The sequence below is a fragment of the Lonchura striata genome, chromosome 23 (assembly GCF_046129695.1).
Source record: "Lonchura striata isolate bLonStr1 chromosome 23, bLonStr1.mat, whole genome shotgun sequence".
Classification (NCBI taxonomy): domain Eukaryota; kingdom Metazoa; phylum Chordata; class Aves; order Passeriformes; family Estrildidae; genus Lonchura; species Lonchura striata.
Genome location: NC_134625.1, coordinates 8,869,642 through 8,989,613, shown reverse-complemented (window position 1 = coordinate 8,989,613; position 119,972 = coordinate 8,869,642). Strand labels below are relative to the sequence as shown.

Here is a 119,972-nt window from a genome sequence, read left to right as displayed (position 1 = left end):
AGTTATAATTGGAGAAGCTCACACGGAGCTATAAAGCATCAGTTAATATGCTGGAACTATCTAGTTAAATGCCAATTATAAAACCCCATAAGCTCCTCAACTCAAATATATTAATAACATAATTAAACATTTATTGCTTATGCAAATTAAAAGTTCAGTTAATCGGACGTCAACCAAACCCCAGGAAGTGACCATTTATGTAACTAATTTCTATTTAATTACGATTCCTCCCCTTGCAAAGCCCCCCCATGCCATTATTGCTGGGCAGTGTTTACTCCAATTTGGCATTCCCACCCCATTCCCATTCCATTCATAGCCCCAGGCAGCTGCAGCATTCAGAGCACAGCTGGCAGCAGCTGGGCTGGGCACACTGGGGGAATTATGGAGCATTTCGGGGTGGGGGCAGCGCCCTGGGTGGACAGATCTGGGTGCCAGCAGAAAGCCACTGTGCGTTGTTCTGGTGGCAGGGTCACTGCAAGGACTGGGAGCTGCAGCAGAGGCTGGAAATGAAGATTTATTCCTCGGGGAATGGAGGGATTTCCCCTGGTGAGCAGAGCCAGAGGGATGGACTCCCTCCTTCCCTCCTTCCCTCCCTCCACGGGCAATCAGTGGAACCTGACAGGTGTGAAGTTGGGAAGTTGGCAAATTTCTTTCCCAAACCGTGAGGAAAGCAGGCTGGCAGGAGTTTGGGGGGTTCAGGGAGATGAGGGAGAGAGGGAAACATTCCCACACCCTCCCTCCCTGCACCTCAGGGCATCCCAGGAATGCACCTGGGACTCGGGGGTGAGGCTGGAAAAGGGCTTGAAAACCAAGAAAATCAGAAGCCCCCTCCTCTCACAGCTCCCTTTGATCCCTCAGGATTGGATCCCTAATCACCTCCTGGGGTTTAGCCAGTGCTGAGCTCCCCAGCAAACCACAGCACCGAGGCACTAAAAGACCATTTACTGTTCACATTCAACCCTTTTTCCTCCCCAAATCCTCACCCATTCAGACAAAACCCCCTGCCTGCTTCCTGCCAGGACCTGGGTTTGGTCCAGGGGTTGTGAAATCTGTGGAGGAGGGAGCATCCCTTGCTCACCTGGAGCCTGGCTTAGCCAGATGAGGCCACGTTCAGCTCAGGTGAAGGGAGCAGCTCGGCTGGCAGGTGTCCATAAATCACTGCCTTTCAATCATTCAGCCCCTGGAGGGTGACACAACGTTTTTACCCTACATTTCAGGTGAAAATATCAGCCTGGCTCTCTGATTTCTGCTCGCTAGGAAGTGAAATTCCAGCAGTGCATCACGCATCCATTTTTTATTCTTTTTTTTTTTTTTCTCTTTTTACAGGCTGAGCCTTGTTCTGCAAATGCTCTCTAAATCCAGGCTGCATCTCAACACGTCTGGGAAGGCTGTGAAATGCCTTGTTTGGCAGGAGGAGGAGAGAACCAGCCCTCCTTGCCTTCTGCCAGGCACCACCGAGGGCATCTGAGGCTCAACAGCACTTCTGGTGTCACAGGTCCCTCAGCTGGAATCCATTTGCATAAAGCAATTTCCTCCAACAAATATGTTCATACAAATCAAACTGGAGATTGCAAATAATTTGAAAGTGGAAAAAAAAAAACAAACAACAAACCCAAAAAAACAAAAAAAAACCAAACGCAACCTTAATCAAACATATTTGTTGCTACAAGTAATTCAGGCTGCACCGTGAGTTTCTCTTGGTTCCATTTATCCAGCAGTAGCTGGAGGAGATTTAATGGGCTCTGTGTAACCTTGAGTGCTCTGAGCTGAGCTGAGCATGGATTGCCTCTCACCTCACAAGGAATTTGGGATTGAAGGTCACTCGTTTCAGCGACCTGACCCGTTTCCAGTGCCCCTGACTGGTTTGACATCTCCCAGTCCCTGCCTTCTCCTCTGCCTGCTGGAGCCCTTTGCCTCCTGCACTTCCAGCTCTGATTCTGTGCATCCCTGGGAGATCCCCCAGGTTTTGGGTGTTGTGCAGGGTGTTCATCCTAGGTGCTGTCCCAGGGATATGGGGCAGGTTCCCCGGAAATTCCCTGATTACCCTGAGCTGTGTCTCACCACAAATCCTACTCCAACCCCTTTATTTGGGCACAAATAAACCCCCGTGGTAGCCAGGAATGGTGAGGGGATGCACAGGATGGGGTCATGGTTTGATACAGGCACAATGCCAGTGCCCCCATGAAAATGCAATTTCTTAATTGAATGCTGTGAAATGCGATTGAGAGCAGGTATTTTAAAATAGTTTCAGTTCCAGTGTTTCTACTCTTTAACTTACTTTAATCAAGGTACAAGCCTTCCCTCCCCCACCCAGCCACAACCAAGCAGAAAAAAAGCTATACTATGCATGAACTAAAACCAAAAAAAAGCAAATTCTCCTAAAAATTCTACTTTTAACCCCTCTACAGTCTCAAAAACATATCTACCTTTAATTAGTTAATATTTAAATTAACCTCTTCCTTCTAAAAAAAATTCTTTTTCCATATCAAACCACAACAGATGGGAACCTGGCTCTGCACCTCCACCAGGGACGTTCCATCCCCAAATTCCGCGTGCACCTCCCAGTGCAGGGTGGTGAATCCCACCACGCTCAGAGCCACAAATCTCCTCCTGCCTCAGCCTGTGCTGCTCCCGGGGGTCCTGCAGCCCCTTTTTGGGGCCAGCAGGGCTCTCCTGCAGGGCTGTGCCTTGGAGAAGGGATCCAAGCCACTTTATGTTTTATACCATGGGCTGCAGGCACTGCTGGCATTCCCACCCCCAGCGTGTTTCTGCTTGGTTCCAAAGAAACCCAATCCTTGGGGGCACTGCATGGGGGGCTGCTCCTGCTGCTCCAGCCCTCTGCAACCCGAGCTGCTGAGGAGAGGCCCCAGGCCCTGGGGTTTATCCATCATCGCTGAACTCTTGAGGTCAGCATTTCCCAGGGGCTCATCCCAGCCAGGACAGCCCCTCCTGTCCTTCTTCCCGTCTCAGCCCCAGCTCTGCAGGGCTCCTTTTGTTCCCCTCCATCCCCAGAGGTGCCTGAGGCAGCTGCTGGGAGCTGTGGTCACTCCTGGAGGAAAGCTGCACCTCCAGCAGGTGCCGTGGCTAACGGGGCAAGATGAGAGGGGAAACGTGGGGAGAGCAGACACAGCCCTGAGAGTGGCCACAGGTCCCCTTGAAGCCTGGTTTTTCCTCCTCTTCCACAAGGAAAGCATTCCCAGGGCTCTCTAATCCCTCCCAAAGCAGGAGGACAGATCCTGTGAGCAGTGCAGGAGTTTGGAGGATTCCCTGTTGGAATCTGAGCTATTGATGATTCTGAGATTGTAGAAAATCTCTGTCTGTCAGCCCCCTGCCAAAGCAGAAGCCATAATTGGTCTGTGCTGGTTTCCAGGTTGTTTATTCTGTTTATCTCTCACATGTTCTGCTGCCCTGCCCAGCTCTGTCCTGCAGGGCAGCGTGTGGGGCTCTGCCCTCAGTGGGATGTGACAAACATTCAATACCAGAAACTCCCTGGGCTGCATTTACAAGAACGTGCCAATATCTGTCACCTACGTTGGACAGTGTGTCCCCAGCCTGAACCAACAGAAAAATGCCAACACCACAGTGAGACATGGAGGGCATGAAGAAGGAGAAAAAGGACAAGGCACACCCAATTTCCTCCAGCTTGTCCCCTTTGGACCCCTCATCTAGAATCCTAAAATTTTACTTTTGCACATGTGCCACACTTAATTATTACTGATATCAAACACTCAGAGCTGGTAATCGATCCTGTAAGATTGGAAACTCTTTTCCATGGCCAGAGATCACAGCCAGTGTCTCTGGGGGCTCTGTCCAGGGGGTTCCTGACCCCTGCCAGGGTCCCAGGGCAGCCAGAGGAAAGCTCTGGATTCCCACAGTTCTCCTGCCAGGCTGCACCCAGGGCACCAGCGTGGTGCCAGCCTCCTGCTGCCCTGGCACAAGCCCCAAACCTCTCCTTCCCAGCCTCATCCTGAGCATCACCCTCTCCCTCCAGCTCCAATCCGAGTTGGGGTCAGCATCCCTCTCCCCCTGCTGAGCTCTGGGGTCTGGCTCAGATTGAGCAGCCACGTGCTGAGGCTGGGTGCAAAAACCCCTTCCCAGGGAGTATCCCACTTTCCCAGAGAATGGCAGAGCAAGGACAGCAGAAATGTTTCCTCTGATCCTTGCCTGCCCTGTCTGTCCTTCCCTGGCCAAAGCCTGGCCTCGGTCTCTGGGAACCAGGCTTCCTTTGCAGCCTCCTTCCACACCAAGTGTCCTTCCCAAGGGCAGTGACATGGGGATACTGATGCCTCAGGTTTAGATTTTCTATTTTTCAGGATCTGAGCTGCTTCAGTGTGTGGGTCTGGGCTTCACATGAGGGGATGCTGAGCTCTGTGCACAGAGCAGGGACACAAAACAATTCCTGCTCCAGCTGGGCACCAAGGACAAATGATCCAAACCTCAGCCCAGGAGCACAAACACCGTGGGCTGGAGAGAGAAAAACCAGCAGGATGGGACTGATGGGCTGAAGCTGGAATGGGACAATGAACTCCAAGGTGCCAATGGAGCAGAACTGATCCCAGGGAGAGCCCCGGGAGCGCTCGTGCATTTTGGGACCATTTTGGGACCACTTTGGTTCGTTTTGTGGCCATTTGGGTTCATCTTGGGTTCATTTTGGGACCATTTTGGTTCATCCTGGATTCATTTTGGGACCATTTGGGTTCATCTTGGGTTCGTGTCCATTTGGATTCATCTTGGGTGCAGCCCTGGCTGGGCTCTGGTTCTGCCCAAGGTGCATCCATGGAGGAGATCCTTTGAATAAATCCCCACTTTATTCTTTATCTCCATCTAGTCTTCATTCCAGGTCAGCCTTCAGAAGACATCAGTGTGCCCTGAGCTCACCCTGAGCTCACCCTGAGCTCACCCTGAGCTCACCCTGAGCCTGCAGAGGGTTTTGAAGCCCCATTGCCACGGCAGGCACGTGTGGCACTATAAAACATCCTCCGGTGTCCCTGCATCCTGGCCCTGCCACCAGCTAATTCCACATTTCTAGGGAAATATTGACATTTTTCCAATAGCCTGTCCCATCTGCTGAGCCAGCAGCGAGAACTTCCTCAGCCACACACACTTGTCCTGACTTTTCACAGATTTTCCGATGGATTTTTCTGCCCTGTGTTTTTCCAGCCAGTTTATTTTTAAGCTCAGGTTAACTTTGGGCCTCAGCCAAGGAATTTCACTGTTTACAGCAACAAAGGGAAGCTCTCCCAGCCTCCTTCAGCCTGTGCTGGATCTGCTGTCCAGGAATTCCACACAAAACCACCATGCCGGGGGCAAACCCACTCATTCCCAGTCACCTCCAGCCCATTCCTGGAGATCTCTCAACCTTCAGCCTTCAGCTGCAAGCAAGTCCCCTTCCAAAATACAAACACAAATAATTGGAATTTCCAACAAACACTGCATATCCTGGGAGATTTCCAACCCAGCCCATTGGAAAAAGGTTCCCCTCACAGCAGTCACTGAGTGCACGGCGACGCAGCCACGGATGCCCCAAAAAAGAGAAGAAGGTATCTTTCTTTTAAAATTCTTTATTTATAAAAAAGTACATATTTTTTTTTTCCACAGCTCAGCCACTATTGGTTTTTTATACAAGTAAAAGGAAGGGTGATGCAACACCCCGCCCACACAAATTATAACCATGAAAATTTCCCCCCCCCCAACCCAGGACTCAAAATGAACAAATCACAAAGGATGGAAAACAAAACAAAACAAAAACCAAAAAATAAGAACCCAAAAAATAATAATTAAAAAAAAAAAACCACAGAAAAAAAAACAAAAATCATAAAGGTCCATTACATAATTATTATTATTTTTAGTTTTTATTTTTTACAAAAGCACTTACAACACAGATTACAAAATAAAAAAGAAAATAAAAAAGAAATCAAAGCAAAAAAAAACCCAATATAAAGTGGGGTTGGGGTTGTTTGTTTGTCTGTCTGCAGTTTTAATTCCACAATGACCATTACAGCCAGAGGACGAAGAAAAAGAGAGATAAAATCCCTGGAGCTGAGGAATCATGTTTAAAAAAAAATGAGAAAGGCCAAAGAAAAGGAAATCCAGATCCTCAGTGAGAGTCCCTCCACCAAGAGCAGAGGATCTGACTCCGTGTGCTCCTTACCCCAGACCCATTTGGGGTCTCCCTGACCATTTTGGGGTCTCCATGTCCAATTTGGGGTTTTTCCCTGACCCTTTTGGGGTCCCCCTATCTCATTTGGGTTTTTTCCTTGACCATTTGGGGTCTCCCTGACCCTTTTGGAGTCTCCCTGTCCCTTTTGGGGTCCCCCTATCCCATTTGGGGTTTTTCCCTGACCCTTTTGAGGTCTCCCTATCTCATTTGTGGTCTCTCTGTCCCTTTTGGAGTCTCCCTGTCCCATTTGGGTTTTTTCCCTGACCCTTTTGAGGTCTCCCTATCTCATTTGTGGTCTCCCTGTCCCTTTTGGGGTGTCCAAATCCCAGCCCACCCTTGAGGCTTGGCTTTCCTCCCCGTGCTGAGAGGCTGAGCCCCCCCTGCTCCCCCCCAGCTCTGCCCCTGCTCCCCACTGCGGGTGAGTTTGGGGGTGATGGGAAGGACCCAAAAACCTTCCCAGCCTCCCTGTGCCAAGGGATTCCCTGCTCATGCCAGGGGGAAATTCCAAGTGGAAGTGGATTTCCTTGGGGTGCAGGGTGCCTCTTCTTCAGCAAAGAACAGGCAGCAGCCACACCATGCTGGCAGTGTCCAAAAAAGAGACCCCAAAATTTCAGTGATACGACAGCAGAGCTTGAGGGGAAACTGAAAATTGGAATTTAACAACCTGGGGTCCCCCCATTTCCACACGGGGAAGCTCAGAGCCTGCAGGGATGACACAGCTGACCCCCACAAGGACAATGGGGTTTTCCCCTCCATCTGATCTGCTCCCCAAACCCCAAAATCTCTCTCTGTGTGTGTGTGTGTGTGTGTGCTCGTGCAGGGCAAAGAGCCCAGCAGAGCAGCAGCCCCCGCTCCAATCACACTCCCTTCTCTAATTGCCTCGAGATCAACCTTTGGAGTCTCTCTCTCCCTAACCCGCCGTGATTTTTGCTCAATTGTTGTGTTTCTTTTTGACTCAACATCAGGAAAATGGCTCCCTTTGTCCCTCATGTCTTTGCAATTTGGTGCAACCATCTCAGTTTGTTGATTTATTTCATAAAGGAAATCTTCGGGTTGATTTTTTAATTTTCTTTCTTTTTTTTTTTTTCGCCTTGCTTGAATGAAAATGATTTAACAGGGGGGGAAAAAAACCAACAAACCTGGTAATTAAATAAGGGAAAATAACACCACTAGGGTGAATTGCAATGAATAATCCTAGAGAAAAGTCCCAGCAGGGAAACAGCTGGGGTGTCTCTGTACATAAAGCACAGGCTCGTTGTGGGCTGTGAGACAGATCTGTTTGCTTGTACGGCTCCCTGAATTCACACCGGGAAGGAAATGGGGGATTGGCCCAAATTCACCTGAATTTTGGGTCACTGACCCTTCTCTCACTGCCTGCTCAGCGTCCCCACCCACCCTGAGGTACCACAGGCTTTGTCATCCAGGATGACGCAGGAAAAAGGGAAAAGCAGCGGGATGATGTGTCTGCCCCTGCCAGGGATCCATCCAGGATGAGGTTTGGAAAAGGGAAAAGCAGAGGGATGATGTGTCTGCATGGAAAAAGGAAAAGCAGCGGGATGATGTGTCTGCTCCTGCCAGGGATCCATCCAGGATGAGGTTTGGAAAAGGGAAAAGCAGAGGGATGATGTGTCTGCATGGAAAAGGGAAAAGCAGCGGGATGATGTGTCTGCATGGAAAAGGGAAAAGCAGCGGGATGATGTGTCTGCCCCTGCCAGGGATCCATCCAGGAGGAAGCAAGGAAAAGGGAAAAGCAGCGGGATGATGTCTCTGCCCCTCTCAGGGGATGTGTCCTCCTGGCCAGGGGAGTGATGAGTCTCTGACACCAGCAGGTTCCCCAGGCACAAACCCAACCCAGGCACAGCCAGGGGGGGCACACCAGTTGGGCACTGGTGAGAACTGGGACATTTCCTGCAGAGCAGCAGCTCCCTAGCACCGGGCTGCAGAGCAGGAGGTTCATGGACAGCTTCCCTCTCCCAGCTGGGAGCTCCCACTCACTCTCTGCCAGGTCCCACAGGGGCATTTCCACCTCCTGAGCACCTCTGATGCAAGGGGGGTGGGAGAAGAAGGGGATTTTTCACTTGAGGGTCCCAGAGAGGCGGCCCAGCTCATGTGTGGCACCCCAGCCTGGCAGAATCTGCCCTCTGAGGGAAATCAGGGCACAAAGGGATGGGTGACACCATCACCAGAGCAAAAACTGGCCCTGCTGCTGAGCCCTGCACAGTCCCAGCTCATTCCCTCCCTGCTGGAGCCCCCAGGAGCAGGATGAACGTGGTTCTTCACTTTGGCCTCTCTCCTGAGCTCATCCCTGCACTCAGGTGGGAACAGGGATCGCTTCCTGCTTGGTGATGCTGGAAAAACTCATCTAAATAAATCCCTTCAAGGGCCCCCTCAGAGCAGTTTAACCCAGAGAAGGCAGTGATGCTATTACTGGACCAAAACAGCTCTCAGATGAAGCATCAATCTGATTTTCTTCCCCCACACTTCTTTTTTTCTTCCACCTTGCTATGGATTAATGGCTAATCGCTCGGCTAATTACCACCCCAAGAGTCTCTTGGCCATCTAGCTGACCTTGCAAGGGACAGCAAGAAGCAAATGACAGCACAGAGGTGGCATTTCTCCATGGCTGTGGCGAAAATTGCACCAGGGGAGCAATGCTGAGGAGCTCAAGGATGAGAGAAATGCAGCACAGAGCCTTGAACTCGCAGGGTGCCTCGCTGCTGGGCCAGGCAACGCTGGCTAAGGATCTTCCACTCCAGGTTCTGGATGAAAAATGATGATTTGACCCCTTTTCTGAACCACTCTGAGCAGGTAAGTGGCTGAGCTAAGCCCTAAATTTTGGCTGGTGCAAAAAGGGCAGGAAAAAGTGCTGCAGCAGGGGGGGAATTGTGTGCAGGCTCTAGCTTGGAAATTCCACATTGCTCCACTCTCTCATTTCATTTCCCTGGGTGCCACTGGGTTTTTGAGGCCTCACTCAGTGGACAGTGTGTGAATGGGCAATAAATAAACCAAGGAGGCTACAGCTCCAAAAATGACCCCCTCAAAGGCAAGCTGACAACTCCCAAAGCAATTTCCTAGGGTTCCTTTGGTCATCCCTGAACTTGGGAGCAGCCTTGGAGCCCTGACCTCTCCCAGGCCCTTCAGCCCCACTTTGCACTTTTGTTCTTTAGGACACAGAGCTGTGGGGTCAGTGTGGTGGGAACTGGCCAGACCCAAGCAGTGGCCTCAACGTGCAGAATCACTGCTGGACCCTGCAGGGTTGATAAAAGATTGTTTTCTTCCACAGCCACCCCCTGACAGGGAGATCTGCAGGGCAGGGTCTGTGCCACTGCTCTCTCTCAGTGCCCGCTGATGCCTGCCCAGGGCTTGGTGCTGGAGGCACTGTCACCATCCTGCTCCGAGCCCGGCTCCGGGGCTCAGATCTGCAGGATTATTCACTCCAGAGATGGACTTTGCTGGGAATTCTCCCTGCACCACACACTGAGCCAGATTACAGGCTCTCCCTCTGGGGGAATCAAAGCCCTGCGTGTGCTGCTCTCGCGAGGCACTGGAGGGAAGTCATTCCCACCCCTAATCATCACTAATCAGAGAATTGGAGAGCTGCTAAGAGGTTTTATTTCCTTTATTGGGGGCTTTCCTGCTAGCAGGGTGCTCCTGGTGGCAGTGGAGGGCTCAGGCTGAGGGATCCCCAGGGAATCTCTGCCTGCCCTGGCTCTGAGAGGACACAGAGCTGCCTGTGTGCTTCCTGTGCCATGCCAGGAGCCAGGAAGCCCGAGGGGCTGGCAGGAACAGCAGAGACATTACAGGCCAACAATTGGATTTGCCCGTTTTCCTACCCCACTAATGCAATCACAGCACACGGGGATGGCTGGGGCTGTGCCCTGCACCGAGCAGCCCGTGGCAAAGGAAAGCTTTGGAGCTGCCTGGATCAGAGATCTGCCCTTGACTCATCTGTGTGGCTCTGCCTCTCCAGCCTCCTCCCTTTTTGCAGCAGGATAACCGCTGTGGAACAAAACCCAGCGGGTAAGGCAGGAGGAGAATTAGTCCTGCTATTTTTAGATGTGCATGATAATACAGCTCAGAAAACTGGGGATTTCTTTTCAAACAAAAGATTTATTTATACATCAAATTAAAAAAAAAAAAAATTAATATAACCCACAAGAAGAAAAATAAGCCCCAACCCAGTGAATCTAATTTGGAGATGGTCGGTGTGAGACAGAGGGCCCTGAAGTCTGGAATCCCATTTATTCACAGAGCAGAGATAGCAGCAATCCAAACCTCCCCAGCACAACGCCGTGGCTCAAGGCAAGGAGGGAAAGATCAATACCCCAGGCTCAATCCCTCCTACCCTGTCTGCCAAGCCTGTGCTCAGGAGAGGGATGTGATATTGGAAAAGTGGCAATCAATGCCACCTACGTGGTGCAGCCACGGGCTGGGGTTGTTGCTAGGAGAGAGAGAGAGAGAGAGAAAGAGAGAGAAGCACCCCCGTGCTCTGACCAAAATAAAAAATAAAGTGTAAACACATGACGATTAAGTCTTAGTGGTATAATAAAATAAAACTCAGGGGCTGGTCCTGCCCTGCCTGGGTGTGCAGGGCAGAGCTGAAGGCAGTGGATGTGTGGAAGCAAAGTGTCCTCAGTTGGTCCCTTCCCCAGTGGATGTGCCCCAGTGAACTGCTCTGTGGCTGGTACCAGCGACAACAACAGCGACAAGAACAAAAGGAGCCAGCCTTTCTCTGAGCCATCACGGGGGGAAAAGTGTCAGCAATAAATACTCCTTTTCTTTCATTTAAAAGAACACTCAAACAAAGACAGAAAAATGGAAAGCCAGGAGATAATAAATTGTAGGAGGAAAATGGCAGTTTTGTTTCCCTGCTCTGCTATCGGCCCCTGCACCTGGGGTTTGGTCCAGGGCTTCTTTCCTCCCTCTTTTCTCCTCATTTTCCTTTTATTGAGTCATTAAAAACTGCATGTGGTTCTCTCCAGGTGTGCAGCAGGCAATGGGAATGTCACCCAGACCCCATTGATAAAAAAAAAAAAAAGTAATTAGGGGGAAAAAAACCCCAAAAATCCATTCACCTGAAAATGGCACCTATGTTTCCATTGCCATAAAACTCTCCTGGCCTCTGTCCTACGGACAGCCCACCTGCCCCCCCTCCCAAGGTTAAAAAACAAACAAAGAAGACAACATACAAACAAATTTCCAGTGTTTCAGGGGGGTGGGAGTGGGAGGAGGAAGGCTCGGGGAGGGAAGGGCACTCTGAGACATGAAGACACAAACAGAGTGTAATATACAGGCTGGGCAACAGTCGTTAAAGCAAAGAGTAACACCTAAGCCACCGACCAATACAAACACCACAGAAGGGGACGAAAGTCGTCGAAGAGAGGGAAATTAAAAAGCCAAACCAAAACCGAGAGAGAAAATAATTACCCGACCTCCCGCCCTCCCGCACGAGCCCCACCCCCTCCCCTCCCCAAAAAATGATCCGTAAGCAAAGCCGCCCTCCCTCCCCGCTTTGCTGGCCCCCAGCATCCAAAAAGTCTGTGCGGGGCCGGGGCGTGCGTGGGTGTGCTCGGAGGGATGCAGGGGAGGGAGGGCATCGCTCGTGAGCGCGGTTGTGAGCGTGTGTGAGTGCGAGTGTGAGTGTGAGTGTAGCAGGGGGGGCGTGGAGCTACACGTACCACTCCTTTTTGGAAATAAAAGACCCGTCGTTCTGCGACACCATGTTGTCGGCCAGGTCGAGCTGCTCGGGGTCGTACTGGAAGCCGAGTGTCCTCTCGTCATAAGGTGCGGGGCAGGCCTCGCCCTCGTCGACGGTGAAGTAAGGCCTCTTGGCATCCTCCTCGTAGGCTTTGGGGCCGCCCAGCTTGCGCTCGCCTCCTGCATCCTCATCCTCGTCCTCGTAGGTGCTGCCGCCCAAGGGGCCCGGCTTCTTCTCGTCGTCCGAGTCGTCGGGGTACTGCAGGTTCTGGGCCATGGGGGGGTGGTGCTGTGGGATGCCAGCCTTGCTGTAGCCGTTGCCGTACACGTGCTTCTTTGTGCTGTAGTCACCCTTGAAGGTGTGACGCCGGCGCCGGAGTACCACAAAGAGCACCACGGCCACCAGCAGGACCAGCGAGACGCCTCCCACTATGCCCCCAATCACCGGTGTGGGGATGTTCGGCTGCACCATGGATTTGTGATCATCGATTGGAGACGGGGTGTAGGGAAATTCTGGGTAGGAAAAGACAGATGGAAGGGGGAACAGTGTCAAACCATGCGGAAACGCGCCCTCCCTCCGTGCTCTCATTGCCAGTTTGGGGCGGGGGGTGAGGGGGTGGGAAGATGAGGGTAAGGAACAGGGAAGGGAAAAACTGGGGAAAGGGGAAGAGGAGCGTCCTCACAGGGGTCAGCTCTGCCTCAGCCAGGGGAAGGTGCCGTGCCAAGCTGGCCAAGCCTCATGCAGGAGCCCAGCAGGCTGGAAGCAGTGGTTTGCCCTCCCCAGCCCTCCTGGTGTCTCCAGGCGCGCTCCGATCCCACCAGCCCCAGGTCTTGAGTCCGGACGCGCTCCGTTGGACCGGGTGACAGAATTCCAGCTCCAGTGTCCCTCAGAGTGCTCCTGACAGGGAGCGAGACCCCAGGCCCCACCCAAGGGTGGGCACCGAGTGGCTCAGAGGTGCCAGGCTGGACCCACCAGCTCTGCATCCCTCCCCTCACATCCCAGTTGGGTCAGAAGGCAGCAGCACCTTGTGATCCCCCACCCACAGGTGCCCTGAGGCTGCACAGAGCTGCTCAGAGCCCTGCTGGCTCCTGACCCCTCGTGCTGACCCTGCAGCATGAGGACACAGCCCTCCCACTGCTTCTTCCCCTTCCCTGGCCAGCACAGTGCCACTCCTCCTGCTAATCTTGCTCCTACAGCTACCCTGACCTATTTAAAAAGAAGAATAAATAACTCAAAAAGAGGCAGAGGAAAGAGATGAGAAAGCAGCTCTCTTCTCTTTCATGCAGTTCAACACCTACACTTTGGCACAGATAAAGTTTGAGCCAGGACTTCAATCAGCCTTGCTGGGCACAGGTACAGCCCCTGGCCGAGCTCGGAGCCTGTTGAACACCCGTGTGCAGCAGGCATTAAACACCACGTGCTTGTCTCAGCCCTTCACCTGCCTCCCAATTCAGGCAGCAGGTGCCCTGTTAATGCCCTGTGGCAGCCTGGCTCTCACACGAGACTTTTCCCAGTGCTCTCCCCACCCCTAATCCCCTCTGCCCACCCTGGAGCCTCCTGGCCTTCGCTTCTTCCCCCAGCAGCCAGGGAGAGGTGCAGACCCAGCAGCAAACTCTGAGCACAGCCAGGCTGGGGTGATGGGCAAAGAGGGGCTCCGAGGCAGCAGATTCCAGAGGGATGAGAGGCAGTGACTGCTGCCTACCCCCCTCCATGGCCCTGCTGGCACAGCTCAGCCCAGCCACTGCGGGCCAGGGGACAAAAGAGTGAAGGCACAGCAACAGCTGCAGGTTTTGGACAAGGGCACTGAATTCGAGCAATTGCTGGCCTGAGACATAAATGTTTTAGTTTTTTTTTTTTTTTTTTTTTTTTGTGCCTGGGAGATGATTAATTCCTGCCTTTCCTGCAACATCAACCCGACAACAGCGTCTTGGTTTCTGCAGTGCTGACTTGCCTGGAGCAGAGCCTCCTGAGGCTGAACCCACACAGAGAGCAGCCCACTGGGCAGAGTGGGCTGGGGGACAGATGGAGGGGCCCTGCTGCAGCCAGAATCAGGAGCAAGATGCTGTGCAGGCAGGAGCCAGCATTTTTTTCCCAGAGACTGCCTTAGAGAAGCAGCAAGGGCATGGTTTGCAGCACGGGGAGCGGGGCTGGGCTGTGGAAAGCCAAAGCCACATGTTGCATCAACAGAAGGCCTGTCCCAGCCAGCTGGTGAATGCAGAACCTCTCTGCAGGGACACCAGGGACAGTCACGTCCATCCCCTCGTGGTCCTGCCTGCTGAGGGCTCAGCTTCAGCCACACAACATCCACACTGGTCCCTCTGCCCCTGCCCAAGCCACCTCCCCTGCTGTGGCAGGCACATTCTTCTCTCTCTCAGGACTTTTTCATAGAGGAAGCACAGAGAAAAGAAAAATAAAATTTCTTATTTCTGCTCCTTGTTTTTCCCAAGTGGAATGTGTGTGGAGAATTGTTTACCTGGGGTGAGTGCTTGGTTGGATTCTGGTGAGGATTGTTTGAGCCTGGTGGCCAATCCAACCCACCTGGGGCTGGACTCTCAGAGAGGGGCACGAGTTGGGAATGAGTTGGATATGGGAATTAGAAAAAGTAGGTTTGTAGTTTTAGTATCTCCTTTAAATAGTTTATTAATGTATTATAGTATAGTTATAATAAATCATTCAGCCTTCTGGAGTCAGACATCAGCATTTCTTCCCACCAGCTTCACCTGCACTTACCACACCTGGGGCTGCTCCTCGCTGTCCCAGCCCCTGTGGTGCCCAACTCCCAAATCTGTGCACAAAGCTGGGGAGACCTGGAGGCTGAGTGGGAACAGGGGAAGCCCAGCATGTCCCCAGGGCTCAACCTTTCATTTTGCCACAGCTCTGAAGCCTCCTCACCCTGCAGCAAGGGTGACTCTGTGCGTGGCCCCAGAGTCCCCAAAGGCACCCTGAAAAGCCCCAGCCGTGGTGTGCAGATCCCCCAAAGCACCCTGACCCCTCTGCCCCACAGCCCGGGAGAGGGGAAGGCTGTGCCTCGTTTCTAAAGGAGCTTGGCCCACTTTCCTGTTAAAAGCCTCATTAACAGTCCAGGTTGGATGCGTGGAAAGACAAGGCGGGATGTTTTCCTACCTTTCTCATGAGATATTTATTTTTTCCCTGCCCTTTGTGCTGCCCACCCCCGATGTAGCACTCGCCACCCCCGTGCCACCCCCGTGGCACTGCCAGCGCCGCGGACACGAGCAGGGACACATCCATCCCTCCATCCCTCCATCCTTCCCTCCATCCCTGGTGGATTTCACACCTCCCCTCATCCCATCCCCACCCTCCGTTCCCATGCCAGAGAAAACAAACCCAGACTGTGGGAAGGGAGAAGAAAGAAGGAAGGCAGGGGGAAGATCACTTGCCAGCAGCCCCAAATTGCCCACAGAGCTTCCTCCCTCCTCATCCTCCCTCCAGCACCGGGGGGCTCTGGGGGTTCGGGGGTGACCCTGGGGTGGGTCAGTGTCTGGGGAGGAGGGGGTCTGGACACTCCAGAGCCAGCAGTGCCACTGGATGGGGGCACAGACCGGTGCTGGCTCCGGAGCAGGGTGGGCACTGGCTCCGGAGCAGGGTGGGCGCTGCCTCTGGAGCAGGGTGGGCGCTGGCTCCGGAGCAGGGTGGGCACTGCCTCTGGAGCAGGGTGAGCACTGCCTCTGGAGCAGGGTGGGAACTGGCTCTAGAGCAGGGTGGGCATTGCCTCTGGAGCAGGGTAGGCACTGGCTCCAGAGCAGGGTGGGCACTGCCTCTGGAGCAGGGTGGGTGCTGCCTCTGGAGCAGGGTGGGAACTGGCTCTAGAGCAGGGTGGGCATTGCCTCTGGAGCAGGGTAGGCACTGGCTCCAGAGCAGGGTGGGCACTGCCTCTGGAGCAGGGTGGGTGCTGCCTCTGGAGCAGGGTGGGTGCTGCCTCTGGAGCAGGGTGAGCACTGCCTCTGGAGCAGGGTGGGAACTGGCTCTAGAGCAGGGTGGGCACTGCCTCTGGAGCAGGGTGGGCACTGCCTCTGGAGCAGGGTGGGCGCTGCCTCTGGAGCAGGGTGGGTGCTGCCTCTGGAGCAGGGTGGGTGCTGCCTCCGGAGCAGGGTGGGCACTGCCTCTGGAGCAGGGTGGGAACTGGCTCTAGAGCAGGGTGGGCACTGCCTCTGGAGCAGGGTGGGCGCTGCCTCTAGAGCAGGGTGGGCACTGGATCCGGAGCAGGGTGAGCACTGCCTCCGGAGCAGGGTGGGTGCTGCCTCCGGAGCAGGGTGGGCGCTGCCTCTGGAGCAGGGTGGGAACTGGCTCTAGAGCAGGGTGGGTGCTGCCTCTGGAGCAGGGTGGGTGCTGCCTCCGGAGCAGGGTGGGCGCTGCCTCTGGAGCAGGGTGGGCACTGCCTCTGGAGCAGGGTGGGTGCTGCCTCTGGAGCAGGGTGGGCGCTGCCTCTGGAGCAGGGTGGGCACTGCCTCTGGAGCAGGGTGGGCGCTGGCTCTGGAGCAGGGTGGGTGCTGCCTCTGGAGCAGGGTGGGCACTGCCTCTGGAGCAGGGTGGGCGCTGCCTCTGGAGCAGGGTGGGCGCTGCCATTCCCGGGAAGGAAGGAAGGGCTGTGCCCTGTCACAGGGTGCCTCGGCACTGGCAGGTGGCGAGCGGGGACCAGCGTGTCACCTGTCCCCACATCCAGCTCCATTAATCCCACAGATTGGGATCCACCCCTCTGCCCACCCCGTTCCAAGCAGAACAGCACCAAGGGGAGAGGGGGAAGTGTGGGAAAAGGATCCCCTTTTTTTGTGTCCAAGCCGGGGGGGAGGGCGTGAAATTTCTGGAAACCGGTGCGATGCCTGAGCGTGCTCGGGGGCCCCACGTGAAAAATCCATTAGGAAGAGTCTGGAGAGAATTAAAGCCCCTGTGAAAAGCAGCCTGGAGAAACAGGAGACAGCGGAGCCGAGGGAGGGGGAACAAGCCAGGCTTTAATGCCAGCATGAAAAGCCTCCCCCCGCCTGCCATCCCCCAGCCCTTATAAAAAGAGGGAGTGCTGTATGAATAGGAATTAAAGCAGCAACACGATCTGCCCGTGCCCGGCTCTGCCAGCTGTTGCATTCAGCCCAGCTTCCTGTCCCTGTGCCAGCAGCCAGACCTCTGGGACAGCAGCTGGGAGAGGGACAGGAGGTCACCCCGGGCTCAGCCTGGCACCTGGCCCAGCCCACAGGTTCCCTTTGATCCCTCTGCAAGGCTCCAGGCATCTCCTGCCCACTTCCTGCAGCACAGCGAGGCCACAAACTTCCCCCAGCCTTCCCCAGCACAAGAATGGCTCCAAAAGTCCAGGCTTTAAAGAATCCCATCTTTCTCTTAATGGCAGTTTTTCAATAAAAATGAGGCGTATGCAAATCTTCCCACCTGTCCGTCAATCCTTTATCTGCTGCTTTTTTGAACCTGCTGGCCAATTTTAGTGCTATGTGACAGAATGAGCTGAAATTATCCCTCCCAGCAAGCTCCTGGAGACGGCTGGAGTGGGATCCTCGGTAGAGGTGGGAGCCAAACCTCATTAGACATCAGAGAACCCAGAGGGACAGGAGGCAGCTCCCAGGAGCAGGAAGGGCCCAGATCAGAAAAAAGGTATTTTTAGACACCTGGTAATTCTTCTGTGATATGCAGATCCACTGGAAATCAGCTTTCAAAAGCTCTTCTGCACATCTGCTGGGATATTTTAAAAGACTGCTTCCTGTGGACATGTTTTTCCTTTAAGTCCCATTACCATCCTTTTCTCCTCAATCCTAAGGACAAGGGAAAAGCCAGCCCAAACTCTCCCTGTAGCCACGGGCACTGAAGAAAATGTCAAACTCCATGAGGAATTAGCTGTTGGCCATGTGTCAGCCCGAGCTCTTCCAGAGGAAGACTCTGGATTTCCTTCTAGCTTGGAAAACCAAACATCCACACAACGTGAACGGCGCTCCACAGAGGAACAGGAACCTGAATTCCAACGTCTTCACGGGCCTTCCCAGTTCCCAGATGGCCTCAGCAAACACAGAAATGACCCCGTAGGGTTCGTTTAGGAGCCAGATTGCTGATGGCAAACGTTCCCTGCCGGAACAGCCCACGCCAAATTATCCCAGGACTTTGCTCGTGTGTTAAGTCATGTGCACGAGGGAAGATAAGGAGAAACAAAGCTGCAATGTGAGAAGCCCAGAGCACTGCTGACCTTCTCCCTCCCCTCTGCGCCTCTGCATGTCCCTCTGCAGCTTTCCAAGCTTTCCTCTCCCTCCCAGGGGTTCCTGCAGGGCGGGTGGGGATGGAAAAACCACTGGCAACTAATCCAGCAGTTCAGCAGCTGCCGCTGGCGTGTCAGAGTGTGACGGCTTTCGGGCCAGATGCCAAACGTGTCTCAGGCTTTAATCTCTCTCTCAGGTCACCTATCCCCTGTCCATCAAGCCCTGCTGCCTGGCACAGATGCCACCAGACAGGATGCACAGCCACTCTGGAAGATTAGCATCAGCCAGACCCTCCCTCGGGGCTCGCTCCTCTTTAGCCCCCCCGGCCCTACATCCTCCCACCTCAATCTGCCTGCCTTTGGAAACACCTGCTGCAGGAATTGGCATTTAGGGTTTCTCAGAAAGGGCTGCGTGGCTCCAGCGAGCCCCACGGGCTGTTTGCAGCGACCTTGCTGGGACGAGAGTGCTGCTGGTGTGTAAATAACTCCCTGCTGGAAGCCAAGCGAGCAGGGGGGGTCAGCAACCCCTGCCAGCTTTTCCTCCCCCCCTGCCTGTAGCACATCCAAGGCCAGGGCTGCAAAGCTGCTGGCACAGGCTCTCCCTGCTCCCCCAGCTCTCTGAGTCTCCTTCAAAGGTCCATTTGCCCTTTTTTTTTCCCTTTCTCCTTGTGCTTCCTCTGGCTGGAGCCAGTGCACAAGGGGGTGAGTGTCTCCTGCACAGGGCCAGGGTGTGTCCATGCTCTGCTGCACCCAGAGGAGCCCATGTTCATGAATCCATGGATATTCCCACTTGTAAATGCTTTATTCGTGTCCTGTGCAGCAGGGCATCCCTGTGCATGCAGGTTTGGGAAAATCATCTCCATGGGCAGGACAAAAATGGGATCATTCACAGGTGTGAATGTCCAATGGGATCACACAGGTGTGCAAGTCCATGGGCAGGACAAAAATGGGATCAAAGGTGTGTAAGTCCATGGGCAGAATAAAAATGGGATCACAGAGGTGTGTAAGTCCATGGGCAGGATAAAAATGGGATCACAGAGGTGTGTAAGTCCATGGGCAGGACAAAAATGGGATCAAAGGTGTGTAAGTCCATGGGTAGGACAAAAATGGGATCAAAGGTGTGTAAATCCAATGGGCAGGATAAAAATGGGATCACACAGGTGTGTAAATCCATGGGTAGGACAAAAACGGGATCACAGAGGTGTGTAAGTCCATTGGAGTCAACACATGTGAATGTCCATGGGCAGGATAAAATGGTATTACACACATGAATATCCATGGCCAGAACACAAATGGGATTCCACAGGTGTGAATATCCTTGGCCAGAACACAAATGGGATCCCACAGGTGTGAATACCCATGTGCACAACCACCACACATGTGCAGTCCACAAGCACAGCCTTTTATTCTGTCACCCACTGCCTGTAATCAATAGTTACATGTCACACTACATGGCTTGCCTGCGACTGACAAAGGTCCTGCAAGGCAGGAGAAGCTATTAGGGGAACAGATTGCTGGAATAAAATATTAAATTTCCACTTATCAATCTCTTTAATGCGCCATAACTCTCATAGAAGCATTCAGCCTTCTCCCTCTGAACAAATTGCCCTCCCCATCAGGGGGCTGAACCAGCCCTGCACTTTTCTTCTCTGGGGCCTGGAGGGAAGATTTTGGGCAGCAAAAAGGGGGAGAACAGGGAGACAGAAAGGGGAAAAGCTGCTGCAGGGTTTTCTCTGCATCAGTCTTCTGTGTTTTTTTTGTTTTTTTTTTCTCCCAAGGCTGGCTGCTCACTAGATTGAACTCCATTTATTGCATGCAGCTCTTGAAAGAGGTTTCGTGGTCCACTGACAATCCCTAAATTGCCTGCAAGACCCAAACAAATGTACCTGTAATAGCTGAGCGAGGAGGGCTGAGCCCTCCCCAGCACCGACCTAATCGCTCCTCAGGGAGAGCTGGATAAACATATTCAGATCCCATGAATTATTAAAGGATTTTTTTTTTCTTTTTTAATGTGGCGTAGGCCTGGCCTGTGTGGTTGGCTGTTAATCCCTCCTCGCAGGGCAGCTGAGGGTGTGCCCTTCATTCCCTCTCCTTTAACCTCAACCCCACAGCCAGGACCTTTGGGAACCAGCTGAGATTCCACCAACACAACCCCAAAAATCCTGCCAGCCCTGTGCTGATGGAGCCTGAAAAAGCACCAGGAAAAGAGACAATTCCAAATCCCAGAGGGAGAACCCACAGCCCATCACTCTGGAGGAGCCTGTGCAGCTGAGCTGGTGCTGCAGCCACCTTCAGTACCACTGAGGTGCTGAGACACATCAAAAATGGGCAGAAAATGTGAAGAGAGGGCAGTGCCTGGTGTCCTGACACCCCAAATGATGTGGGGTGGCTGGGCAGGCAGAAGGACAGCAAAAAATGGACACAGAGGCTATGGAGGAATGGGAAGTGAGAGCCTGTTGCTCTCAAAGTCTTCTCCAGTCCTGCTTCACCTCCTTCTCTGTGTCTGAGGGCTGAGCTTGGAGGTTTTTGAGCTTGGAGGTTTTTGGGATGGATTTCTGCTGCCAAAGGGAGTCACAGCTTGTACCAGGCGCTGCCCCAGGAACCCTGAGGTGACAGCTCCCCTGGAATGGCCAGCAGCTGATTTTGGCCATGACCTTGCCCTGGTTTTGGGTGGTTGGGCAGGGCTGGGCACAAAGGGCTTTGTTTTTTCCCTGGCAAAAGAAACAGCCCCCAGAGAAGTGCTGTACCAGGAGCAACACAGCAGGCAGGGATCCAGGCCAGGAGGTGTGAATGAAAGGCCTGCTACAGGGATAAGGATCATAAATAAATAGCGGGTAATTAGCATCTAATTAGCACATCCCATCCATTGACCTCCAAGCACTTGGAGGAAGCACAAGAGGAAGATTAGCCTGGTTTGTCCACCTGACAGAGAGGGGAGCCGAGGTGCCAAACACGGAGTTATTGCTAATTTTGGCTGCCCCAGGCTGGGCTCTGTGCTTGCTCAGCATTTACCACCAGAGAAAGCTGGTGGAGGGGGCTGGAGTTCCATCACCCTCAGGTCAGACAATTCCCAGGGGTGGCAGGAGAGGCTCTGACTGCCTTGGGCTGGACACAGGGAGAGGTAACAGCCCCAGGAGCCTGCTCTGGGTTCAGAGGCACCCCAGTGCACCTCATTCACCCCACTGCCCATCCTTTGCAGCCCACAGCTCGCTGCACTGTGGCTGTGCTCCACCTCACTGCTCCAAGAGGCACTTCCAGCCCTCCTGAGACCCACCAGTCACTGCCTGATAACCTAAATCACTCCTTTTACCCCAAAGGAATGGGATAAATGTCCCTTTTCTGCTCTCAAAGCACCCACAGCCACTTTTCCCCCTTGGTGATGTCTCACAACGTCATTCTGACTTTCAGGAATCAGGTTATTGCCATATGTTATTTCTTCCCGTGGAGCTATTTCTTGACATGACTTTCTCTCCCTGACACTACCTAAGCTTGCCCACATGTCTTTCCCTCCCTCCGTGGCCACCCTGCTTTGCAGGCCGTCAGATTCCTTCTGTCTCCTGTGGCATCACAGCCTCACTTCCCACTGCCTGCATCCTGGGATGGAGTTCCTCCCTGGAGCCCAGACAAAGCTCCTCCAGCACTCACAGGAATCGTGGCAGGCAGGTGAGAGAGTTCACAGAGCACTGCAAGGAGCTCAAGAGAGGAATCAGGAGAATTGCCCAACACCAGAAACACCAAGCGCCATCCTGAACAAGTGATTCATCCATCTCCTGCCTTCCTGGCAGTGCACATCCTCATCCTGCCCCTTGCTCTGATCAATATCGTGACGTGTCTCTGCTGTTCACATGTACCACAGTCTCTGAATCCAAAGCAGAGAGGCTGGGCGGGACAGGTTGAATTGGTGCAAGAACGAAAAACACCGCGAGAGGAAAGGAGGAACCAAAAATCCAAAGCAAACCAGTGCAACACCGGTACAAAGCCAAGAACTCCACCGGCCCGTTTGCCTCGGGACATCCCCACACTGAAAGGAGACACCGGTGGCCGAGGAGATGCCAACTCCTCGCAGCTTGGTGTCCCTCCCCACCTTGTTTCCCATGTCCTACCTGTGACATTGACCTCCACCAAGCCCGAGCGGGTCCCGATGGCGTTGGTGGCCTCGCAGACGTAGGTGCCAGCCACGCTGTAGGACACGGGCCCTTTGAAGTAGATGGTGTTGTTCTGGATTTCCACGCTCCCTGGCAGGGTCCCGTTGGGCCTGGGGGGGACAGAGACCATGGTTGAGCCCACAGGTGGCACCCAGAGGTGACACCAACCTTCTGGGTCTGTGCTTGCCCTTGGGCAGGCGTGGAAGCTGGAGGTGCTGCTGGAAAATCCCCATTCAGGTAGGCAGGAAAGGGACACAACCTGACCCTGTTTTAGCTGAATTTCCTGCCCATTTAACTCTCCTGATCATCCAGTGTTAGTTTAAACTCAAACTCAAGGGCAGCAGTGTTGATTTACAGCCTTGCTCATGTCAGAACAGTCAGGTAAGTGTGAAACTGCAATAATGCAAAACTAAACCCGGAGATACAGAAAATAAATTTACAAAGGCAGATGAAAAAAATTATTTTAAAAGCCCCTGTGTGTTAGGAAAAGACACACATGGCCTGGTTATTCTTAATTACTGAAGCAAAGTAAAGTAATTACTCCTCTTAGGCAATTAAAAATTACTCAAGTAATTCCTTCCCCTCCTCCCAACCCAAATGTGCACATATTGTCAGCAATTTATAAGAAACAAAAGGGAATAACGGGGCTATAATTAGGACTGTGAAAAAGTGCCTAAATGCATGTATTTTGCATGTCTACGTATACACATATGTACAGAAAACAGATTTTCCAGCTGCATCAAGCCAACCATCCCCAAGCTGATGGAAAAACACCTTAACCATGGTCCTGTAGAGCCCTGAACCTACAAAAACAAGAGCCCAGCTCATGAGGGTGGTGTGGGATGCTCCAGGAGGCTGCTGCCTCCTCTGACAGCTCCCCTGACTGCTGCTCATCACCATCCAAGCACTGCTGGGTTTTACATGCCAGGCACTGAAATAGCCTCAAGGGGCATCTCTCCTGCCTCGGGTGCATTTTTGCCTCCGAGGCTTTCCTGAGAATGTTGTGAGGAACCCAGAGAGCCTGGCAGAACCAACAGATGGAGAGAGCTGGGGATGGAGAAGTAGGGAAAAAAAGGCAGGAAAAACAATCCTTTTCAGACTTTCACTTTGAACAGTTTGATCTGGGAAGTGGAATGAGAGAGAATGTGCTCCTTGCAAAGCCATGTTGAGAGCCTCCCTCCTGATGACAAATGCCAGCTGAAAAGAAGAAAGGATCCATTTGATCTTCCCCTTTTAAAGCTACATGAGTGCTTACAGAGAAGAAAGAGCAGCAGAGAGAACCACATCAGGTTGTGTCAATTCCCACCTGACTGCCCAGACACCCCTCACTCACTTTTCAAGTCCCTTTAGTGTGTTCAGCCAAAAGCTGGGCACCTGAGGACAAGGAATTGTTGCTGTTTAATGCCAGTCACGTGAAGAGCTGATTCCAGGGGAAGGTTGTTCACACACAGCCCAATTTTGTGTTATTTGTGCCCTTTCAAAGCAGGGAAATCCAGGGTTCTTCCCCAGCTCTGCTGCCGAGGCACTTCGTGGTGCTGGGCACGTGGATCACCATGTCACATCTCAGCTGCCTCACGTCACCAGGGCAGAATATCATCTCAGTGAGGTGAGAAGGGGAAGTTTTCCCTGGATTTTGAGGCTGCACTGGGCTGGCAGCCACCTCCACCACAGGCACAGGCTGTCACCTTGGGGTGACACTGCTGACACTAATGGGACTGGGCCCTAAGTGACCAGAGGGTGAGCGAGGTGTCTGCAGGGACTCCTTGTCCCTGCTGGGAGGTGACATTTGCTGCTGGCAGCAGGGCTCTGGGGACACTTACAGCTTCCACTCGTAGGTGTGAGCTGGGGGGTTGGCATCAGATTTGCAGATCAGCTTCACATCCTTGCGGTTCAGGAACCAGTTGCCATCAAAGCCCTCGATGGTGACTTCTGGCTCGTCTGCAGGGGTGGGGAAAGGGAGGAGAGCAGAAGGGGAAAAGGAGAGAGGAGAGGGTTGTGGGAAAGGAAAGGGGAGGAAATGAGATGGGAAGAGATGAGGGGCATGGGTGGGAAAAGGAGAGAGATTAAAAGGAGAGGAAAGGATTGTGGAAAATGGAATAGGAAGAGATGAGGGGGCAGGAGTGGGAGAGGGAGGGAGATTGCGAGGAGGGAAAGGTGATGGGACAAGGAATGTGGGAAAGGAAAGGGGAGAAAATGAAATAGGAAGAGATGAGGAGGCAGGAGTGGAGAACGGGAGAGAACACGAGGAGGGAAAGATGATGGGACAAAGAATGTGAGTGAGTGCAAAAGAGAGAGAAGGGGAGCAGAGAGGACACGACAGAGGCAGAGAAAGAAGAAAAACAGAAACCCCACAATTATTCCAAGGGATCCTTTCAGTTTTCACCCTCAGAACCAAGACCACGAGCCCTCCACCAGCCCAGCCCTGAGCAGGGAGCGTGCCCAGGCCCCTTACACTGCACGTTGAGGGTGATGCTGTCGGTGAACCTCTCCAGCTGGTAGTTGACCACGCACACGAGCTGCTGGCGGTGCGCCTCGCGGCTCGGCACCAGCCGGTACCGGCTGATCACCGTGACGGTGCCGTTGCTGTTCCGGATCTCCTGGAACTCCGCTTCCCCCTTCAGCTTCGTGTCCCAGCTGACGGTGCTCGGGGGTTTCCCGTTGGAGGAGGTGCAGGTGGCTACCAAGATCTTTTCTGTCCTGCCAGACTTGGCAATTAGTGGCCTCTTGGTGCCCTCCATCCAGTTCCTGGGCTTGGCTGCAGGGGAGTGCAGAAAGGAGGAGGAGAAGGAAAAGGTGCAAAGGGATGGTTAGAAAGGCAATGCTACTCTGTTTGCTACACCCCAAGAGCCATCTAACACCACCAAGGCTGGCTGTGCAAATTGCCAGCAATAATTCCCATGTAATAATTGCTTTATGGCAGTGCCTATGTACCTTGCACCATCTACCTGCATCATTTATGGGGAAACAATGGTGGAGGTACCATAAATGTGGAATAAATAACAAATAAATAAATAAATAAATAAAGTCCTTTCCTCCCAGAGGTTTTCATCCCTGTGCTAGAAAGGAACTGAAATTGGAGAGAAAACTACTCATGTAGACCTTGGGTGGGGTCTGTTCACTCACAGCCCTGAGGGACAAGCTCTGCTTGAGTTTAGGATCAATCTGTTGTTTGACAACCCCAGCTCATTAAAATCACCACTCCCACAGGGACTTGGTCACTGTTACTGCACCTACATTACAGAATCACAGAATAATGAGGTTGGAAGAGACCTCTAAGATCATCAAGTCCAACCTATGCTCTAACACCACAACTTAGACTATAGCACCGAGTGCCAAATCCAGTCTTTTTTTAAACATAAAAAAAAAAATAAAATTAGGAGTGTAGGTGGAGGGCAAAGGGGAGCTGAGGCCTGGAAGGAAGAAGTGTGACAGCTCAGCTGCCTCAGAACCACCTGCTTTGTGCTCCCTGCTCTTCACCTCTTCCCAGCCAACTTAAAAATCCATCCCCAGGTACAATTTACACCCCCATGTTTGCCCTGAGCTCCCAGGGTGAGAACCTCAGGTTCCTCCAGCTCTGTTGGACTGGAGTTCACCCTGCAGCTCCTGCCCAGAGCCTTACCCAGCACGGTGAGGTTCAGCTGCCCTTCCCGGTTGCCGGTTGGGAAAGTGGCAAACTCACAGATGTAAACCCCCTCATCCTCCAGCTCCAGCCGGGACAGCTGGATGGTGCCATCCTTGAAGGAAGGGTTGCGGAAGGTCACCCGCTCCTTGTAGGGGGACAGGATGGACACGCCCATGGCGGGGTTGTAGATGGCCACATTCTGCTTGGTGCCGTTGGTGACCTTCTGCCACGTCACCTGGGTGATCTTCACGCTGGGCAGCGGGTTGGTGAAGCTGCAGTGCAGCACCACGTCCGTGCCGATGAACCCCGAGACGGAGTCATTGACCAGGACAGCCTGAGCGTGCAGCCCTGCAAGGGAACGGCAACACGTGAGCGTCGGGCGCTTCCCAGAAGCAGTGTGGTTACTGGGCATCAGGCTCAGGAACCCCTCTGTTCATTCCACTTGTTTCACAGAACTCACAGAATCACCAGGCTGGAAGAGACCTTCAGGATCATTGAGTCCAACCCAGCCCCAGCACCTCAACTCAACCCTGGCACCCAGTGCCACATCCAGGCTTTGTTAAACATACCCAGGGATGGTGACTCCACCACGTCCCTGAGCAGCCATTCCAGAACTTTATCACCCTTTCTGTGATAAACTTATTCCTGATATCCAACCTAAATTTCCCTTGGTGCAGCTCAAGGCTGTGTGCTCTGGTTCTGTCAGTTCCTGGAGAAAGAGCCCAACCCCACCTGAGCACAGCCACCTTTCAGGAGCTGTAGAGAGTGACAAGGTCACCCCTGAGTCTCCTTTTCTCCAGACTGAGCGCTCCCAGTTCCCTCAGTTGTTCCTCACAGGGTTTGTGTTTCTTACTGACATGGCTGATACAAGAGCAATTTGTAGCTACAGGCACCTCCTGCATCCACCTGCAGCTTCATTCTTGGTCATAAACATCTTCCTCCCACTGTGACCAGCCCAGGGCTCATCATCATCATCAGCCAAAGGCACAAGGCTGGATCAATAACACCTTCCTTCCACTATGACCAGCCTAGCCCAGGGCTCACCATCATCATCATCACCCAAAGGCACAAGGCTGGATCAATAACACCTTCCTCCCACTGTGACCAGCCCAGCCCAGGGCTCATCATCATCATCATCACCCAAAGGCACAAGGCTGGATCAATAACACCTTCCTCCCACTGTGACCAGCCCAGCCCAGGGCTCATCATCATCATCATCACCCAAAGGCACAAGGCTGGATCAATAACACCTTCCTCCCACTGTGACCAGCCCAGCCCAGGGCTCATCATCATCATCATCACCCAAAGGCACAAGGCTGGATCAATAACACCTTCCTCCCTTTTGTCTTCAGCTCGGGGTGACACTGAATCAGTTGTGGTAAATATGCAGGGCATGTGTGTCTGCAGGCATGTGAAAGCCCTGATGTTTATCAGCTCAGCACAGCCCAACATATGCTAACACACACTCAGACATCCATTTAATCCCATTGGAGCTGCAGCAGTAATTAAAGGAGCTGCAAAGACTCAGCCCTCATTTCAGGGCAGCAATAATTCCCATACAAGAATGGCTTTAAGGCACTGCCTCTACACCTTGCATGATCTCCCTGTATCATCCAGGTCATTTTTGTGCCCTTTTAACCCCAGAAGTGGCTGAATTTAGGAACCTTCCACCTTGATTCTGTGGAAGGTGCTCATGAAAAGTGGGAGCTGCAGTCCATGGTGACTCTTCTGTCTCAGTCCATTCCTCCCCTGACAGATGGAGAAAAGTATCTCCCACCAGACTGACCCTGGAATTCATCTTTGCTGCCACTGTGTCTTTTCCTAATCTGTGTGTTTAGAGATAATGCTCTGGTAATTATACAGGCAGTATTTGTATGATAAATACAACAGAGAGGCAAGGTGGGAAGAACGAGAAAAGCGGGTTTTGCTCCCAGCTTCTGGGAGAATCTGCAATTGGATGGATTCTGGGAGCTGGGGAGGAAAGGAAAGAAAGGGATAATAAAAAAAAGAAAGATAGAAAACTCTTTCATGTTCTGCACAGAGAGTGAGGAACATGAAAGAGTAATAGAACAGAGAGAGGGGCTGGGGAAAGAAAAATGCAGAGCAAGAGAAAACAAGACAGCACCTCCTAACAGAAATGTCACCCTACTCTGTTCTTCCAGGGATGAATGGCTCCCTGTCCAAGGGTAAAATAAACTCCTCAGTGTTGGTCCCCGTGGCAGATGTGCCCTGGGACTTCTCCAAGAGTCTCCTTCCCGCAGTTTCTCACACACACACACACACACACACACACACACACACACACACACACACACGAGTGCAGGCAGACAAAACTCTTCTCCACCCACCCACACTCCACGTTGCCCCCTCACTCCCTACCTGCTGTTCCCAGCCTTATCCTCATCCCCACATCTCATCCACGCCTCTTCTCTCTCCCTTCTCCTTCCTGTGACCCTGAGGACAAGCCCCAACAGCCCAGCCTGGCCACCAGACGCCACCAGCTGACCACAGCCATCAGCAGTTCCGACCGAAACTCGGCCTCCAGAGCTTTGTGTGGGCTTGCCCCTTGCTCCCCGAGCCAAGCCCCACACCCCAGCACTGCAGCTTGGTGCTCAGGAATGTTTTCCAGAGCTTCTTGCAGCCACAGCAAAGTGCTGGTGCCCTCAAGTGCCTGCACGCACGAAGCCACCGAGTCCTCTGGGGCTGGCAGGGTGCACCCTTCCCCTCCCAGCACAGCCAGGACCATTTCCCCCACAGTTTTCCCTGCACAAAGCAGAGGGTTGGGATGTCCCCACCCTGAGAAAGTCACATCTGGAGCACGTTTCCCCTCTGGAGAAGGATGTCCCAGCAGCAGAACGCAGTGCAGGACTTTTCTGCCACCAGTGCCCACAACATCCTCCCTGATGAAACGAGGGCACAGGCTGGGTTTAGGTGAGGCCGAGCTGGGATCTGAGGGAAGAACGGGTGGACAGGGGAGGGGGAGATGTCTCCAGCACGCATATGCTGCTCCTTCCACCCCGTAGGTGAGCGAGCCTCTCGCAGCGTTGCCCACGCCCGCCGAGGTGAGGAGCAGCTTTGCCAAGCAGTCTGGCTCGGAAGGCTCCAGAGCCTCCCAGAGCGTGTGGGAGCTTGCTGGGGAGCACTTCAATCACGTAGCCAGGGCCTGGGAGCAGCCCAGCCCGGGCGGGTGTGCTCAGCACTCCCTCAGCTCCCAGGGAGCGCGGAGTCATCAGCGCTTCTTCCACTGAGAGCTGGTGCCCACAGCGGGGCCCGCCTGGGGCTGGGGTGCTGGCACAGCTGGCTCTGCTCCCCACGAGAGCTGGCTCTGCTCCCCACGAGCTCCCTGACCCCCCACGGGCCCTCTGAACCGGCATTTCCACGCCCCAACAAAGCGGTCCCGGGAAGTCGCGGCTCCTCGCGGCGCCCGCGAGCAGCAGAGGAACCAACCTGCAGGCAGGGGAGGGTGGAAGGCCACCAGCTTCTCCTCAGAGTCACCCTGCAGGGCTGGCAGTCCCCGGTGGCATGAGCCACCAGTGATGGGCAACCAGGATGTGCCTCTGGAATGAAGATAAAGTCAACCGGGCTGCAGCCATTCCAGCAGGGAATGTGATGGATAGCACAGGGGAGGTCAGTCCAGTCCCTCGCTCCATCCATCATCACCGTGCCCTTCCTTTGCGTTGTGATTTCCCTGCAAATTAATGAACTGACCCTTTTACAAGTCAAGTTATTTATCTTGACCTTGAGCAGCAGCAACAATTCCCAGTTCTACCCTCCCCCTGCCATGCATCAAAACAGGCTGGGCTTGGACATAAACTGGAGAAAAAGTGGATTTTGGAGATGATAAACTTGATCCTGAACCTACAGGATTCCTGCAGAACTCGCCTGTGTCCAGGTGTGAAGAGCCAGACTTTTGGCCAGGGAAAAAGCTGGTGCCAGTTGAGTGAGGACAGCTTGCCAAGAGCCAAATGCTGCCAAAGCTGGGATTCAGGCCCTTACACGCAGCAGCCCTGACAAAAACACATTCCAAACTTTCTCGAGGCTCCAGGGGAAAAGGGAAAACAAAAAAATAACACCCGGCAGAAGAAAAAACAAACAAAAAAACACCCTGAAAAACCCCAAACACAGCACGGAAATCGTGTTTCCTTTCCAGGCGACTGAACAACTCTTTTGCAAGACAGGAAAAACTCTCTCTGTTCCAGTCATCCAAGCCTTAAATCAGGAAAACAACGCACCCATTCTGCTCCAGGAGCACCCACAGCTCAATGCAGCGATGAGGAAGGGGGACAGATGGAGGAAAGGAGTTTGGGAAGTTGCTGGATCTGCTTCCCACCCTAAATCAGAAGCCAGAGGGCAAACCTGGCTGCTGCCATGCTCTGGAGAGCGCTTGTTTGCAAGGTGACTGAGCTGGGCTGGCGGGCCTTCCCTCGCCCCGTTACACACTCAATAATTCATCAGGGCAAATGCATAGATAATTGATAGCAATGAGCACGCACGGCCGGCAGAGGAGGAGAAAATAAAATCACTAATCAGCCTCTGGAGAGCTTTGAACATATTCAGCTGGATGTGTGTGTGTGAAGTGCTGAGATTGGCCACGTTTCTCCTTTGCTGAACGATCCGTGTGGTTGGAAGGGCAGGCAGGAAGCTTGGGATGAATCCTGCCATTTTCACACCCCAGATCTCCCAGTGCCCACCAATCCATGCTGACACCTCCCAGGGGCAGCCAGCAAGGATTAGCTGGATAGGTTGCAGCTTGCCCACTTGCATTTTATTCATTTGTTTTGTGGTGTTATTTTTTGTCACGGACCAGAAAGGGCCCAGCCGTGTGCCAAAGACATGTTGGTGCCAAGACCTCATTAGTGCAGACCTCGGAGATCCTACTCCTCCACCTTGGCCTCTGAAGTGGTTTGTGTTGATGCCTTTCCCCACGATCCCAACCCCAGATATTCACCAAGGCCTCGGGGGCACCGTGCACGGCTCGGGGTGCCCTGAGGCACACGGGCTGGGAAGGAAGGTCTGCACTCCCTGGGTGTGGGACACAGCAGAAGTGGCAGGTGGTGGCTCCTGGAGCTGGAAACCCTTTCTCCTAAAAGCCCAGGAGGTGCTGTTCCAGCGAGGCTCCCACACTTGCAGATCAGGTTCTTGCTCCCCCGTACAGAAAGCTCTGGAAATGATCTCCAGGCTCTGGGTGAGCTCTGTCACAACCTCACTCAATGCTTCTTTGTTAAGAGCCATGTGAACCCCACTCTGCTTTGCACAACCTTGCCTCTGCTGAGCCTCTCACCAATTTCTCTCCCTCCTGTTCCCTGATACTCATCTCCCCCCAGGGGCACTGAAACAGCCCTTGGCAGAGTGGGATGAGCCACCCTTTGGTGTGGCAATATCATGACTGATGAAGATGTCACAGGCATCGCTCCTGATTCTTAGTCACAGCAGCTGGGACCTTACAGAAGGACAAATCAATGCATCTCACTTCAACCTGCCCAAAAGTCCCACAGAAGCAGCTGATTTTGGGCAGTGATGTCCCACCCGTGGTCCTGTATCTCTCACAGACACCGCAAATTTTCCATGAAGGAAAAGTGGGATGGAACAGGAGCCCAAAATTTTCCTCTCAGTGGTGCTGGTGTTTCTGAACTCATCTTTCCAAAGGAAAACAAGGTGTGAAACGCAACTCTGGTGGGGCAGAGCCTCCAGAACAGCCCAGGTGTGTCAGGCAGGGTGGGAAACATGAGAAAGAAGATCCTAAATCCCAGCAGGGGAATTTCAGGTGACAAGAAGCAAAGGTGTGAGGTGGCGCTTGGCCAAGAGGTTGGGGTTAGTACCTCTGCTCCTGCCAGGGAGGCTTTGCATTGATTGCCAGGCATTTAAATCAGGATTCTGCTGCTCTTCCAAGAGCACAGAGCCTGTCTCACCCTGCTGGGAGCCTGTTGCAATGAAGGAGTGGGCTCCAGTGAGTCAGTGGGCTCGAGTGCGTCACCCCAGGCCCTTCCTGTGGCAGCAGACCTTCACTGGAGGTCTCTCTGTCATCCACTGATTCACTCCTGCAGAGCCTGAGCACCACGGGGGTTGTAAAACTTGAGTTTTACACAAGGGGAGGGGGGAGCCTCAGAAGGAAGATGAGAGAGATGTGGCAAGATTATAGCTCCAGGTGACATGGCTGCACATGAAAGGCCTGAGATAACACTGGGATGGGGTGGGGGCACCCCAAGAGAGAAACTGCACGCCCAGACATCCCTGCCCCCTTCCCAGTGGGAGCTGGGAGAGATTTATGGGAGCTGTCGGGAAATGGGAGCGTTGTACAATGGCCCGCCTGGCCCTCAGCCACATAAATCCCTCTCAAACAAGAAAGGACTGGGCTGGGCTTTGGCTTGCAAATGGGAAACACGGGGTCCTCTCCTCGAGGTCACTGGTTCAGACCCAGATCCAGCCCATGGTGGCAGAGCAGAGATGATTTTATCCTAGGAGCAGTCAATGGCTTGTATCGAGCGAGGTCTCCATCACTGGCTGCCTTTGGGATAAAGCCTTCTCCTGCCTATGCAGGATTTCCAATCTGGATAAATGGAGCACAAAGCAGCCTCAGGAGCCCCCTGGAATGAAAGCTCTTCCCCAAAGGGCCTCATCCATCGATGCTCCACTTATTCCCTGTTACACTTTGGGAAATCTGGTCACTGAGCACTGCTGGGATTCACACAGAGGCCCCAAACAAGAGCAACACCAAGCGTGTCCCAGTGCTCCTCGTTGAAAGAGATGAAAGAAAAGCAGAGGCCAGGTCGGGATGGGCCAAGATTGAAGAGACAGGGATGACCCCCAGACCAGACCATGAGTTTTTCAACTCTGCATACATCCCCAGCTGCATCCAGCCTGGAAAAGGGCTGGAAAGCAGGGCAGTGGGATGGGAACAGCAGCCTGCTTCTGCTCCCAGCTCTCCCTGCCGTTCCTTCCCTGGCTTTCTCACAGCTGCTTTGCTTCACCCCCCAAGTCACGGGGAGGGGAACATGCCCCATGGCAAAAGCAGGGAGGCTGGCAGAGCAGAAAGAGCTGACACAGCACTGGGAAAGGCCTTCCTGCAATAAAGCTCCCAAAGCCCATGCTCAGCAACAAAGCACAAAGGCTCCGTCCCCGCCGGCCCGCCCCAGCGCGCTGGGCTGATCCAGCATCCCGCTGCCAGCTCCCACACACCTGGGCACACACAGCTGCCCTCTGCCCCAGCCTGGCCTGCCCAGCGTGGGCACTTGGCTCATTTCCCCTCTCCTTTTGGGCTGGATGTGACTCCAGCTCCTTCCTCAGCTCTTTTCCTGCTGCGTGCTTCTCCCACCCGTCCAGGTAGCCCCAGGGAGGAGCTGGGCTGTGCTACAGCACTTAGGGGAATTTGATGATAAATGTCCCTCAGGAGTGCTGAGTGACACCAGGGCTGAGTGCCTCAGTGCCCAAAGGTGTCACTTCAAACACAAACTTCAACACTTCTGGGAGCCTCTCTTGGGATGTTTCACTTTTATCCTGAGCAGGAAGTTTGGGATCCCCACAGCTCTGGCAGGCCTCGATCCCCATGGCAGGCTGGAATCACACATTTGCCCTAAAACTGTTCCCCAATCCTGATTCACGAGGACCAAAAAGCAATCAGCTCCCCATGCAGCTTGGTTTCACAACTCCAATCTCCTTTCTCCTGCAATTTCCACGTCACATCTCCTTCCCTCCCCACTGCCTGTCTCCAGGGTTGCCCCTCCAGCCGGTCAATGCTTGTGCCTTTGATTTGTCCTCCTTCCACTGCAGCCTTAAACATCTTCCCACCCCTCCTGCGTCTCCACCACCACACCCCAGCCCACCCGCTCGCCTCTGCTCATCCACAGCCACTATTCCAGCACTGGATATGTCCAGGATGACATGCTGCACTAGGAAAAGCAGGCAGCTGGCCAGGCAAAGACAAAGAACCAAAAATCCAAGACTGTCCTCTGTGGAACCGTCTCGCTGCCTGCCAGCAAGGAAAAAAAAACAAGGTCTTTTTGCTTACCAATTCTAACCTGTAAGCAAAAGAAAGAGGACCACAAGCAGAGCCGATGCTTATTTGGTGGTTGGGTGGGGAAGAAAAGCTGGAAAATCAAGTGTGGAGGAAGGGAATGAAGCTGGAGCTTTGAGAAGAGGGAAGCTAATTAAGCTGAGACTGTCCTGAGACCTTATCTTGATGGGCTGAGTCCCCAAATGCACACCAGTGTTTGCTCTGCTCTGCCTCCTTCTTGGACTTCCTCTTGCCTTGGATGTCGTTCAAGGAGTTCTGGTCCAGTGCTAAATCTCCTCGCTCTTAGAGCTCTCCAGGTGCTAAGGAGGAGAGATTTAATGAGGAGCTGTGAAGAGGGGATGAAGATAGCAACCCATGGAGAGCCTCATTTCCGAAAGGAGGGGAACTCGAGACTGGAGAGATTCAATAAAAACAAAAATAAACTTGGATGGCACAGAAAAATGAGAGAACATCAGCTCCTTCCTTCCCTCGCTGCTCTGTGGGGAAATGGGGGAGCTCTCAGGGCTGGAGCAGGGAATGACTCACTCGCCTCCACAATGGGAACGGGACAAAGCCGAAACTCTGCTGACTCAGGCGCCACTTCAGCGCCAGGGTTAATAACTGGCAGCCTCCTCTGGCTGGCCCCACCAGCCAATTCCCTCTGTCCCCACTCAAACCAAGCCTCTTTCATCAGGATAGATGCCCGGGCACAGGAAATTATCAAAGATCCAAACGCTGGTCTTGTGTCCAAAACGTGGTGAGAAATGCGTCCCTGCCAAACCCCGCTGGTGCTGGCCAGCCCTGTAATTTTCATGGGGAAGATCAAAACTCTGACTTCCCTATAGCTGAAATGTATGTTTAACAGTCACAACTTTCTGCCTGTGGTTTTGCTTTCCTCCCATTATCTCTCAGGATATAACATATTGCTGATATCTCACTATCTCCCGAAGTTAAAAAGAAATGTTTCCTCCTCTCGCAAGCAGGAATGCTACGCTCCGTTCTTCTGCAATTTGTTTCGAAAGACAGAAACAAGCAAGTTTTTTTTGTAACCAGGAGAATGTGATATATGTTCTGGTGGCTGACAAGTAGGGGAAAGCTTTGCAAACAAGACAAATGCAAACATGGCACCAACAGATGCAATGGACAGACACCCTTCGCTGGCTCCCCGCCTGTGATTTCTTTTTTAATGTGTTTTTATCTTGCCCTAGAGATATCTCTGCAAGGAAGTGGGAAAGGCTTAGACCTCCCAGCTTTCTGTGGGTTGTTTAAAGATTCCTGCCCATGAACAGCAGCCCAGAAAGAACAGTGAGCACAAATAACCCCAAATTCAGTGCTCTGCTTGATGTCCAGCCTGCTGCTGCTCAGCTTTCTTATCACCAAGCCCCTGTGTAAGGAATTTCTACAAATTTCACTTCTTCCCGGGTTTATGATCTGCACAGAGCAGAGGCAGGCACAGCTCCAGCCCTACCTGGGCCCCATCTGCAGGAATCGCTCTGCATATTTATGGGAAAACCTTTGCATCTTCAAAAGGCTTTTCAAACAGCAACTAATTAATCCTCCAACACCCTGAGAGGCAGGAAAGCCTTATTACCCCTGCTTGCAGGGGTGGGGAAATCAGAGGTGCTGAATGACAAAGAGATGTGCCCAAGGCCACCCAGGCAAGCAGCAGCAATCTCACCCGGTTAGAGGTGGGGATGTGCAGAGGACGGTGGCAATTCTCCCCTGAGGAAGCAGGGATGGAGGATTTGTGGGGAGGCCCCACAGCCCCAACCACCCTTCATGCAAATGGCCAAGTCACCCTCATTTCCATGGCTGAGGAAACCCAGGGAGATGAAGTAGAAAATCCATTTAATAGGCAGAGTGTGGAAACCTAAACATTGCCCAGTCAGGAGCTCCACTAAAGGTTCCCAAAATGTGGCTCACGATTTTACCAACCATGAGCAAACTGCTTGCAACCAAATCTCTGAGATTTTGTGCTAAGGACATGCCAGAAATTAGGAGCAAACTGCTTGCAACCAAATCTCTGAGATTTTGTGCTAAGGACATGCCAGAAATTAGGAGCAAACTGCTGGCAACCAAATCTCTGAGATTTTGTGCTAAGGACATGCCAGAAATTAGGAGAGACTTTGAAGCTGGGGGTGAGTGTGCCATTCACCCTCTGAGCAAAGCCAGCCCCACATTTCTGAAATATCCAACATGCTGAAAAGGAGTGGGGTTAGATTAGATTTTAGGAAGAAATTCTCCACTGTGAGAGACTGGCACAGGTTTTCTAGAGAAGCTGTGGCTGCTCCATCCCTGGAAATGTCCAGGGCTGGGTTGGATGGAGCTCTGAACAACCTGGGGTAGTGAGAAGTGTCCCTGCCCATGGCAGGGGTGAAATGGGATGAACTTTGAGGCCCTTTTAACCCAAACCATTCTGTGACCCCGTGCTGGGTGGAGATGCAGCTCTGCCATCCTTTGAGGTCCCAGCCTCCATCCAGGAATGATTGCTGGGCTTAGAGGGGCCTGCAAGAGCCAGGGCTGTGAACAAGTGACAAGACCACCCATTAAAGGCAGGCTGAGCAGGGGGAGCGGGGAGGAAAGCAGGGAGGGAGGGTCAGAGCCCAGCAGGGAGACCTCCCACCACGGGTCAAGCTCCCTGCCCCATCCTCTGGGGCGCCTGGGCTTTGCTTTCCCGGGATATCAACACAGGTACAGCCCCTCTTCCCTGCCCAGAAAGGTCAGGGCTGTCAGCAAGGGCTCAGAGAGACCAGAGCAGAGGGTGAGGCAGGAGGAGCAGGGAATTCTGCAGAAAAAAAAAGATTATTTGTCCTGCAGAGAGGGTTCACAAACTACCATTTCCCTCTGGACACCTCTCAGTGGGAGCATTACTCCTCCTGCTGAGGTAACTGGGGACTTAGACTCAAAAGTTGTATCTCCTCAGTGATTATAAATGCAAAGAGGGACACAGGTGAACTTCCAGGAAGAGAAATTCAAAATTTCCCCATGCCTGATTATCCCATTCTCCAACAAGGTGGCTTTGTGCTTCCAGGTAGCCCCAGGGAGGAGCTGGGCTGTGCTACAGCACTTAGGGGAATTTGATGATAAATGTCCCTCAGGAGTGCTGAGTGACACCAGGGCTGAGTCCCTCAGTGCCCAAAGGTGTCACTTCAAACACAACCTTCAACACTTCTGGGAGCCTCTCTCAGGATGTTTCACTTTTATTCTAAGCAGGAAGGTTGGGATCCCCACAGCTCTGGCAGGCCTCAATCCCCGTGGCAGGCTGGAATCACACAATTGCCCTAAAACTGTTCCCAAATCCTGATTCCTGAGAGACAAGGCAGGACCAAAAGCAATCAGCTCCCCATGGAAATCCATGCAGGATGAGCAAGCCAAGAACCAACACCCCATTGCCAGCCTCGTGCTGGAGAAACCAGGCCTGGATTCTCAGGGTTAAACAGCTCAGCTGGCCTTAATTGACAGATTTTATTGACTTCCATGGTGATTTCACTGACTTTTCTTCAAATACATCAGCACCAGGCTCCCTGTTTCCTTCTCAGGGAGCAACAAGCCACGTGCAGAAGGATGTGGATGCCAGATGGATTTTCCTGTGCCACTGGGGAGAGCTCCAGGGAATCATCCTGCTCTTCCAAAGACCAGGAGGTCAACTGCTCTCAGGGGACTCCTGTGTGTTTTGTCTCAGCTCAAACTGGAGGCTGCCACAAAAATGGAAAGCATGCTATGAAAAAAATAACCAGAGCTGGTGGAAAATTTTCCAGCACAGCATATTTTTCTGATGGAAAGTGTCACTTAGTCCAAGCCAAAACCATCTAGTGGAACATGCTGATTTTGGCAAAATTCTATTTAAAAAAAAAAAAAAAAGCCCTTTTGATAAGTTTGAAATGGTTTTCCCTTTTGGACTCTGATTTCTTTGAAATGGCATGATGGTAAAACAATAGCCAGGAGTGCAGCCAGGATGGGACGCTTCGGTTACCATGCAATGGGGGCATTTTAGATGAAGCCAGGCAGAAGTTCTCTTTTGAAATTTCCTTTCTGTGGAAATTTTCAAATGGCAGCCACAAAGCAGAAGGAGAGCTCCCTCTGAAACGCCCAAAATCCCCACTCTGCCAGCCCATGCTGTGTTAGTCATGCTGACCTTTCCAGCAGCTCTCACCCCCAAACACAAATCACCTCCCTGTGCTCTCCACAGCCCCCTCCAGGCTCTGCTCCAGCTGGATCCATCCTCTCCTGGGTCTCACCCCACCCTGTCCCTGGGGCAGGAGTTTTCTGGGGGTTTGGGCCAGCCCTGCAAGCAGTGTGGGACCCCCAGCCCTGCTGCAGCCCCTCTCCCCCTGCATTCCCTGTCTGCTCCTCCCTCCTGCCAGCCGGATTTGCTCCCACCCTGCACCTGCCTGCTGTGCCCACCTCCTCCTCCTCCGTCTGCTGCTTGTGCCTTTCCACTCTCTCACAGTGAAACGCAAACTTTAAGGGATTTAGAGATTTTAGAGGAGATTTAAGTTAGAAATAAGCCTTACTAGAGTTAATTAAAATAATAATAATAAATGAGTAGGCCCTGATGAAGTTAGGAGTTAGTAGTTAACTAATAATTGATTGCTTGTCAGTACAATGTTGAGTTAGCTGGGTTTATAATGAAGAATACACAAACTGACAAAGAGCTTTTAGGAACATCAGACAATTGTGGCCTCCTCTGCTCTGAAACCAACTGAAGACAAGGAATGGGAGTTCTACCAAGAGTTCATTTGTCATATTGGCATTGAAAAGGTGGAAAGGTCAGAAGGAGGAAGACTTCATTGACTTCCTCATTTTGGGACCCCTCCCCATGGAAGGGACACCGAGCCATTCCAAGGAACAAACCACGAATGCTGAATGGCTTTTGAAATGAGGAATGGGATGTACCAAAATGATGAATATGTATTTGTATTTTAAATATTCAATACTTGTATGGATAAAAGGGCTCTGTAATCACCTGGAAGCTGCAGTGTGGATTTGGGAGCGATCCCACACACAATAAACACACACTTTCTAACTTTAAACTGTTGGAGAGTTTCTGTCCGTCACAGCTGGATATTGGTACTAGATCAATATCCAGATTTTTTTAATAAATCAGCAGCTCCAGGGGAGGCTGCTTGAGAGAACTCCTGTTCCTTTCAGATTTGGGGGCAAAAAAGAGGAAGACAGAGAGAGAACACCAGCCAGGCTATTACATTTTTCAGCAGACATGACCACGTGGACACAGTTCCTCCAGAACATTGTGCATATTTTAAGACAAACTTTACCCCAGAAATGTCAGCCAGCTCTCCTGGTGGGAGGAAGAATGAAAGAATGAAAGGGTCCTCCAGGTTTCCAGCAGAACTTTTATCATGGAAAAAGATGGAAACCCCTGAGCACCTTCCCCAGCACAGCATTCTGCTGCCTCCCCCAAGGGCTGGAGCGAGGATGGGTGCTCCAAAATACCACATTTCCCACAGGAGCAGCTCTGTCCTCCATCAGGGGAGTGCCCAGGGTGGGGGAAATGGCTCTGGAGAGAAAAGAGTGGAGGCAGAAACAGGGAGGCCTGGAGGGGAGATGGGCTGGGCTTGGGATGTGGACTGTCCATCCCTGGAAATATCCAGTGTGAGGTTGGATGGGACTTAGGGCAAGCTGTCCCTGCTGGTGGCAGGGTGTGGAATTAAATGGGTTTTTAAGGTCCTTTCCAACCCAAAGCATGCTGTGACTCCATTCCTTGACCTCCCATGCCAGGACCATCACCCAGGCGAGGAGGAACCATGCAGAAAGAATCCCTGGGAGACAAGAACTCCTCCACAGAGGATGGAACCAGCCTGGCTGTGGCTCCAGCACCTCGGGACGTGGCAGCTGAGCTGGGGTTCTCCCAGGCTGCAGTGTCACTTGTTTGTCACCCCTGCTGGAGCTAAGAGCTGCTCAGAACCACCTTTACTTGTTGCTTAGGGACCAGAGTGGCAGAGAGAACACAGCTGGATGCTTGGCTACCTAAAGAGATGGATGGGAGGATATAAATAGCTAATGGCAAGAGGAAAGAGGACAAAAAGTCCCATTTCCAATTTGGTAAAAAACTGACCAGAATAGTAGTGGAGGAAGACTTCCAGAAATAAGCATGTGGGTATTAAATGAGTGGAAAATGAATTAAAAGAGAAGACAGGGGAGAGAGACTAAAAGGAGATTCTGAATCTGTTTGAACAGTAATGGTCCCATCTTGGAAAGAGTTTTTGTCACCTGGGTGGCACAAGCTGTTACTGGAGGTACTTCAGAGTGACAAGAGACAGTGGAGAAGGAAGATAAGTGTGTAGATAAATGTCATTAACCCCTGTTAGTGCAGGGCTTAGAGAGTTCAGAAGCTCAATCTGCAGTGAAGGGAGGTCTCAGAAATTGTCTGGCTTGTCTGTAAAAACTCTGAGAGGAGGCAGCTGAATAAACCAAAAGTTTCTTCCAGGCTTGGGAGCCTCCTGTTTGTGATGCTGTCACATCACCAGGGCTGTGACAGCCACAGGGATCTCAGCAGATCAGGAAGGGGGAGAGGAGATCAGCCCCAGTGCGCCAAGGTGTGTTCTGCCCCTGAGGTCATCCTGTGCCCTGACCCACAGGGATGGAGCAAACACAGCACAGAGGATGAGGAGGATGTGTCCCAAAGGGAAAGGGAGAGCCTTCCCTGAGGGGAGGGACACACCTTCCTCGGAGAGATGCCATCAGAGAGAAACAACAGCCCTGAAAAGGAAAATAACCCTCAGAGAGAAACAACAGCCCTGAAAAGGAAAATAACCCTCAGCTCTTCTCAGGGCCAGCTGAGGGAGCCCAGTGAGATCCCCACGGCTGCTCCCAGCCCTGTGGGTGACCCAGCCTCAGCAAACACCCAGACAAGGACTGGGACATTGCTGTGGGTATCCCCAAGCAAGAACTCAGACAGGGAATCAGAATCACAGAATAATGAGGTTGGAAGAGCCTCTAAGATCATCAAGTCCAACCTATGCCCTAACACCTCAACTAGACTACAGCACCAAGTGCCAAGTCCAGTCTTTTTTTAAACATATCCAGAGATGGTGATTCCACCACCTCCCTGGGAAGACAATTCCAGTATTTTATTATTTTTTTCAGTGAAAAATTTTTTCCTAATATCCAACCTATACCTTCCCTGACATAGCTGAGGCTGTGTCCTCCTGTTCTGTCAGTGCTGCCCAGTGGGAGAGACCGACCCCACCTGTCTGAACCTCCCTTCAGGAGCTGTGGAGAGCAAGGAGGGCACCTCTGAGCCTCCTCTTCTCCAGGCTGAACAACCCCAACTCCCTTAAATGTTCCTTGTAGGGTTTGTGTTCCAAGCCCCTCTCCAGCCTTGTTGCCTCCTCTGGATGCACTCAAGCATCTCAATGTCCAACACAAAGGCTGAGAGGAAGAGGAAGTTTACAGCTGTCCTCAGAAAAGTCAGCGTGGCCTTTCCTCCTGGAGCTTCCACATCCCCTGGGAAAGCACAACAACTCATCTGCAAGTCTGCACAGAGCCCTGTGGGAGCTGCAACCTCGGGCCTGACAACCCAGTGGCAAAGTGTGAATCCAAAGTAATTGCACTGTTTGCTCTGGGAATACTCCAGGCACACTTGGCATCACTCAGAATTCTCTCCTTGTAGGATCTACAAACCCTCTCTTTCTGCACATGCCTAGGATTTTCTCTTCTCCCTTCTTTCTTTCCATTGCAGTGATTTTAGAAAAAATGATTTAGAAAAAGGATTTTTCTGCCTTCACTCTCTGCCTGTGCAATGAAATGGTTTTAGCCTTGCAGAGAGGGGGCTCTCTGGAGCAGACACGGAGGGCAGGGTCCCTTGGGCATAGAGACAAAGCAGGCAGCAGCTGGGGCTGCAGGGTTAAGCCATTTTAATTACCTGCAAGCAGAGCACCAGCCAAGGGATGGCCAATGTGCAAAGCAAGGCTGCTGGGATGTCTCACCAAGCTCCTGCTGATCCTCTGTTAGATTTAACTCTTGGCTGAGAGCTTCCCTATGGTTTTATGGCAGTGGGGATGACTCCCCTGCACCCCAGTTTGGGCTGGGGCGCTGCCTGTGACCCCAGAGCTGTGCAACTGCAAACCTCCCACCCCGGTGCCACCACTGCCGAGCCCAAGGAGCTTCAGCAGCCTTTGAAACTTTTTTTCCCATTCCAAAGAGGCAGATCCTTCATCTCTACCTTCCCCCATCCCACCAAGCCCTCCCCAGCTCCCAGCAGCTCCCGTGGTCCCCTCACATCCCTTCATCTTCCTCGGCTGCCCACAGCAAAGCCAGGGGAAGGAAGATGGTGTTTGGGTGTGTGTCTGTGTGGGGAAGGGAGGGCACAGATCTTTCCCAGGGGGCTCAGATGGGAGCCAGGGCTCAGCAGCTCTCTCCCCACGCAGGGACAGCCATGTGGAGCACCCTGGCTTTGTGTGAAAGCATCTGAGGCTATGGCAGGGCTCCTTCCCAGCAGGAACGTGGCAAACTGTGCTGTCCAAACCTCCTGCATGTGCCTAACTCCCCTGTGCCTCCTTCCCCAGCACTCCACAGGGCAGCTCAAGCTGGGAATGCTGTCCCCTCCCAGCTGGCAGTGGCTCTGCTGCACAGACCTTCTTTGGCTTCCCTGCCTCCATCCCTTCTCCCCCACACCTGCAGGACCCACAGCTGGGTCCCATGGGACTCAGAGTCCCCATTCCTTCCATTTCCCTTGCCCTGGTGCATGGGAAACCACACCCTGACCTCTTCCAGCTCCGACTTGCTTGCCCCAAATTGGGCCGGTTTTGGGCAGGATGTGCCTGGACCTGCCACCTCCTCCCCAAGCCTTTGAAGGCAGCCACGTAGGCAGCTGCACCCCGCAGACTTTGGGGTGGAAAAGCCACAAATCCCTGAGTCACCTGGCTCCAGCCTGTGAAGCTTCCTGTTCCCTCTCTCGGTGGGACAGACGGGCCAGGACAACAGGACTCCCTTCCAAAAACTCCTGGGAAGGCAGGCTGCTGCGCCAGGCTTGGGAGCAGGATTTTGGACCTCACAGTGGGAGAAGGGGACACCTTTGTGCAGGATTTTGGGCTCAGGATGGGAGAAGGGAAGGACTTTGTGCAGGATTTTGGGCTCAGGATTGGAGAATGGGACACCTTTGTGCAAGATTTTGGTCTCGGGATGGGAGAATGGGGCAACTTTGTGCAGGATTTTGAGTTCAGGATGTGAGAAGGGGACACCCTTGTGCAGGATTTTGGGCTCAATATGGGAGAAGGGGACAAGGGACAGGGATTCCTGGTGCCACAGCAGATAAGCAGAGCAGATATCTCCCTGCAGGGTGAACCCCACGTTCTGTTGGCTGTTCTTCAGCCTCAGCAAAGGAACCTGCCTGCCTGGGGGATTCTTTGTGCTCAGCACTGACCCGTTTCCCCTTTCCAGAGAGCCCCTCTCCCCTCAAACCCATTTCCATCCCATTCCCCCGCTCTCCACGGAGGGCTGAGGCTGAGCTGGGTGTGGGAAGGAGCCACCTGGCAGGCAGGGCACAGAGCAGGGTGTGAGCTCAGGGAACATTTCAGGGGAGAGGAAACACGTGCTGTATTCCAAGTACACAGGGCTCAGAACAAAACCCTCCTGGATTTCCGCAGCCCCAGCTCCGAATCCCCCACCAAGGCCATTTCCTCAGCCAATGCAGACCTGACATAAACAATCCCACAGGATCAGCACATGGACACCAACATAAACAATCCCATAGGATCACCACATGGATACCCAGCCTGCCCCCACTGCTGCCTCGCCTCCCCCTCAGCCCAGCTGAGGCCAGCAAGACACAATGTGTAATTAGGTTAATGAGCTAAGCACAGATTTTAATTGGGATTCCCCAATTTGCTGGTCTATCTCCTCCTTTTGTTTTACTGCTGGTGCAGGTTCCTAAAAGCTGCCCTTGCTAAAGGCCCTGATATTAGAAAGGTCTTACGGATCTTTAATTGTATTTAATCATGGAGGTAATTAATGATCCTTGAGCAAAATGGAGATTGCATCTAGAGTAGTTCCAGTCTTGCCCTTTAGCATCTGTTGTGTCTGGGCACAGGAATTCTGCAGGCAGGCAGGAGAGGGGCTCACATAGAGCCAGACAAAAGGATGGAAGAGAGAGGAGAGAGGTGGGGAGAGAAGGGATTGGGGGAAAAAAAGCACATTTGAAATGGAGAAGGAGCTGAGTAGAAGAGAGGGAAGCAGGGAAAGGGAAACAATGCCATTCCTGCTCCTCACAGACAGCAGCCATCCAATTCCAGAGCCTGGATGTTGGCCCAGGGGGGATGGCTGCTTGTTCCGTGTCCCCACACTGGGCAGCCTTGGCTCAGACAACACCCACGAGACAGCCACCCACTCCTGCTGCTCCCCTCCTCCGTTCCCTGCTCCCCTCTGGCACCGTTTCACACCCTTTTTTTCTCAGGGAGACGTTCCCAAAGTTCAAAACCTTGAGCTGGAACAGCGGCGAGGGGGAGTGATGGGCAGCAGGTCCCAGCACGTCCCCTCTCTCCCAGGCCACAAACCCTGCACCTCCCATCCCTGCTCCCAACCCCTCCGCTTCTCCCAGAGCACAAACAAAGCCTGTCCAACCAGAAACGGGGCTGCCTGCTCCAACCTGCCCCAGAAAGGCAGATTTAGTGAGAAATGTCACAGGCAAAGCAGCAGCGGGGATGCAGAACCCCTGGGATGTAGCAGAGCTGTCCTGAGCACAGGGATGTGCGAGCAGCGAGCTGGAGGGGCTGTGCTGGCTTGTTGAGGAATGTCCCCTGGCTCCCAGCCCCGGGGACAAGGGACAGTTCAGCCCAGGGAATGCTCTGCTGTCCCCTCCTCCAGCTCCAGCCAGGCTGAGGGCAGGAGACTTGCACAAATTGCACAAGATGCAGCGCAGCCTGGTAGTGGGGTGAGATATTTGGGGCTGCACGAGTGCTCCCCAAAGGAAAAATCCAGCTGCCACAGCAGATCCCCCTTCTCACTGCCATTGTGGAGGGCTCTGTGCTGGAGTGAAAGGCCCTGGAATGAGCCTGCTTTTATTCTGTCGCTGTAAATGAGCCCCAGATAAGCTCTGTGAGTTGGGGCTTGCACAGAGGAGCTGCTGGGCTGGGCTGGCATTTCCCAAAAAGTGCCCAAAAACTGAGCTTGGGGCAGCCTGCACTCAGGGCTAAGGGCTGGGGGCAGAGCTCCCCTCCAGATACTGAAAGCCCAGTTCTTCCTGCAAACCTGGGGCTCTGTTGCCATGGGAAAGGCACTGCACAGAGCCAGTCCTGACTGGGAATCTGCCCCTTCCCACTCTGGAACAAGCTGCCTTCCCAGGCAGGTTTCAGCTTGCTCGGGCCGTCAGCTTGGCGGATCTCATTTCTGGTGTTTTCTTCTCCTTTATTGCCTCCTGATCTGCCCCAGGGCTTGAGAGAGGGCTGCCTCCTCCTTCAGAGCATTAGCAACCTTGCCAGTTTTCCCCACTTGGAATATTTCATGCACAGGCCTTTCTTTCTCCCACGCTCCCTCCCCATCCACCTTCTCCATCCCACGTCCAGCTGTGGCTCCTGTGGAGCCTCCAGGAGCTGGCACGGTGCAGGTGTTGCCCCTCTTTCGTGGGCATCACTCCTCTGTGGGCATCCAGGGCTTCCCTCTGGCTGCCCTGGGACCCTGGCAGGGGTCAGGAACCCCCTGGACAGAGCCCCCAGAGACACTGGCTGTGATCTCTGCCCGTGGAAAAGAGTTTTCAATCTTACAGGATGAATTACCAGCTCTGAGTGTTTGATATCAGTAATAATTAAGTGTGGCACGGGTGCAAAAGTAAATTTTCGGATTCTAGATGAGGGGTCCAAAGGGGACAAGCTGGAGGAAATTGGGTGTGCCTTGTCCTTTTTCTCCTTCTTCATGCCCTCCATGTCTCACTGTGGTGTTGGCATTTTTCTGTTGGTTCAGGCTGGGGACACACTGTCCAACGTAGGTGACAGATATTGGCACGTTCTTGTAAATGCAGCCCAGGGAGTTTCTGGTATTGAATGTTTGTCACATCCCACTGAGGGCAGAGCCCCACACGCTGCCCTGCAGGACAGAGCTGGGCAGGGCAGCAGAACATGTGAGAGATAAACAGAATAAACAACCTGGAAACCAGCACAGACCAATTCTGGCTTCTGCTTTGGCAGGGGGCTGACAGACAGAGACTTTCTACAATCTCAGAATCATCAATAGCTCAGATTCTGACACCCCTCCAGGCACAGCACAACGGGAAATATGGGAACACGAGATGGGAGACACTGGGAGGGGCAGAGCAGGGAGTGACACCAAAAACGGGGGGCACGGAGCGAGCCAGCACAGGGGGGACAGGAGAGGAGGAAGTCACAGACCTGTCCACAGGGATGGGCCTTGAAAAGAGGCACTGCAGTGGGGAAAAAAGGGAAAAAGTGCTGGGAGATTGGGAAATCCTGGCTACAGATGCTGGGAAGAGAAGAAGCTGGAGATGCTGGAATTGGAAATGCAGGAACTTTGAAATGGGAAATTCTCAGAACTTCGGGCCTGCAAGCCAAAGCTTAGAATTAAACACAAGATTTGATCTGACATCTTGGAAAAGGCATCCAAACTGAGGTGATACCTTTGGTCCTGCTCCCACAAAACCCTCACAGGATCCAGCCTCCCTGCCAAGGCTGATCTCCACAGCCCCTGGTGCTGGGAATGGCTGAGCTGATCGAGCCTCTCCTCCCTCCCAGCACACCCGATCAGGCCCCTGATTGTGTCATTTATTGCCCCATAAACAAAGCAGCCAAAGGAGAAACCCAGCCCAGAAATGAGAGCCCTTCCTGGAGGCACAGCTGGGCCAGGCAGCAGGAGCAGAGCAGGGCTGAGGCTCCCTGGCCTGGCCTTGCTTGGGCTGGAGGCACAGCAGCATCTGGCAAATCCCCCTGCTGGGTCCATCCTGCCCCACAGCACCCTCAGAAAAGCAGCTGGAGGAGAACATGGCCAACCCTCGAGGGCAGGAGCTGATCCTGGCTTGCCTCAGCAGGGAGGAGCTGCCCCTTCCAGGCACATTCCCTGCTGTCCCTTCTCCCAAGAGCTTTCCCCGGCAGGTCTGAGCTCCCAACCCAAAATCTGCAGCAGTGGGGCTCAGATCCTGCTGCCTGCCCACAGGGGTTGTGTTTTACCCCATCAGGAGAGGCTCCAACAGTCACACCCTCCTGTGGGGATGCAGGACTCGGCCGTGCATCCCTCCCAGCTCTGATATTCTGTGAGCCCAGCACTGCTGAGCAGCCTGGCTTGGGGAGCAGCCCCAGCTGGGGTCCCACGGAGCCACTGCACCCCTGCTCCTGTTAATGTGTCATGTAACACAAGTGTGGGCAGGATCCTGCAGTCCTGAGAGGTGCCAAAACATCGCTGCTGATTCCCCTGGCTCCAGCTCCTGGCATTATCAATTAAAAAGCCATTTGTCCTCAGTGTGTGCACGGAAAAGCTCTCGGCTCATTTTATTCTTCACCACCCTCAGTGGAGGAAGGCCTGGGACTCCATTTAAAATCTATTTGAGCAGTGGTCCTGAGGTTTCTCAGTGACTTGGCGAGGTTTCATAGGCTGTGTGTTCTGTCCCTGTGTCCCTCTGTCCCACTGTCCCTCTGTCCCACTGTCACCAGGCCATCGTGGCCTGCACTGGAGCAGATCCTGGGCAATTCCAGCATCCCCAGAGCTGGAGCACCCCGAGGAGCAGGGCAGCAGCAGGGGCTGGGCCCCTCCTCGATAACCTCAGCCCAGCTCAGTGCACCAGAGCCCCTCCAGCTGTTTTGGGGAGCTCCCCCTCAGCCAGGGCTGCCCAGGTGGGGCTGGAGCTGTCCCTGGAGCTGCTCGGGGCTGATTTCCCTCTCTGTGCGTGCCAAGGGCTGTGCGTCAGCCCTGCCCTGCCAGGAGGAAGGGGAAGAGGGATTGTGGCAGGCTCAGAGATGGCACACAGGCACCTGACTCACACTTCCCATGCGTTTTCCCTCGCTCCCAGCCTCCACAGCACCTCTGGCTCTGCCTTTCTGGCACCCCTGCACACAACAGCAGCGCTCTGCCCTGCCAGGAGGAGCAGCCTGACGAATTCCCAGCAGGGAAATTCGGCGCACAGGGAGCCAGGGCTGTGGGAAGGGGAGGGCAGGGGGGCTCACTTGGCCCTGTCCCACTGCAGAAACACTTCCCTGTCACCCCTGCAGAGCTCGAGAGCTCTGCACTGGACAAACATGAAGGCATCCAGCAAGTGGGAGCACCACTACAGGAGTTTTTAGCCACAAAGCAGCAAAAAGGATCACTGTCCTTGCTTGGTGCTGCCAGATGAGGAAGGATAAGGCCAAAGCATGCACAGAGATTGTCTGAAAACTCCTCTTGGTCCAGTGCCTTTTTTCACAGAGGTGGAAAAAGAGCAAAGGATGCTGAGGGAGGCAGAGAAGTCACTGGCTGAATGCACAGCCTGTGAAACCTCGCCAAGTCACTGAGGAACCTCGGGACCACTGCTCAAATAGATTTTAAATGGAGTCCCAGGCCTTCCTCCACTGAGGGTGGTGAAGAATAAAATGAGCTGAGAGCTTTTCCGTGCACACACTGAGGACAAATGGCTTTTTAATTGATAATGCCAGGAGCTGGAGCCAGGGGAATCAGCAGCGATGTTTTGGCACCTCTCAGGACTGCAGGATCCTGCCCACACTTGTGTTACATGACACATTAACAGGAGCAGGGGTGCAAGAAGAGTGCAAGGACTCAGAGCAGCTCAAAGAACTCTGCCAGAATTCATCTCTCAGAGTGCACCTGTGGAGAGCAGCTCCTGCAGTGCAGCTCCCGTGGCTGGGATTGTCCCCTGCCACACCACAGTGTCCCAGGGCACAGGGATTACTGCAGTGAGCACTGAGATGATGCTTCAGCTTCAGCTTCACCCTGCCCTGTCTCATCCCCAGCTCTGGGAGGATGCCCTTGTGCCTGCCCTTGTGCCCTGTGTCCACCCTGGCTGTGTGTTCTGCTCTCCATTCCCCTCAGGAAGCTCTTCCCAGCCTTGCTGTCACATTGACGTGGCCCCTGGGACCGTGTGGGAGCCTGGGCAAGGAGATGAATCTTGGAGAGGCAGTAATTACTTCTGCCAGGTTAATAAATTAATAAATCTCCCATTTATTCTCCAGATTTAATTTCCAATCCTGGCATTTTCTCTTCCTGCCATGCAAACACACCACGGAAAAAATATGGGAAGGCACAAGAGAAGCAGGAAAGGGAGAAGGAGGCTCCAAGAAAGGGCCACCTTCCCCACTGTGAAGCTGTTAGGAATCTCCAAGCCACTGAAAGGGCTCCTAAAGTTGCAGAAAGGTGAGAGGAGGAGGAGAAACCCTGCCTGCACAACGAGCAGCCCCCCTTGATGGAAAAACCCAGCTCACCATGCAGACACGTTCATCTTGGCTCTCTGTCTGCACAAAGTCAGCGAGGAGAAATTCGTAATTCAGGCACTCTGCACAAGACATCTACCTTGGGCTGGATAAATCTGGAAGTGGCTATTTTTTCCCTTGGACACCAGGGAGTCTGGATGATTTGCTCCATTTTTTTTCCTTTTTGTTTCAAAGCAGGGTCTTGCAGGGAACTCAGTGAAATGGAGCCTTTCTCACTGACCTGGACACGAGGGATGAGATCTGCTCATCCAGAGACTTCCCCAATCACTGCTAAAATCTCTTGTGGAGGAGACCTCAGCCTCTGCTGTCTCAAGGAGCTGCTGAGCTGGAGAAGCCATCTCAGGAGAGCCTTTTCTCTTCAGAAATGACTTCTGAAGTGCTGCTCTCCTCAGTGGGGCTCACCCGGGACAGCCACAAGGGGAACCTCAGCTGAGCCTGTCTCCTCCTCCTTGGCACCACTGCTTCTTGCCCAAATTCCTGAGCAGAACTTATCTTTGCAAATCCCCCCTCTGAGAACAGCGGCACCGGCTCGCGGGTCAGATTTCAGACTCATCACTTAAAGATGATGCCCAGTTTTGAGCCAGCCTTGGTAAAATGATGCTCGGTGCCACCCCTGCTGCCCTCCTGGCCCAGCCTGAGGCACAGGCAGTGCAAACCCAGCTGGGTTTCTTGCAGGGGAGGAGGAGGCACTGCAAGGACCTGCCCCCGTTTCCCAGCTCAGCAGAGCTCAAGTGGAGCATCCATGTAGAAATAATAGGAAGGGGAGGAAAATTAGGATCCTACTGTGGGCCATCAGGTCTTTTCCCTTCCTTTCCCACTCATCCATCCCTGGATGACCCTGGATTCCCTGCCTTTGCTGGCAATTTCTTGCTGGCGAGCACACGGGCAGGAGGATGAGAGGCTTGGTGCCAAAAAAAAAAAAAAAATAAATAGGTGGTCAGAGCAGGAATAGGAGCAGGGACATTAGAGAAGCCAACAGAATCAGCCTCTCCTGAGCATCCCAGACAGCAGCACGCTCACCTGTGCAGGGGCAGGGCTAAACCACCGCTTTTCCTTGTTATTTTGAGGCGGCAGGAAGCAAATCCCCCAAGGATCGCAGCAACCCTTGGCCACAGAAGGTGAACAAAAACAGAAAGAAAATGCAGAACAAAAGGCAGCAGCGGCTCCCTGCCCCCTCCCTGCAGATGTCCGCTGCCTAATCCGGCGGCCAGGCAGCAGTGCCACCCCGGGGGACAGCGCTGTCCCCTCCCGGTGCCCTGCACACAGGGGGCTCATCGCCGCTCCCCCGGAGCAGGAACAAAGCGGGGCCGGGAATTCAGCGCAGCCCAGCGGCATTTCCATGCTAATGAGCGCTCCCCGCTCCATCCCGCCGCCCGTGGCAAATCGGAGCGAAAATCCAGGCTGGAGAGGATGCAACTTTTATGTCCGATGAGCGTCGCTGGGCTCCGGCACCAATCCTCTCCCTCGGTTTATTTTTAATTGACTCCTACTAAGCCGGAGTGCGTTTTCATGCGTTCCAAATGGAGCAGCTGTTGAAACTAAAAATCAGCAGCAGAAAGTGCGGACGTTTCTATTTTGCCGTGCTCACTCCTCGGCGCTCCATTTCCAAACCTCAGCAGCCTGCCCAGAACAAAGGATGCCTTGGTGCAGAGCATTAACCCCATCCTGAAACCTCCGAGTCCCCATCCTCGCAGCGCTCACATTCCACTCCGAAAGCCTCACATTCCATCCCGAAACCTCTGCATTCTCACCTCCCCGTGTCCCCATCCTGCCCTCCCGACATCCTCATCCTGTAGCCCTTGGTACCCGCATCCTGCACTTCTCACATCCCCAAACTGCAAGCCCTGCATCCCAATCCTGCATCCCCAACCTCCCCATCCTGCATTCCTCATGTGCCCATCCTGTACCACTCACATCCCCACCCTACACTCTCTTATACCCCCATCCTGCAGCCCTAACACCCCATCCTGCATCTCTCAAATCCCCATTTTGGAAAATCTGTATCCCCATCTTGCATTCCTCACATCCCCATCCTTCATTCCTCAAATCCTCATCCTGCACCCCTCAAATCCTCATCCTTCATTCCTCACATCCCCATCCTTCATTCCTCAAATCCTCATCCTGCACCCCTCAAATCCTCATCCTTCATTCCTCACATCCCCATCCTTCTTTCCTCAAATCCTCATCCTGCACCCCTCACATCCTCATCCTTCATTCCTCACATCCTCATCCTGCACCCCTCACATCCTCATCCTGCACCACTCACATCCCCATCCTGCATTCCTCACATCCTCATCCCGCACCCCTCAAATCCTCATCCTGCACCCCTCAAATCCCCACCCTTCAACCCCTGCACCCCCATCTCGCCTCCCTTCCATCCTCATCCTTCAAAATCTGCATCCCCAACCTGGATCCTTCACATCTGCATCCTGCAGTGCCAGGTCTCTGGATTATTCTCCCTCCCTGGATCCTGCCCCGGGTGTCACCAGCACGGTGACAATGTGCAGTGCAAGGGGAGCCTGGAAAAACTCTGTCCCCCATGCAGGGAAAGCTTCAATCAGCGGGGTCAGAGCAGTTATCCTGTGCACAACTGGCCAGCACACAAACCCCAGCACCTCAGAAAAGCCCTGCAAGGCTCTGGCCCCTGGAGTGGCCAGCTGGGCGCCAGGAGCTCATCCCAAGGCTGGGATTTAGCAGGCAGGATGTTGGGATCAGGCACCAGAGCTGACGGGCTCACAAATAAGCTGTGCCCTCCTCCACGAGGCAAACACCAGCTGGCCAAGTCGTGGCCATCCCACTGCTCAGTCCCAAGGGATAATAATCCACAGAGCTGGCACCACAGAATCCACTGCAGAGCCCTGGGGATTGCCAAATCCCTGCACCAAGCCAGAGCCAGCGTGGAAATGCTGCAAAAGGGAGCAGGGACAGGATCCCTCAAGCAGGGCTTGAGCTGTGGGGTCTGGCTGGCTCTGAGGATACCCAGAATTCACTCTCTGCAAAGAGGGGACAGCCACTTCCTAGGGGTGTTCTTGCAGGTAGCCAGGCTGTGGGAATCCAGGGCTTCCCTCTGGCTGCCCTGGCAGGGGTCAGAACCCCCCTGGACAGAGCCCCCAGAGACACTGGCTGTGATCTCTGGCCATGGAAAAGAGTTTCCAATCTTACAGGATGAATTACAAGCTCTGAGTGTTTGATATAAGTAATAATTAAGTGTGGCATGGGTGCAAAAGTAAATTTTAGGATTCTAGATGAGGGGTCCAAAGGGGACAAGCTGGAGGAAATTGGGTGTGCCTTGTCCTTTTTCTCCTTCTTCATGCCCTCCATGTCTCACTGTGGTGTTGGCATTTTTCTGTTGGTTCAGGCTGGGGACACACTGTCCAACGTAGGTGACAGATATTGGCACGTTCTTGTAAATGCAGCCCAGGGAGTTTCTGGTATTTAATGTTTGTCACATCCCACTGAGGGCAGAGCCCCACACGCTGCCCTGCAGGACAGAGCTGGGCAGGGCAGCAGAACATGTGAGAGATAAACAGAATAAACAACCTGGAAACCAGCACAGACCAATTCTGGCTTCTGCTTTGGCAGGGGGCTGACAGACAGAGACTTTCTACAATCTTGGAATCATCAATACCTCAGATTCTGACACCTGGCCATGGAGTCCAGCTGCTGGAAAGGTTTCTGTACACAACAGAAGTTGCTAAAGGGGGAATAAAAACTCAACCTCCTTCCCTCAGTAGTTTACAACAGGGTTTCTACAGGAGCAGTTGTTCAGGGCCTGGATCCCCAATCCCAACAAAGCCAGCGGGAAGCTGGATCCTGGTGTAGGAAGGACATCTTCTCTCCTTGTCTTCCTTGGAGAGCGGAATCCAAGCCCCAAGAAGGAGCAGGAGGAGGGGGTAGATCCAGGTAACACTTTGCTGGCACATGTCAGCAGGGCTGCCTCTGTAAATAACATTTCACACCAGGGGCATGCTGAGTGCCAGTCAGTTCAGGTTATTTGGCTCCTATTAGGTTTGCCGGGAGCTGAGGTGTTCAGAAAATCTGTCACTGACCAGTGTTCTCCAGTCTTAAAATAATTGATTAATTAAAAGCTGACCCTGAGCATTTTTTTTTGAAGGTCTGTCCCTAGCTCTAAACCCCGAAAAAGCCATTTTTATCTTTTGCCAACGAAACAAATCCAGCTTCAGACCTCTGATTAAATATTAACAACTTAGCACAGACCACAAGCAAGCTCCACAGCTATTTATTGCTCCAAAGGCAGCTGCAGCAAGAAACACAGAACAAAACAAACAAAAACCAGCCAGGAACGAGCCGTGTCATCCACATCAACAAGTTCCCCTTGTGTGCTTGAGTCAGCTCAGAGCCAGGGGGCATTTCAAGCACGTTTCACTGGGCTCAGAGCTTGGGGACCTGGTGCTGCTGGAGCTCCCCCAGCTCCCCTTTCTGGAGTGCTCCTCACTTTGGATCTCACTGCGAAACCCCTATGATGCCTGAAGAGCTGGGTGAGGGTGAACTGGTGACTGCCTGGATTTATCAGCCTTTCATCCCCATTTCCAAGCCCAGTTTGGGGCTGGCAGAGGCCTGGCAGTGACATTTAGGGACAGAGATGAGATGGGGGCGTGCAGGAGGCACTGAGCCCTCCAGGGTCAGTGTTTGTCCCTGTGAAGTCACAGCCAGGGCCAGGTGTGGGACACTGTGGGAATCCAGGGCTTCCCTCTGGCTGCCCTGGCAGGGGTCAGGAACCCCCTGGACAGAGCCCCCACAGACACTGGCTGTGATCTCTGGCCATGGAAAAGAGTTTTCAATCGTACAGGATCAATTACCAGCTCTGAGTGTTTGATATAAGTATAATTAAGTGTGGCACAGGTGCAAAAGTAAAATTTTAGGGTTCTAGATGAGGGGTCCAAAGGGGACAAGCTGGAGGAAATTGGGTGTGCCTTGTCCTTTTTCTCCTCCTTCATGCCCTCCATGTCTCACTGTGGTGTTGGCATTTTTCTGTTGGTTCAGGCTGGGGACACACTGTCCAACGTAGGTGACAGATATTGGCACGTTCTTGTAAATGCAGCCCAGGGAGTTTCTGGTATTGAATGTTTGTCACATCCCACTGAGGGCAGAGCCCCACACGCTGCCCTGCAGGACAGAGCTGGGCAGGGCAGCAGAACATGTGAGAGATAAACAGAATAAACAACCTGGAAACCGGCACAGACCAATTATGGCTTCTGCTTTGGCAGGGGGCTGACAGACAGAGACTTTCTACAATCTCAGAATCATCAATAGCTCAGATTCCGACAGGACACCACTGGAACCAAAGTCAAAACCCCCTTTGTACCCCCCACACATCCACCAAGGCTTTTCCCCAGTGTCGCTCCATCCCCTGGAGCCACAGCACAAGAAAGTTCCTTCCCCTCTGCACTCCTGCTCATTCCTGGAGATCACAAAGCAGCCGTGCCTGTGTTTGGGCGCTGAGCCAGCCTGGGATCCCCCTCCCCACCTGATTTCCCAGGCACAGGCTCAGGTTTCTGAGGCTCAGGATCAAATAACCCATCACTCAGGGCAAGATATTATCCCCTATTACCAATTCCACGCAAACAGCTCTGCTCTTCCCAGGATTAAAAGCCAATTTAAGAGCCTTGCTTTTCAAGGGGAGAGGAAGATGAGAGGAGGGGTTTTTGTTGGTGTCTGGCTGGTAGGAAATATCCCCCATAAGGGCTATCGATGAGTTCTTTTCAGATCACATTGATTTTGCTCAGAACCATTTGGGACTCGTGTCTCCAGAGGAAAAAGAGAAACACAAAGAGGACAACAACAAAATCCCCACAAGCCATGTCCTAAAAAGGAAAAAGAAAGAACTTTTATTTGCAGGAGGATCAATGGTGTTTGCTGAAGTCAGCAATTGGTGTTTTGGGTTTCAAAGCTTTCTCAGGGCGAGGGAGCCTTACTCTCAAGGTGAAGAGCAAGCTCATAAATCTGGGAGAAGCTTCAAGCCCAGAATCTGCTGATTCCCCACTGCAGGGAGGGCAGAGCCAACAGGAAAAGGGCATTTGCTCTGCAAACAGGGAGCAGGATGAGCGCTTGTAAATCGCTGCTCACAAGGGGACAGGTGACATTCAGCCCTGCTGCACTCAGATCTGGGATAAAGGGGAGCACAAAGGTGACTTTAAGCCAGCTCTGCACTCAGCAGGGCCGTGTGAGCACCTGCTTCCTCATCCCAGCTCCCAGCACAAGCCTCAGGTCTGATGCTGGGAAAACAAAGTCTTCAGCTCCTGACCCTGGCCCCAAAGCCTAAAATCATGAAAGGGGTTGGAAGAGAACTTAAAGATCAGCTTCCCACTCCCCTGCCATGGACAGGGACATTTTCCAGGTTGCTCCAAGCCCTATCCAAGCTGAAATGCCTCCCATTGCCTCCTGCCCTGGGAGCAGACATGTCCAAGGACGTGTCCAGGGCAGGGGAAAAGCCAGAGAGGGGCAAATCTGCAGCTGGGACTGCAGCCAGCCCAGCCAGACTCCACCACAAAATGCACAGGGAGAACTCACCCCATCGATCCCCCTTCCCCGGGCTGAGGAGGAACAAACAACAAACCTCGTCATCAAACCCCCAGCCTGCCTCTGCAGCAAGTGTCCTCCCCAAAAGGAGCCCTGGGTTTAGGATCACAGGATCCTTAGGGTTGGAAAAGCCCTTCAAGACCATCGAGGGCAATCTTTGCCCAAACTCCCCCAGCACTAAACCACCGAGCTTCCCCCAGGCTGCTCCTGCTGCCCCCCAGCCCCAGTGCCTCCAGTTTGGAGCCAGCTCTGGTGCTGGGGCTGTGTGTTTGGCACTCCCACCCGCCTCAGCAGGCAGGTAGGTGACCCCTCAAGGTCCCCTGCAAGCCTGAATCATCTTCTGTTCCCATCAGGATGCTAAACTAGCACAAAAACATGTCTGTCTTTCTGTCAATCTGTCACTTCACGTTCGCTTCACTTTCGTCTGTCAAACGTTAGCCCAGATCTCACTGTCAACAAGCAGATATTTATTTGTTGTTTCCTCTTTTGTTTGCTTTTCTTTCCAGGCCATTTCCACTTGAGATACACCCAGGCAGGCAGAGCCATACGCACACAAATAGCAGGGCACCATTTTCACTCCATTCCAGGCTTTTTTTACTGGAAAGACTGGGAGTAACTCGCTCTGACAAATGACTTTTTGCATTAAAACCGAGCTGCCAGGCTCCTCCTGGCCACACGCCTGGGCAAGGTGAGGGGATCTGGGCTGGGCAGAGATGATCTTGAAGGTCCTTCCAACCCAAACCAGTCTGGGATTCCATGGGAATGGCTCCAGGGCCCATCTGTCAGAGCATCCTCACTGCTTGTGGCTGTGCCAGCGGGGCAGGAGAGCTCCCAGACCTCACCTGGAGAGGTCCAGACCTCACCTGCACATCCCCAGACCTCGCCTGGAGAGATCCAGACCTCACCTGGAGAGATCCAGACCTCACCTGCACAGTCCCAACTCACACCTGGAGAGATCCAGACCTCACCTGGAGAGATCCAGACCTCACCTGCACATCCCCAGACCTCGCCTGGAGAGATCCAGACCTCACCTGCACAGTCCCAACTCACACCTGGAGAGATCCAGACCTCACCTGTACAGTTCTAACCCTCACCTGTACATCCCCAACCCTCACCTGGAGAGATCCAGACCTCACCAGGAGAGATCCAGACCTCACCTGCACATCCCCTACCCTCACCTGGGGACAGCACAGCCCTAATGGAGGGTCACAGGGAGGAGCCAGAAGGGTCCCCTCCCTCTCCCCTTCATTTCCGCCCAGGATCCATAAAAATAAGGAATATTTTTCCTGCCTGGATTCCTTTTCCCGGCCCATCTGAAGCCACCCCGTCGCCATGGCAACGGGCCGAAGGAACAGATGGGCCTGGCAGGCAAATCCCCCTTCCAGGAGAACGCTCAGGCCCACAGGGGACAGGGAGCTCAGCACCCCTGGCAGCCCTGGCCAGACCTTGGTGGCACCTCGGGGTGGCTTTGCTGGACTGAGGGACAGGGATTCTCCCCTCCCAAGGGGCCTGAAGCATCTGAGATCCACCTGGCTGTGGGAAAATCCACATTTTCTCAGACATCTGGAGCATCTGCCTGGCCTCCTCCAGCAAGCCTCGCCCCTAAACCAGGGATGGGCACAGGGGACAGAGTTCCTGTCCCTGAGGGAGCGGGCACAGGGCTCAGCTGGCCCAGCCTCTCCCAGATGGATTCATCCGACCAGACCTGGGTGGGTGAAGATAAAACTCAGCCACTAATCTCCCTGTGGATTAACCATCCACCTGGGGCCGTGGTGTGGGGCTTTGGAGCAGGCAAACAACAGCTGAGCCCTCCTGGAGACCCCAGAGCTCCTCTGGAATATCTGGGAGGAGCAGCCAGGCCTGTCCTGGGCACCCAGAGAGAAGAGGATGTTCTTCCATCTCATCTTCCACCTCATCTTTCACCTCATCCCTCACCTCATCCCCCACCTCATCCTCAATCTCATCCCCCACCTCATCTTTCACCTCATCCCCCACCTCATCCTTCACCTCCTCTTTCCTCACCCTGCTTGCAGAGCTGCAAACCTGATTCATCTTGTTGTGCTCAGCCCCAGAACTTTCTTTTTTTTGGGGGGGGCAAACAGCAAGTGTGAAGCTACACTTCTCAAAGCCTCCAAGCTGTCTGGGCCTGCACAGGTGAAGGACTCTGTGTGGGGAAACACGGGCTGAAGGCATCCAGAAACTGCTGCAAGAAAAGGAAAAATAAAAAAGAAATGGCTGTTCTTTAGGAGCTTTAGCACAGGCTGCTCAAGCCTGTTTTCTCCTGAAAAACCCAAAGCAACACTCGCTCTGGAGCCACTTTTGGAGCTGTTACCACCATCATCCCAACCTCTCTCTGGAGGCAGTTTTGGAGCTGTTGCCACCATGATCCCAACCTCAATTTGGAGCCACTTTTGGAGCTGTTATCACCATCCCAACCTTGCTGTGGAGCCAGTTTTGGAGCTGTTACCACAATCATCCCAACCTTGATTTAGAGCCAATTTTGGAGCAGTTACCACTATCATCCCAACCTTGATTTAGAGTCACTTTTGGAGCTGCTACCATCACCATCCCAACCTCAATCTGGAGCCACTTTTGGAGCTGTTATCACCATCATCCCAACCTTGCTGTGGAGCCAGTTTTGGATCTATTACCACCATCATCCCAACCTCAATCTGGAGCCAGTTTTGGAGCAGTTACCACTATCATCCCAACCTTGATTTAGAGCAAATTTTGGAGCAGTTACCACCACCATCCCAACCTCTCTCTTCAGCCACTTTTGGAACTGTTACCACCATCATCCCAACCTCTCTCTGGAGCCAGTTTTGGAGCTGTTATCACCATCATCCCAACCTTACTGTGCATCCAGTTTTGGAGCTGTTACCACAATCATCTCAACCTTGATTTAGAGCCAATTTTGGAGCAGTTACTACCATCATCCCAACCTTGATTTAGAGTCACTTTTGGAGCTGCTAACATCGCCATCCCAACTTCAATCTGGAGTCACTTTTGGAGCTGTTACCACCACCACCATCCCAAGCTCTCTCTGGAGCCACTTTTGGAGCAGTTACCACCATCCCAACCTCCCTGGCTGACACAAACCCCTGTGGGTGGTGGGGGAGCTCGGCAGGAATCCATCCCCATTCCACAGGGTCACACATGGGCTTTCCTTGCCCATGGAGCCCTGGCAGACTCTGGGGTTGGGAAGCAGCGTTCCTGAGGGTCCAGAGGGGCTGAGGAGGGGCAGCAGGGTGGGAGAGGATGGCGCTGGGAGGCTGAACCCCTCCAGCCTTCCCTTCCCTGCCGGGCTGCTCCCTCCCCGCGGCCCTGGCACGCTCCCAGGGGTGCTGGGTGCTGGCCTGGGGGCCCAGCCCGGCCCAACCGGCTCCAGCCCACACCCGTGGGAAGCTCAGGAGCCCGTCCTGCCTCTCAGGCGTGGCCCTTGGCCCGCGGGCTCCCGCTCGGCTGCCAGCCTGGGAAAGGAGAGAGGGAAGGGCAGCAAAGCCTCCCGGGGTGCGTGGCAGCACCAGCGCCCCTTTTTGGGGCTTCTTCTCCTTCCCAAGGGGGTTCCCTGATATTTATTTTTCTGCGGGTGCCTGGAACGCTTGCAAAGTTCTGATAATCCCTCATGTCCTTTATGGCTTTATCCAAATTTCAGTGTAATTTGTGTGTCCAAAGCTGCAGTATCAGGGGAAGACCCTCCTCTTAAATCCATGCAGAAATTTGTTGGCTTCCTGGTACCATCAGCCTCTGTTACTGCTCCTTGTCTCTGCACAGCCCAGCCTGCCCCACGAGCCCACCTCTTCCCTTCCCTCTGCTCCCTTTCCCGGATCAAAGCTCCCCTCCCTGTATTGCAAACATTATTCAGCCCTGAGATAAGAAGCTCTCCAGCAGCACTTTATTAATCCCACAGGAGGCAGAAAGAAGCAGAGTGAAAGGGTTTAGCGTGGCCAGGACAGACTAATGTTCCACAAAACACCTTTGCAGAAGAGAGCCACGTCTTTTTCCCAGAAAGTCTCCTGGGAAGCTTGGGTAATAATTAACAATTATCGAACTTTAAACCCTCCATCCCTCTGTGTGTCCTGACCAGGGTTTTGTAATAACTCCCCCAGTCTGGAACACTCCCAGCCCGGGGTGCTGGGGTGCACTGGGGCTGCAGGGTGAGGAGGAGGAGGATGCAGACAGACTCCGTGGGCAGGCAGGAGGCAGCTGCTGACTCTGCTGCTTCCCTGCTTCTCCAGCGAGCTTGGAAGTGAACCTCCCTTCCTTCCTCCAGCGAATCCTGCAGCTCCTTTGGCCACAGAATGAAGTGGCTCTTTGTGGCTCTTCCCAGGGAAGTTTCTCCCAGCCTTGGAATGCCAAAGACTCTTGCATATGGCTGAAATCATCATCACCCAGGAGAGAGACTGAGAGCTTTTCTAGCACAGAGACACTTGTTTAAACCCATCTGCTGTCTGAGGCAGCCACACTCGGTGCCATGTGAGGCTCACACTGGGTGGCTCAGCGGGTTTGGGTTCCATCCCTACCTGGGGGAAGGACCGCGGAGTTTTGGAAGCGCTTTTTTATTCAGCAAAGGGTGTTTCTGTTGTCTGCAGCCTGCCACGGGGCAACTCAAGTGCCAGGAATCCTGCTCACAGCCCTGTGGGGAGCTTCTGGGAAAAGCAAAACTGGCTGCAGGTGCCTGGAGACTCCCACTGCTGTGTGGAGTCATGGTAGGACTCCACGAATGTCACCCTCTGCCATGGCAGGACACCATGAGTGTCACCTTCTGCCACGGCAGGACACCACGAATGTCACCCTCTGCCATGGCAGGACACCATGAGTGTCATTTACTGCCATGGTAGGACACCACGAATGTCACCCTCTGCCATGGCAGGACACCACGACTGTCACCTTCTGCCATGGTAGGACACCACGAATGTCACCCTCTGCCATGGCAGGACACCATGACTGTCACCTTCTGCCATGGCAGGACACCATGAGTGTCACCTTCTGCCACGGCAGGACACCACGAATGTCACCCTCTGCCATGGCAGGACACCATGAGTGTCATTTACTGCCATGGCAGGACACCACGAATGTCACCCTCTGCCATGGCAGGACACCACGACTGTCACCTCCTGCCAGTGCAGGACACCATAAGTGTCACCTCCTGCCATGGGAGGACACTTTCCTGCCTCAGCACCCACGGCAGACCCAAGGACAGGGCAGGATGTGAACACCTGGCAGTCACTCCCGGTGCACTGCCCAGCAAGCAGCCAGGCTGTGGGTGGGAAGGAGCAGGGAATTGCTGAGATGTCCAGCCCACACCTCTCAGCCTCCTGCACCCCTCTCCTGGAAACCAGAGATGACCCGAACACAAAACCAGCAGAGCAAGAAATCCAGAGAGCTTTGGATTCAAACAGGCAGGGGAGCCAGCGGGCCACGTCCACCCAATTCCATGATGTCAGCCCCACATCCCACGCCCAGAGCAGCCAGAAACGGAGCCCAGTGTTTGCACTGACAGAATATTTGTACATGGATCCATGCAAAAGCATTTCCTGCCTTCCAAACTCCCTGGGCGAGGAGCCGCCTGCTTCTGGCTGCTGTGAAAAAATGACCAAATAAAGGGGAGTCACCTTTCCCTGTGCTCTGCAAATGTCTCCTGCCTGGATCGGGGGGATCAGGTGTGCAAGGCACCCTGCAGACACGGAGCAGTGTGAGCAGAGCACAGAGGGACAGCTCCCAGCAGCTGCTGACAGGGAAAGGCACACAGAGGTGAAGTGAGCCGGCCAAGGATATTCCAGGGAGCTCGTGGCAAAGCCAGGAAACGCTGCCAGCCCTTCTGAGCTCAGCCTGCCTTTGCCATCACCTCCAGGCCATTCTTTCCCTGTGAGTAAAAGCTGATTCACGCCTGGTAGGAGTCGGTGTGAGGCAGCAGATATTCCCTTTTCCAGCGAGGTACCGTAAGGTACTCCACGGGCACGGCAGCATTTGAAATGTCAAGAATACAAAAGAATGTATGTACTTAAGGAGAGTGATTTGAGCCTTTTATTTCCAAAGTGAGTTCAGAGGCAGTGAAAGGTCTCAGATCAATACCTGCAAAACTGCAAATTGGAGTCCTCCCCTTTGGCACACAGAGGGCACAGCCGAGACAGCATCTGCACAAGCAGCCTGCCCACAGCCCTGCCAGCCTGCCTCAGCTCTGACCTTCAGGAATTCCTTCAAGTGGGAGAGGGAGCCCCCCATTCCCTGGCAGCCCAGGGCTTTTGTGCCCCGGGCGCTGATTTATTTCACTTGGGTACATTCTGTCCAGGGAAGGACCAGAGTCTTGCTGAACTCACTCCACGTGCACACCGAGGAGAAGCCTGCTTCATCCTGCAGGTACAGACAAACCCCAAGGGGGGTTTGCAGCACAGATTTTGAGGTAAATCCAGAAGAGAGCTGAAGTACCAGGCTGGCTGTGGCATTTTGGAGGGTGAAATGCAGTCACCTGCTCAAGTGCCCCATTACAAACAGGCTTTTCTTCCCTTCCCTGCCCCATGGTTGTCCCTGTGCTCAGCCCCAGGGACCCCTGGAATGGTTTTCCCATCCAAAACTGGGATCAATACAGCTGCCAGGCTCTGTCCATGCCACCCCTGCTAATTGGAATTACAACAGGCAGGCTGCAGCTTTCACTCCATCTCTCTGTCTCTTGTCATAATGTAATCAAAATCTCTCTCTCTCTTTATCACCCAGCGTGACAGGAGCAGAGGCAGCCACGAGACTACAGATTCCTTCAGATCTCACTGGGGCTGGGAAAAGAGCCCCTCACTGCCAAAACTCCAGCTTTTGGACGAGCAGGATAATGGCCTGATCCCCCCAAGGGAGGAAGGATGGGGATGAGGGCAGGGGGTGCAGCCCCAGGTTGGTTGTGGAGGTGGCAGAGCCCATGGAGGAGCCTCCCTCCTCTTCCTCGCTGCCTCCTGCCATCCCAGGCTCCTGCACAGGTTCCCAGTGTTTGCCAGAGCCAGAAGTGGGCAGGGATCAGTGGATAAGGCATGAGGCAGGCTGGCAGGGGCACAGGGCACTAGGCAGGACTTAGAGCTGAAGCTCTGTGCTCACCCAGCAGCTCTGTGATCACCCAGGGGCTCTGTGATCACCCAGGGGCTCTGTGCTCACCCAGGGGCTCTGTGCACATCTTGCTCCCCCCAGCTCTGAGGGCTTGGCCAATTTACAGCCCCGGGGTGATCCATCCTGAGCACATGGTGCAGCATCCCTGATTTGTGGGCCATTATCAAAGAGCAGTAATGCAGGGCTGAATTACCCAGAGGAGGGAGGGATCAGCGGCCTGGACGCAGTCAGCTCCCCTGAGAGTGGCCATAAACAAAACTTAAATAATTAGAGTGCTCGGGTGGAGATGCAGCCTCTAAGTATTCTTAGCTTTGTGCAAATATAGGAAATAAATTCTTGGAAGGTGCCAGGCTGGATGGGGCAGAGGGAGGCTCATTTTCCAGATCACTTGAGAGCAGCCGTTATAAATCTCAGTGAAAGATGCACCTCCCCAGGCTGGTGATATTTTTAAACTCCAAGAGAGACAGAGGATTGGGGGGGGGAGAGAAAAAACACATTTTAGTATTTACACCACAGGCGAAATGGGTATTTAAAAATCAGGGTACATTTTCCAAAGTCTGTTCCTGCCACGCCAACAAATAAAGAATTTTCTTTCTATAGTGTGCTAGCTGGCAATATTAGCCCCAGAGAATTCACTGCTACCACCATCATTCTGTTGTGAGCTGAGAAATCAAAATCCCAGAAGGACTGGGGGAGTCAGGGGATAAAGGTTCTTTCACTGGCAAATTGCTACTCCAGCTCCAAAGTGAATCAGCAGCAAATGCAAATCCTTGCAACCCTGAGGGGTGACTCCTGCCCTGTCCCTCCTGCTTGGTGGCTGGGATGATGTCCAGGGGAGTGTCCCAGCCCTGGTGAGACCCCTGAGCTCTGGAGCTGGGGATCCATGGATCAACAGGGGCAGCATCAGGATCGCCAGGGCAGTTTTCCTCCCTGACCCTTCGTCGTGCTTAGTGCTGGAGTGGGCACACGTGAGCTGGGTTTTGGGTGGGCATCCAGGGAATCCTGTCAAGAGTAACTGATCACAGGTTGAATGAGGCTGCAGGTGAGAGGATGTGAGAGTTTCCAGCCTGGCTCTCCTGGAGAACCCCAGATAAGAGCTGCCATGGCATTGCCTTTCCCTGCAACCACTGCAGCCTTCCTTTCCCTCAGTCCTGCTCCTCATTCCCTCCTCGGGCACAGAGAACATCCCCCCTTTTACCAGCTCTGCTCAAGCCTTTCTCCCTCCCCAGGACTGCTCCCATCCTCCAAAATGATCCCATCAGCTCCCATCAAAGGGATACACCAGCACACCCATCAGGCATCCCAGCATCCAGCAAATCCCCAGAGAAGCCTCCTGGAAAGATCAGAGCACTGCAATCACTCCCTGGGAGAGGAGATCCCCACAAGGCCTCCCCCACTTCCCCTGGCTTCTCACTGAATCTCAGCTCGAGGTAAATTTGGCAAAGCTCAGCCCCATCCCTGGGAAAAGTCTGCATAAAAGTCACACACAGAGAGCTCCTGGCCTCTCAGACAGCACCCAGGTTTTGGGGGGCTGAACTGGAGTAAAGAGATCCACGCCTGCCCTTTCCCCTCGGCACCTTGCACACGAAAATAAAGTCACCATTCCCAAGTAAAATACCCAGCACTCCACCGAGCCCAGCAGAGCCAAGAGGGGTCCTGTATCCAATGGAAACTGGCAGCTGATGTGAGTTACAGCATGGCAGGGATGCTGCTACGCAGCACATCCCTGATCCTCAGCATCCAGAAACGGGCACAGCCCCGGCTCTGCCCCGTGACAGAGATGTCCCTTCCTCCAGCACGGCCCCCAGACACTCTGCTGGTGCAGCTGAGCAGGGAAAGGCCCAGAGAGGCCCAGGAATGAGCAGCTTGTGCAGTGCTGCACCACCAAATCTGCTGCTGTTCCAGCCCTTACAACAACACTGCCTTGGCTAAGTGAGGAGACAGGCAAGAAAAAGGAAATACAACCCCTCCAGAACGGAGATTTTCTTCTTGTGTGTTCCTAAACTGATCTGGATCATCCATCCTTTACATTTCCTCTAGTTTTGGCACTCCCACATTAGGAAGGCCATCAGCACTGGTGGGAACAAGACTCTGGGCTTGCCTCCAAGGGGTCTCTGCTGATTGTGTAGCCCAAGAAAAGTCAGGGTAAAGCCCCTTGGATGCCTCTTCCTAAGAAAAATGTAGCCAGAGCTTGGTGCAGGTAATTCTCCAGTGCAAAGTGTCCTCCTGGCTGCAGGCTTTGGAGGGTTATTTCTAGGAGAGGTTTCAAGGCAAGGGGAACCTCCACCAGGGCCGTGGGTTTGGGTGAGGGCTGAGTTATGACTCCACAGGACTGATAACTCGGAGCTGCTCACTCAGAACTGATAACTGGCACCAGGCTCACGCTGGGCTGCTCAAGGGCAGGGCAGGGCTCATCCCTCCCTTGCTGCTCCCTCCTGCCCTAAGTGCCACAGCAAAACCACCCCGTGCCAAGCTGCTGTGCACAGAAACCAGGGGCAGAGAGTGACAGAAACTCTGAGCTCTCTCCTCCCCTGCTTCTCCTATTAAACTCTCCCCTGGGTCTGTGACTTCTGCCCATCAGGGATCATTCGTAACCCTTGGCTCTGCCAGGGCACTCAGCACAAGAACCTCTAATTACAGCCCTCTGCTCTTGAGTCACACCAGCCTCTGGTACCCATCAGCATCAGACCCTGAGCCCACAGCCAGAACTCTGCCCCCAAACTGTGCCCTTGGGCTGGGAAAATGCTCAGTGGAAAGCTGCTCCAGCAGCATTTCCCTTGGTCTGGAGGGTGTCCTGCCAGGGAATAAGAAATGAAATTCCCCTTGGTCCAGAGTGTTACCTGCCAGGGAATAATAAATGAAATTCCCCTTGGTCCAGAGGGTGGTGTCCTGCCAGGGAATAAGAAATGCAACCTGGTTTTGCCACATGCGAGAACTTCAGAGCAGACAGCAGACACTGTTAGGACAATTCTTAGGTGAAATCCCTGCACCCACATGGCACACAGCAGCCTCACTGCCTGGAGCCACACACGGAGCACAAGGATGTTTCTGCTCTCAGGTGGCCACACAGCACTCCAGCCCAGCCCCTGGTCCCTCACAGACAGCCCTCCGTGCTGGAATGGCTCTGGGAAGGCTGGAAAGGCTCCCAGGAGCCTCTGCCACTCCTGGCCGTGCCTCCTGATGCCCCTCTGAGGGAGGGATGGATCTTCCACAAGAGAAGCAAACCAGCCTGAAAACCAGCCTGATTGCAGGTGGGGAGAGAACTGCAGGGAAGAGAGGTGGAGGCTGAGTCCTCTTGCCTGAGCAGGCTTGGGAGAGCCTGCTGTCTGTCAGCCAGGTGGTCCATCTGGTGCCTGCCTCTGCTCCCAGGCAGGGATGTGATTTGCAGGTCCTGGACCACATCTGGAGCATCCCTGCATGGTTGGGAGCAGATGGAAGCACTTTTGCTGTTTCCTGCAGCTAGAAAGGCAAATAGGCTGGGATGGAGGACAGCAAAGCCCTTCACTGTGCTTTAATTCCCAGGGAGGAGGATCACACTGATCCTGGGCTCTTCTCCCTGCACACCTGGAGGCTGAAGTGCTGTCCACCAGTCCCCAGCTGGTCTGGCTGGGGGCCAGGGAGGGCAGCAGAGCGAGGCAGAGAGAGGAGACTTGGGTGGACAGTGCTGAGAAACGCTCCCATCTTGCATCACACCCAGAATTGTCAAGGCAGGATTATAAACCTCCTGCAGGGACTGCTTTGTGGTGGGGGAATGGAGAAGAGATGGTTCATCAGGTTGGGGCAGTTCCTCCCACCCATCCCCAGCACCCCACAGAGCTGCTGACATGGCAGGAGACCTCTGGCCAGCCCTGTGTGCCTCCCTGAGCTGGGGACAGCGAGGGACAGGAGCTGTCCCCCCTTCCCACGGCCAGGAGCTGCTCTTGGGGTGCCCTGGGTGCTGCCAGGCTGTGGGAAGGGCTGCAGTCAGTGCCCAGACGGGGCAAACACTCGGTGGGCAGCAGGAGTTGGGCTCCACACATTGCCCCAAGGAGGCTGGGACACAGCACAGGGCACAAAAAGTGACACATGCTGCAAAGAACAGCAGATTTCACTTCCCATTTCTCCCTGTGACACAGAAGGGACATTAAACCCAGCGAGGAGACAACGGGGAAATTCTCTCTCTCCCACTTCAGCTTTTGAGCAATTTTCTTCTGCTTCACAGCCCAGGGGTTCCCCTTGAAAACCCCGGGTGTGTGCTGGGATGTGCCAAAATCCAGCCTGGACCAATCCTGCCCTGGGAGAAGCCAGGCAAAGCGTGCATCTGGGAGAAATGTCCAGCGTCATGAGACCTCTGATTGCTCAGTTACACAAACCTTCACCTGAAACGCCGCTGTGGGTTCAGGGCTGGGAGATCTCCGTAATTAACACAAAGAGGTGTCTCCAATGCAAATTGGGTCCCTGCTCCAGTGGCTGGCGGCACCAGCTCACCCTTCAGCAGAGCTGCCCTGATTTAATCTGACGTTATTTGAAAGAGCAGCATCTCCGGGGGGCTGGAGACTGGAGTACCTTTCTTTGTCCCTCCCTCATTTGTTTCTGCTTTTTTGCGCTGATAAGCCTGTGAAAGGGACTGAGCAAGAGCCACCAGCACCTCGGGCAAGGATGTTGCAAGATTCAAACCCTTTCTGGGCAGCCCCGAGGACTGTGGCCATCCTCCTGAGCACTGGCCAGCTCACCCCTGCCGCTCTCACACAGAGCCCAGCTCCAGCTCTTCCCAAAATTGTTGGCTTGGAGCAAACCAGCCTGGTGGAAAGTGTCCCTGCCCAACGCAGGGGATTGGAGGGAGATGAACTTTAAGGTGCCTTTCAATCCAAATCATTGTGGATTCTGTGATTTTTCCTGCAGTGCTTGCCCCATCCCTGTCTGCTGGCAGTGCTGTGTAGCTCCCTGGGGCGCTGGAGGTGGGAAGAGGCCACTTGCTGCTGTCCCCCCAGGCTGTCCCCAGCCTGAGTGGCACTAGCAGAGGGCACGAGGTGCCAGTGGCAGCCAGGCCTGGGAAGCAGGTCATGGACAACCGGCTCTTCTGGTTCCTTCCATGATTCAGCCGAGGTGTGAGCCCTGCTCAAAGGAGCCTGTGGTGCCTCCCTTTGAGCTTGGCTTTTGTGGCTGCTCCAGCTGCGGGGGTGATGCCAGGAGAGATGTGCCAGGCTCTGCCAGCACCTCCTCGGCCACCAGCTCACCCCAAGCACTGGATGTGGTGCTGGAGGTGCCCCTGGAGTCTCCCTGCGGATGCAGCTCCTGCCTGATGGCTGCTGCTGGTTCAGGGAGTGAACAGCATCTCTGCCATGGGGCAGGCACCCCCTGCTCGTGGGCTGAGCTGCCTCTGCCCCAGCCTGGCGCCTCGCCCACACTGACACACGCAGCAGCTCCTCCGTTCACGCCGGGCTAAAACCCGACCGGTCGGTTTAAGTGAGGTTTAAAGAGAGAAAAATCAGTCAAAGACACGCTTTTGCTTCCTGAAATAGCCTGATGCTGCTGTTTGTGAGTTTTGGGAGGAGGCAGGTGGCGGGGGAAGCAAAAAATAACAAGCAAGAACTCAAGCCAAAGGCTGAAGGAGACTCTGGCAACTATTTTTTCTGCATTTTGGAAGCGACTTTGGGATATTAAAGCAGCTCTAGAAAGTACAAGATGGAGCAGATCCTGCAGTGACACGCTTTGGCTCTTCCCAGCGCTCCACAGCGCTGTTGCACCTCCCCAAAATGAACCCTCCCTCCAGCTGCAGCCAAGTTTGACCTCAGCCCTGCAGGTCAGCACGGCTCACTCAATGCTCCTTTCAAGCGCCGTGATGGGAAAAGCCCGTGTCAAAGCAGCCCCAGCCACCTCTGCTGCTCTCCCCTGTGGAGCATCTCAAAGCACTTTGCCAAGTGTTCCCAGGCCCCTCCGGGAGATCAGGGGGTAGCCCAGCAATAGCAGAGAGGAATTTGTCTGCAGCACAGGCCCAGATGTGCAGGGGCAGGACCGGCACAGATGATGCCTCTGCTCTGTGTGGCTGCATCTCAAGCTGCAGGAGCTCCACGGTGGGGATAAACAGATTGTTAAGGCTTGCGAAGCATAAATTTAACTGCAAATGTTCATAACCTCTGCAGATCAGCTGCCTGGGATATCTCCTCCCCTTTCCCCACGGCTTTCTGCAACTCCTGTTGATATCAATATTTGAATAGAGCGTGAGTTGATACCTGGTTCCAAATGGATGGGCATGGAAGGCTGCAGGAGCCACGAATTGAATCCGTTCTGGACGATTGAACTGCTCGCATTAAAGATAATTTGTAAAGCAGATTTTTATACGAGACTCCTTACAGCTTTTACAGGAGCGGAACTTTTATTCCCTTATCAGAGCAAAGAAAAAAAGCTAACATCTTCTGAAGGGGGAGGTGGGTGGGAACAGAATGAAATGGCATTGATCAGCTGGACATGAAAGGTTTCCCAGGGAGCAGGCACTGCTCTGATTCTTCTCAACTGTTGGGTATGAAACCACATTTTCCAACAAGTCCACAGCTTGTAGTAGAGGATCATGAGTTTCCTCTCGTTGTTAAGCAAGCTGGTCTGTATTCAAAGCTTCAATACAGCTTTATATATGTTTATATATATGATTTTGGCACAATGCATGGTGAACTCGAGGAACTACGTGCCTCAGGAATGCATCCAGACTTGGGGTCTGGTAAAGACTCTGCTCTGTGCAGCGCTGTGCTGGTCCTTCCCTGCAGCTCTGGGTCCATCCACAGCACCCAAACGAACGATAGAAACGGATGAATGAATATTTAATATCCAGGATCAGACACTCCTGCAGCTGTGGTGCACCCACCACTAAACTGGTCGGGCCGAGAGTCTCGCCCACGCAGGCTGCAGGGCAGCGGTGCTCAGGGCCAGGGTTTGGGGAGGATTTTCCTCCTGGAACACTGCGGAGCTGGCTGTACCCCGGCCTTGGCAAGGCACCACGAGATGCACCACTGGCTCATCCTGGCAGAGCTGCCAGCGGGACAGTGCAAGACAAACTGCCACGCTACTGCAGTGGCAGGAGACGAGCCCGCCTGACTGCTGGCAGCACAGCCCCGAGAACGGCCAAAAAGAGGAGAAATGCAGGGGAAAAAGTCTCTCTTGGCAGGACAAGGTGAGATGCCAGGCTGTGTCAGGGTCACTGCGTGTCTCCTTGGTGAAAGCAGTTCCCAGGGGAGCACAAAGTCCTTGTGGTTTAGACAGCACAGTCCCCACAGCCTTGCTGCCCCTGCAGTGCCCCTGCCCGGGCTGTGGGGAGGGGTTCCTCCTGGCTGGGAGGATGAGGAGGGAAGGCTGGGTGAAGAACGGCATGGAAAGTTCTGAGACTCCTTGTGAAGAGCCGGAGCTCAGCCAGGCACCTGCCTGCAAGCACAGAGGAGTGCAGAGAGCCCGAGGCTGTCCCTTCCTCACCTATTTTTGCAATGCACAGCAGATCCCTTTGTCCTGGGAATAGCGAGGTGCACCCAGCCCTGCTTTCTCATCGCCCTGTTAACCTCTTCCCTCTCACAGCCTCCCTGGTTTCTGGATCACCACCTCCTCCCATTCCATCTCCGTCCTCATCCATTTCACCCAGCCCATCCAGTCGCTGTGATCTGTTGATCTCCCGTGCCCTGGTGTTATCACATCCCCGTTTTTTGCCGGGACCGGGCAACTCTGGGCCCTGGCATTTGCTCTGGTGGCCCAGACCTCGCTCGCTGCGGCCACATGGCAGCGTCCCAGCCCAGCCAGCCTCCTGGGACGCTGCCCCAGCGCCAATATCGGAGGAGAGGACGCAATTCCACCCTGCCTTCCCCGCCACTTCTCTCCAGCTGCAATCCCAGCGCTGCTGCAGGCACAGGCTGGATCCGCTGCCGTGCCCGCTGCCAGCGCTCCAGCCCCAGCCACCAGCAGCCGAGCCCCAAAAAGGCAAAACACCGGCTCTGTTTGCATCTCTCAGCTCATTCACAAGCTGTAAACGCAGACTGCCGATCCCCTTTCCATGGCTCCGACTCCCGGAAAGCCCTCCAGGATGGCATTAACCCGTTCTGCACTGGAGCAGAATAAATGAATCCCCGCAGGGCACTCGCCAAAGTGGGTCACTCGCCCGCTTCCCAGCGCTGTGCTGAGCCCGGGGCAAGTCCTAGCCCAGGGAAGGGACACACGGACTGCTCTGCCACCGCCCGGGTGGCTCCAGCCAGCTCGGGAGCAGTCGAACGCGCATCTTTGCCCATCTCCTCCGTTCCAGAGATGGATCAGAACCCAAGCGATGGATCGGAACCAAAGTGATGAACGAGATGCCATCAGGCAGCCAAGCTCAAAGGCAGCGAAAGGAAGCGCTGGAAGCTGGGAGCGGTCCAGCCCCTCCGCAAAAGAGCCCGTGGGAAGTGCGTGCGGAGGGGAGCGAGGATTTTGGGGATGCTGGAGAGCCGAAACCCTCCATCCCTCCTCCCGAAACATCTGCGCTCCGTGCCCAGCCTCGTGGCTGCCTTTCCGGGGAAGCCTGGCTGCTGCGCCTCGCTAGACGCTGCTCGATCCAAAAAGCAAACAAACGGCCTCGGCTCGCAGGGCTCCGGAGCCCGCTGCCCGCAGCTGCTTCCAAAACAAACGAGCGTGTTGTTCCGAGCCGAGCCGGCGCTGAAACCGGCCCCGGCTCTCTCCCAGCCTCGCACAGATGCTCCCACACCTGCTCCAGACCCGGGCGCGCACCCCAAAACGCCGATCCCACCCTTCCCCGCCGCTCCGCAGCGCTCCCCGCACCCCCTTTCCCCCGCGGGCACCCCGCAAAGCCCCGCCGGGGCTGCCGCCAGCCCCGCAGCGCCCCGGCGGAGCCCAGCGCCCTCCGGGGACCGGCTCACCTGGTAGGAGCGCGGCTGCCAGGATGCAAACTCCGATAGTCCACCACGATGCACGGCAACTTGTCTGCAGCCGTGAAGCCATGAGAGTTCCTTAAGAGCGATGGGCAGGGGTCGGTCTGGCAGCGCCGCGGGGCCCCCCCCACCCTCCCAGCCCCCGGTGATGCTCAAGTCTGCTTGAAAAAAATATATATTCAAAAAAAATAAAAATAAAAATAAGATCGTGGCTGGGTGAGGACAAAGAGGCGGCGGGAGGGCGGGAGGGCTCCGGGGGGAGCTCCGCACATCCGCGGGGCCCCTCTGGGCGGGCGCGGGGCGCTCCGGCCGCGGGGCAGCGCGGGCGCTTCCTTCCGCAGAGCCCGGGCGAGTGACGAGGGAAAGGAGGGGTGGAAAAATGCGATTTAAAAAAAAAAAAAAAAAAAAAAAAAAAAGAGAGTGTTTAAAAAAAAAAAAAATAAATCACCCAAAAGAAACCCCAGACAAAAAAGAACGAGGGGAGGCAAAACAAATAAAGAGCAGCGAGGCAGAGCCCTCCGCGGGCTGCGGCCGTGCCGTGGCTCCGGCGGCGGGGCTCGGCAGCCCCCGCCCGCTGCCCGCCCTGCGCTGGGGCCCCGGCGGCGCTCAGGCGGTGCCGGTGCGGGGCCGGGCGCGGCGCTCCATGGCCGGGCGGGGGGCGCGGGGCCGGCCGCGGGGCGGGGGTGCCCGGGTGCGGTGCCCGGGTGCGGTGCCCGGTGCGGGGCTCGGCGGCCGCGCTCGCACTCACGCACACACTGGCGGGCGGGGCCTGCCCCGTGATGTCAGCGCTCGGCGGAGGGAGGGAGCAGCGTTAACCCTTCGCCCGGCGGCTCCCGGGGATGCGCGGCGAGGGCGGGACAGGTGGCCGGGCTCGCCGCCCGCCCCTCCGGATGTTGGCAGCTGGCGGCAGCTGGGCTTTGTTCCGCCGTGGCCGGCCGCGCCGCGCAGCCCGGGGCGCCTCGCCGTGGCTTGGCGGAGGTGCTCCTGCCTCGCCGCACGGCGCTCGTGGACTTGAGGCTGTCCCCGAATTCCCTTCGGACGCCGGAGCGCCCGGGCCGCGGTTCTGGCAGTGCCCGACACCCACCTCCCGGGCCGAGCGCATTTTTCACCCTGCACGATGCGAGGGAAATACGTGGAGGCTAAGCCGGCAATCCGAAACGCTTGGGATGCGGATACCACCGGGTTTTCCTGGGGGCTGCTGAAAGAAGGAGCTCGTTGTGGCCACCCTCTGCGCGCTGAGGGGATGCAGAACTGGCACAGGAGCTGATGCGCGGGAGGAGGGGGCAGCGGTTTCGCCGAGCTTTGTAGCAGCCTTTATTATGTGGACACAGACGCAGCCTTTGTGGATCTCTCGCTAAGGAGGTGTTTAGCCTGCTAATGCCGGCTCCTGAGCTGCCCCGGCCTCTGCGAGGATGCTGAACCCCAAACAAAGATGTGAACAACAATGACAACAACCAACAACAAAGTCATGTTGATTTCAAGCTCCATTAGAAGGACACAGGAACAAATCAATGCCTGGCAGGCAGAAAAGGATGGAATCAGTGGGGAAGGATACCACACATAGTGGGAAAGGGAAAGGCGGGGGGCAGCCAGCAGCTATAAAAAGATACCCCTAAGGACCCCTTCAGCAGTCTCCTCCTCCTTTTAATTCCTTTAGAAGTTAATTCCTGTTCGAGGCAAGGATGGGCAGCTCTGTAACAAAGCGGATTAGGCAGATACAAGGTTTGTTCCGAAATAACAAAAGTTATTACGTAGTAATGAGGTTTAGTTAATAGATTCACAGACTGTAAGGCCGCTGGGATTCCTTTGGACATCCTGCCTGGGAAGCTGAGGCTGCTGGATTGATGATTTCTGCCTCCTGCCTCTTCTCTAAAGCTGCAGCTTAGGGGTGCAACCCCCCACCCTTGTGGACAGGCAGGCGATGGGGGGTTCCCAGCATCCTTGTTGTTGGTTGGTTTGCCTGCCCGTGGAGTGTTTATCTGTCTAATTTCAGTTTTAATCCATAAAATCTCATTATTTCCTTTCCCAACTCCATTAAAGAGATACCTCCTATGAGACATTGTTCCCCTGGGCAGCTCTCTCTGAGTTACCATGGAGTTCCCCACATTAACAATGTTCCAGCTTACATTATTCCCAGTGTTACATTCTCCTTTCTCTTTCCCTTTCTTATTCTGTTGTCACTGCACCTGAACTGACATCCCTGAGATCTGTGGGGCAGCCACACCTCAACGCTCCTCCTTTATACTTCCCACATTTCACGTAGGGTTTCAACCCAGGGGAAAATTCACATTTCCCTTCAAGAATCTGGGGAGATTTGATAGAGCCTTGGTGCCTTGGCCTCCCAAATCACAGACCTCAACCATGTGAGACAAAAATGTAAATCCATTTAGCAGCAGCAGCAGCAGCAGCAGCAGCAGTGGACCATTAGCCCTGGTGCATGAGGCCTGACTTACTGAGCCAGAATGTATTATTTTCATGATCCTGCACAAAGCAAAACCCATCACATTTGGCACAGTTCTGGCTGTTAACTTCTAAGATTTATTACACAGTGCCATGGGGGCCCCTGTTCCGCAGCATTTTGTGAGTCCAAAATTTCCGTGAAGCCCGAGGGAACTTGTGCATGAGCAGGAGAGGCAGGAGCAGAATGCTTTGGTTTGACAATTTTTTGTTATTTCTAGGGGAGGAAGATCATAATATGTAACATATTTAATTGCATCATACTTTATATTGTTTTTATTTTGGGGACATCTCTGTGTGCATGGCCTCTGAGGGGCTGGGGGAGTTGCCTCCTGCTTTGCTTGATCAGCTGGTTTAAGCCCATTTTTTACTTCCTTATTCTACCCCTCACAAAAGTGGGCTCCTAAAACTGATCCCAGCCAGAGATGTGGAAAAGGAGCCCTGGCTGTGGTGCCTGCAATAAGACAGGGAATTTCAAGGTTCCTACTGCAGGAACACAGGAACCATTGTGAGACTCAGAAATCCCTTCCAGAAATCTCTAAATGTGTTCCACTAGAAACAAAGAGAGAAAAAAACCAACCCACCTGGTGCCTCAGATAGAACTGGGCTGTGAGGAATCCCACCTTCTCCAAGGAAAATTATTTCTAAAACTGCAATATTTACCCTCTCTTGGGTTTTAGGGGTGGTAAAAGTCTCAGTTTAGGTGGCAAATAGCCACCAAAACAGGGATCCACAGCCTTTCCTGTGCACCCCTGTGAAATCTGGTTTAGGCACAGACCCTGGATGTGGTGTAGGAGCTTGGCCCACACTTAGAGAAGTTGTCACACCAATATTGCTCTTGAAAATCGCCATTAGAGCATGAAACAACATTTGGCCTGGGGGAAAAAAAAAAAAAAAAAGAAAAAATTAAAAAAAAAAAACAACAGGCTTGCAGTGTTTTGTCCTCCCAGCACTTTGGCTGTTCCGCCGGCACCGGGGTTTTCTGCTGATGCTGCCGTGTGAGGTAACGTCTCCTCAGCAACCTGCTGGAATGAGACCTCCCCAAACCCTTCCCACTGGAAAACGTGGCCTGTGGGCCGCAGGCAGGGGTTGGGGTGGGGTTGGATGGGGTTGGGATGGGGTTGGATGGGGTTAGGATGGGGCTGGCACTGGCACGACTCCTTTGGATGAGGGGTTGGTGAGAGTTCTGCACTGGCACAGCTCCTCTGGATGGGATCTTCCCTGGCGAGCTGATGCACATCCTTCCCCAGGGTGGAACGGTTCCTGGAGTCAGACTTGTCCAAATCTTTCTGAAGCAGCTCCTGGCTGCTGTGGAACGAGCACAGACCCAGGGCTGGGCTGATGGATGGCCCTCAGGGGAGCCAGGAATTCCCCCAGTGCCTTCCCAAGCAGTGGCCTCTTCCCTGCCACTTGAAAGGCTCGGTGGGAACGGACACCTTCTCCGAGATTTTTACAGTTCTGACTACCAGAAAGTCTTGGAAGGAGGGGAGGAGGAGGGGGGAAGGGGTTGCTCTTGAGAGCATTCCTCGGTGGGGTTTTTCAGCTGCTTTTGTTTGCTGCAGAGCCCACAGCAGAGAGCTGTCACTCCGGGCTGGGAGCGCGTTTGACACTCCTGTCTCCGCCTCGTACCTGGTGTGTATTTGCTGCAGTGCTGATTACATTAACTCCCGTGTTTATAAACATTTGGAATCAGTGCAGAAGGCTGCGCTCGGTGGAATTTTAAAGCCGGCATCAGTTTTATTTTTGCTTTTTCATCTGTAAACACACATAATGCGTCTGTGGCACAGCCAGCAATGGGAGACCAGAGGTGCAGAGGGCTTCCCGAGCTGATTCCGTGCTTGGCTTCGCTTCTGAGCTCTCCTGATGCAGCCTCCTGCATGAACCCACATCTATACACCACACATGCCCTGCACAGGCAGCTCACACTCCCTCAGACCTCCGCGCACCATCCTATTTTAAAAGGCAATTCAGCACTGATAGTCCTTGCTGCCCTGCTGTTCTCTGGATAGGGCCAGCGGTTAGAGGAGGAATTAAGTCTGAACTGGGGAGAAAATTGCCTCCCAGTTAATGGGAGCTGATGCGTGCTTCGAGCAGGCTGCAAACAGCAATGGGTTTTTTTTTCCTGAGCCCCTCTGCTGAAGGGTTTGTAAGAGCCTTTCGGTGCTGTCTCAGTGCCTTAACCGTGGCAATCCCCACAGCACCCCCTTGTGAGGCAGGAATTAAACCGTAATCCTCATTATACACGGAGAAAACAAAACCCGGGGAGATTAGCAATCCCAGCCTTGCAGGAAGCAGGATGAGTTCTGCTACGGATTTCCACTGGAAAGCAGCTGGAATTGCAAGGCTGGTGGGCTTGGAGGATGACCCACAGGCTGGAAATCCCTACAAGGGCTGGAGCGAGTGGCTTTCAATGCAGGGGAGCAATTTGGGCTGGAATTTGGGGTGTTGCACGGGTAAGAGTGATGCATGGTAAGAGCGATGCCTGCTCAGAGCACCGGCCCGAGGTTTGGCCAGCGGTGCCTTGTGTGGGCTCTGTGTCAGCCTGTTCCCATCAGCAGAGAATAATTCCTTCATCAAAGCCATGGAATGCCTCCGAGAAGGAGCTGCTGAGTTCCCAGAAGGAGCTGATGTGGAAGAAGGGATTGAAAGGTGCCTCTTACGTGCACACAAAGCTCTGGGGAGGGTGTGTGCGTGTCCACGAGGGCCAGAGGCAGGCAGGAGATGAGGCACAGCATCCACAGGGAGCCCGTGGCACGGGGAAAGGGAAAGCAGAGGAGCAGCAGAGAATGAAAGCAGCAGGAACACTTCAAAGGGCATTGCTGATGAGGTCGGGCGAGGGGAATTCTCTCTCAGCTCCAAGATCTGAACCCAGGCACGGACACAGCTCGTTCACTTCTCCAAATAAACCCCACCAACCCTGGGGGTGCGACTCTGGAATTAAAGGAGAAACTTCAGGAGTGGCTCTAGGAGCAGCTGGATTAATACAAATTTTAGGGTTTCTCCCTCTCTTCTTGTTGTTGGGTTTTTTTGGTTGGTTTTGTTGTCACTAATCCAAACAGCCAGCAGTTACTGTATGAGAAAATAGCATTTATTATTGAACAGCTCTGAGCCCTGCTGTTCCCAGGGCCTTGGCAGTGCCCATGCAAGGAAGGCAGGACACAGAGTCCCAAACCAAGTGTGGGAGCAGCCTCCTGACGAGGGGTGTTAGGAGCTGCTGTGCAGCCATCCATGAGGGAGAGGATTTCTCCTGCCCTGGAAATTCACTGACACGCTCTGCTTCGGATTTGAATCGGGATCAGGGCTTGCTGCAAATTTACAAGTGGAAATAAGCCTTTTGCTTTGAGTGGTTGGACAAATAGGCTTCTCTTCCTGCATAAGCTCTTCTGGGGCCTGATCTCTGGGTGGCAGGGAGGCTTTGTGGGCCTGTCTCATTTGCAGGCTCTCATGGCAGTGGCACCAGAGGGTGAATTTGATGCTGTGGCAGCAGAGCTGCTGTGGTTGGGGAGCTGTGCTCCTGCAGCCATCCCAAATGTGAGGGGCACGTTGCCATCAGCAGGGCAGAGCCACTGCCACCCTCTGGAACCTTGGAGCTGGACCAGATCCATGCCAAGGTGTAACTCTGAAGCAGCTCCAATGCATTGAGTTCAGCAAATCCATGCCAGACGTGGGAATTTTTGGTCTAATCCTGGAGTGATTTGGGCAAAATCACTGCTGTGAACACAGAGCAGCCCCAGTGGCAGGGAAAGGACTGCCCCACTCAGCCCTTGCCATTGTTTCTGAGGCACATCCAGCAAAGATTATCTTTTATCTTCCTTTCTTTCAGCCATGGCATTAATTTCTGGCTGTCCCAAAAAAAATACCAAGACCGTCTTCCCCCATCCACCAGGCCAGGTGGGAATCAGCACATCCCAGAAATGCTGATTTATTATCTCCGAGGCTGGCGGCTTTAATACTTGATAAACAGAGATCTGAATGCCAAAGGCTGAGTTTACGTTGTCTGCAACCCTGGATCTCCTGTGGAGGTTTCCTGTGCACGTTCCTCCCCCAGCCCAGGAAGGGAAGGGGTTTTACTGTGAACAATGCAGTGTGAGCCCAGAGTAATCCTCCTCCCAGCCTGTTTTGTGAATGCCAACTGGGCCTGGCTGGTGTCTATTCAGAGGGGTTTTGCTGCAGGCTGAGGAGTTAGCAATTGGAATTTGGAGGGACTCCAGGGGGAATGCTTCTGTCAGCCTGGAGTGACTGCACAGGGGGCAGTGGCATGGGGTGACTGCTCTGTCCCAGGGGACAAACCTCTCCTCACGGGCCACTTCCCTCCTCCTGCCTCATTGCTCTCCATCCAGGAGTTTCTGCTTTCTTCTTCTTCTTCCTTCTCCATCCAGGAGTTTCTGCTTTCTTCTGCAGGTGCTGGAGGGAGGAGGTGACCTGGGAAACCATGAGACCTTTCCAAAGGCTCTGGGTGGCTTTGCCCACCTCCCTGCTGACTCTCCTCTCTCTCAGGACTTTTTTCATAGAAAAGCACAGAGAGAAGAAAGAGAAAACAATTTCTAATTCTGTTCCTTGTTTTGCCCATGTAGAATGTGTTTGGAGAATTGTTTACCTAAGGTAATTACTGAATTAAATTCTAGTGAAGATTGTTTGAGGCTGATGGCAAATCAAATCCACCTCTGTCTAAACTCGAGCGAGAGGGTCACAAGTTGTTAGATATGGGAGTTAGAAAAAGTAGGTTTGTAGTTTTAGTATCTCCTTTAAATAGTATATTAATGCATTATATAATAGTTATAACAAAGAAATCAGTCAGACTTCTGAACTAGAATCACACATCAGCATTTCTTCCCACCAACTTCACCTGCATTTACAATACCTGGCAGTGAGCATGAACACGACTCCTCATGGCAAAACTCCCCAAACTTTCCACTAGTCAAAGAAACAAGCTCTGCTCCTAACTCCTCTTTGCTGGTTGCGTTTATTTGTGATTGAAAAAATATATAAATATTGGGGGAAAAAAATCAGTGGATCAATGGTACTTTAGAGCCTTGCCATGAGGAAGAAGGATTCATGCAGGCTTTGGATTTTGGGGAGCCAGATTTATTTGCCTTCCCTCCTAAGTTGACTCAATTTTCATGTGCCATGAGCCCCTGCCACCCTGAGCACCCACTAAGAGCTGTAAAGTGACTTAATGAGTCATCTCCTCCCGAGCGGGGACAAAAAAATGTCACATTAAATTTCTGTTTGCAAATTTTTCAAACGCGTGGCTCCGGCTCTCTGACACAAAATGAGCTCACAGTGGAAACTGTCTGCAGGGCTGCGTTTCCATGGGGTTTTGGTGGGGATTTGGTGACATTTCTGGGTTCCAAATCCCGTTCTCATGAGGGGACAGCTAAGCCAGCACCTACACAGAGTTTGGTGGTGGTAAAATTCAATGTTTTCCACAGATTTGTGGCAAGGAGAAAACTTTTAGCAGTGGGGAGAGACCACTGAGTTCAGCTTGTATTTTTGACACCTTTTTTCTCATGGAATTTTCTGTGTTCAAGGCCAGGTTGGGTTTGATTACATTTTATTTTACCCTGATACAAAAAACTGGGACAAGAATTCAGATCTCCCAATGCCTGTCTGTGGTATCTATTCTACCTCTCCAGATCTGAGGCTGAGCCTTCATTGCCTCCTGCCTCAGTTTGCCACCAAACATGGCAAGTTTGGAGGCCAAAAATCCTTTCAGTCATTTAACCCAGTGCTGGGATAAATGAGTAACTGGTTCCCATCTGGAGCATTATGGGGAAATTGGACCTCTGTGGAGGTGAAGTGTTGGAGATGGATAATGGCAGGGATGAGCTGTAAAGGGCTTTTTGTCCTTTTGTGGGCAGCAAAAATCTCTTTTCTCTTTCAAGATAACCTGAGAGGAGCTGGGCTGTGGGCTCACTCCATTTGTCAAGTGATTCTTCTAAATGTATTTAAATACTTTTACAGCCTCTGTTAATGAAACTTTGGTGACCCCGGGGCTCCTGAGGGAATCCATCTGCATCTAAGTGATGGAAAATGAACTCCTTAATGGCTGGGCCTGCTTAGTCAATATAGGATATCGATCCCTGGTGATGAAGGGCTGGATGGGAAGGGGCTTGGTTAAATGGGCTTTATCCTGGGATGAGCAGGGCTGGGCGGGCAGAGATGGATGAAGGAGAGCTGGGAAAATGTAAGTCTCCGATTCAGTGAAAGAAAGAAACGGAGAGTTTCTAGCCAGGGAAAAAACTAGAGAAGAATGTAAATAATTCTTTATCTCTCTTGTTTTTCACATTGTTTATAGTTAAGTTCTATTACTGTGCGTCAAGCACTTTGCACTAATAGTGTAAGTTGTTTTTACTTCAGAACAAATAAAGTTAGTCCTCACAAAACTCTGTATAAAAAAGTGGTGTATTTTGAATAAATCAGAGTTTTACTCTCACAACCTTCTAAATCAAGTCTATTCATTCCCATCTTGCCTCAACAGCAACAGGAAAACACCAAATTTTCCCTGCTAACTGCAGGGGTTTAGGAGAGCCTGACAAACTGAGGTGGTGGTGCTTGAAGGACACAGCCCAAGATCTGATTGCAATCTCTCTTTTCTGTTTCTGCCTGGCTCTGGGGCTCTCCTCACCCCAAAATGTTGCAGCATTTCTGAGAGAGAGAGGGCAAAATTTATGTTTGGAATGAGATTTGAGCTACTCCAGCCTGGGCCTCAGATCTGGGCCTTGCGAGGCCTTCCAGCCTCTGACGCAGTTAGAAATTAAAATTTGTGGCTCAGTTAGAAATTAAGAGTTTGTGGCTCAGTTAGAAATTAAGAGTTTGTGGCACAGTTAGAAATTAAGAGTTTGTGACACAGAAATTGTATTAAGGTGTGATGGGGAGCACTGGGCTGTCTGGGTGTGAAGTAGCACAGGTTTATAGTGTGAGGTTTAGGCCACTTTAAGGCAAAGATAAACAATGTCAGCTTGCCAATCAGAGTGCCTTTTTAAACTGTAAACTGTATAAAAGTGTATAAAAACTGCCATCTTCTCTCGAATAAATGGAGAATGTTGCATTAATCATATTGGTTGGATGTGTGTTCTGTCCTGTCCAGCTTTCCCATTATCTGAGGTCCCTGGCTGCACCAAAAACTTTGGATGTCCCAATTTCCTCCTCTGTGAAGGAGAGATGTCTCTCCCAAACCCAGTCCTGCTGCCAACAAATCCCATTTCCTCTTGCCACAGCTGATTCAGCAGGGGCAGGGAAATCAGATCTGGGCAAGGCAGGAGGAGATAAAGGCTGGCACTTCCAGAGAGCCACGAAAGCTGTGCCCTGGGAAGTGCTCTGAAGGGATTGGAATGTTTCTCATCACTTGATGGGACTTATCTTGGGGGAAGGGCTCGTCCTGATCTTGATTTTGGGCTGACAAACTCCCCTGAAGACTTTTTCCTGTTGCTCATCACTGAGGGAAAAAAAAAAACAAAACAAAAAAACCCAAAAAAACCCACAAAAACCAAGGGAGAGAAAACCATACCTGGAAATTTAGGAATCTGCTGCAGGAAGTGGGAATTCCCTGTGTGGCTGTGCCAACACATTGCACAATGGGAAAGGAATGAGATGGGGGAGGGATGAAAGGTTAGAAGAGGGAATATGGAACAAAACCCATATTTTTGGTGTGTTTTGGGTGCAATCCTCCTATAAGCACTGGCAAAAAATGGTGTTGGGTCTTTTAAGAGCCCTGATTTAGCCTTTCATCTCTCCCACAGGGCAAAACACAGCCCAGGGAGCTGGGAATGGAGCCCCAGACGGAGTAAATTGGTCGTGATCCACAGGGTGATGCTGATTTCCATCACAGCGAGGCCAGAACAGCAGGGCTGGCTGGGCTTCACTCAGGGTCCCTCTGCTCTGCCTCAGGGGTGATAGTAAAGGGGTTTTTAAATCATGGGGATCTAGGGTTAAAAGGAAAATTCAGCTTAGTAGGCCCTGGAAAAAAAAAAAAAATACCCTGGGTACATGTAGGCCTTGTACCTTGCTAGAACTGCACCTGTGTAGCTGGTACATGATAAATGATATAATTGTTAGATGTGATGATTGTTTAGTAATTAAATATAATTACTGTTTAATTGTAAGAATAATCATGAGAAACTGTGGTCAGGGACCTAAGAAAGATAATGAGAAACTCATATCAATGTATACGATAGAACAATATAAGTTTAATAATTAATATGTAAGTTATATAAGGATAGAATATAAAATACGTTCAGCTCGAAAGCCGTGTCGGAGTCAGATTTGGGTCTGTACCCCTGATTCCCAGAGCTCTCAATAAAACACCTGCAGATAATCATATCCTGTGATTATTTGTGTTCCTGAATGTTAACAGGGGCATCCCCCTCATTTAAAGGGATTGCAGCAAGAAAAGGCAAGTTTGGGAAAGCTGATAAAACCCTTCTGGCTCTGGAGCAGCTTTGGGTGCCTGCACAGGGCTTGGGGATCTGCAGCGGGCAGAGTTTTAGGAGGGTGGGATGGTGCTGTGGCCCTCAGGGATTCCCACATCCCCTGGCCACCTCCTCAGCTGATAAAAGCTGGCAGAATTGATTTATGGCCACTGAAGATCAGCTGCAGCAGGCCCACATGAGAGCATGGCTGAACGCTCGGCTCCCTCTCCTCTCTCTCCACTTGCCTTCAGTCACTAAAATCTGCTTCATTAACAAACTCTCCCTAATCACTTCTCCTGAGCAGCCGAGCACTCTGCCCACTGGGGCTCTGCGTGGAGCTCCTTCCCAAGGATTTTTCCAGCCAATATCACACACACTTTAATGACTTTTCTTCTCCTTAGCCAGTTGTTGGAGGAGGTGGAGCAGTGGTTCCGCACGGTGGCTGAATGTTAGCTGTGAGTCTGCTGACATCCTGAGCAAACAGACATCTTCCTTCCCTGGAAAGGGGGTGGTCTTTTAGCGAAAAAATAAAAGAAATGTGAGTCAAGGAACTGGTGGAGGTGATGCTCCAGCTTTTAGGGCTGTCGTGGAAAAAGTATAAGGGTCTTTAAGGATTTCAATTTCATATCTTCAAAGGAAAAATTCTTCCAGAAAATGCTAATCTGGAAGCGATTAGATTGTGAGGGAGGGAAAGAAAGGCATGGAAAAGAGCAGGCTCAGTCCTGGAATGATGCTCAGCATTCGTGCTCAGCAGCATCTGTCGATGCTGGTCCTGCGCCCCACGGCTGACAGAGCCCTCTCCCAGCCCCGGATCCCACACTCAGAGCACCTCAGAGCTGTTCTATTCCCATCCTGGCGTGGAGCCACCTGTGTGAGACGTCAGAGTCTCCCCCTCACCGCCCTTCCTCAGCCCCTTTGCCGTGGGGGAGCAGCCCAGCCCAGGCAGCCTCACGTCCCGTGGGCGGCTTGTTTTCCATCCTTCCCCCCTCCCGGTGATGAGGAGGCCTATTTTCATCCCTTTCCATGAGCAGAAATAGCTCGTGCTTGTCGTAAATCACCTCGGCTGCAGATGGTGAGTCACTGGTTGATCAAAGGCGAGACCCTTTTCTGGGGCTGGGAGGAAGAGTAGGTGCTTCAATAAATCATTAGGAATCAGCAGCAAAGAGTGTCCCTCGGGTCTGAGGAGAAAACCTGGCCACCCCCTCCTTTGTCCCCCTGGCCCTGGTGTAAATCACAGATTTTTAGTGTCAGGAGTGGGGGCAATCACAAATTTTAGTGTCATGAGTGGGGACACCTGGTTTAGGATCCCTGTCACAGCCGTTTCTGGGCTTTGCTGCCCTAACCATCAAACCGGGACAACAGCAAGGGGACAGGCACTGCGGCCCATGGGGATGGACGTGCCAGGAGCAGGGAATGAGAAGGGACAGTGTTGGCATGTGCCAGGAGCAGGGAATGAGAAGGGACAGTGTTGGCATGTGCCAGGAGCAGGGAATGAGAAGGGACAGTGTTGGCATGTGCCACTCACCTGCAGAAAACGAGAGGAGGAACGCGGAGTCGGGTGGGATCAGCGTCAGCCGGGCACGGGTGTGACAGGAGCTGTGTGGAGGTGACAGCAGCAGGCAGGCACGGGAAGGGGAAATGCCAGCCTGTGACATGACTGCCTCGGGATCCAGGATAACACACCGGGCACCTGTGGCAGGGTGGGAACGAGACCAGGAGCACCGCGGCAGTGGGGAGAGCAGGAATCCTTCATCTCTCATCCCTCATCCCTCATCCCTCATCCCTCATCCCTCATCCCTCATCCCAAACTTCTCCTTGCGGCTGCAGAGCCATCCCAGGAGGGAGGATGGATCACACAGGGAGCTGTGAGGGCTGCCAGGGAGAAGGGAAGGAGCTGGAGTTGCTCCTGTACCCTGAGCACTCCTCCCTTCTCCTGCGTGTCTCCAGCCAGCCTCCCTGGGAAGGAAGAGCCATCAATGGCTCTTGAGGCAGAGACTCCTCCGAAAGCCAAGCAGATGAAGGGTTTGCCATCTGTGAACAAGTTGTTCCGATCGAATTAGAGAACATTTAACATTTACAGATAATTGGGAACAGCCACCCATTACAAAGGCGGCGGAGGGAAGGGGAGCTTTTGAAAGGCGATTGGAAGCTCCTTGACACATCAGCCAGGGGAGCTTTTCAGACACAACTTCTGAGCCTTTCCAGATGCTTTGTGCTCCTTGCATCCCCGAATCTCGGGAACCAAGAATCCCTCCCTGTATCTCCCTTCTGTCCTCTCCATTAGTGTTTAACTGCCTTTTGCTTTTTCTCCCTGCCAGCACTCAGCCAGCTCCTCTGTGGGAGGTTTTAGCAGGGTTTCCTCTTTGGTCCCATACTGGGCCGTCAGCTGTGAAGCAAAAGGGAAAGAAATTTGCTTTTCTGCTCCATTACTGTCACAATTCCTTTGGCCTGGAGTTGGGCTGTGCAGCCATGGGGAGAGACGGCCCTGAATGCAGAGGCTCCTGTGCTATCCTGACCTCTGCAGGAGAGACCTGGACCTAAAGCTGGTTAGGATTTTATTCAGCCTCTATTACAGAGCAAGATAAATACCTTTATAATAGAAACAAAAATAATTTTTTTTGTAGATTAAAAAAAAAAAGTAAAATACTCTCCTTTATGCTCAAAAATACATTCTCCTCTTTTTATCCTTGTGCTTCCTTAATGTGTTTTTACATCAACAGTATTAAGAAAAGCACGTTTGTCACCCTTTTCTTTTGAGCGCCAAAGGAGCTCAAATTCTCCAAAACACAAAAAGAGATGATTTCCATCCCAAATTTCCTCTGAAAAAGAACTGGCATTTCTCAAGCAGTAATTGCCTCGCAGCAGTGCTGGTAATTTCCCTGCATCTGCTGCAGAGATACCCAAGGGCTGAAGCCATAAAGCTGCAGCTGCCCTTTGGCTGGCAGGAGCCTCGGGGATGGATTTTGGGCAGTGCACCCAAGGCTTGGCCTCTGCTCCCAGAGCCGTGGGCAATTCCAGGAGCAGAGCTGTGGGATGCCAGTGGGGTTGCTGTGCCTCGCAGGGAAGGGAACCCGCACAGGGAATGGATAGGTTCATGTTTGCATGTCTTCTTAGAAGGAAATGAGTGCCCAGAAAAGTTCTGGATGCTCTGGAGGTGTTCAAATCCAGGCTGGACAGAGCTTGGAGCAACCTGGGCCAGCGGAAGGTGTAGAACAAAAGGAAGAGTGCTGGAGGTCACCTCTAGGTCAGGGGTGGCTCTGTGTGGTGGAAAAGTCTCTCCTCCAGCCCGAGCTCCCAAAGAAAACTCAGCAGTCTCTGTTGTTCGGTCTCAAGGCAGTTTATTGCAAGTTATCTAAAAGATTTTCTTCTGGGGCTGCTGTGGTTTGCTCACAGCTCAGGCAGAGGCACACACACACCCTGACATCCTCTCTGACCCCGACTGCTTCTTCTCTCCCACCCAGGGCTGCTGCTCTCTTTTATATGGTACATTACGTGTTACATGGTTACAGTTTTTCCCAATGCCTATTACCTATATTAAATGGTGCTTTTCTATCTTTTATATGGTACGTTACGTGTTACATGTTTACAGTTTTTCCCCAATGCCTATTACCTATATTAAATGGTGATTTTCTACTCTAAACCAATCTGTGAGTGCCAACATCACCAAGAACATGGAGGTAAGGAAGGAGAAAGAGGGAGAACAGGGCAGGCCCAAATCCCAAATCCATCTTAAAACCTCTGACCCCCATGTACAAAACCAAAACCCCCCTGTACAGCACTCAAAAATTCCTCCCCCTACTTTGTGACTACTTCTACTATAACATCTAAACTTTTGTGACTTCTTGTTCTTCCTGCAAAGTTGGTAACTCATTCCATGGCTCAAACCCAAAATCACAGCTGTTTGCAGCTGCCTGCCAGGGTCTCAAATGCTTCTGACCAGGGCCTGGAACCTCCAAAATGTCTGAGGGACATTTTCAGTTCTGACAGAAGGGGGTGGAACAAAGTGATCTTTAAGCTCCTTTCCAACCCAGCCCATTCCGAGAGTCTGTAAAACAGCAAACCGAGGTTTTTCCCACCGAAACATCTCAGGAATCCCGTGTGGGACGCTGGTAAGACACGGGCACAGCTCGGACCCTGTCCCTGTGCCCCCTTTGCCAGGCTGTCCCCAGCAGGAGATGTGCAGGACCCTGACAGACATCTAGTGGCATTTCCTATAACTACAGGATCCTGGGGCTGCCCGGGATGAGCGGGGGTGCTCGAGGTGCCCAGGGTGCACAGGGTGCACAGGCAGGCCATGGTGGGCACAGGGATGGTTGGTGGGCACAGGGATGGATGGATGGATGGATGGATGGATGGATGGATGGATGGATGGATGGTGAGAACAGGCAGGGGTGGATGGATGGATGGTGGGCACAGGGATGGATGGTGGGAACAGGGCGGGATGGATGAATGGATGGATGGATGGTGGGCACAGGCAGGGATGGATGGTGGGCACAGGGAGGGATGGATGGATGGATGGATGGATGGATGGATGGATGGATGGTGAGAACAGGCAGGGGTGGATGGATGGATGGTGGGCACAGGGATGGATGGTGGGAACAGGGATGGATGGTGGGCACAGGCAGGGATGGTGGGCACAGGCAGGGATGGATGGATGGATGGTGGGCACAGGGATGGATGGTGAGGACAGGCAGGGGTGGATGGATGGATGGATGGATGGATGGATGGATGGATGGATGGATGAATGGATGGATGGATGGTGGGCACAGGGATGGATGGTGGGCACAGGCAGGGATGGATGGTGGGCACAGGGATGGATGGCGGGCACAGGGATGGATGGCGGGCACAGGGATGGATGGCGGGCACAGGGATGGATGGCGGGCACAGGCAGGGATGGATGGCGGACACAGGGAGGGATGGCGGGCACAGGGATGGATGGTGGGCACAGGGAGGGATGGTGGGCACAGGGAGGGATGGATGGCGGGCACAGGGATGGATGGTGGGCACAGGGATGGATGGTGGGCACAGGGAGGGATGGTGGGCACAGGGATGGATGGTGGGCAGCCCATCCCCGCCGCTCCCCGGGGCCGCACGTGCCCGCACCCCGGCTGCGAGCATGAGCAAATGCCTCCAAGGGGGTGTCAGACACAGTTAGAGTGAAAGGCGATATTTATACCGGAGTGTGGGGGAAGGTGTCACATCACATCACGCTCATGCTCCGGCGCCCGAGACGCGGGGATGGGAGGGCCGGAGGCAGCGGAGGAGCCGCTCCGGGAACGCGGATCCCTCGCTGGAGCCCAGCCCGAGCGGGGCTTTCCTGGGGCACCAGAGCGGGGCACGTCTCTGCTGGGTGCTGGGATCGCCTGGCGGGGTCACCCGGCTCTGGCAGCCACCGTGCCTGGCCCTGCTCTGCTTTCCCATGGGGAAAATAAACTCCAGGTAGCTCCATGACCTTAAGTATTGTAAATGTAGGCGAACCCCATGGGAAGGAATGAGGATGTCTGACTCAATTCAGAAGGCTGAATTATTTCTTTATTAGAACTATGCTAAAATACATTAATATACTGTATGAAAGGAGGATTCTAAAACTCCATACTACTTTCTCTGACTCCAACACAACTCATGACCCTCTCTGAGAATCCAGACCCAAGTGGGTTGTGTTGGCCACCAGGCTCAAACAATCCTCACCAGAATCCAACCAAGCATCACCCCAGGTAAACAATTCTCCACACACATAGGAAAAACAAGGAGCAGAACTAGAATTTGTTTTCTCTTTCATTTCTCTCTGTGCACCTCTATGAAAAATCCTGAGAGGGAGAGAAATGTGCTTGCCACACTTTAAGCACTGCTCCGTTGTGACTTTTGTGCATGGGCAGATCCCACTGTGTGTCAGCTGGCTTAGGAGCACAGCCTTGCTGACAAACCTCCCTCACCAAGCTGAGATTCAGTGCTGTAATCTTTTGAACCAACAGTTCTTTGGAAAAGCTGTGTCCCTGCACTCAGCTGGGATTGTGCCGCTCCCTCCCTGGACTCTGCGTGCCCAGCTCTTCCCAAAGAAGCCAAGGCCAGGTCTCAGAGCTGCAGTTTCCCTGGATCCTGCATGGAAATTCCCTCACATGCTGCACAGACAGTGCTGAGAGCTCCTAGACACACACACACATTTCTGTGCATGCATCCCCTCCTGGCAGTGCACAGCAGGACATGGTGCAGTGCAGCACAGCCATCCCAGCCTTCTCTGGGGGCTGATTCCCCGGGAAGAGCTTTTGGCAGCTGCCTTTTCGCCCTGCTCAAGCTCTGGAGCATCTCCCGAGGGCAGGCAGCGCTGCTGGTGACAGCTCCGGGCTGTCCCCACGGGGAATGGCTCAGGGAATGTGCAGCTGAGCCCTCCCTGCTCTGCCCTGGGGTCCCCTGTGAGTGACTCAAATCCAGCCACGCTGCCCCACAGTCCCTCGTGGGTCAGCCCAGCCCAGCCCAGCTCTTCCCCCTGTTTCTCCCACCACGAGTTTCCTTTTTGGGCACTCAGCTGCTCAGTGCCTGCAGGGATCAGTGCTCTCTCCCGAGGTGGTTTGAGGTCACTTTGTGATGCTTGTCCCTCTCTCAGCCCCTAAATTATCAGGCTAGCCCAGAGATACGAGGCCTTGAGGGGAGGAACATCAGGAGATGGGCAAAGATTCAAAGGAGGCTCTAACCCCCATGTGGTTGTCCAGATCTTTATTCCATGAGATCCGGGGGGAAGAGAAGGGGAAAGAGGGCAAACAGGAAATGTCAGGGGTTTATCCAAGGCTCTGGACAGGGAGGGCTTCTTGCCTCTCTGCCAACCCCATCAGGGCAGGAAGGAGAAGTCCAGGCTTATCTGATCAGAGTCACAGGGATCCCGGGAAATGGGGAAAAGCACAGCCCGAGTGCAATATAACAAATTTGAGCATCACATCTCTGCCCAGCAGTGCAGACCTCATCACTGCTGGCGTGGCAGTGCCAGCTTTGTTCCTCCGCCATGGGAGTGTCACTGCAGTGCCAGCGTGGTCGGGGTGACCTTGGTTTTGTTGTTTGCCCTTCTGAGGCTGCTTCGCAGTGCCTGCAGCGCTGCAGCTGCAGTGCCTGGCTGGGGACGGCAGCGCTGGCTGCAGGAGGGAGGCTGGGCTCTCCCTGGCAGAGGCACCAGCTCCTGCCCGCTCTGCAAGGAGAAAGCAAATATTAATTTTCCCAGGGAAATGCTCAGCCCGAGGCTGAGCCAGCCCTGAACTGTCAGGTTGCACTGTCAGTGGGGATCGTCAGCAGGCAGAGGTGGCATCAGCACGCAGAGGTGGCATCAGCACGCAGAGGTGGCATCAGCACATTGAGGAAAGATGCCCTTGTTAAGTTATCACCCAAGGCTGGGCTCCTTCACTCCAGGCATGAAAAAGAGACAGGAGAAAACAGGGATAAAAGCAAAGCTGGCATTTAAACCCCAGAGGGAAAAGGCTGGAGCACCTTGATAGGTGTGGCTTGTGGTTAGTGGTGATTTTTGGCTGCTCTGGGGAGGGAAAGGTGCTGGAAATGTTCAGGGAGAGCCTTTCAGAAGGTTGTAGGCTGTGTGTTATTGCACAGAGGTGTGCTGGGTGCACTTTATTTGGATTGTATGGCCTGGACAGCACATCCCTGTTATCTCCATGATCTCTATGGCCTGGTTAGCACATCCCTGTCATTCCCATGATTTCTATGGCCTGGTTAGCACATCCCTGTCATTCCCATGATCTCTATGGCCTGGTTAGCACATCCCTGTCATTCCCATGATTTCTATGGCCTGGTTAGCACATCCCTGTCATTCCCATGATCTCTATGGCCTGGTTAGCACATCCCTGTCATTCCCATGATTTCTATGGCCTGGTTAGCACATCCCTGTCATTCCCATGATCTCTATGGCCTGGTTAGCACATCCCTGTCATTCCCATGATCTCTATGGCCTGGTTAGCACATCCCTGTCATTCCCATGATTTCTATGGCCTGGTTAGCACCCCCCTGTTGTTTCCAGAAGAGGAGTGCACAGGCCAGCTGTGAGGATGCTGGAGTGTGACAGCCCAGAGAAATCCCAGAACATTTCCCAGCGGGATCAAGCCCAGCCAGGGGTCCCCACTGGCTCCCTGCACGCCCCACAGCACGGGTGGCACCGTGGTGACGGGGCTGTCAGCACAGATGTCACCTCTGAGGAGGGGTGGCTGTCAGTGGGTGACACTGCCAGCTCCGTGTCACCCTCACAGCCCGGGCACACCACGGCTGAGTCACTGCCTGTGCCAAAGCTCAGCATTGGGTCCCAATGGGGGTGACAGGGGGGGACACCTGTGGGTCCTGGGTGTCCCTGGGCACTGCCCACGCCCGTGGCACGAGGCTGTGGCACGTCCAGCCCTGCTCCCTGCATGGAGCTCGTCCTCACCCCGCTCCCTGCAGTGACTAAGGCAGCCTGGCATTTACCCAGGGTTTATTTGGACACTCCAGAGCCAGCTGCAGACGTTTTTTTCATTTGCTTTTTGTCTGACTTCATGCCCTTTTGGTGATTGCTTATAAACTCGGCGTGGAGAAGGGACTGAGGCTCGCTGCTTGCAGGGGAAGGAGGCTCATGCTGCATCCACCAGAGGCAGACAGACCACGAGGGAGTCAAGCTGAGAGAGAAGAAAAAAAAACCCAAATGAATTATCTGTCCTGGAAACAGCGTGTTCTTTTTACAATTTTAGGGAAAGATTTATCCTCTCCTTTCTCTGACAGCAGAGTTTGCAGTGTTGCTGTTAAGTTGGGGCCAGCCTGGATTAAGTGTGCAATCTCAGCGTCTGATTAGCTCTATTTGCTGTGTTTTTATTGACCTATGCAAGAGGGAAATCTAGGTCAGGCCGGGCTGATGAGGCTGGAGCTGGCTCTGCAATATAAATCAGTACAAACGAGGCCATCCAGCCGCTGAGCCATCAAATCACGCTCTGGGCTGGGTGGCCTCCAAAGTGTCCAGGGGACATAATTAGGAACTTTCCCCAGCTGTCAGTCAGACTGGGAGCCCGCTTTGGAGGCTGAGGGTTGTTTTAGGAGCTGCTCCTGGTTTCTGGGTGAGGTGCATTTTATCTGCAGATAGAAACGGGCCCTGCCTGGCTGTGACTCCGTGTTTCTGTGCACACAGGAGGGATGGAGACAGCTGAAGGAAGCCTGCAGGGCTGAGATGAGTTTTAGTGCAGAAGCAGGAGGGGAGGGCAGAATCTTTTACCCAGACCTTATTGATGGCTTTTGCCACGCACAGCCAAAGGGGAGGCAGGGGAGACTGCGTGCTCCTGGCAGTCCTGAATCTGCTCTACCATTGCCACTCCAGGTTTGGCTGGATCAGAGCAGGGATCAGCCTGTGACCCCGTCTGCAGCTGCATCAGTCACCCTGCTCGGGGGGAAAGAGCAGCGATGGCTGTGACAGGCTGATTCCAGCTGCCTCCACCGCTGGAAAAGCTCTTTGCAGGGAGACAAAGGTGTCTGGTGCTGGAAGTTTCCAGGCTGGGAAGCAGGGAGCAGCCTCAGCTGGTGCTGTCTGGGGCGTGTGGTGTGCTGGGAGCGCCGTGTCACACAGCATCAGCTTCACTCTCAGCAGGGCCGAGGCGCGGTGACAGCGCAGGGCACCCTGCGAGGGGACGGGGGTGTCACCCTGATCCTTAAGATTTTCTAAAGCCTTCTGAGTTTGCATTCTCTTGGAGAACCTTCCCACACAATTTCTGTAAACAACATATTGTTTACATTCTTTTATGGGGGTGGGGAAATTTGATGTACTGGTGGTTTGTCCAATGTCTTTGGAGAGGTGGCCCATTCACTCTCCAATCCAATGTCACCTTTGGGAAAGCATAAAAGTCGGAGTTGGATAATAAACCTTCTTCTTTACCTTGCTAATAGCAGGTGGCTCTTGTCGTGCTTTCACGTGTCCTACAGTGACACAGGGGAGCAGCACGGCCACGCTCGGGGGGCACAGCCCCAAGTGGGCACCCAGACAGGGGTGCTGTGGGCACAGAGGGCAGGGCAGGCTGTCCCTGCTGCCGGGCTCCCCGCGGGGCTCTCAGAAGGCGCTGCTGGCTCAGCTCAGCTCAGCTCAGCTCAGCTCAGCGAGGTGAGCTCAGGTCAGCGTCACGTTGTGCTGCCAAGAGCCACACACGCCGTGGCCTGGCAGCGCCCCGGCCACGGGGAGCTGGCCCTGGGGAAGGTCACCTGAAACGTAAGTTTTAAGGAATTTAGAGATTTTAGAGGAGCTAAGATTTTAGTTAGAGATAAGCCTTACTGGAGTTAATTAAAATAAATGAGTAGGCCTTGATGAAGTTAAGAGTTAGTAGTTAACTAATAACTGATTGCTTGTCAGCACAATGTTGAGTTAGCTGGGTTTATAATGAAGAATACACAAACTGACAAAGAACTTTTAGGAACATCAGACAAGTGTGGACCTCTGTTATGAAACCAACTGAAGACAAGGAATGGGAGTTCTACCAAGAGTTCATTTGTCATATTGGCATTGAAAAGGTGGAAAGGTCAGAAGGAGGAAGACTTCATTGATTTCCTCATTTTGGGACCCCTCCCATGGAAGGGACACCGACCCATTCCAAGGAACAAACCACGCATGCTGAATGGCTTTTGGAGTGATCAGCATAGGAAGGGAGGAATGGGATGTACCAAAATGATGAATATGGATTTGTATTTTAAATATTCAATACTTGTATGGATAAAAGGGCTCTGTAATCACCTGGAAGCTGCGGTGTGGATTTGGGAGCGATCCCACACACAATAAACACACACTGTCTAACTTTAAACTGTTAGAGAGATTCTGTCCGTCACAGCTGGATATTGGTACTAGATCAATATCCAGATTTTTTAATAGATCAGCCTGGATGGGGAGGGTGGCTGGGGTCCGTTTTTGGGGGAGCCGTGTGCGGAGGGAGGCAGAGCTCCTGCCTCCTTGAGAACCTCACAGGCCTCAGTGGACCTGCAGTCCTCTCCCACCTGGAGGCTTCTGGAGCGATTTTGGAACGTGTGGAGCAGTGGCACCTTCAGTGGGAGTGTCAGGAAATGCCCTTTTGGGAACGGGGAGAACCCACCAGCGTTTGTACAGCTCCACACCCAGTGGAGTGCAGGTGTCCAGCGCTCTTCTTCTGGGGAAAATCCAGTCAGGAAAACAAGAGGAATGTCAGATTTTATGGAAAGAGAGAGAGACCTGTTGGAGATGCAAGGAATACTCCACTGAAGCCGTTCAGCCCAGCCCATTTCCAAGGAGATGCTCCCTTGGGTGAGGCTGGAGGATCCAGGGGCACCCGGAGCTGTCTGTCCTGCTGGGGGGAGCAGCGCCCGGGCAGAGCTGGCCCTGCCTCCCCAGGCATTGGCATTCCCTCCACACGCTGCTCCTGCCTCCCTCCCCTGCTTCATGGCTGTGATTTACTCACGTCACAGGCGCAGCATCGCGGAATTGAATTTACGGGAGGCTGAATTTATGATTAGAGAAATTAACCCTTCGCCACTTGGTGCCTCCCCCAGCCCTTTCTGCGTGCAGCACCTCTGCAGCACTCTGCCTGCCCAGGGAAGACCCGAATTCCTGCAGGAATGAAGGGATCAGGGAAAGGGTTCCATGGGAATCTGGGCATCCAAACTTCCAGGCTCTGCCCACAGAGCAGCGAGCTGGCACTGCAGCTGCTCCATCAGGCTCCTGTCTGCTCGTTCCATGCTAAAAGTGCCCTCCATAATGATGTATTCCCACTTCTGGGTGATTTCCAAAGCATTCCCAGCAGGTATTTCTCAGCCTCACCATCCCCTGCCCCTCCCCTCCGAATTTCGCCCTCTCTCCAGCTGAATTATTGGACAAACTGCAAGGCACAGAAGCCAAACAAAGAATGAAGGGGAGCAGAAACGAGAGACAAATTTACAGGTCACCAGCCAAACTCGCTACGGGACGCAGCTGAGTTTGTGGCTGGGGGTGTTGGAATGACTCCATCCTCAGGAGCTAATTTGGGACATCCTCTGCTCCCTGCCTGGGGAGGAAATGGCTCCTGTACAGCAGGCGCTTGTCTGTGACAGATCTCTTGTAAACAGCATAATAGCTCCGTGTCAGATCAGACATCTTCATCAGGTGCTCTGCCAGAGCCCCGGGGGAAGCTGGAGGACAGAGCGTGGTCAGCGGGGATTTTTTGGGCACAGGCTGGCTGAGATTGTGGCTTTGCCTGAGCCAAAGGCTGCTCATAGAAAAGGAGCTCTGTGTTGCACCTGCAGCATCCCACAGCAGAGCTGCTTTGCTCAGGTATTCTCATCAGAGGCACTAAAGAAAAGATGACATCAAAACTGGAGCAGGATGGAGAGAGGATTTCCTGCTCTGAGGGAAGGTCAAAGCCTTTTCTTTTTCCCCAGTATGAAAATCCTGGGGTTTTTCATCAGTCATCAAAACCCATTTTTATCTGGGCTTTATCACAATGATTCATTTGGGCCTTTTTATATTTTTTTCCTACTCCTACACACGTATTCACCACCCTTCCCTTCATACCTACAGTCCCCAAAATTCAAGTTTCAAACCTGGAACAAAAGTGCTGCTGTGTTACTTTTTCTCTGGGATTGCAGTCAAGTGAGGGGAATCTGTCTTGCTTTCAAATGAACATTTTGGGGTTTCTCTTTCTGCTGGAGGCTGAAGCCAGAACCATTTCTGTGGGCATTCTCTGGTGATGTGATTTTTTTTCCTCTCCTCTTTCAGCCTCTAAAAACCCACAGCACTGTGCCCTGTGAGTCCATCCATCCATCCTTTCATCCATCCATTCATCCATCCCCATGTTCCCATCCTCGCAGAGCAGCCCTGAGACATCCCCAGCTGCAGAAATCCTGCTCGAGGTGGAGAAACTGCAGCAGCAGAAGGAGCCTTTACAGCAAAGAGTCTGTTTATTGATATTTTATTATGCTGTTTAGCAGGACCCTGGTGCCTGTAATAAAGCATTAAGGAAGTGTAGCAGCACATTCTCATTGATCCCCTTCAGCGCTGTGATATTTCTGGGAGGACCAGGGACAAAGAAAAGGAATCATTTTGCTCTCCTCCCCTGTGCTGAGTTGCTGATGGCAAAATCCCCTTGGAGCCTGAGGATTAATCAGATTTAACGTGCCCCCCAACTGAATAATCACAAACCACATGGCAGGAAGGAGAAGCTTTGGGGGTTTCTGATCTGTAGAGCTGCACAGTGAGGAATCTGTGGTGACTCAGGAGAGCTCAGATCTGCCCAGCCTGGCTTTTCCTGGCTGGATGGAAATGCTCTGGGCTGGTCCAGGGAAGGGATGAGCTGGAAATGCCTCTGTGTGACAGCAGAGGTTGAGGTTGGGTTTGCTCTGGGGGTTCCAGCACAGAGAACAACCCCTGAGCTCTGCACCCGGCAGGGACCTGTCCCTCTGTCCCCCAGGAACACTGGGATTTCATCTGGCACCAAAACTGGGGAAAACCTGCTCTGACCTGGAGTTTATCCAGCACCAAAACTGGGGAAAACCTGCTCTGACCTGGAGTGTATCCAGCACCAAAACTGGGGAAAAAACTGTTTTTACCTGGAGTTTATCCAGCACCAAATCTGGGGAAAACCTGCTCTCACCTGGAGTGTATCCAGCACCAAAACTGGGGAAAACCTGCTCTGACCTGGAGTTTATCCAGCACCAAAACTGGGGAAAACCTGCTCTCACCTGGAGTTTATCCAGCACCAAAACTGGGAAAAAAACCTGCTCTGACCTGGAGTTTATCCAGCACCAAAACTGGGGAAAAAACTGTTTTTACCTGGAGTTTATCCAGCACCAAAACTGGGAGAAAAACCTGCTCTGACCAGGAACTTACCTGGCACCAAAACTGGGAAAAAAAAAAAAACAAATGGGAAAAAAACCTGGAACTTACGTGGCACAAAAACTGGGGAAAAACCTGCTCTGACCAGGAACTTATTTGGCACCAAAACTGGAAAAAAAAAAAAAAAAAACTGGGGAAAAAACCTGGAACTTATTGGCACCATAACTGAGGAAAAACCTGCTCTGACCCAGAGTTTATCCAGCACCAAAACTGGGGAAAAACCTGCTCTGACCTGGAACTTATCTGGCACCAAAACTGCAAAAGAAACTCTTAGGTCAGAACTCAAGGAAAGCTTGAATGCATCCAGCCTCGTGTTTGAGCCCTGCCTGTGCCCCCTTCTCCTCCTGGGAGGTGTTTTAGGAGCAAAACCTGCTCCCAGGTGAGCTCCAAAATGCAGATTTTATTCCTGGAGCTGCTGGTTCTCACCCCTGGGAAGAGCTGGGAGCCTCTGGCTCTGCCATCCATATGCAGGCATATAATTCTGTCTGGGATGGAGGTTTTATTCTTGTAAACATTGTATTTATTATTAAAAGAATATATATATATAGGCTGGCGAATTCATATTGCACCAAAAAAAAAAAAAAAAAAAATAAAGTCATAAAGCTCCCACTAAAGAGGCAGGAAAATGCTGTGAGGAGAACAAAGCAGGAATTTATCACTGGGTTTGAGCAATCTCAGAGCCAGGCATGGCATTGTAAATAAAATACACAGTGCTCCTTTCACCACAAATGTACCCTCAATCAGGGAAAAAAATACAAATAATTTGAGACTTGATCCGCTCCTCAATCAGGATGTGACTTATGCTCAGGAATCAGAGAGATAAAAAATGGGGGCAATTTCTGAATCACTCTGGTCTCCAAATGCTGTGACTTCAACTGCTGTGGGAGGGAGGAGCTTTGGGAAGGAGCAGAACAATTTGGAATGCCTCAAATTTTGAGGTTTAATCCCAGTTTTCTTAAATTCCAGCACCCCACAAATGAAGGCAGCCAATATTGCTCATCTTTTCTGAACAATTTTACCAAGTTCCCCACACAAAACCTTTAATGTTTATGGGATGATTTAACTCTTGCCCTGCTTGGTGCAGGCTGAAAAATTCCAGGTTTGGTTTAAACCAAGAATTTCATGCCTGAGATGCTTTTAAAGGATCTTTCAGAGGGATTAAGGAAAGCAAAGCTCACTAATATCAGGCTTTAATTTGCCACACTGGCTCCGCACTGCTGCTGGTAGATTTGTGGGGCCTGCAAATGGAGGCAAAAGCTTTGGAGCCACTAAAACCACGGTGGCAGTGACTTGTGGAGGTCCTTGAAGGCTGTAAAATCCCTGTCTGAGGGAATTTCAGCCCGGTTTTAAAACACTGACCAGGCAGGACCCGTCCCTGCGTGCTGAACCTCCCAAGCATGCCGCAGTGCAGAATTATTTGGGTGCCTCAGTGCATCTGATACAGCTTCAGAGCTATTTAAGCCCAGCTTAACTTGTTCTTGATCCCTGAATTGCATCATCAGGAGCATTTCCAGATCAGTTCTGTAAAATACCTGAGTCTGAGGAGAGCCATCATCCCAGTTTGGATGCATTTCCCTGATAAGAGTGATGAAGTTTTAGTGGGTGCTGAGCAGGCAGGACCGGCTGTGCCTTTGGGTGACAACCCCAGAGGTGACATTCAGCTGTGCCTCTGTGGGGTTTTAAATGTTCTGGGGGTGTTTTGGTGCCTGGTGAGGGGGAATAATTATTTGTACAGATAATATTGGGGGTTTTATCCTCAATCCTACTCTGTGCCCCATGGTTCAGGGTGCTGTGCAGGCACCCAGGGGTGCCCAGAGGGGCAGGGAGGAGAGGGATGAGCAGCAGGAATGTCACTCCATCACTGAAAAATGCACATTTTATCATTGGCTTTTCGCCAATGTTACAATTAATATTAGATGTGTGATGTTAGAAAGTGATGCTGTATTAATTCTCTTAAGTAGTGTGATAAATGCAGTTTTAGGTTACAACATAACGTTAAAATAGAAACTCTGTGATTTGTTACAAGCTCAAGCAGGAAGATGAGATAATCAAGAAACTCTTCACACAGAGATGGCAGCAAAGGAGGCCCATAAAAAGTTCCAGCCTCCTTATCAGAAATTACAAACATTCTTCCACCTTCTCTCCTCTTTTTGGAACCACCAAGATTAAGGAGAAGAAGTTGAAAAAAAACAGAAAAGTTCTTAATTTGCAAGAAATTTATGCTTCATGTATGAAATATATGAATATGCAACAGGCTGTTGCTTTTAAGGTTATTGTTCACAAAACATGCTTTTTGTGACTTAGTGTCCAAGAGCATCCAGACATGCACAATTCATTGCTTTTTATTGTCTTGTAATTGTCCTAACTCTAAATTTCATATATTTATATAAAATATATATTTACAGCAAAGGGGAAATTAAAATAACAATTAGAAAAAGAGGAAAAATGCTCTTCCAGACTGCTCCGTTGTGAGTTGTATTTTATTCTGAATCCAGTGGAGATCCCCCTGTGCACAAACTCCAGCCTGGAAAGAGCCTCCAAATCTGGTGGGCTCCACAAACTGGGAGCACAGCATCCTCTGCCTGCTAGAAAATTCCAGATTTATGCCATTCCCTGCTTCCAGCAGCCCCTGTGTCCTCAACCAGGCATGGGAAATGCCCTGGTCCAGAGGCAGATTTGGTTGAGGTCAGCCCAAGTTCATGACTCTGCCAGGAGTTTATGATTTCTTTCTTATGGAGGTTCAATACGGATTGATTTTAAAATAAACTTTTTTTTTTTTTTTTTTTGTTTTGGTGGGGGACAATTTAATAAATTCACTTCATCGTTGGGCTTTGATGTTATTTTTCCATGTGGTCAGCATAAATCTTCCCCCTCGATTCCCTCACCACTGGTTTTTAGACCTTGAGGCCCTTCTCTCCCTCTCTCCTGATCAAAAGCTGGGCACGGACTAAAGCTCAGCTGAGCCTCAGGTCTAGGGGCCAATTTTGAAGTTACAATTCAGGAATTCAGCCAGCCCAAACTCGCTTTTTAACCCAAACCTGTGTTTACTCAGGTATTTTCAGTCGGAATCGAGGGATTTCAAGTCTTTTTAATGAGTATTAACAGATGGGAAGTTTCAAGTGCTTGAGCATTTGCAGCACGGTGTCATTTGGATAATAATCGTGGCTGTTCCCCAGGGATGTCTGGGAATCAGCTGGGCAAAGAGGGATTTTTTAAAGGAAACTTTATCCACTTTGCTAAAACCTAAATGTGCTGTGAAACAGGAATTTCTCCCAGCCTTAAACACAGAAATCCATCAGGGCTCCACTGGTGCCTTGGCAGAGGGAACTGGGCAGGGATTTGGGAATTCTGGAGGAATTCTGGAATAATTCTGGAATTTTTGGAGGATAACTGGCAGGAGTTATCCTGGATTATGCCAGGCAGGTTCAGGTGACAGCAATGGGAGAAATCCTTAGCCATGCAGCTGAGCCCATTAATTTGGGTTAATTCAGTTGGAAGTTCTCACCCCATGCTTTCCCTGGGGTGAAATATTTCCTCCCATCCTCAATATAAATTTATCCTGTCAATTAAAAATCACCTACAGCTGCTACCAAACCTCCAGGCTTTGACTGGCATTGGAGCAGGTGGTTTTGGGGTAACTAAACCACTTTTGGGAATTCTTTCTCCAGGTGTCACCAATCCTTTCCCCAGGTGTCACCAATTGTTTCTCCAGGTGTCACCAATCCTTCCCCAGGTGTCACCAATTTTTCCCCAGGTGTCACCAATCCTTTCCCCAGGTGTCACCAATCCTTCCCCAGGTGTCACCAATCCTTTCCCCAGTGTCACCAATTTTTCCCCAGGTGTCACCAATCTTTCCCCAGGTGTTTCATCTAAATCCAACGTCCCCAAATCCCCATCACTTGTGTCACCACCTCTGCAGGAGATTTATTGAGCAGCTCAAGCCCCGGTTTTCTTTTTGGGATGTTCTGCTGGAGATTTTTGTTGGTTTTTTTGTTCATTTGGGGTTTTTTTGGTACATTTTTAGTCTACAGTTGCACCTCGCTGTGGCTGTAGGTGCCAGGTGATTTTTCCATCTGCTCTGCTCTGCCTCCCTTGACCTCAGAGCTGCAGACTAAGATAGGAAAACTTTTTGTTGCTGCTTTTTGTGAGCTTCCCTCCAGCCTGGAGTGCCAGGGGAAGGAGGAAAAATCTCTCTGGGGGAGATGAGTGTGTTCTAAAGGGCAGTGATATCTGTCAGTGAGACAGCAGCTGCTCTGTGATTCATGTTCCTCCTCCTCCTCTTGGCCCAGAAATGTTGACACAGCACTTTTCTCCCTCTGGGGTTGTTTATTGAAGCTTTTTCTAAAATGCTTTCGGTGTGTCTAGGGTCAGCATTGAGGAAAGGACAAAGAAAACTGGGGAAATCTCAAAGTCTGTGCAGCCCCTCCCTGAATTTGTCAGAGTGGATGAGTTAATTTTATCCAGGCTGAGCCACGGGAGCATCGAGGGGAGCTGCTAAAATCCATCCAGGAGTGCCCATCTGTTCATTTGGCATTTGCAGGTGGTCCCTGTGCTGCTGGGAAGGTCAGAGAGCTGCAGGGCACCCGGGGTGTCCCAGAGCAGCTTTTTGGGAGGTGTTGGGAGCAGCCAGGCTGGCACAGGGAAGGAATCCGTGGCTTTTGTTGGGTGGAAAACATTAAAAAAAAAAAAAAAAAAAAAAAAGGAGTTCTGATATTCCCTGGGAGCACCTGAGTCACTCTGTATGGCCAAAAGCATTCCCAAGGTTTTTCCCTCAAGTTCCCATTCCCAAGGTTTTGCCCTGGGTCCCATTCCCGAAGTTTTTCCCCCCATTCCCAAGGTTTTTCCCCCACTCCTGATGTTCCCCCTCTGCACACCCCCACCTCAAGTTCCCATTCCCAAGGTTTTGCCCTACATCCCATTCCTGAGGTTTTTTTCCCCCATTCCCAAGGTTTTTCCCCCAAGTTCCCGGGGTGTTTTCCCCCCACAAGTTCTTGTTCCCAACATTTCTCCCCCCTGGTTCCCATTCCCAAGGTTTTCCCCCAGGTTCCCATTCCTGAGGTTTTTTCCCCCAGGTTCCTGAGGTTTTCCCCAATTCCCAAGGTTTTTCCCTCAAATTCCCAAGGATTTTTCCTCATTCCTGGGGTTCTTCCCCCATTCCCAGGGTTTTTTGCCCAAGTTCCCAAGGTGTTTCCCCCTCACCAAGTTCCCATTCCCGAGGTTTCCCCCAAGTTCCAATTCCTGGGATTTTTCCCCCATTCCCGAGGTTTTCCCTCAAGTTCCCATTCCTGGTGTTTTTCCCCATTTCCAAGGTTTTCCCCCAAGTTCCCATTCCTGGTGTTTTTCCCCATTTCCAAGGTTTTCCCCCCTCCAGGTTCCCATTTTTGAGGTTTCCTCCACCCCCAAGTCAAGTTCCCATTCCCAAGGGTTTTTCTCCCAGGTTCCCGAGTTTTTCTCCCCATTTCTGAGGCTTTCCTACCAAATTCTCATTCCCAAGGTTTTGCCCTGGGTCCCATTCCCGAGGTTTTTACCCCCAAATTCCTGAGGCTTTTCCCCATTCCCGTGGTTTTTCCCCAAGTTCCCATTCCTGGGGTTTTCCCCCCATTCCGAGGTTTAAGTGTGAGCTGCTGGGTTTATCCAGGGGGATTTAAAACCCTGCTTGCTTCAGGTTAGGAAAGGAAAACTTCCCTTATAAAACTTCCCTTATAAAACTTCCCTTATTCCTGTAAAATTAGGGGGCCAAATTGTCACCTGGAACTCCTTTCTGGAGCAGAATTTGGGTTCAAAAGCTGTTGTTTTGGTGGAAATAAGTTGATTTATGCCAGCTTGAAAATGTGTTTCTAAAAGTGCTTGAAGCTCAGCGTTCCTCTCTCAGCATCCCTGCGAGATAAGGATTTACTGCAGCTGTTGGAGAAATGCAAATTTTTAATTTTTTTTTTTCTCTCAGTGAAATATGTCTCCTCATAAAAATGCTTCTTTGGTGTGTGGAAATATTTCATGAGCATCTTTATGGTTTTGATGGGAGATGGGATCCCAGAAAGCAAAATACCTTTTTGTGAGCTTTCTTTTTTAGAGCACTGGGTTGGTTTTTAAATTTTTTTTTTTTTTTTTTTTTTTTTTTCTCATGGTCTCCATTATTTACATTTTCCCTGCTGATAAAAAAGTGTGATAAATGAAAGCAGGCAAGTTTCTCGTGCACACAGAAAATGGTGTTTGGGGAGAGTGAAGAAATTGCAGTGTATTATGGTGTTTCAGGCAGCTCTGCCAGTGACAAGCTTCAGCTTCAAATAAGAAAATCCTGGGTTCAATTTTTATTTGGCAGATTTCTTTTTTGCTTTTTTTTTCTCTTTTTTGCCTTTTAGCAGCTCCACGCTTAAAAAAGCTGAATCAATACCCAGGAAGGGTCAAGCAGCTTACAATTCATTACATGTGTGTGTTTCTGTCTGACAGTGCAATTCTTCCTTCTCATTTTTCACCTCAACTTCTTCTTGAGGAGAGGGAAAAAAAAACCCAGGACAATAAAAGGAGGGGAAAAAAAAGTAAGAATAGACAAAAAGAGAGATTTACCCGAGGCATCAGGTGGAATGGAAGCTGACAGGTTTCCTAATGTTCCATGCCCAGAACAAAAACGATTCCTCGCTGTGCTGCTCTGCAAGGGCTTGAGAATCTTCAGCTCCAGGGTTCCCCAAAAAATTCCTTCCAAAATGTGCCCGAGATGCTCCCAGGCCCAGCAGGAATTACCCAGCACATCAAAGGCGAGCAGCAGTGAATTTTTGGGATCTTTTCCTGATTTTTTTTTCACCAAATGTGCCCAAATTCCCCCAGGTAAAGCAAATATTTTGGGGTTTTTTTTTGTTTGTTTGTTTGTTTTGTTTGTGGGGGTTTTTTTTGGCTTTTTTTTTTTTGGGCCTTTTTTGTTTTTGGCCTTTTGTTTTTTGGCTTTTTGTTTTTTGGGCATTTTTTTTGTTTTGTCCGTTTGTTTTTTGGCCTTTTTTGGGTTTTGGCCTTTTTTGGTTTTTTTTGCCTTTTGGTTTTTTTGGCCTATTGTGGTTTTTTTTGGCCTATGGTGGTTTTTTTCACCTATTGTGGATTTTTTCGCCTATTGTGGTTTGTTTCACCTTTTGTTCTTTTTGGCATTTTGGTTTTTGGCCTTTTTTTCCTTTGTTTTGGCTTTTTTTGTCCTTTTATGGCTTTTTTTCCCCATGTTGAACTCGCAGGAGATCTTTGGTCATGGAGAAGTGAGGCTGGTGGGACTTGGGGGTCACCTAATGCATCCTCTGACCCCCTCTCCAACTGATTATATCACATTAACCCTGATGGAATTCCCTAAAATCCACCTCCACCAAAGATTCTGTGCACTCAGTGTCTGTTACTTACCCTCAGCATTCAAAGTTTATCCTAAGAAGGAATTTGAATTTAAACCTCTCTTTTCCCATCTCCTCCCCTGCAGCTTCACCCTGTTTCCCCCTGTCCTGCCTCCCATGGCCTGAAGGATAATTGCCATCTTCTCTTCTCTTCTCTTCTCTTCTCTTCTCTTCTCTTCTCTTCTCTTCTCTTCTCTTCTCTTCTCTTCTCTTCTCTTCTCTTCTCTTCTCTTCTCTTCTCTACTCTTCTCTTCCTCTCTCTTCTCTTCTCTCAGAACAACCTTTTACATAAGAGAAATTTGCTCTGTCTCCAGCTCAGAAAACCCTTCCCTGGGCTGGGAAAGGTCAGATAAAATTGCCTTTCTTTGAGGCTTGGCTTTCCTAAGCCTCCCATCCATCTCCTGGCTGTGCTGGGTGTTGATCCAGAGCCCGAGGTGAGTTTTTTGTCCTCCAGAATCCCACTCAACAATTGAATTCCCACACCCTGCTGGGGCAGGATGGCAAAAATGGACACTCCAGAAGTCAGGGTGAGTCCACAGCTGTGTGGCAGAGCCACAAACTATTTGTTTTTTGTGGCAGAGCTGTTGGTTTGGGCTGGGGGAGCTGCTTGGGACACGGGATGTGTTTCCCAGTGGGATCTGCTCACACAGCTCTGCCCTCTGAGGTTGGCACCAGGGCAGTTTCTTCTCCCTGCCAGCCAAAGCTGGGCTGGAGATCGATGGAATCCCTTGTCCTGGGAAGCTCCGGGGTTGGTTTTATGCCTTGAGCTTCTCCTGGGTGAGATGCAATCCCTGTCAGTGCTGACAGCTCCAGCTTTCCACATTAGCTGGGGAAATATGCAGGAATCAACCACTCGTGCATCTCCTTCCCCGAGCCACCGTGGCTCTCCTGTCATGTTTTCCCCCAGTACTTGATGTCTGCAAGTCTCTCTGCTTTCAGATCAGCTCCAGGAACAGAGCACACACACGAGAGCTACAACTTTCTCTCACTCCCTCTCCCTCCCCCTCAGCCTGAGTGTTTAATTTGCTCCCGACTCTGCTTGAGCAATTTTTTGAGAGCGCAGTTTATATTTGCCTATGCAAATCGGCTGAGCAAATATGCTGAGGAGCTCCAAAGATAGATCAGGACGTTTCAGCACATGCCCAGCCCAAAGGAAAATCATCCCAGGCCATTTTGCTCTGTGTTAACCCTTCTGCCTGCACTGATTTGGGGCTTTTTTTGGCAGGCAGAAGCTGTCCCAGCTCCTGTTGTGCACAGGAGCACACACAGGGCTGTGTATTCAGGAATCACTTGTCTTTCATGTCCTTTTATTGGAGAACAAGCAGTTCCAGGAGCTGCACGAGTCCCAGCCAGCTTTCCTTCAGCCCTCTGATTTATGGTGGAATCTCTGGTGCCTCGTTAAGTTCTGCTCTTCTGAGGCTCTGGGCATGGTTGGGGAGTTCATAAAAATCCTCTTCCCTCTGGGTGCTCGCTGAGCTGGGCCCAGCTGTTGTCTCTTCTTTAGGGGCAGGGAAAGAATTTGACCTTTCTCCTTGAATTCCTGCCAGCAGTTATAAAACAGCAGAAAAATGAATTTTCCTTGAAAGTGGTGGATGGCTGAAATGGGTTCCAGCATCTCCTGGAGAACTCAGGTTTCCTAATTTGATTTTTCCTCCCTACAAGGAGGGAAGGAGCTGCTTGGCATTCAGTGGGGTGACAAACAGCTCCTGCAGAATAAACTCTTCATTCCGGAATAGCACGGCCACACTCATCGGGAACACAAGTGACTGCACTGGAGACTAATTACTCCACTTTGGAGGAATGCTAATTACTTTGGAGAGGGTTTTTATTCTGGAATAAAGACCTGCTGTCGCAGTGTCCTTTGGGAGGCGGGAGGCAACCGTTTCTCCACTCCAGATGTTTTCCTCTTGGAGATGAGGGCTGAAAAGGCAAGGGCTGTGGTGCTGCTGAGCCTGGGGAAGGAAAAAGGCTTTCAGGGATGGTTTATAGCAGGGTTGATTTAACCTCAGAGCGTGTGGAAGACGACACAGCTTCTCGGTGCTGTTTTTAGCCGAGTTTCCTCAAGAAATGAGCCTTACATAAGCAGTGTCTGTATCCATCACTTCTGCACCATTAGCTCACTCCAGCCGTGTTTAGCACAGCAGGGGCAGGGGCTGCACGTGTTTGGGTGCTCAGGGAGAGGCTGCAGGATGTCACTGTCCTGCTCAAACGTGGAATTACCCGTGGAACAGGATGGCTGAACACGCTTCTCCTCAAAAAGAAAGCTCGCAAATGGCCAAGCCCATCACGCCACAGCGCCAGCGCTGATTTTTTGGGGCACAGTTTTATTCCTGGTGCTTCAAAGCTTCAGCAGCCCCGCAGATTCTTCTCTCAGACTGAGCTCTGAGGAGGAAGAGCTGCTGCTCATCCTCTCTTCTTCCTATTTTGCTGTCCCAGATCCCCCCAGACAGAGTCAGATGGCAGCTCGGGGTGGTTGTGCTGGTTCTGCAAATGTTTTACTGTGCTTGCAGCCAAAAGCAATCTCACTTTGCCAGACAGTGGAGTCTGAACCCTTCCCCCTCAGCTCTGCGCTGGATGGAGGGTGAGGAACAGCTCTGGATCCTCTGAGTTGTCCAAATTCATTGCCCAGATGAACATTTTGGGTTGAGATTTAGTATTTTTTACACCTCTGTGTGAGGGAGGCAGCTCCTCTGGCTGCTGTGATCTGCTCACCTGGGTCAGGAGGGAAAGAACAGGTGAGGAAAGTTCTGCTTTGGGATGGGGATTGCTCCTCACCTCCTTCTCTTGGCTAACTGAGGAGCCAGTTAATAATTGGATAATTGCTCACATTAACACCTTCTCCTGGTTTCGGGGCATTTTGATGAATTCTCTCTGAGCAGAACATGGATCCCTCTGCTGTGACTGTGCAGAACAGCACGAAGTGGGAAGAGAATATTAAAAAATGGGGAAATCATCATGGGGACCACATCCTGGTGTGGGGTGCACCCCGAGTGGAGTGGTTTGGGGGAAAGGACCCATTTTTGTGTCCCATCGTGGTTTTCTGAGAAACCCCAGCTCAGGCAGGGCTGGGGGCAGATTTATTGTCCCTGCCAGGGGTTTGAGCTATTCCTGAGGGCGAGTTCAGCTCCTTTTGCTCCTGATTGTGCCCCAGCCGAGCCCGATTTGGGCCAGGAGGATCTGATGCCCCAGGGCACCGCGAGGTCACCCTGTCCCCAGCCAGAGGGACAAGGGACATCCGCGCCAAGGGGCTCCTGGAGGTGTCAGAGAGACCCTGCCCAGCTCTCTGCCGTGTCCCCATGTCCCTGCTGGTGCCAGCCAAACGCCTGCTGCAAAGGCTGGCACCTTCCGTGGCTCCGGGATGTGTTCCCAGATCCAGGCACAGCAGGGAGGATTTTTATTTGTTTGTTTGTTTGGGTTTTTGGTTTTTTTTGTTTTTTATTTTTTTGCATGTGTCAACATTAGAAAGCAAAAACCAGACAGGGAAACATTGAAGAATCTCTTGCCCCAGCCCAGCTCTGGTGCGTTTATTTGTCAACACTTATTTTTGTTTCCTGACACAGCGTGGAAACGTTTGGTCAGTGATTTGGCTCGTGTCCCTGCTGTTTTCCCCGTCTCCTGCAGTGTCACTTGGAAGGGCATTCCAGGCTTTTTTTGTCATTTCTGTCGGGCATGAAGCTGTGAAATATTTGGGTGGAGGGGTAACAGTGATTTTTAATCCCAGGAGATGTTTTTGTCCTGGCCCCAGGGCTGCTCTTTATATATATTATATAATGTATATTTAAAATGTATCTTGGTTATAGCATATAGAAAATAGATTTTAAATATATATATTATATAAAATATAAACATATTTAAAATGTGTATTAATTGTAAAATATAAATATAATATATATTATATAGATATATATTATATAGAATATATATATTATATAGAATATATATAAAAATATATTATATATACATTTTAAAAAATATATAAAAATATATTTTAAATAGAAAATTAGGAAGGGTGTTTGCATGCACAGGGCCCTCCTCAGGCACTGGTGAGAGACGCAGAATCCCTGGAGAAGGAGGTGCCTGAATAAATTCCCTGGGCTGTTCCTGGGCAGCTGAAATGGGAACCAGCTCCTTCCTCCTGCCAAAATCCAGTGCAGAATTCAACAGGCACCAGGAAGCTTCTGGGCCATTTTGGGAAGTGCAGGGATTTTGTGTTGCCCTGAGAGGTGAGGCAAGAAGAGGAGATAAAATATCTAAAAATAAGAGTTCACTTTGTGGGATCGGCTGGAGTCCCCATAACCACCCCAGCTCCGTGCTGCTCCCTCCAACCCTGTCCTGGCAGCAGGGATGTTTCTTTATCTGTGCTGCCTCTAGAGCAGGATTTTCCAGGAAATTTGGATTTTTTTTTATGCCCTTGGTCCTCCCCAGGTGAGAAGCACAGGCTAGCACAGAATTCTCTCCAGAATTCTGCACTGCTCTGCCCTGCCCTTGAAAGCAAGGGGAGATGAAGAGATAGTGCCTGGCTGGCCACCAGAACGAGTGGTTTTCATTAAAAGTGTGTGAAAAGCCTTGCTGGTTTTCAGCAGTGATTAAATGAAAATATATGTACACGCCAGAGACCTGATGTCAGCCCTGTGGGCAACACGGCCCGAGATGAGAGACTGAAGAAATAAGAAATTGTCACTGATGTCATGAATTCGCTCTGCCCCCAGGTCTGAGGGTTTTCCTTGATGACAATTTTTTAATATAGTGCATTGAAATCGCTTGGAAGCCAAGAATTCCGAGTGCAGCTGGCAAAAGGGGGGATTTGCCATGCAGGAGCCTGGCGAGGGGAGGGATTCCTTTAAAAAGCAAACTGGGGGGAGCCTGAAAAGCACTGCAGGGCTCTCCTGCCTTCTGATGCTGACAGATGACCAAAATATATTATGTAAATACTATGATACTATAATATAAACACCATAATACTGTAATATAAATACTATAGAACAGTAATATACTATTTAAAGAGATGCTATCCTATTCTACATACTTCTTACTTACCTATCTAACTTACAAGCTCGTGCCTCTCTGCTTGGGGGTGTGGATTAATCTGCATTTTTAGTCAGGAAGGAACTGAAAGCTTTTCAGGGCAGCAGAACACCAGATTTGGCTCCTCACAGCTGGAGGTGTTGCAGTTTTTGACCCCTTCTGCTGCCCTGAAGGTAAGAATTGGAGATGCTCAGCAGGTGCCTGCTGAGGTGTTGTCCCAAAAGCGTTCTCTGCACCCCAGCAGGCTGCAGCCACAGGTCAGGGCTCAGCTGGGAGCCAGCTGCTCAGCACTGGTGCTTAGGGGAGCTTTTGAGGCCAGCACAGAATCCTCTTCTTTCCCCCCGTCTCACGGCTCAAATTCTCCTCGGAGAACAGAACAGGACACAAAGGCAGCTCAGGAAGGGCAAGAGACATCCTTGTCAAAATCCTTGGTGTCAAAAATAGCTGCCTGAGACGTTCCTGCTCCTGCTTGGAGCTAAATGATGCTGCTGCCTCGCTGTCCCTGGGTTTTGCAGCGCAGTCTCCTTCCCTCTGCAGCATCTGCCAGCCCTGCTAGCTCCGGGGCCCATCCCTTCCTCTCATGTCAGACACGCCAGGCTGAGGAGGGCAGGGCTGCCAGGCCAGTGCCCTTAATGAATGTGGCTTCGTTAGTGCCAGCCTTGCCAGGCTTGGAAAAGCTCCCCGCAGCAGGGGAGGAGGAGTGTGGGGTCGCTGCTGCTGGAGGAGAGGGGACACAGGGATCTTTGGGGTGTGCAGCTGCCCAGCTCAGCCCCTCACAAGGGAATCTGAGCAGTTCCTTGGTGCCTTGATGCTCATTTTAGGGTAGAGCTGGTGGTTGCCTTTACCCTCCCTTCCTTTCCCTCTTCTGTACCTCCTTAAATTTTCAGGGTGAGCTCTGCCCAAACTTGATCCTGTTTTATTCTCCCCTTTGTGAATGAAAAGGTGGATTTGCAGACCCCCAGGTATAGTAAAAATGCGGGGAAGAAATGCTGATGTCTGCTCCAGATCAGAAGACTGAAGGATAGTTCTATTAAAACTATACTATAGTACATTAATATACTATTTAAAGAGATATTATCCTATTCTACATACTTATTCTTAATTACCTATATAACTCAAACTCGTGACTCTGCTGAGAGCCCGAGCCACAGCTGGATCCCACTGGTCACTGACCCCAAACAACTTCCCCAGAATCCAACCCAGGTAAACAATCTGCACACCACATTCCACATGGGGAAAACCAAGGAGCAGAGACAAAGATTGTTTCCTCTTCTTCCCTCTGTGAAATCCTGAGAGACGGGATTCTGTCTGTCTGTCCAGAGGATGTGAATGCCACACTCGGGTGCTGAAAGCAGCAGTCCCCTTCTTATTTTTCCTTTGCTCCTCTGCACAGCTCTGCTCCTGACTCACACCCAGGGCCCAGGTGTGTGCCAGGTCACGCCGTGGGGAGGTGACACAGGGCGAGGTCACCTGGATTGTCCTCCTGGGTGCTTCTGGTGGATCCTTGCCTTGATCCCGAGTTCCTCAGGAGCCTGAGGATTTCTTTTCCTCCCTGAGCAGCTCTGTTGGCCCTGCAGCCACAGTGTGTTTGCTCTGCAGCAGCCCCTGCTCAGAGCTTTGGTCTCTCTCTGCCAGAGCCCTGCACACGCAGGAATTCTGCACCTGGGACAGGCTCCACTGAGTCCAGTTTGGCAGCTTGGAAACTCTCAGGGTCCAGGTGTTGGGCTGACCCCAGGAGTGTAAAATCCTTATTTCCCAGCCCTGCAGCCAAAGGAGGAGTCTGAATGTGCAGGATCAGCTTCTCAAGGTTGTTTATTTCCCCTTATCCAGAACATTCTTTCTCTGACCTGCTGAGCTCTGGCCAGCAGCTCGGCCATGGCATTCTGTCTGTCCTTCAAGGTGATGTTCACATTTTATACCAAAAACTGCCTGTGCCATGTTTGCAATAACGTGCCAATATCTGTCATTTATGTTGGACAGTGTGTCTGTACCTTAAACCAACAGAAAAGTGTCACCAGCACAGCAAGATGTGGAGGGCAAGGAGAAGGAGAAGACGGTCAGGACACGCCCAAATCCCTCCATCTTGCCCCTATGAACCCCATTCTAAAAACCCCAAAATTCCATTTTTTTCACCCTGTGTTAATCCAACCACCACACTACTCAAACCCTTGTGGCTTGTAATTCCTCATACAAAGTTGGCAGTTTTTTCCACGGGCTAAAATCAAAGCCACAGGTGTTTTTGAGCTCTTGCCAAGGTCTGGGGACAGCCAGGGCATCCAGAGGGATGTGCTGGGCTCTGACATTAAGGGCCCACAGCCCACCTGTAAACCCAGACCTGCAAACTATCAAATCCCCTCTTCCAAAGCTCCATTTGCTTCCACTTTTACATCCCCTTGGTCAGTAAGTTTTCCTCTGCCCTCCCCCCAGATAAATTTGCCTCCAATTAAATCCTTGGGGAAGCATCCAGGTAAAATTGTTGTAGCTCCTGTTTTACTTCTCAGGGAGGGGAGATGAAGATTTCTTTTTAAAAGCCTCATGCAAATGTGCAGCTTTTGCTGCTGTTCAATAAAGTTGATCATTTTAGTGAGGAAGTATCAATGCAATTTTCCACACCACTGACTTAAAGATTGGCTCTGGGTGTAAATGCAGCCATTCTTTTTTCTCTCGTTTGTGTGGGGAACAAACAAAAGGGAAGAAAATCTTCTGTTGTCTCTCTGATCAATGTGATTATATCCCAAATAAATCTCTGAAATTCTGCCCCAAAATAGGCAGCCCCACTGCTTTTTTGCATGTTCTTATCCCATCTGTGCCTCAGCTGAATGCAGAACTTGGGAATGTCTTTCCAGCCCATTACATTTCCCAGTGAAAAATGTGAGAATTACCTCTGATGTTCGTGGCAAGCCATCAGGATGTAAAACACCTGAAAAATGAAATATTAACTTTGCCACCCAAGCCAGTAATGGCTGTTATGTTTTGTATTATAACGCATTAAGGTGAAATTTCTGCCTAAGAAAGAAATAAATAAAAAATCCCCCAGCTCCTATCCCAGGAATGACAGGCTGATGGGAGAGGATAAAATTGGAAAGTTGGGGGGGGGGGGGGAAATATAATATATTCACAGTTTAGATGACAGTGAATATAAAGACAGACTGAGCTTAAGTGGAAATTGCAAAATATCCCTGGGATGTCTTATTCCCTCCAGATTGCTGCCAGATATCCTGGAAAGTGTGTATTTGTAGCAGAAGAAAAGCAAAACCGTATGGATTGAGGAAGGAAAAGCATCTCTGTTGCTGTTTAGTTCACGGAATTGACAGAAAAGCTCAATATTTGTCCCTTTTTGGAGCAGTTTCCTGCCTGTGCTGATCAGGGTGGGTGAACACAGCTCCAAACCCCTGGGCCTCGGGAGTGTTTGTTTCTTCAGGGCAGGAGGTTTGATTTACCTTGAATTTTGTGAAAAATTTTGCTTTTTCTGGGCTTTTTTAGCCCTTTACTGCATTGTGGTGGGACTTGCTCTGAGCTGGAACCTGCAGGCAGCAAAAACACCTTGAGAGACTTAGAGGATAATGGATTAAAAAAGCTTTAATTCACTGTTTTTCCTTCACTGTCCCTTCACTTTTTGCACCAAAAACCTCCTTTCATCACCTAGGAAGGAAAATAATTACAGAAAAAAAACCCTCCAATCCTTTTCCTGTTCTGTCCCCTCCAAAAAAATCTGATTTTTCCTTCCCTAACACTGCTTATTTTAATGTGAAAAGGAGAAATTTTGGGTCATTAACACTGATTACAGTGATTAGGATTATTTGTTTGCACTTGCTTCTGTCTGGGCTTTGCTGCTCATCGTGAGTGAACTTCTCTTTTTTGTTTTCCTCTCAGAAATAAAAAGTTTGAGGTCGGATTTTGTGATTAACAGATGCCAACAGGAATCCTCTGCTCTAAAGAGCCTTTAGATAAATGGGTTTTACTCCAGGTCTGCTAATTAAACAGTCTGGAGACTTCAAGGGCCAGGAAAGAGGGACAAAAGGTGATAAAAACAATGGAGCTGATAAGATTTAGGTTTCAAAATGCTCTCCAGTGAGCTAAAGGGCACCAGGTGTTCTAAGTGATGAAAAATTATGGATAAACAGCAGATAAAAATGGATAAAAATTATGGGAGCAGTGGATAACGAGGGGCAAATTTTTTTGTGTTTTCTAGGACTGAAGCTTTGTTTGAAAGCAATTTTCCTGTCAGGAGTTCAAGCAGGCTGGGTGTTTTAATGGGAATATTCCTAGCAGGGATTTCTCTTCCTGGAGGTGCCACAATTGGAATTTTTCCCAGTTTTAGTGACCCCACAGTGAGTTCATCTCTGCCCTTCCCTCAGTCCAGATGCTGCAGGTGATTATTGTCACTGAGGGCAGGAATGAGGATTTTTGGGAAGCTTTGGCATTTCCCTGGAGCAAAATGTGGGAATGGGTGTCTAATCTGGGAATTCTGGTTGGTTTTCCATCCAAGGATGCTGCTGGAATGATGGATTTGGATTATTTTGGTTCCTAATGTAGATTTTTGCTGTCCTTCCCCATCTCCCAGGGCTCTGCTGGGCTCTTTCCCTTCCCAGGGAGAGGATTTGGGAATGGGTGTCTAATCTGGGAATTCTGGTTGGTTTTTCCATCCAAGAATGCTGCTGGAATGATGGATTTGGATTAAATTGGATTAAATTGCCCACCCAGCTGCTCTTTCCCTTCCCAGAGAGAGAATTTGGGATCCCTGATGGATATTCCTGAAAATCTGCACCTCTGAGCAATGGGTGTTCTGTGCCCTCCCCTCAGCCCAGCTGCTGCAGGTGATTATTGGCCAGCAATGAGGATTTTGGGGAAGTTTTGGCATTTCCCTGGAGCAGAATGTGGAAATGGGTGTCTAATCTGGGAATTTTGGCTGCTGCAATGACGGACTTGGATTATTTTGGTTCCTAATGTGACTTTTTCCTGTCCCTCCCCATCTCCCAGGGCTGGGCTGGGCTCAGCTGCCCACCCAGCTGCTCTCTGCCTTCCCAGGAAGAGGATTTGGGATCCCTGATGGATTTCCCTGGAATTCTGCACCTCTCTGAGCAATGGGTGTTCTCTGTCCTCCCTTCAGCCCAGCTGCTGCAGGTGATTATTGGCCAGCAATCAGGATTTTGGGGAAGTTTTGGCATTTCCCTGGAGCAGAATGTGGGAATGTGTGTCTAATCTGGGAATTCTGGTTGGTTTTCCATCCAAGGATGCTGCTGGAATGATGGATTTGGATTGACTGCCCACCCAACTGCTCTTTCCCTTCCCAGGGAGAGGATTTGGGATCCCTGATGGATTTCCCTGGAATTCTGCACCCCTCTGAGCAATGGGTGTTCTGTGCCCTCCCTTCAGCCCAGCTGCTGCAGGTGATTATTGGCCAGCAATGAGGATTTTTGGGAAGCTCCAGCTCTCAGTCTGTGACCTCCCCCTGCCTCCTGCAGCCCCCTGCAGATGCTGAGGGATGGATTTGTTAACCCCAGCCTGGGAAAATGCTGTTTGAACTAAAAGCATCATCCAGAATTCCACTGGAGGCCTTTCCAGGCCAGGCTTTGTTTGCAGCACGCTCAGAAATTATTTTTTATTTGCAGGCTGGTGGGGGGAGAGCAATAAAAAGCAAACAGGGAAATGCAGGCAGAAACTGCATCAGGAATGTTTGGAAAAGGCATTGCAAGGTGTCCTCTCAGAGAGGAAAGTTTTCCAGCTAGAGTCCCACACAGAAAGCTCTGAGGATTGATATTTAGGAGGCAAGCAATCAATTATGATGAATAGCAAATTATTTTGCAAGCATTGTGTGCTATTAAGGACACATAAAGCAGAAGAGGAGATAACCATCCCAATTAATAATGATTAATGCACCCCTGTCAGCAGCTGGATCCTCACTGCCTGCCTAGAGCAGAGCCTGGCTGTGTAATTTAACGCTCAGAATTCAGCAGAGTCTGGATTTATCTCCATTATTTTGTTGTTCTTTGTTTTGACAAACATTATCAGTGAGCGTTTGTAGCTTCTCACTCAGGTGTGGTGGCACAGGCTGAGCCACGTCTGGTGCTCTGCCAGGGGTTTGACATGATTTATCTGGGATAATAACAATAATATTCCTCATCTGGAATAATCATGATATTCCTTACACGGGATTTGAGGTGCCTTTAAAAGCTGTGCCATCCCCAGGGGTGACAGGGAGGCAGCACTGACAAGTTCTGTGCTAAAAATCAAATTTTTATTGAGATCTCTTAATCTCTGCAGTAAGCACAACATGCTCTGGCTGATTGCTTCCAAGGAGAAAAGTGAATTTCTTTTTTATTTTTGGCCTGTGTTGGGATTCTTGCAGCCTCCAGGAGTTGTCAGAACAAGGGGACAATAATCCAGTGAGGACAGGGAGCTGTCCCCAGCTCAGAGGGGACGTGGGGCACGGCAGTGGGCTCAGCTTGGGGTGCACAAGTGCAGGAAAACGGGAAAAGTGGATAAGGGAATGGAAAAATGAAAATTCACAGTGGGGAAGGTGGCTTTGTCCCCTCTAATCCATTCCAGAAAAGGAGGAATTTCCATTCCACCCTGCTCTGTGTGAATGAATCTGCAGTCCAGAAATCCCCGTGGCTTCTGAAAATCTGTTCACACTGAATTCATGGAGCAGAATAATCATTTAGGCTGGAAAAGCTCTTTAATGTTGAGTCCAGCCACAAAGCCAGCGCTGGCACTGCCACCACAAACCCATGTCCCCAAGTGCCACACCTCTGTTAAATCCCTCCAGGATCCATCAAATCCCCTGTGCTAAACTTTTTGGGGAAGAAATTTTCCCCTAAAATCCAGCCTAAACCTCCCCTGGTGCACTGAGCCTTTTCCCCCCTCATCCTATCACTTGTTACTTGTGAATAACAAAAAGTTATGATTTAACCATTTCTGCTTTTCATAATTTATCTATCCACAGGTTCAGTGCTGTCTAATGGGAATTTGTAAATTTATTAAGGTAGATTTTGCTGATTTTTTTTTTTTTTTTTTTTTTTTTTTTTTTTTTTGTGTGTGTGTGCAACTGGTGAGTGATTCCTTTCTCCTTCATCTCTCTAAATCTTGGTTTTGGTGGCTGGGTCTGTGTTTTAAGCTTGGCTTTTGATGGCACAGCTCTCACAGCAAGATCTTGGCTTCAAGGTGCCTCTCTGAAGTACACCAGGCAAAGCTTTGCTAGGTTGGCTCTGTGATAAAAGAAAAAAAAAATTAAAAAATAATTTTTTTAATGGGTTTGAGGAGAGGGAAAACTCCCGGCTCCTTCAGGAAGAGTGGAATTACACAGATTTTAAAGAGTGTAATTAAAGATCTGCTTCTTCTAGGTGAGGCTTCCTTGCCCCAGTGTAGTAATTATTAATTATTCATAGAGAAAATTAACTCAAACCAGGGAAAACCTTTGGAATCAGAGGTCACTTGAGGCCACCTGCTAAAATTGGCCACAGACAACACTCCCCCTTTGGGTCTAAAAAAGCCTCTTGCCACCCTCAGCCCTATCTGAGATATGACTCAGAAGTGACAGAAAAATGTGGATTCCTTGGCAGCAGCACAGCAGGAAGGGATCCAAAGGGAACAGCTCCAGCTCTCAGCCCAGAATCCCTGAAAAAACGAGGGATCATCCATTTGGGAAAGGCTGCAGCGGAATCTGGGGGATGGATGCCTTGGGGAGGCTGAGCTGGAACAGAGCTGGACAGAGTGAAAAATAAAGCAGGGATTTATTAAAGGATCTCCTCCATGGATCCACCTTGAGCAGCACCAGAGCCCAGCCAGGGCTGCACCCAAGGTGAACCCAAATGGTCCCAAAATGAACCCAAGATGAACCCAAATGGTCCCAAGATGACCCAAAATGGTCCCAAAATGCACGAGCGCTCCCGGGGCTCTCCCTGGGATCAGTTCTGCTCCATTGGCACCTTGGAGTTCATTGTCCCATTCCAGCTCCAGCCCATCAGTCCCATCCTGCTTGTTTTTCTCTCTCCAGCCCACGGTGTTTGTGCTCCTGGGCTGAGGTTTGGATCATTTGTCCTTGGTGCCCAGCTGGAGCAGGAATTGTTTTGTGTCCCTGCTCTGTGCACAGAGCTCAGCATCCCCTGATATAAATCCCTGACCCACACACTGAAGCAGCACAGAGTGTGCTGAGCAGCACAGATGCTCCTTGGAACACACAAACCCAGCACCTGCCAAAGAAAATGGGAATTTTCCTGCAGAATTTCACCCTCAAAGGGAAATTTCCCAGTTCACCAGCTGATTTCCTGCCTCTGAAAGGAGGGGGAAGGAGACCTGGTGACAGTTTTCCATGCCCTGAGCAGTGAGGTGAGAGCAGCCTTTAATCCAGGTGTTGCTTGGGATGTCTCCAGGTGTTCAGGCACCTTTCTTGACCTACAGATGAAGCTTTTAATGTTCAGTATAATTTCTGCAGGTTTGTGGGAGCTCTCAAGTGATTCCAAGCCAGAGGAAACTCAGCTGTGCTCCCATTCCTTCTCCAAACAGTCCCTCTCCATCCTTTCCCCCATTAGACCACTCTGTACATTTTGTTTCTTTCCATTCTCTGTTCATTTTCAATTTTTATTATTTTTTTTATAGAAATCTTATTTTAACTTTGATCTGATTTTCCTGTCTAATTGACAGGGAGTCAATTATCCCCCTGAATAGGACTGTCACACGCTCAGCAAGAGGAATTGTCAGGTGTCTCTTTCTGGGGGGTGGGAAATGAATGTCACCTCTCCATCCTCCCCTTCCTCCATTCCCTTTGGGTTTGTTTCCCCTCTCAGGTTTGTTTTATTGAGGATTCCATTTGAAAACAGGGAAGTGGAACAAGGAAATGTTGGATAATGAGGGAGCAGGAAAGGATGAGGTGAATTTTAATGGGCTCCCTTTAGAGGGGGCTGGTGCTGCCTGTAAGGTTCCCATCGGATTTGGGACATTTCTTTCTCTTTTTGAGCTTTTCCTGTAAAATTATTGGGAAATTTTGTCCTTACGAGTGAAGGAGGAATTGGAGAGTCACCTTCCCAGTGCACCAGGAGCTGTTCGGGTCTGGGCCGTCCCTGGTGAATATTGCAGGGAGGATTATTTTGGGATGGATAATGGTTGGAAATCTCTCTTTACCCAGCCCTTGCTGCTCCCGTGTGCCTCGAATCCAGAGCCTGCTTTACAGAGTGGGGGCCTGGAGAGCAGCATCGTTATCCCCACGGGAATCTGGAGAGGAGGAAGCCACAAAGAGCCCAGGAATTACCACTGTCCTCTCTTTTTGCTTCCTGGAGGGCACCGAGAGCAGTTTAATGGCATCTTGATATTTAAAATCCAGGCAGGAGCTGAAACTTGTGGGTTTTTTGCGGGTGCCTGACATTTGGGAGAGCTGTGAGGGGATAAATGCTCTGATGAGGTGTGAGCACCTCCAGCTACGAGGAGATCACGGAGCTAATGATGGCTGGGGCACTCTGAGGGAGATGCTGGGCTGGGGAGAAGGGAATGGGGCTGGGAGAAAGGGAATTCTGTTCAGGAAAGGGGAATGGGGCTGGGAGAAAGGGAATGGGGCTGGGAGAAGGGAATGGGGCTGGGAGAAGGGAATGGGGCTGGGAGAAAGGGAATTCTGTTCAGGAGAAGGGAATGGGGCTGGGAGAAAGGGAATTCTGTTCAGGAAAGGGGAATGGGGCTGGGGAGAAGGGAATGGGGCTGGGAGAAAGGGAATTCTGTTCAGGAGAAGGGAATGGGGCTGGGGAGGTGGGGAATGGGGCTGGGAGAAAGGGAATGGGGCTGGGAGAAGGGAATGGGGCTGGGGAGAAGGGAATGGGGCTGGGAGAAAGGGAATTCTGTTCAGGAGAAGGGAATGGGGCTGGGGAGGTGGGGAATGGGGCTGGGAGAAAGGGAATGGGGCTGGGAGAAGGGAATGGGGCTGGGGAGAAGGGAATGGGGCTGGGGAGAAGGGAATAGGGCTGGGGAGAAAGGGAATTCTGTTCAGGAAAGGGGAATGGGGCTGGGAGAAGGGAAATGGGGCTGGCGAGATGGGGAATGGGGCTGGGAAAAAGGGAATTCTGTTCAGGAGATGGGGACAGGGCTGGGAGAAGGGAATGGGGCTGGGGAGAAAGGGGAATTCTGTTCAGGAGAAGGGAATGGGGCTGGGGAGAAGGGGAATGAGGCTGGGAGAAAGGGGAATGGGGCTGGGGAGAAGGGGAATTCTGTTCAGGAGAGGGGGACAGGGCTGGGAGAAGGGAATGGGGCCCAGGAAAAGAGAATTGGGCTCAGGAGAAGGGGATCAGTCCTGGGAAAAGGAAATTGGGTTAGGGAGAATGGAATTGGGCTCAGGAAAAGGGGATCAACCTCTGTCCTTGCCCTTTGGGAGTGGGAATTTTGCTGGCTGCTTCCACTGACCCACCCAGAGCAGCATCTCACTGAGGGATCTCTGTTTCTGGCTGGCTTTAAGGGGCTGTTTGAGGAGTTGAGCCTTTAAAAAGGACACAAGGGTGGCTCAAAGACACAGGAATGAGCACTGAAATCTGTGCAGGGCCTTGGCTCCAGCGCTCCTGACGTTTCCATATGCCTGGTAATTAAATTGTGAGTCAAGGGAAGGAGCCCAGCTCCTCTAATAGCAGGGAAAAGGAGGCAATCATGGAACTTCCATCTGTCTGCAAAGATCCTTTATGGGGCAGACATCAGCAGCCCTGAGCCGTGTGCCAGGCTCAATTAGACTAAACAGGATCAAAGGGCAGCCTGGGTAATAAATATCCCTGCAGAATCAAACTGGAGTCTTCCCACTCCCTGCTAGAAGGGATAATAATCATTAGTGAGTGAGCCAGATCCACGTCCAGAGAAAGCTGGGCTGGGGGAGGGAGTGATGTTTTATTAGGGAGTAAAAATCCACCTCTCCTGTCCCTAGAATTGCAGCAGGCTGCTGTTATTCCCTGGATTGCTTTTTGGAGTTTGGGGAATGACTACTCAGGCCCACGTCGATCGTGGAGATGTGGCCAAAATAATTGGGGAGTGTTTAAAATGTACACGGGGTAATTGAGAGCTGCTGTAAAAGCCTGGGCCAGGCTCAGAACCTCCTCTCTTCTAATGAGGCCTAAGGTGGACGGAGATTGAGTCTGACTTGCAGGGAATTGCTTTGCTCTCCTGTTTTTAGGGCTCTCTATGTGCTCATGGAAAATCTTCCTGCAAAACTTTCGTGACACATTTC

General features: G+C 51.9%; 1 protein-coding gene across 1 annotated transcript; it reads right to left on the bottom strand.

Annotated features, from left to right (window-relative positions):
• Nucleotides 1–5,545: 5,545 nt before the first annotated feature.
• On the bottom strand, nt 5,546–71,842 carry NECTIN1 (nectin cell adhesion molecule 1). Its single transcript, XM_021540499.3, has 6 exons — nt 71,694–71,842; nt 25,828–26,178; nt 24,661–24,963; nt 24,029–24,146; nt 22,167–22,318; nt 5,546–12,370 (listed from the first exon to the last, which is right to left on the bottom strand). The coding sequence occupies exons 1-6, from the start codon at nt 71,773–71,775 to the stop codon at nt 11,829–11,831; spliced, it is 1,548 nt and encodes a 515-aa protein (XP_021396174.2). The 5' UTR covers nt 71,776–71,842; the 3' UTR covers nt 5,546–11,828.
• Nucleotides 71,843–119,972: the final 48,130 nt, after the last annotated feature.

Bases quoted from the DNA above. Each gene is read 5' to 3' on its own strand.
- NECTIN1 (XM_021540499.3), bottom strand. From the start codon at position 71,775: ATGGCTTCACGGCTGCAGACAAGTTGCCGTGCATCGTGGTGGACTATC. The intron at 24,964-25,827 runs GTAAGGCTCTGG...ACTCCCCTGCAG, and splicing joins GCTGAACCTCACCGTGCTGG to CCAAGCCCAGGAACTGGATG. The intron at 24,147-24,660 runs GTAAGGGGCCTG...CCACCCCTGCAG, and splicing joins CATCACCCTCAACGTGCAGT to ACGAGCCAGAAGTCACCATC.